This window comes from Arvicola amphibius, chromosome 2, assembly GCF_903992535.2.
Source record: "Arvicola amphibius chromosome 2, mArvAmp1.2, whole genome shotgun sequence".
Lineage (NCBI taxonomy): Eukaryota > Metazoa > Chordata > Mammalia > Rodentia > Cricetidae > Arvicola > Arvicola amphibius.
The window spans coordinates 86,638,662-86,782,840 of record NC_052048.2 but is presented as its reverse complement, the minus strand read 5'-3'; the positions used below and the strand labels follow the sequence as shown (position 1 = coordinate 86,782,840).

The following is a 144,179-nucleotide window of genomic DNA, read 5'->3' as shown; positions in this document are numbered from 1 at the left end:
CACAAGCATCATAGCTGGGTAGGAGTGTTGGTTGCTTCTCTTTTTTGGAAGCTTGCACAGTGCCTTTGGGTGCCAAAAAGCTAAAACTCTGGAAGGATGTTTTCAGGTCAGTTCCAGCTCCGAATCTTTTTCTGAAATGCATGATGTCATTGAGGATGAACCTTCCAATTCTGGGGAAAACAGAGCAATGGCAAGAGCCTACAATATTTTGAGAGTTTCTTGAACACCCTTGACCAAAAATTGAAAACTTCTCAAGCATAGTATTGGGCTTTTTTGTTAGATGACTCTTAGATAGAGCACTGTCAGTCCAAATGAGAAACCATTTAAACTATGTATGTTTTTACTCCTACACATGTGTATTATGTGTAATGTTAGGTAGATAATTAACAGTATGAGTACTTCTTACTTTTTAAAGAAATCCTTACAGTTGTTCTTACCCTCCTTATATCTTGGTCTTCTGTCGCCTCCCTCCTTAGAGCCCACTCTATCTTTATTTCCCATTAGACGGCTTGCACCTTGGTATTCCCCTCTCTATTACTTGTTCACCGAACCGACCTCACAATGGTCCCTTTTTATTTTCCTGGTTTCTCCAGTTGCTCCATGCTTTCTATTCACATTTGAAGATTTGGAGCTAGTAGCTCAGAAGAGAAAACATTTGTCTTTTTTGGGTCTGGGTTACCTCTCTCAATGAAATCTTTTCTAGATCCATCCACTTACTTGCAAATTGTGTGATTTCACTTTTCTTTACAGCCGAATAACATTTGATAGGGTATATGAACCACATTTTTGTTATTCATTTATTAACAGAAGGATATTTGGGTTGTTTCCATCTGATGGAGGAGAGTTATCTGTCTATGTTACTTTCATTGGTTAATTAATAAAGAAAACTGCCTTGGCCCTTTAAGAGACAAAAAATTAGGTAGGTGGAGTAGACAGAACAGAATTGTGGGAAAAAGGAAGCAGGGTTGGGCAGACAATTCAGGCAGTCGCCATAGTGAGTCTCCATGCTTCTCCTCTCCGAGATGGACGCAGGTTAAGATCTCTTCTGGTAAACCACACCTCATGGTGCTACACAGATTACTAAATATGGGTTAAAGGAAGATGTGAGAATTAGCCAATAAGAGGCTGAAACTATGGGCCAGGCAGTGTTTTAAAAGAATACAGTTTCTGTGTAATTATTTCGGGTGTAAAGCTAGCCGGCGGCCGGGTTGCGGGATGCAGCCCCGCAGCTTCCTTCTACAGATTGGCGCTCCAACGTGGTGGCTAAATCCACTTAAAAACCTGAGAGGGCTTTAAATAAAGGAGAGAGAGAGTTTAACACAGCTTTTTGCTGTTTGCCTGGACGTGCCGTAGAGAGATTTCCTGTTTCGGCAATAGCGGCAGAGAAAAAAGCTGAGTCATTTTAAAACGCGGCTTCCTGGTGCTGTGCCGCCAGTGCGAACTCTGGCTTTAAAGCATTTCAATGGCTTTTATGTACTGGATGTTTGTGTGCCCGCTCGGGATCAGAAAGAAAGCACTCTGAGACCATGCCGATGGCTCCCTGCTCCCTGCCTGCACCTGGGCAGATGGCGGAATCAGGCTTAGGTGAGCAGGAGAACATGGCAGATTTCTGCTGCCACAGAGAGATGTTACCAGGCTGCACAGTGCTCTGCGCGTCAGATTTGGCTGTAACTTGGATGAAAAGAGTTTCTGTGCTGCACGCTCAGTCTCAGAATTAAACTGCTGAGTGCGGCTCCAATGTCGACTGCTGTGTGCCTGGAACTGTGTGCGGCTCAGGGGCACCAAATGACTGAGGCAGGAGCGGCTTTGGCTCTGCTCCACCATGCTGAACTGTACTGATCTCAGGCAGGATCTATCGTAATTACCATGATAACAGTGCAGTTAAGGTTTAGACTTGGCTGGAAACAGGCGGTACCGTATTACCTCTACATGGCGCAACTTAAGTTTTTAAGAAGTAGTTAACCTTTTAAGAAGTGCTCCTGGATAGTAAAGAATTACAGATTCATAATAGGACAGATTCAGACATATAAATGTACGTAGGCTTGAGAGAGAGAAGAAAAAAATATAAAAAATAAAGTTGATGCCTTAAAAATAGGGTAAAGTCTTTAAAGAGACAGAGTACAGATAGTTATAGATTAAAAGAAGTAAGTGATAGAGTAAAAATAAGCCACGTAAAAATGGAAAATTCACAGAGAGTCTGGATTATGTATTTTATTGTGTTTTCTTTGAAATTTTTGACTGTAAAGGAGCTAAGTACAGAGAGACATTTCATTATATGGGCTGCCAGGCTAGACCAGAATGGACATCTTAACGGTATGACTTCAGGATTTGGATCTAAGAACATGATGCTTTGGAAAAGAGTTTCTTCTTTTGTTTTCACAGAGGACGAGACTCTGTGGATTGCTTCTATCCCAATATGGTATGATAGACCACGCCCTCCTGAAAGGTTGCTGTGAACACCCTCAAAAAATTACTTTGCTCAACTGCTGACTGAGATGAACCTGGCAGACAGGTTATACCATAAAAGACCAAAATAACAATGCCCCCATTCAGCAGGAAGCAGTTTGTAGAGAAAAAACTGCGCCCATTTTCCCAAATATTGTTTATAAATGTTCTTTTACATTTAAAGGGGGATATGATATAGAGATGAATAATTTGCAATGGTATGGATTTTAAGGTCAATTTGTTATATGTATATGTATTTCTGATCTTTTTTTTTTTTTTTATATTTCACATCTAACACTTTTATTAGGTGTTAAGATACAGTGCGACTAAAATTAACAAAAGAGTCCCATTTGTGCGATGTAATAAATAGCCCTCACCCACATTTTCTACCCTCTGTAGCGCCGGCCCAGGACTGTGCAGTGCTGTCAACAGCATATACTTTTCCTTTAGCAGAAGGCTGGCTTTTGATGCCAAATTTAACTGGCACTATTCTGGAATAAAAGCCCAATGTATATAAATAAACTAGTTTAAAGCCACTATGGAATTTAGTCAACTAATCAACTATGAAAAGAGCTGCATCCAGGGTAGGCATCTATCTCTAAGCAATATGTCATTTGCACCACGAAGGAAGCAGACAGGGCTGTGTGTATGACAGCTAGCCATGGAGACCTTTGGGGAACGTCTCAGTGGCCAATCAGACCTTTCCTTCCTTGACAAGTGACTTTGTCACGCAGTGCCCTGACCTCATATTAGCCAAGTCAGAATGTGCTTTCTAGATCTTTTTTTTTTTTTTTTTATTTTATTTTATTTTAAAATTTTTCGACTGTTTTTTTTTTTTTTCCTTTTCTCATGGTTTATTTTTTTTTTTTATATTTAAAAATTTCCATCTCCTTCCCTCCTCCTCCCCCCCTCCCTCCCCTCCTTCTCCCCTTTCTCTCCCCTCCTTCTCCCCCTTCCCTCCCCTCCCCTCCACCCATACCTCCCCTCCCTCCCTCTCAAGGCCAAGGAGCCATCAGGGTTCCCCACTCTATGCTAAGACCAAGGTCCTCCCAACTCCCCCCAGGTCCAGGAAGGTGATCGACCAAGCTGAGAAGGCTCCCACAGAGCCCGTCCATGAAGAAGAATCAGAGCCCAGAGCCATTTTCCTTTGCTTCTCAGTCAGCCCCCGCTGTTGGCCACACTCAGAGAGACGGGTTTGGTCGCATGATCCATCAGTCCCATTCCAACTGGAGTTGGTGATCTCCCATTAGTTCTGTCCCACCGTCTCCATGAGTGAACGCACCCCTCTCGTTCCTGACTTTCTCCCTCATGTTCTCGCTCCTTCTGCTCCTCATCGGGACCTTGGGAGCTCAGTCCAGTGCTCCAATGTGGGGCTCAGTCACCTTCCCCATCTGTCGCCAGCTGGAGGTTCCCTCACGGTCCTGACTTTCTTTCTCATGTTCTCTCTCCTTCTGCTCCTCATCAGGACCTTGGGAGCTCAGTCCGGTGCTCCAAGGTGGGGCTCTGTCATTTTCTTCATCTATCGTCAGGTGGAGGTTCTATGGTGATATGCAAGAAATTCATCAGTATGGCTATAGGAACTGGCCTTTTCAGGCTCCCTCTCCTCAGCTGCCCAAGGAACTAACTGGGGGCGTCTCCCTGGAAACCTGGGAACCCCTCTAGGGTCAAGTCTCTTGACAACCCTCAGGTAGCTCCTTAAATTCAGATATATGCTTCACTGCTCTCATATCCACCCTTCCTATATCCCAAGCACCCCATTCCTCCGAGCTCCCCCCGCTCTCCCCTTCACACTTTTCTCTCCCCATCTTCCCTTGGCCCAGTCTTGCCCAACCCTCAAGTTCCCAATTTTGCCTGGCGATCGTGTCTACTTCCAATATCCAGGAGGATTACTATATCTTTTTTGGGAGTTCACCTTCTTATTATCTTCTCAAGGATCCCAAACTTATAGGCTCGATGTCCTATAATCATGGCTAGAAACCGAATATGAGTGAGTACATCCCATGTTCATCTTTATGGGTCTGGGTTACCTCACTCAGAATAGTGTTTTCTATTTCCATCCATTTGCCTGCAAAATTCAAGATGTCATTGTTTTTTACCGCTGAGTAGTATTCTAGCATGTATATATTCCACAGTTTCTTCATCCATTCTTCCACTGAAGGGCATCTAGGCTGTCTCCAGGATCTGGCTATTACAAATAATGCTGCTATGAACATAGATGAGCATATGCTTTTGTTGTATGATTGGGCATCTCTTGGGTAGATTCCCAATAGTGGAATTGCTGGGTCCTGGGGTAGGTTGATCCCGAATTTCCTGAGAAACCGCCACACTGCTTTCCAAAGTGGTTGCACAAGTTTGCATTCCCACCAGCAATGGATGAGTGTGCCCCTTACCCCACAACCTCTCCAGCAAAGGTTATTATTGGTGTTTTGGATTTTAGCCAATCTGGCAGGTGTGAGATGATATCTCAAAGTTGTTTTGATTTGCATTTCCCTGATAGCTAGGGAGGTTGAGCATGACCTTAAGTGTCTTTTGGCCATTCGAACTTCTTCTGTTGAGAATTCTCTGTTCAGTTCATCGCCCCATTTTTTAATTGGGTTAATTGGCATTTTACCGTCTAGTCTCTTGAGTTCCTTATATATTTTAGAGATCAGACCTTTGTCAGTTGCAGGGTTGGTGAAGATCTTTTCCCAGTCAGTAGGCTGCCTTTGTGTCTTAGTGACAATGTCCTTTGCTTTACAGAAGCTGCTCAACTTCAGGAGGTCCCATTTATTCAATGTTGCCCTTAAAGTCTGTGCAGCTGGGGTTATGCATAGGAAACGGTTCCCTGTGCCCATTTGTTGTAGAGTACTTCCCACTTTCTCCTCTATCAATCTCAATGTGTTCAAATTAATATTGAGGTCTTTAATCCATTTGGACTTGAGTTTTGTGCATGGTGATAGATATGGATCTACTTTCATTCTTCTACAGGTTGACATCCAGTTATGCCAGCACCATTTGTTGAAGATGCCCTCTTTTTTCCATTGTGTACTTTTGGCTCCTTTATCAAAAATCAGGTGTTCATAGGTTTGTGGTTTAAGATCCGGGTCTTCTATACGATTCCATTGGTCAACTTCTCTGTTCTTATGCCAATACCAAGCCGTTTTCAATACTGTAGCTCTGTAATAGAGTTTGAAGTCAGGGATGGTAATGCCTCCAGAAGTACCTTTATTGTATAAGATTTTTTTGGCTATCCTGGGTTTCTTGTTTTTCCATATAAAGTTGATTATTGTCTTCTCAATCTCTGTGAAGAATTTTAATGGGACCTTGATTGGGATTGCATTGAATCTATAGATTGCTTTTGGTAGAATTGCCATTTTTACTATGTTGATCCTCCCAATCCACGAGCAGGGGAGATCCTTCCATTTTCTGGTATCCTCTTCAATTTCTTTCTTCAAAGACTTAAAGTTCTTGTCATATAAATCCTTCACTTCCTTGGTTAGCGATACTCCCAGATATCTTATGCTATTTGTGGCTATTGTGAAAGGTGATACTTCTCTGATTTCCCTCTCTGCTTCCTTATCCTTTGTGTATAGGAGGGCGACTGATTTTTTGGAGTTGATCTTGTATCCTGCCACGTTACTGAAGGAGTTTATCAGCTGTAGGAGTTCTTTGGTGGAGTTTTTGGGGTCGCTTATGTATACTATCATATCATCTGCAAATAATGAAAGTTTAACTTCTTCCTTTCCAAATTGGATCCCCTTGATTCCCTTATGTTGTCTTATTGCTATTGCTAGAACTTCAAGCACTATATTGAAGAGATAAGGAGAGAGTGGACAGCCTTGTCGTGTTCCTGAATTTAGTGGGATAGCCTTGAGTTTCTCTCCGTTTAATTTGATGTTAGCTGTCGGTTTGCTGTAAATAGCTTTTATTATATTTAGGAATGACCCTTGTATCCCTAATCTCTCCAAGACCTTTATCATAAAAGGGTGCTGAATTTTGTCAAATGCTTTTTCAGCATCTAATGAGATGACCATATGGTTTTTTTCCTTCAGTTTGTTTATATGATGGATTACATTAATAGATTTTCGTATGTTGAACCAGCCCTGCATCTCTGGGATGAAGCCTACTTGATCGTAATGGATAATTTTTCTAATGTGTTCTTGGATTCGGTTTGCCAGTATTTTATTGAGAATTTTTGCGTCCATGTTCATGAGTGAGATTGGCCTGTAATTCTCTTTCTTGGTTGAGTCTTTGTGTGGTTTAGGTATCAGGGTAACTGTAGCTTCATAGAAGGAATTTGGCAGTGACTCTTGTGTTTCTATATTATGAAATACCTTAAGGAGTATAGGTATTAGGTCTTCTTGGAAGTTCTGGTAGAATTCCGCATTGAAACCATCTGGTCCTGGGCTCTTTTTGGTAGGGAGGTTTTTTGATAACAGTTTCTAATTCTTCGCGACTAACAGGACGATTTAGAGCATTTACCTGGTCCTGGTTTAACTTTGGTATATGGTATTTATCTAAAAAACTGTCCATTTCTTTTACATTTTCCAATTTTGTGGCATACAGGCTTTTGTAGTAAGATCTAATGATTTTCTGAATTTCCTCTGTGTCTGTGGTTATGTCCCCCTTTTCATTTCTGATCTTGTTAATTTGCGTGTTCTCCCTCTGCCGTTTGATTAGATTGGCTAAGGGTTTGTCAATCTTGTTGATTTTCTCCAAGAACCAGCTTCTTGTTTCATTGATTCTTTGGATTGTTTTCTGTGTTTCTATTTTGTTGATTTCTGCCCTCAGTTTGATTATTTCCAGTCTTCTACTTCTCCTAGGTGAGTCTGCTTCTTTTTTTTCCAGAGCTTTCAGGTGTGCTGTTAAGTCACCAATGAGTGCTTTCTCCGTTTTCTTTAAGTGGGCACTTAGTGCTATGAACTTTCCTCTTAGCACTGCTTTCATTGTGTCCCATAGGTTTGAGTATGTTGTGTCTTTGTTTTCATTAAATTCAAGAAAGACTTTAATTTCTTTCTTTATTTCTTCCTTGACCCAGGTGTGGGTCAGTAGTTGACTGTTCAGTTTCCATGAGTTTGTGGGCCTTCTGGGGGTAGCATTGTTGTTGAATTCTAATTTTAATCCATGGTGATCCGATAAGACACAGGTGGTTACTAATATTTTTTTGTAACTGTGGAAGTTTGCTTTGTTACCAAGTATATGGTCAATTTTCGAAAAGGTTCCTTGAGCCGCAGAGAAGAAGGTATATTCTTTCCTATTTGGGTGGAATGTTCTATAGATGTCTGTTAAGTCCATTTGGTTCATTACCTCCATTAAGTCTTTCAATTCTCTGTTAGGTTTCTGTCTGATTGACCTGTCCATTGGTGAGAGAGGAGTGTTGAAGTCTCCAACTATTAGTGTGTGTGGTTTGATGGCTGCCTTGAGTTCTAGAAGTGTTTCTTTTACATAAGTGGGAGCTTTTATATTAGGGGCATAGATATTCAGGATTGAGACTTCATTCTGAAGGATTTTTCCTGTTATGAGTATAAAGTGTCCCTTTCCATCTCTTCTGATTGATTTTAGTTTGAAGTCAACTTTGTTGGAAATTAGTATGGCCACACCCGCTTGTTTCTTAGGGCCATTTGCTTGATAAACCTTTTCCCAACCCTTTACTCTGAGTAGGTGCCTGTCTTTGTGGTTGAGGTGTGTTTCTTGTAAACAGCAAAATGTTGGATTCTGTTTTCGTATCCAGTCTCTTAGCCTGTGCCTTTTTATAGGTGAATTGAGTCCATTGATATTAAGTGATATTAATGACCAGTGGTTGTTAACTTCAGTCATTTTTAGTAGTAGAGTTTGTGTGTTTCCCTTCTTCTAGTTGTGCTGGTGAAGGGTCGCTAGATGCCTGAGTTATTGTCGGCGTTGTTGGACTCCTTGGTTTGTGATTTTCCTTCTATTACTTTCTGCAAGGCTGGATTTGTGGCTGCGTATTGTTTAAATCTGTTTTTGTCCTGGAATATCTTGTTTTCTCCATCAATGGTGAATGCAAGCTTTGCTGGGTATAATAGTCTAGGCTTGCATCCATGTTCCCTAAGTGTCTGTAGCACATCTATCCAAGCTCTTCTGGCTTTCATGGTTTCCATTGAGAAATCAGGTGTAATTCTGATAGGTTTCCCTTTATATGTTACTTGACCTTTTTCCTTTGCAGCTCTTAATATCTGTTCTTTATTCTGTATGTTTTGTGTTTTGATTATTATATGGCGTGGGGATGCTTTCTTTTGATCCAGTCTATTTGGTGTTCTGTAGGCTTCTTGTACCTTCATAGGAACATCCTTCTTTAGGTTGGGGAAGTTTTCTTCTATAATTTTGTTGAATATGTTTTCTGGGCCTTTGAGTTGTAATTCTTCTCCTTCTTCTCCCCCAATTATTCTTAGGTTTGGTCTTTTCATGGTGTCCCAGATTTCCTGAATGTTTTGTGTTAAGAATTTGTTAGATTTGTTTAGTTCTTTAATCTGTGAGTTTATTTCTTCTATAGTATCTTCAGAGTCCGAGATTCTTTCTTCCATCTCTTGTATTCGGTTGGAAATACTTGTCTCTGAAGTTTCTGTTCGTTTACTCAGAGTTTCCATTTCCAGTCGTCCCTCAGATTGTGTTTTCTTCAATACCTCCATTTCATTTATCAGGTCTTGTACTGTTTCCCTTACCTGTTTGATTGCTTTTTCTTGTTTTTCTTGTTTTTCTTGGGTATCTTTGAGAGATTTATTTATTTCGTCTACCTTTTTGTTTGTCATCTCCATTTCTTTATGGCAGTTTTTTACCTCCTGTTTAAGGTCCTCTATTATTTTTATAAAGTACTGTTTAATGTCGGTTTCTTCTATATCTTCTGGGGTAGGGTGTTCAATTCTTGTTGTTTCGGGATGTCTGGCTTGTGGTGATGTCATGTTGCCTTTCATGTTGTTGGAGGAGCTCCTGCATTGGCGCCTGCCCATCTCTTCCCCAAAGAATGATGGATCCTTCTGCAGACTGTGAGGTCCCCTTGCAGGCCAAGCAGCTCTCAGACAAAGGCCTACCTTGCTCCGGGCAGTCAAATGAAGGAGGGGACCTCCCACCGGCCTGGGTGCACTCAATTCCAGGTCCCCAGAGCCCAAACAGGCTGAGCTGTGGGATTTTGTGGCCCCAAAGACGGGAGGATGAGGAAGGGGGAGGGGGGGAGGATTCTGGGTGCAAGCTGGGAAGGGACAGGGAGAGAGAGGCAGTATCCGGGGAGAATAACCCCTGCAGGAAGAGCAGGAAGTGTGCTGGTGGCAGGGGGGGTTGTGGAGAGTCGGTGGTCCCTCTCCGGGCAGCTGCCGCGGTTCGGGCACTCACTCCTCACTCACCCCAAAGAACGATGGATCCTCCTGCAGATTTTCAGGTCCCCTTGCAGGCCAAGCAGCTCTCGGACAAAGGCCTACCTTGCTCCGGGCAGTCAAATGAAGGAGGGGACCTCCCACCGGCCTGGGTGCACTCAATTCCAGGTCCCCAGAGCCCAAACAGGCTGAGCTGTGGGATTTTGTGGCCCCAAAGACGGGAGGATGAGGAAGGGGGAGGGGGGGAGGATTCTGGGTGCAAGCTGGGAAGGGACAGGGAGAGAGAGGCGGTATCCGGGGAGAATAACCCCTGCAGGAAGAGCAGGAAGTGTGCTGGTGGCAGGGGGGGTTGTGGAGAGTCGGTGGTCCCTCTCCGGGCAGCTGCCGCGGTTCGGGCACTCACTCCTCACTCACCCCAAAGAACGATGGATCCTCCTGCAGATTTTCAGGTCCCCTTGCAGGCCAAGCAGCTCTCAGACAAAGGCCTACCTTGCTCCGGGCAGTCAAATGAAGGAGGGGACCTCCCACCGGCCTGGGTGCACTCAATTCCAGGTCCCCAGAGCCCAAACAGGCTGAGCTGTGGGATTTTGTGGCCCCAAAGACGGGAGGATGAGGCAGGGGGAGGGGGGGAGGATTCTGGGTGCAAGCTGGGAAGGGACAGGAAGAGAGAGGCAGTATCCGGGGAGAATAACCCCTGCAGGAAGAGCAGGAAGTGTGCTGGTGGCAGGGGGAGTTGTGGAGAGTCGGTGGTCCCTCACCGGGCAGCTGCCGCGGTTCGGGCACTCACTCCTCACTCACCCCAAAGAACGATGGATCCTCCTGCAGACTTTCAGGTCCCCTTGCAGGCCAAGCAGCTCTCAGACAAAGGCCTACCTTGCTCCGGGCAGTCAAATGAAGGAGGGGACCTCCCACCGGCCTGGGTGCACTCAATTCCAGGTCCCCAGAGCCCAAACAGGCTGAGCTGTGGGATTTTGTGGCCCCAAAGACGGGAGGATGAGGAAGGGGGAGGGGGGGAGGATTCTGGGTGCAAGCTGGGAAGGGACAGGAAGAGAGAGGCAGTATCCGGGGAGAATAACCCCTGCAGGAAGAGCAGGAAGTGTGCTGGTGGCAGGGGGAGTTGTGGAGAGTCGGTGGTCCCTCACCGGGCAGCTGCCGCGGTTCGGGCACTCACTCCTCACTCACCCCAAAGAACGATGGATCCTCCTGCAGACTTTCAGGTCCCCTTGCAGGCCAAGCAGCTCTCAGACAAAGGCCTACCTTGCTCCGGGCAGTCAAATGAAGGAGGGGACCTCCCACCGGCCTGGGTGCACTCAATTCCAGGTCCCCAGAGCCCAAACAGGCTGAGCTGTGGGATTTTGTGGCCCCAAAGACGGGAGGATGAGGAAGGGGGAGGGGGGGAGGATTCTGGGTGCAAGCTGGGAAGGGACAGGGAGAGAGAGGCAGTATCCGGGGAGAATAACCCCTGCAGGAAGAGCAGGAAGTGTGCTGGTGGCAGGGGGGGTTGTGGAGAGTCGGTGGTCCCTCTCCGGGCAGCTGCCGCGGTTCGGGCACTCACTCCTCACTCACCCCAAAGAACGATGGATCCTCCTGCAGATTTTCAGGTCCCCTTGCAGGCCAAGCAGCTCTCGGACAAAGGCCTACCTTGCTCCGGGCAGTCAAATGAAGGAGGGGACCTCCCACCGGCCTGGGTGCACTCAATTCCAGGTCCCCAGAGCCCAAACAGGCTGAGCTGTGGGATTTTGTGGCCCCAAAGACGGGAGGATGAGGAAGGGGGAGGGGGGGAGGATTCTGGGTGCAAGCTGGGAAGGGACAGGGAGAGAGAGGCGGTATCCGGGGAGCTGTATTTCTGATCTTGATTAAGCTATTTTGATTGTGTAGTTCATTTTAAAAACTGTAATGTATAATTAGGAAATATAGGTTGTTAATGGATAATCATTGATAATAATTAAGCTTGTAGTCATGTTATTAGATTTTCTAGATATGTAGAGATAGATTTCAGTTAGATAGACATTCTTCATATCTTTCAAAGACTGCAGAATATGGCATTTAATATTTCAATAACTTAGGGTTTTTCATGACAATGAGATACGTCTGCTCCTGGCAGCACCAATCTACTTCGAGAGGAAGATGGGCATCGAAGAGGCTACTTATGGAGTTTGTTAGCCATTTGGGCAAGAAACTGCTCTTGCCTGGACTGTTGCATAAACTGGACACAAGGAACCCACAGAAAGAGGACTGCTGAACTTGCCTAAAGGTGAGATGGCCTTTTGGGGTTCCTGATTCATTAATGAGTCTGTGAGACGTTCTGCAGGACACAGCAGAAAGTGACTAAACTGTCTTTGGAATTTCCTGCTTCATGGAAATGTCTGCTGGATACTTATGGGCCTGAAGGCTGAAGATGGATGCCCCAACGGTACAGAGGAACTTTGGGTGACTGTCCAGGCAGCGAATTGTCTCTGTCATTTCTAGAGTTTGAAAGTTGCATATGACTTGTTTACTTAGGTAATATTATATCCTTCTGGAGTCTTTGATGGAGTTGAAGAATAAATAGATAGTTATAGATTTCCTTAGTTATGATAAAAGATAAAATAGATTTAAATATTGTAACTGTAATACTTGCTTGATAACTGTTTTGTTATATGTAATTTTGCTATGTTAAAGTTGAAGCCTTTCTTTTTTGTTTAAACGGAAAAAGGGGAAATGATGGAGGAGAGTTATCTGTCTATGTTACTTTCATTGGTTAATTAAAGAAAACTGCCTTGGCCCTTTAAGAGACAAAAAATTAGGTAGGCGGAGTAGACAGAACAGAATTGTGGGAAAAAGGAAGCAGAGTTGGGCAGACAATTCAGGCAGTCGCCATAGTGAGTCTCCATGCTTCTCCTCTCCAAGATGGACGCAGGTTAAGATCTCTTCTGGTAAGCCACACATCATGGTGCTACACAGATTACTAAATATGGGTTAAAGGAAGATGTGAGAATTAGCCAATAAGAGGCTGAAACTATGGGCCAGGCAGTGTTTTAAAAGAATACAGTTTCTGTGTAATTATTTCGGGTGTAAAGCTAGCCGGCGGCCGGGTTGTGGGATGCAGCCCCGCAGCTTCCTTCTACATCCATCCCAGCTATAGTGAAGAGAGCAGAAATGAACATGGCTGTGATGTAGGAGGGTCATCTGTTTATGTGTTACTTTCATTGGTTAATAAAAAGACTGCCTTGGCCCTTTGATAGGACAGAAAATTAGGTAGGCAGAGTAAAGAGAACAGGATTCTGGGTAGAAGGCAGTGAGGCAATTGCCATGATTCTCAGATCCGAGACGGACATAGGCTAGAATCTTTTCCGGTAAGCCATCACCCTGTGGTGCTACACAGATTATTAGAAATGGATTAAAAGATATGAGAGTTAGCCAAGAAGAGGCTAGAACTAATGGGCCAAGCAGTGTTTAAATGAATACAATTTGTGTGTTGTTATTTCGGGGCATAAGCTAGCCAGGCGTCTGGGAGCCAGGCGGCAGGAACGCAGTCCGCTGCTCCTTCTACATGGCTGAGCAAGTGTCTATGGAATGGGATGTTTAGTCCTTTGGGCATAAAACAGGGACTGGTATAGCTGGGCCATGTAGCATATTTATTTTTAGCCTTTTGTGGTTTCTCCACAGTGGTTTCCAGAGAGCTGTGTGAGTTAGCAACCCCGCCAACAGTGAATGAGGGTTTCCTTTCCCCACACCCTCTCCAGCATTTTTTGTAAGTTGTTTTGTTGATCTTTGGCATTATTGTTATGGTAAGATGAAACCTAAAAGTTGTTTTGTCTGTATTTTCTCATTTGTAGAGATGATGAATATTTTTTGAAGTATATATTAGACATTTTAAAAATGTCTTTTGATACCTCTCTATTAATGTTTCAGGCCTATTGCCTGAATGAGTAGTATGGATTTTTGTTTTGCTGTGTTTGACTCTTTGTGTTTGACATCTTTATATATTTTAAATATTTATCCTCTGTGAAATGTATACTTAATAAAGATTCTCTCTTTTTCTGTGGGCATTCTCTTCATCTGATTGATGTTCTCTTTATCTTTGCAGAATCTTTTTAGTTTTATGAAGTCTTACATATCAATTTTCCCTTAATTCTTAGGCAAACAGAGTTCTAGTCAGAAAGTACTTCTTCGCACCTAAATTACATAGGCTACTGTCCATGTTTTCTTCTAGAAGTTTCAATGTTTCACATTTCTTTCCTTCTTTCCTTTCCTTTCCTTTTTACTACTGCTGCTGCTGCTGCTGCTGCTGCTGCTGCTGCTGCTGCTGCTGCTGCTGCTGCTATTTGGTTTTTCAAGACAGGGTTTCTTTGTGCAGCTTCAGTGACTGTCCTGGAATTAGCTGTGTAGATTAGGATGGTCTAAAACTCACAGAGATCAGCCAGCTTCTGCCTCCCGAGTGCTGGGATTAAAGGCATGTGCCACTACCTCCCGGCCCTGTTTTCAGTCATTGGGCAAGTTGATAAATATGGATCTAGTTTTGTTCTTCTGCACAAGGACATCTGTTCCCAGCACTACTTATTGATGATGCTTTCTATTCCCCAACATATGTTTTTGGCATCTTTGTCAAATATAGTTAAGTGTACTCATGTTTGGGTCTTCAGTTTTATCCCATTGGTCTACATGTCTGTTTTTGTACCAGTACCACATCGTTTTCATTGCTATGGTTCTGTAATATGTCTTGAGATATGGAAGAATAATTCTTCCAGCACTGTTCTTTTTGCTTGATTCTGTTCTTTTTTCAGTGTTTTTTTGTATTTTCATGTGCATTTAGTATACTTATTTCTCTTTCTGTAAATAATAAGATGGGTATTTTAATGAGATTGTATTGGATCTTTAAATAGATTTTGGTAAAGTGGCCATTTTTCACAAGATTAATTTTATCATTCCATGATCATTTCCATTTTCTAATGTCAATGAATCTAAGAGCTGTTTCTTTAAGAAGACAAACAAGATTCACAGATGTCTGGCCCAACTTACTGAAAGAAAGAGAGGACCCAAATTAACAGAATCAGAAATGAATGAGAAAACGTTAAAACAGATACCCAAAGAATTTAGAATATTATAATAGATATTCACCAGATCTCCTTTGAGTGTCTAGAAAAATTCTGTCATGAATCCATCTGGTCCTGGACCATTTTATTTTTAAGCTGGAAGACATTTTATTACCCTTTCAATCTTCTAATTTCTCATGGGTCTGCTTAGGTTGTTGTCTTCTTGAATTAATTTAGGTGGTTTGATTAAACATAGAAATTCATCCATTTTTGTTAGATTTTCCAACTTTATGAAATACAAATTTTTAAAATATTTACTTATCGCCAGTGTGGAGACATATACCTTTAATCCCAGCACTCAGGAGTCAGAGGAAAATTAATCTCTGAATTTGAAGCCAGCTTGGTCTAAATAGTGAGCTCCAGGACAGTTGAGATGATATAGAAAGATCATGTCTCAAAAACAAATGAAAATCCTTTATATGTGACTTTTAAAAAAAATCTTTCAATACTTTCAATCTTTCCCTTTTCTTTGTTCTGTATACTTAGTGTTTTAACTATAATGTGCAATGGGAATTTTCTTTTTTGGTTTTATATATTTGTTTTTCTATGAGCTTTTTGTATATGTATCAGTGTGTCTTTCCATTGTTTTTGGAAATTTTCTTCTATGATTTTGTTGAAGATCTAGTTTCTGCTGTTGATTTGGGTTCTTCTGCCCAATCTAAACCTATGATAAGAATGTTTTTCATAGTGCCCCACATTTCCTTTATTTTTAAATTTATATCCCTTTGATATTTGGTGTAGATTCTTTTATCTTTTTCTTCTAGTCCTGATAATCTGTTTTCTTAATTCATTGTAATTGTATGGCTCTCTTTTTAGTTTTCTGGTTGAGTTATTGGGTTTCTCAGTTATATCTTCATTTCAGCTTGAGTCCTCTTCAATATTTTTAATCTCCTGAGTTAATGTTGTTCTGGAGTCCTGGATTGTCTTCATTATCCCCATTAGCCCGATGCTTGTCTTTTCTTCAGAATTAATCAGCCATTACTTATTTTTCTCTAATTTCATTGAGCTATTTCTTCGCATATTCTTTAAGTTCCTTGAATTCTTTGTTGAAGTTTATGATTGTTGTTTTAAATTCTCTGTCCTGAGATTAATTTGTGTTATTTTCATTGGCGAAGATGTCTATTGGACTGCTTGGATTTGGAGGAAGATTATGCCTTGTTATTTCATTTAAAAAATATGATGACATCTGGGTATGTGGATTTCTTTTCTTATTTGTTTGTCAGATATATGCAGAGCATTGACTGCCAGGCATAGGTAGAGCAGGTTGGAGACAAAGAGATAATTTGTCAGAGTGGGTTGGGCCTATACATTGAAGAGGAGGAATGAAATCAGGTGGACACAGGATACTGTGTACAGGATGTGTGTCTTTACCCAACCCAAGAATATGGGGGTAAGTCTCAGGTTGCAGAGGGTGAATGGAGGGGAAGAACTGGAAGACTCAGCAGGATAAACCCAGGAGAAGGGTTTCACAATACAGAGGATTAGATATGTTGAATATGGCATGAGAGAAGTCTGTGGGTCAGGGGCAAGAAGGGAGGGTCCTGATAAAAACCCAGAGGTTGGTTACCAGATAGCAATTGTGGTCAGAATAGGTTTGGATAACTGTTAGATTTGTGCTAGATCTGGGGCTTGGGTTAGTATGTGAGGAGTGGAGGATCACAAGGACTTAGCAGGATAGACCCTGGAAAAATGTGTATAGGATCTGGCTGGGTGGAGAGGTTTCTCAAACTTTTTTTTTTTAAAAATTCAAATCAAAATCATCAAACTCTTAGCTGGGCATTAGGCTACTAGGGAAGGGAAAGTAGTTATCATTAGAGGTGTAAAAAATGGCGATTTGCCGGACTCTCTGTAAATAACTCAACACCTATACCCATTTTGGTAACGCTGGTTAAACTCAGTGGGTCATAAAACAAAAACACAACAGAAACCAACAAGGCATGAAAGTGGGAGAGGGGATTTGTTTAGAGGTGGGGGAGGAGGAGATAAGATAAGGTGTAGGTGGGGTTTTCTGTCCTACCATGCAGCTTTCAAATAATGATACAGAGACTTCTTAGTTATGAATGCTCAGGTGATAGCTTAGGTTTGTTATTAACTAGCTATTAATCTAAATTAACGGATATTTCTTATCTATGCTCTACCACATGGTGGTAACTTTTATCACTATGGCATGTTCATCCGTTTTCTCTGCATCTGGCTGGTGACTCCACCCTCCTTCCTTCTTAGTCTGTTACTCCCGTTTAACCTCTTTCTTTCTTTCTTTCAGTAGCCTAGCTACTGACCAGTTGGCTCTTTATTAAACCAATGAGAAAAAAATCTTTGCAGTGTACAAAAGGTTTATTCCATAGCAATAAGGAATGAGTATTACCAGAATAGATGGTTATGAAATCAAGGATCTGATTTTGAAAGATCATCATACCCAAATGTGATTCTAAATGCTACACTATATTGTCTCATTTAACCTTAGATCATCCTATGATATACATTCTGATATTATATGCCATAATTGAAAAAATGGGGAACCAGAAAGGTAGATCAAGGCTCTACTACTAACTGGCAGTCCCACACTGTAAGATTACAGAGAAAACATTATAACCAGCAATCTGTATCAATGTGTACCTGGGGTTGGAAAGTGCTCAGAAATTAAGAATACTTGGTGCTCTTACAAAAGACCCAAGTTGAATTTTCACCACCTACAATGAGTGGCTCACAACCACTTGGAACTCCAGTTCCAGGGGATGCAGTACCCAATTCTGGACCCTGAATTTTGCATACACATAGTATACACACAGACATTCAAGCACATACATGTATAAAAATAAATATAAAAAGCAGAAATGTGTACCTGAGTAGAGCACATGCTTAGCACATAAAAGGCTGTGAGTCTGATTCTTTATACACATACATATGTGTGCGTGCACGCACATACACACACACACACTCATACACAATACAGACACACACACTCTCACATACACACAGAATGTTTGAATGGCCTTTTGTAAACTAAAGAGTAATTTTTATCTCAGTTCTGTTCTCCGAGACACATACATTCTATTTTCCGTGGCTGTACAATGCGATTGCTACCAGTAAGCTAAGGAGAGCTATTTCTTTCAGAAACCTCCACTTGGGTGAAGCCAGATCCTTGATTTTGCTATAGAGAAGAATTTCAGTTTGAATCGGGACTTGAGATTATTGAAATTTAGTGTAGATTTCAGCATCAGAGTTCATAAAGAGTTATTAAAAGAAAGAATAGACAGAGTGCACCCAAGAGTGTAGGTGAGGGCTTCTCAAGGGAGCCACACTTTGGTGTCTTAGTAGTATTGATAAATGCAATTTTGATGGCTCAAATCATAGCTCAGGAGATTATTAATAACCTTTTCCCCCTCATCTTTCTCTTTCAATTATGGGATTATAAGGTGGCTCTGGAGATGACTTGAATAAGGTCGGAATCTGATAAGACAAAATCATCTGTCATAGGAGTTGAACAAGATGCTAAAATATAATTTTTGCTCTAAAATGTGTTTCTCACAAAATTCCTGGAAAATTGCAGGTTTACAACTAGGAAATGAGAAGACCATGTATGCATTTAGGCCTTGAATATATATCTTCTTATAAAAGGATGTTTTTGTGTAGGTCTTGACTCTCAGCTGGGGAACATCAAGGGGAGGGGCTCCTATCCAATCCCATGTACCCTTAATGTTTCAAGTCTCTATATCCTTTCTCACTACGATGGTTTGTTCCTTTTGATTTAACTGCAGGAAGATGATTAGCTTATTTTGCCAAAAACAAGCAGTTTAATCGTAGCACCTGCTCTGTCAGCTGAGACCTAGCATTATCTTGATGAATTGAATCAAGAATCTGAAGGTATAAATGAGCTGTAGTTTTCCTGTACTTCCCTTTACATAGTGTTTTCTTCTGACATTTCCAACCTTTACATATTAAGCATCCACATCACCTGAACCACTTAAAATGGCCAAGACCTTGACGGTGCTTGTTAATTGCCTTCCCTAATTACTGTGTTTACTCTGAGGTGTTGTTTTACTGTGGAACGGACCCTTCACAGATAGGACACTGAACCTCATCAAGCCTGAAACTGATGTGTGTAAACAGAGACTGTGCTTTCATTTCCTGGCTGCTCAGACCTGAATAATCACTCAGAAACTATATTGACTGCAACACGGTTTGACCAATGGCTCAGGCATATTCCTAGCTAGCTATTAATTAATTATTTTATTAATTAAGCATTATTATTAATTTATGAATCACCATGAGGCTGTGGTTTACTGGTAATGCTCCAACATCTTTCTCCTTTGGTGGCAACACTGCATCTCCTTGACTCTGGCTACTCTCTTTCTCTGTTCAGATTTCCTTCCTGGCTTTACTCTGCTAAGTCATTGAAAGAAACAGTTTTATTCTTCAACCAATAACTGCAACACATATACAGAAGGACATCCCACATCATCTCCCCTTTTCTGTCTAATTAAAAAGGAAGGTTTAACTTTAACACAGTAAAATTATATATATAAATTGTTATCAAGAAAGAATTATAATTATAATACTTAGTCCATTTACATTTGGCAAATTAAGGAAAATACTCTATCATCTATCTTTTGTGAGTCTAAAATTTTATATCCAATTTATCTTTAAGGAAAACTATAATTACAGCTATATAGTCTTCAACTCCATCAAATGTCCCAGAAGGATATATTATTACCTAAGTAAACAGGAACCACATTGTAAGCAACTTCCAAAGTTCTAGAATTGACAGAGACATCTTGCTGCCTGGACAGTCACCCAAATTTCTTTTGTAACACGGGCATCCATCTTCAGTCTACAATCCCATAATATCTAGCAGATTTTCAGTGAAGCAGGATATTTGAATATCTGTTATGCCTCGTACTGGCAAAGTTTGTCAGTTGCTTTATTCTATGTCCTGCAGAATGTCTGGTAGCTTCTTCTGTGAAGCAGGACCTCCAAAGGACTATTCTATCTTTTGGAAAATTCAGCAGTCACTTTTTTGTAGAACCTGTGTGGCAAGTTCATACAGCATACCATCAAGCAGTTCAAGCAAGAGCAGCTTGCCAAAATGGCTAGTCTTGTCACATTGAAGGCAAATTTCATGAGTTTCTTCAATGCCCACCAACCTCTCTGAAGTAATTGTTGCTGACAAAAGCAGACATGTCTTACTATTGAGAAAAGTCTAAGCTCCTAAAACATTTTAAATGCCATCTTCTATAGGTCTTTGAAAGGTTTGAAAAATACATATCCATATAAAATATATCTGTACATCTCAGGAGTAGTTGGCCAACACAAAACAGACTCCATGGTTTTGTTTGAGTACTTTTTGTTTTGTTTCATTTTCTATTTTTGTTTTGTTTTGTTTTCAACCAAGTAAACAAAGCATGGCTCAAATGCAAATATGCCACGCCACACGGTCAGTTAAGAAGTCTTTTAGGCACAGCTCAGATGCATCTCTGGCTGGCAGTGGAAAACACGTTTCATTAGTCTTTCATTCTTTGGCTTATTCAGTGACCATTTCAGAGTTTTCTTTTCTCACCAACATGTGCTATTTGAAATTGAGGTAATTTCTGCAATTTGCTTCAATTAAGGAAAGAAAGTTGAAAGTTTTGCAAGAGAGAAGCTTTCTTATGCTAATCTCAGACTTGTCTTCCATCTTCGACTTTCCCAGCTATAATGAAGCAAATGAGCCCTTTGTCACCAAAGTAGTCTGGTATCCTTCAGTTTTCCTCTCATAAGCTGCATCTCAGACCCTCCCCATCTTCAATTCATTTCTCTTCTAACACCCGTCTTACCTGATCTGTGTTTCTATAAAAGGTTTCTCCATGGCGGAATGGAGTTTTGTGTAGATAGGTCAGGACAGAAAAGCAGAAAGCAATTCTTTTTCCATCTTATATGACATAATTTTCTGGGCACTGTGTTCATTTTGAGGTGACCATGTATGTCATACTATCATGTGAAAATGACCTATCTGATGTGGGAAATATAAGCAAAATATACTGCCTTTTCTACCAAAAGGTTAAATAACACAAAACTCTGCTTTAAAAATTGTAAAGAAACAGTTTGGCAAAAATTCAAATTCTTCTAGGTTCAGTACTTCTTGAAATCAAAATTTATGTTCAAGTTTGCATTTGGCACTCATAATTGCATTTTATTTATCTACTGCATTATTTAAAATCAGTAAGTCATATAAAAGTGTGAATTTCTTTTTTTTTTAGGTAGAGCCAAAGTTTAATGGGTTTTTGAATATATTATTATCAGTTTTTGAAATTATAGTCACTACTTTTCCATTTTCTTCTTTGATGAGAGGCCATTTTGAGATTTGTTCCTGGCTTAATTCTGCTTATATATATATTCTCATTATATTACATATTTCTCTTTATTCTTAGTCTTTCTATTGTTTTTTTTCTCTTTGGGATGTACTCACTCATAATCGGTTTTTAGCCATAAATAAAGGACATCGAGCCTATAATTCATGATCCTTGAGAAGACAATAAGAAGGTGAAACCAAAGAAAAACATATAATTATCCTCCTGGATATTGGAAGGTTGTCCAAGTGACTCACAGACCCCCTGTTGTTATTGCTCTTGGTTTCTTCACAGAGGAGTAAGGTAAGTCCCTATTGCTGAAATCACCATGTACTTCATCCATGCATTTCATGCCCCAGTGCTTGAATGAAGCTGAAAGCCTCCTCTTTGATCACTAGCTTTCATGATACCTGAAGGTACCATGTAACACATACCAGGGCCAATCAGCTTTATAACTTATAGAGATTTCTGTGTGATTTTTTGGGGGGCTTGCCGGCTGTGGGGTACTGGGCGGGACAAAACCCCAACAAACAGGTCCCCTTCATGTTACAGAATAGCGCCCACATGGATAACTGTTATTATGCTCTCTTTAAATTGTTTGAAAGCTGAGGAAGGAGCAACAGCTGCTAAAAGATATTTGCTTATAAATGCTGCAAAATTAACCCAAGATAGGTATTTTAAAAATACCTTGGCTTCAAAATTGAAGTCAAAAGGTATGCTACTTTGGAGAAGAGATTTTGCTTTTGTTTCCACAGGAAATAAAAGACTGTGGATTCATTCTGAATTAAGAAAAATCAGGTTCGGTCAAGGAAGACCACCTGAAAAATCTCCGGTAGAAACAGATGGCCCGTATATCAGAGTACTACATCCAGAACAGATTCAAGACTGCTGCCTGAGATGATCAAGACTCACAGGATACTTCAGTCAGGACTTGATCATAAATCTAAATTTTCTTTAGGTCCCCATAAGATTATCAGCACCCCCAACCAGCTGGAAGTAGCCTGGAATACTATGCCCACTTTCCCCAAAAATGGACTATGGATATTTTCCTTTGTTTTTTTTTTTTTTTTAAAGAGGGGGAAGTGGTGCAGGAAAATTGTCTGTATTCTGTCAATCATGTTTTAAATAAACGCTGATTGGCCAGGCAGGAAGTATAGGCAGGAAAACCATACAGGAAGTAGAAATTATGCAATGAAAACAGGAGAATTCCAGGAAGGAGGAAGTTGATTCCTCCCACTCCTGCCCAGATCACCAAAACAGTAGGATGTGATCTGCCCCACTGAAAAAGGTACTGAGCCGCATGGCTAAAATAGATCAGAAAAATGGGTTAATCAAGATGTGAGAGTTAGCCAGTAAGAGGCTAGAGCTAATGGGCCAATCAGCTTTATAACTTATAGAGATCTCTATGTTATTTCTTTGGGGCTTGCCGGCTGTGGGGTACTGGGCGGGACAGAAACCCCAACAAGCAGGCCCCCTCATGTTACACATACCTATGCATAATTAGACACTTATGATTAAAATAAGATGTATTGTGAGAAAGTGAATGCAAACTAAGAAAATTATTATATACTCAAAACCATCCATCTAAAGGAAAACCACCCACATCACACTCATAATAATCAAACTCTTCCTTCTCTTGAACCCCATATAGAGAAGATCCAAATCATAACTGAGACCCTTAAGTACTGTCCTTCATTAGCTCACTCTCAACCTCAACAGTGTATTCCTTCCTAGTTTGTGTTTTCAGTTAGTTTAGAAGTATGTTTCCCTGTTACCGTTCCAATTTTTGTGATCTGTGTCTTATTCTTGGGTAAGAGGCCAAGGTCCTGAAAACACCCAGACAAACTGCAAACAATTGGTCATAGTCAATGAAGCCTTAGCCACACCACATTAAGGGGTGCTATTGATGATTTCTCCAGCATCATCCTTATTATTTATACAGTTTTCTAGATCCATCAAAGTACTATGTTGTGAAATGTTTTGTACACTGTGAAGACACATTGCTCTCATTGGCTTAATAAAGAGCTAAATTGCCAATAGGCAGGCAGAAAGAGGTTAGGAGGTGCTTGCAGAGAGGGAGAGAGCTCTCTGGGATGATGGAGGGAAGAGTCATAGGAAGACATGTGGAGAAGTAAAATGAATTTGCCATGCTGGAAAAAAGGTACCAAGCCATATAGTAGTATATAGATTAAAAAAATAAAGGTTAATTTAAGTTGTAAGAGCTAGTTAGTAACAAGTCTAAGCTACCGGTAGAGTATTAATAATTAATAATAAGCCTTTGTATGGTTATTTGGGAGCTGGTTGGAAGGATAAAAAGTTCTGTCAACAAATGGTGTCCAACATCTGTGACAATGTACATCCACATAAACGTTTTAGAAAGTTAAAAAAAGTTTGAAAACACAGAGCCAAATGTGGCTTCCAGGTGACCATCTTTTCTTGGGTAGGTTCAATGCTCATGGTAAAGAAAGGCATGGTTCTTCTAAGATGTCCTGTTTCTGAGCACTTAAGTGTGGTTTGTGAGCAGCAGGTGGTGGGCTACTTGATGGCATGAGATTAGGTTAAAACAAAGAAACAGACAAAACAAACAAACAAACAAACAAACAAAAATCCTACCTATAACAGCATGGACCTAGAAACTTTCCCGAGCTGGAGTGGTAAATGTGGCTGCTGTTGGTACCTCCACCATGAGGCTAGGCTCTCAGGGAACTGAAGGAAAGTGGATCCAGCTGCCGACACCATGCGCTAAGCAGAACCATGCAGGCAACTGACATAGTAGTTTAAGACTCAGCTACAGATGCTCAGTGAAGACCCAGATGGAAAAAATTCTAAATAGGTTACAGTGTATTTAAAAATGTACATAGATTTAAGAAAGAAAGGGAAAAGGGTAAAGCAGTCATAAAGAAGAGTTTTTAAAACTGACAATAAAGTCCTTAAAGAACGAGTAAAGTGATATAAGAGAAAAAAGACATGTAAAGATGGGAAATACACAGGGAGTCCGGATTCTGTATGGTGTTGAAATTTTTTGATTGCCGATGAACGAACAACAGAGATTGTGAAGGCTGCTGGATTAAATCAACCTATATAAATAAATAAATAAATAAATAAATAAATAAATAAATGGCCATGAATTTGTTCAGGGTCAAAGAAGATCAGGTTTGATCAGAGGAGACCCTCTGCACACCCTGGCTACAAACATAAAGAAATAAACCTAAAAAAAAAACCAAAAACTAAAACAAAAACAAAAAACCCCCAAAAACCCCACAGGACAGGTGACATGTATTTCACCTGCTCAAATATAAAACAAAAAACATCTTCAACTGATTTGTACACAATGCACAGTCTATACTTTTATTAATGGAAATACATGTTACCTTTGAAAGTTTATGTGTTTTCAGAGCAAGAAAACCATACATCAATAAAAACGGGTGGCCCAGGTGATCCATCATCTCCAAGAGCCTCTCTTGCTGTTTCCTCAGAGTTCTGCACTCAGAACAGCTTCTAGGCTTCTGGCTAAGATGTTCCAGCCTCAAAGACTACTCCAACCAAAACTTAACCATTATGCTGATTTTCTTAGGATCTGCCAAAAAAGTCAGCACCTCCAGACAACAGGAAGCTGTTTAGAGAAAACACCCACTTTCCCAAGAGGTGGGGTGGGTGGTGGATCAATGGCTTATGGATGTTTGACATTAGGGGGTTGGATACAAGTTGTTATTGGTTGTGGTCAGGAAAAAAGCTAAACAAAGGAGTTAGATTCAAGGATTTCTTTTTGAAGAAAAAAGGGGGATATAGTATAGAAATGATGAGATAAAAGTATAGATTATTAAATCTACTTTAATCCAAAAACAACTATTAATCTCAAAATATTTTTGTATTGGTATGGATTTTGGTCTATTGATACAAATTTAAAGTTATTTTGTTATACTGTATGCACATGCTTATGTAGCTCATTTAAAAATATAATGTGTGATTTAAAAATAGATATTAATAGTCACGTATAATAATCAAACTAGTAGCCATGTTAGGTATGTTTTCAAGGTTAAACATATATATTTAGATAGGTAAATTTTCTTCAAAGACCTACAGAATTTGAAGAGATACCATGACCACAGCAACTCTTATAAAGAAAGCATTTAACCGGGGTGGGTGGCTTAAAGCTTCAGAGGTCCAGCCCATTGTCATCACAGTGGGGAGCATGACAGCTTTCATGTAGATGTGGTGCTGGCACTGAGAGTGCTACATCTTGCAGGCAATAGGAAGTTGATTGACAGCCACACTGCGGGAAGCTTGAGTAAGAGACCTTGAAGCCCACCCACAAGAGTGAAACACTTCCTTCAACAAGGCCACACCTCCTGATAGTGCCTCTCCCTTTGGGGGTCATTTTCTTTCAAACCACCACAGATAGTGATTGAGGAAACCATCTGGTGTCACCCTTTGTGACCTACCAGGTGGTGGTGGCCCACGCCTTTAATCACAGCACTTGGGAGGCAGAGACAGGTGGATCTCTGTGAGTTCAAGGCCAATCTGGTCTACAAGAGCTAGTTCCAGGACCACAGGTAAAAGGCTAACAAAGAGTTAATTTGGGCCCACTTTGCTTCTTTTTTCTGTCTTATGAGATGCAACACACTTCTTTCTGTTTTTCTACCAGACAACAGGAGGCCACTGCCAAATGCCAGTACTCGGAGACCAGATTATCCTGGCTTCAGGAATGTGAGTCAGTAAATTTCAGTACTTAACCAGTCTGTGAGATTCATACTAAAGAGGCACACAGTGGACTGACTGTGTATATTTTTTTCCAGTTACCTCAAGATGCTTGGATGAAATGGTACAGTTTTGCACCTAAAGGGCAGGTTTCTATTTTATTTAGTGTTCTTTAACAAAATACCATGCCCTAGGTAGCTTAAAAATAGAAATCTAATCCAGGTGGTAGTGGTGCATGTCTTTAATCCCAGTGCTTGGGAGGCTGAAGCAGGCGGACCTTTGTGAGTTCAAAGCCAGCCTGGTCTACAGAGACAGTTCCAGGATTGGCTCCATAGCTACTGAGAAAACCTGTCTTGAAAAACATTATATATGTGATATATATATTTACATATATATATGTGTGTGTGTGTGTGTGTGTATCATATATATCATAGTTCTAGAGGTTGAAAAGTCGAAAGATTTCAGTAGATTTGGGGATAGGTGAGGACCTGTTTCCTAAGTTACAGGTGGTACCTGCTTGCATCTTCATATGGATGAGGGGAATACCTAGCTCCCCCAGTGTTTCTTTCATAAAGGCATTAATTCCAGTTATGAGGCCTCTACTCTCATCATCTAAGCACCTTCCAAAGACCCTCCATCTTTTTTTATCACTGTCACTCTGGGCCTTAGGATTTCAGCATGAATCTGAACTGACCAAACATCAAGACTATAGCAAACTCAAAGACTGTGTCTACCTATGACTGCTCAGCAAAGTTGCTTTCCTGTAGAGCTTAGGAAGCACAGGCTCATACAGCAAGGTGATGAACGAAGGTGATTAGACCACAAGGCACATTTAACTCTTGTTCTCTTGCTTTTTAAGGATTTACTTATTCTTTTTATTTTATTTTATTTTTTGAAATGCAGAGTGAAATGCTTTCTTCTCTGGCTGTCATTCTATTGCTAAGAACAAATGCTGATGCTTTGTCTGGAACTTGGTGACCCACCAGCTCATTGGTACTGCCTGGTGCATATGTACTAAAAATTACAAAGGCCAACAACAGTCTGAGTTTGCACAGAACTTCCTTTCTGGAGCTTTTATTTTTGGCAAATGTGTGGGAGAGCTGGGGAAAACAACATAAAACAGAATTTTTGTACTGACAAATATAACCATAAAAGTTTAAGCTTGTCTTAATTTTTTTAAAAAAAAATAGGTAGAAATATATTGCCTAAACTAATGATTAATGTTGACATATGATTTTTACTGCAAGACTTTTTGGATTTATTTTTGTTTATTTCACACCTATTTTGATAAAGACTTAAACTGATCCATGAAATTACTGTGATAGAAGGGATTTTTTTAAAAAAAAATTACTGCTGGGTGCTGTACTATTTGGGTGCTGTATTTGGTAGGCGCAGCCTTTGAAACTTGACAAATTACAAAAACGTAGACCTTTCCCACTGTAACCCAGCCATTATGCTTTAAGAAAGCTACTACAAGAACATAGACTACCCACCCTAACCTAGCCATTCTGCTTTAAGGAAGCTATTCTTTTTTTTAATTTATTCAACTTGATTTTATGTGCATTGGTGTGAAGGTGTCCAATGCCCTGGAACTGGAGATACAGACAATTGTGAGCTGCCATGTTAGTGCTGGGAATTGAACCTGGGTCGTCTTGAAGAGTAGCCAGTGCTCTTGACCACTGAGCCATCTTTCCCATCTTGAGGAAGCTATTCTCAAGAACACATTAATCTCTGTTGCACAATTGTCTATAATGGCAATGATCTAAAAACAACTTAAACATGTACCAGGGAGAAATGGCAATATATTTATTTTGTCAGACAGTATGCAGTTGTTTAAAGTAATATCATAGCTTATTACTTAATTTTATTAAAAAGGTTCAAGCCAAGCATGGTGGTATGTGTCTGTGATTCTAACACTTGGGAGACAGACTGGAGGATTGGAAGTTGAAGGCCAGCCTCAGCTACATAAGGAATTTGAAGCCACCCAGGAATACAAAAGATTGTCTCAATGAACAACCAAACAAAACTGTGGAGGTGCATGCCCTATCTATCATCCCAGTGCAGAGGAGGTGAAGTCAGGAAGGGCAGCCATTTCAAATCATCTTTGGTTCTGGTGAGTTTCATGACTGGACTGGAGTACAGTGACATCCTATCTCAAAAAAGCATAGACAAATAAGCAAGCAAAGTAGCTAGACCTGCTGTCCTGTAAATCCCAGTGCTTGAGAGGCAAAGGCAGGAAGATATAGTTCAAGGCCATTCCTGATTATATATAAATTTTGAGGTTAGCCTGGGCTAAATGGCACTCTGCCTCAAATAATAATGACGACAACAAAATGTTCAATAATGTTGTCATATTTAGAAATTAAGAAAAATATTTTGCATAAAATAAACTTCTTTAAAATTATACTTATATGCTTTTGAAAATTCCAGGTTATTAAGCAGGCAACATTGAGCTATATTCCAGTCCTTGATGCCAAGCTATTAAGAATTAAATACAGTTGATGGAGCAACAATTTATTTTACCTTTTTTTCTTAAATGAACTTAATGTTTCGTATATAGTAAGCACGCATTTGTAAAGAGAAACGCAAAATTTTTACATCCAATAATTTTCATTAAATTTTAAAATTTATTCTTTGACAATTTCATGTATCTATCTATCTATATATATATGTATTTTGGTCAAGTTCACCCTCTATCACTCTCTCCCACTCTTCTGTATTCCTCTCTTGCACAAGTCCCCTTCTTACTTTCATGCCTTGTTTCTTAATTTTAATGACACACTATTTAAATAGGGTTGCTTACACGAGCATTGATGTGGGGTTATTTACTGGTGCACAGGCAACAACGACCATGTCACTTAAGAAGAATGACTCCTTGTCTCTCAGCAGCCATGAACTGGGGTCCCAAGAGTCTCTTACCCACCCGTGCTGGATTGCTGACTGCACCATCTCATGCAGGCCTTGCGCAGACAGTCATAGCTGCCGTATTCACAAGAACAAAGGCTGTGCTACACACCTAGAACACAGAACTTCGCCGGCTCCTCCCTATCCTCCAGCTCCTGCATCTTTTCAGCCCTTCTTCTCTGAAGTCCCTTGAGCCTTGACTGGGGAAGGGGTTGTGATATACATGTTCTGTATATCATGAGCTAAGCTGAGCGATCAACAGTTACTCTCAGCACTTTGACCAGTTATGAGTCACTACAAACAGAAGTTCCTATCTGTGGGTATAAACAGAAATACTTAATGTATTAGTTACTTTTATGTTGCTAAGAAAGATCCCATAATCCTTTACTCTTATATCCTCCCTGACTTCAAAGCCAGCATCCTGTGGACAACACAGCCAAGTTTAGCTGCCATTTGGGATGACTCCTTGGCCCTTGAGTGACATTTGAATTAGTTTTTGTATTCAGTTGCTTGCTAAGAGCAGAAGACTCGCTAGGCCTTTTTATTTTAGAAGGTGGGGGCTTGGGTGGGCAGGTGTGGAGGGGGCTTCTTACCACAAGGGCACCCTTCCCTTTGTCCAGTGCAGAGCTAGCTTTTCCTTAATCCCCTTAACAATTGCATCCTCTCTCCCAGCACAAGCCAAAGCTGTATGTAACATTAAGCTTGCTAGTGGCCCTTTCCTCTCCAAACTGTGTAGTCTGTATTTCTTTCGGTCCTCCTTGGTCTTTTTCACTGTAGATCTGCATAAGAGTGATCACTAATAATGTTAATCTCATTGGGTGGGAATAATACTTAATACCATGATTTTTGAGCCAAATTTGAAGCAAGTCAAATTTGAAAACAAATAGATACTGGTCAGGTTCATACCTGGTATTTCCAGAGTATGATCCTGAATTACATTAGTCAGAGACTTATAAAGGCCAAACTTGCAAGACTATGTATTTCTTGCTTCATCCAATTTGGGGAAACATACATCCTGACATACTTCCTGCCTACACATCTCTGACCTATAAATGGCCAAGTACATCCTGTGCAGTTAGGGTAACCAAGCTTGTTTTCAGAAACGAAAACACGTGGCTTGTTATCTTACATGAGCAATAGTCCCCCCAGGAAGATATCTGTCCTTGGGCAAGTGGTGCTTACCGGTTAGAGGCATTTTTGTTTTATAGGTCTCTTAAGCACAGCAATTTAAAATTAAAACATAATTTTATCCATCAGCAGAACCACTTGACAGGGTCAATTAGGCTTTCTTGAAACCTCTTCCCATAAATAAGAGCTCAGGACTTTTTAATTTAGCCTCAGGCAAATTCTTAGAAATGAGGTTGAAAGAGGCCACATTCTTTGCCAGCATATCACAAGAATGGCCTCTAGGCCAGTTGCTAAAGGGCTCCCCTCTGAAGCCTCTTGAGCTGGACCTCCATAGACCCCATTGCTATCCTTACTACTGTTGTCTTCCAAGCTCTTACTAGAATGGCTCTGAGGACAGTGTTCAACTAACTTTCTTGTTTAAAGTTCCAAAGTCTTCCACGTTCCTCAACAAAAGCACCGTGCTTCTTCCCAGCAACAGCCCACTGTCTTGTTATGTCTTAGCTAGGTTTTTAATGCTGCAACAAAACACCTGACCAGAAGAAACTTGGGGAGGAAAGGGTTTGTCTAAACTGACAAGATGACCCCTCTAGGGTATGGGTAAGGGGAAGGTTTTTATTGTAGATATTGAAGAGTGACTTGCCCGAGGCATTTGGGAGAGTTCAGAGCAGAGATGAAGAGGATGAGACTGAAGTGGTCAGCCGACCAGAGGAAAGAGAGATGGAGAGAGTGAGGGAAGAAGAGAAAGAGAGGACCAAGGGAGTGCTAAATATGCCAACCAAAATTGAGATTGATTATGAACTTTGTATTTGACACAAGAAATAGGATCAGGCACTTGTCTGCCTTAAGTACTCATTGGCCGTATACTCTGTTCTTACTAGTGGTATCATTTCTAAATTGCATTTATATCTTTGTAGCAGACTTAGCTTTTCCGACACTGCTACACATCTGGAGAATGAGTGATTTTTTTGCTTCCAGTGTTTCCAAAAGCAGCTTTCATGATCCAAATTTCAAAGATTAGTAATGCTTTTTTTTTTTTTGACCACAGCCTTTTAAACCATGATTCACAATCTCATATGAAATCACATCACCAAATGTAAGGGTCGCAAAAATTTTGTCATTTCTAAATGTGCAGTGACCAGAAATTAAGTCGGGAGGCAGTGAGTAAGCGATGTTCCTGGCAGCCGTCCCTCCCCCCCCCCCCGACAGGGCAATTTCATACCTCGCTGACTTTTTGTTTTGAACACACAGCAATGTACTTTCACTGCACAGATTGCCATACCAGGAAGTATAAGATCATACCTAACTCATCATCGGCAGAAACTGCCTTAAACACCCAAAGCTCAGGCTTGAGACTATTGTGTAATGAATTACATTTTTTTACTGTACACATAGTTTTCTGCTTTTATAGAATCATATGGTTTAATATGGACAACAAAAAGTTGATATCTACTTACTGCCATTCCTGAGCAAGTTAGTATTAAATTAGTGTTTTTCTGGATTGGATTGTGGGAGAATGTAACTTAGTTGCTGACTTGAGGTTCATTTTTAAAAAATCATTCAAGGTGGGGCGGCTGGAGAGATGGTTCAGTGGTTAAGAGCACTGGCTGCTCTTCCAGAGGTCTTGAGTTCAATTCCCAGCAACCACATGGTGGCTCACAACCATCTATAATGAGATCTGGTGCCCTCTTCTGGCGTGTGGGCATACATGGAGGCAGGATGTTGTATACATAATAAATAAGTAAATTAATTAAAAATCAATGAATTTTGACTTGAGATCAGAACAATTTCTCATAAAATGGCCTTAAACATACTTTTGACATTTTTATTATATGTTTATGTGAAGTAGCTTTCTCAACATTGAGGCTTATAGAATTAAAGTGTCTAATTCTAAAAAACATTGAAGTTGTTCTCTGTCCCAAAGTAACATGTATTCAGCAAGATTTAATTCCTTGGGTAAAATAAATGAACACACCCATTTCTCTAGTGTGCTAACTTTGTCCTCTTTAACAAATGGTAAAACTGTATGATAACAAAGAATCATTTTGAAGTAAAATTCCTAATGGTCTCAACACCTTCTTTACATATCTATATGTAAAAATTCGGGGGTAATGGGGGATTGCAAGTGGAGAAAGTTTAGAAAACCTTGTTTTCTATGACCTTAGTTACCCCATAACGGAGATTCTCCTTCCTTATCTTTCCCATGTTGGCAGACAATTGTCTTGTTGTTAAGATGCATCGACATCCCCAGGATACATCAGGGCATTGCCAAATCAAGACATACCAGTTTCCTGCCTTACTCTCAGGATATACCAGTCCTGGAGATGGTTTTTCTGTCAATGAGCCTATTATGTTTTTTAGAGTAGGTGACTGAAGATCAGGTGCGATCCGAATGGTTTCAGGAAGAATTATTCTGGAAATGTAGATTATAAAATTTCTTTCACTTATGGTCATTTTTTAATTTAGAATTTAATCAAAATAAAATGACATCATTACCCCCCCCCATACCTCTCTCATGTATCCACCTCTATTATTCAGGGCCTCTTTATTATTGTTACGTGCATATGGATAAGGCAGGTTGTACTGGGGAATCTATTTAGTGTCTCTTGCTGCTATATGCTCTCAGGACTGAAGAGCTGGTGTTGGTAACCACCTATGCGGCTCATGTCTTCATTTTTAATTAGTTCTTTGAGATTTTTGCATATTCTTTTGGGTTAAAGCCCCATGTTCAGAGTTTCAAATTAAAGGCAGGCAGAAACATGAATTAATTCAATGTTGCCATATGATTTTCTTGAAAAGATGATTTGAAGATGAGAGGAGCCCCAGCGCAAGTTTGAGAGCATTTGTGGCCTTGGGGGGAGGAAGAAGATTGTAGGTCATCTTCGAGACCTGGGAAAGTGGAACTAATACTTCTATTCCCACCTCCCCACACCCCCGCCATTTTGGGGGCTTTAGACCAAAGGTGTGCTTTATGATTTCAGAACTGGTGACTTTCCTGCTCTGTTTCCTGCAGTGTGCATTCCTCTCCGGTCCCGCCTCTTTCTGTGCACCACTGCGGCCCCGCAGATCTTGGTCCCTGAGTGACACTGGGTTCGGAACCATATCCCTGGCAATCACCCTCCAGCTCACCACGCCATTCCCCCCATCTCTCTCACCTCTGCATGAATAGTAAGAATCTGAGTCGAGAACCTCCCCCGTCCAAAAAAAAAAAAAAAAAAAAAAAAAGCAACCAGCCCCCCTCAACCCCCTTCAATGGACATTGCTCCTTGGCTTCCCGGCCAGCGAAAAGCAATTTCACTCCTGGAAAGGTAACTCTGACAATAGCCTGTCCAGGGTCCTGTCATCTCCCTACCACCTCCCGCCTGCGGGTCCCACCACCTCACCACTACCTGACTACCTCTCGGTTACCTCCCCCGCCCTAGGTCCCTCCCGCACCCTCCTGATCCCTTCCCAACCGCGGGTCCCGCCCCCTCCCTGTCACCTCCTGGCTGCGAGTCCCGCCCCCTTTCCGCCCCCTCCCCCCCCCGGTCACCTCCCGGGCCCCTCCCGTCCCGACGTCGCCCCGCCCTCTCCGCGCCCGCCGCGCCCCGCCCCGCTGCCGCCGCCACCATTGGCCGGGCGGGAAGTCGTTCTTTCAGCTCATTCTGCGGCCGCGGGAGTGCGGGGAAACTTCATTAATACTGTGACGCCGGAGGCCCGGGTGGCCCGAGCTGACGGAGGGCTGCGGTCGCCGGGGTTGGCGCTGGAGACCGGGCGTGCGGGTGCCGGCGATCTCTGGGGCACCGAGCCGGCCGCGCCCGCGGGGGAGGGGGACTGAGCTGTCCGCAGCTCCCCGTCTCGGAGGCGCCTCTCCGCCCCGGCTCGGACGCGGGCCGCCGGTGACCTCCCTGCGTGAAGAGCGGCGCGGCGACAGGGGAATTCGCGTTGCGGCTGCACGCGGGCTCCTCCCACCCAGCTGGCGGGCGGAGCTCGGAGACCGGGTCTCTGGTGCAGGCGTGCTGCGGCCGACCCGACGGCTGGACCAAGGAGCAGGTGTGTGAACGGAAGGGCTGAACCTGGGGAGGCGCGCCCCAGGGGGCTGCCGTGAGCGTGTGCGGCCCGGACCCCCGGGGACGAGTGTTTGGACTTCGCTGTTCCAGGCTGGTTTTTGATTCTCTATTACTTTAGAGTTCACATCGGCCTCATTAGGAAGTACATTAAATTCTTACTTAAGACGTCTAGGATTTTGCTGGGATTTATCTCATCCGGGGAGCTTTGGGGGAGGACGATTCAAATGATATCTTCCATTTTTATGTGCCTTCTGGCTCTTTCCACAAATAGGAAGCTATTTCTAGACCCTTTCATTTGATAATTTGATAAAGTGAACTGATTTTTAGCTTTAGACTGGAAAGAAAGGAAAGTCAAACGAGGATTAGCCTTTTTAGATGCGGCGAGAGCAATCTGGTACATTCAGAGGCATATTACAGTGCGGCTCTTTTTGGTATTTTCTTTTCTTGGAGAAGGAGAGCTTTATAAATCAGAAAAGCAAAATTAGGTGGATTATATACTCCAGTTTTGACTCCACTGGAGAAGTTAAACTGCAGGAATCAAATTATATGCAAAACCCCGTTGTCATGAGCAAAATTGAAGCATGGCTCACTACTACCCAGTTGGACTTGTTAAGTAAGTAGTTGTCGATAATTGTGTTAAAGAAGAAATAGGAGTCCAAAAACGTTCCAGACAGTGTTGGAGAAGTCTTTGGGTATTGCATTTCATGCTGCGGGACACATTTGAATCGCTTAAGATTAGTACAATCACTTAAAAACATCGTTGTCCATAATGAAAGTAGCACCCCTGCTGGAGACAAAAGATGGCTCTGTACCAGTTTCAGAAATAAAAGTGGTGGTCTTCTAATCTGACGGAAGAAGGTAGAAATGATGGCCAAAACTCATGCAGGACCACAGACTGTGTGGTGACTCCGAACAAAATAGCTGCTAGGTGAGGGACCTTAACAGGTCTTCTTGCTTCCCCTTTGCTTTATTTGGATGACTGCAGGTGCCAGTCTGGGACTTCTTGTATTGCACATAGAGGATATAGTAACAGAGAGAGACGAAAGTAGAGTGTACTGTAGCAGTTGCAGTAAGGTAGCTAGCTGTGAAAGCAAACGCACAGCAAAATTGAATTATTTTCCCATAATTTCTGTCCAGTCTAAATGAGAGATGATTTGAAAGTATTTTTACTGCTTCTATTAAATGGCCAGAATTTTATAAGGTTCTCTTTACAGCTTTAGTTCACGTTAAAGATGCTTAACTTAACTTCATCAAGGTTGGTTTGAGGCTATCTTAAGCAGACCCCTTTCTTGAGATACACTGGGGAACATTACATCTCTAGTTGTTAATATATTCTTATTTTCAATGGTTTACTCTTACCTTTCTTTTCGTTTGGAAATGGAGTTGTGCTATATGGTGTAGACTAGCTTCTAATTTACGATAGCCCAAGTGTGTGTTGAACTCTGTAATCCTCCAGCGTTGGCCTCGTAAGTGCTGAGATTACAGGTGTACACTCCAGGTCTATGTAGACTACGTATTTTAATGTGTGACTAGGGGTGAGTTAACTTAAGCCCTCGAAGCCTTAGTTTTCCCTCTGGTCGTGTAAATGGGAAAATTATCTAACCCGCAGAGCTGGTTAGATAATTTGGTAAGGGACAGTAAGGCATCTTCCTGCTTCCCTTTACTTTGAGGCAGTGAAAAGACAAGGTGAGTCCAGAAAGTAGGGACCTTGTTTCTGGGCTGTGGTTCATCAGCTTCCTGTTCCTCTCTTCCCCTTGTCCTTCCTCCTACCCCTTCATTGTAAGCCAGGGTTTCATGTGCCTGAGGCTGGCCTTGAACTCGCTATGTAGCCGGTGCCAACCTAAAACTGATCATCCTGTGTTCTTGCTCTTGAGTGCTGGATTACAGGCCGTGCACCTTGCTCTGCAGCCACTTAACCACTTGGTCCAGAAGCTGTCAGCTGCCGTTTCTGAATGGATTGGTAAGCTTTGAACATAAGATGGCCCCTTTGACAATACAACCCTGCTCTCTTTGACATTCAAATGTTTCAGAAATGATACTTGCTGGTGCTAAGGGTGTGCGTTTCTGTGTGAGTGAGCTGGTTTTATCATGAGTCAGGATTGTGGAGGACAGTCTGGTTAATTCTATGGAGACTTGTTCACTCCTCCTTCTCCTCCGGCTGGCTTACGTTCTGGTTGTATAATCACTGATGATTTAGAGAATACGAGCTCACTTATTGCACACACCTATGTCTTTTTACATTTTCCTTTGAAGTGTTTTATTAGCAAATATTAATATACATAATAATACATATATAGTAATGGTTTTGTTTTCAAAATTTTATAGATTTATAATGTATTTTGATCATCTACAACTTTGTCTTTAAACTCATATAACAAAATTAGAGTGCATTGCTTTTGTGACTTGGTTTCCTTTTGTTTGGGACACAGCTCAGTGTCATGTTAAAGAGTATGGCTTGTAGTCTAGTAGAGGAAGTTTGAATTCTGCCTTTTGATTTAGGAAGTTTCTATTTCAGCTACTTATTTACATGTTCTTGGGCAAGTGATTTAATCTTGCTAATCTTGAGGTTTCTAAAGTGGTTTTGCCAACTTACCCTCCCACCAGCTGTGCATAATAAGACTTCTGGCTGTTCTAGAGCCTTGACTTGACAGAGGGTAAATTAAATAAAGTATTTAGATCTAGACCCAGGGCTAGGTTTGCAGCTACAGCGAGCATTGTTGTTCCTTTACTCAGAGATTATTTTTGAGCCCTGTCCTAGTTAGGGTACTGTTGATGTGACAAAACACCGTGACCAAAAGTGATGGGAGAAGGACAGGGTTTGTTTGGCTTATGCTTCCCCATCACAGTTCATTTTCAGAGGAAGTCAGTACAGGAACTCAAACAGGGCAGGAACCTAGAGGCAGGAGCTGATGCAGAGGCCGTGGGGACTGTTGCTTTGTGACTTCTTCAGCCTGCTTTCTCATAGCATTCAGGACCAGTTGCCCAGAGTGGCACCATCTACAATGGGCTGGTCCCTCCCCCATTAATCACTAATTAAGAAAATGCCCTACAGGCTTGCCTACAGCCTGATCCCATGAAGGTGTTTTCTTGATTGAGGCTCCCCTTGTGTCAGGCTGACGTAAAACTATCCAGCACAAGCACTGTTATGTACAGGACAACAGTCTGGTCTCTGAAATTGGAGAAATGAACAAGAGTCTCAGCCTTGAAACTCCCCGGAAAGCCAGAATTCTGTTCTCTCAATTGTAGCATATTTGTGTGTTTGCTGTGTCTCTGTGTCTGTCAGTCTGTCTGATTGACTGTCTCTCCCTTGTGGTGTGTGTGGATGTGTATAATGGTAGGACCCTGCTGGGCATGATGATTTACACCTCTCCCAGGGAAGCTAGGGCAGGATGATTGTTTTGGGTTTGTGACTAACCTGGACTACATGCAAGACTCACGAATAGAATCATGGAGAAGATCTAGATCATGGTATAGCCCCTAGTTCGGTCCTCAGTACTGAAAAAAAAAAAAAACCAATTAACAAAAAACCCACCATTTTCCAGTTGTGGTAGATCGTGTCTTTAATTTTCATATTCAGGAGGCTGAGGCAGGAGAACTAACATGAGCTTGAGGCCAGTCTGACCCATATATTGAGTGCCAGGCCAGCCTGGGCCTAATGAGTTAGATTCTTACTGATTTAGACAGTCTGGCTGTAGGCCTGGGACTAAAATCCCTGCGCTGTGCAGTGTTCGTATCTCCGTCGACACTAGCAAATGCCAACTTGTTTTCCATACCATCTTGGGCTACAGAGCAACCCTGTCTCAAAAAGCAAAATAAAATACAAATTCCAGGTATGCTATCACACACCTGTAATTCTAGGGCCTCTGGTAGTTTGCAGATGAAAAGCCAATGCCTCTGAACATCTGGTGGCACCAGATTCTTTTTGTAAAACTATAGCCATTTGTGTGCTTGTGTTTCTGTGCACATGTGTGCACATATCATATGTGTACGTGTATACTTTCAATGAATGGAAAAGAAAAAGCCCGCTTACCCAAGCAGGGGATCCTGCTCTACTCTGTTAAGTGACAGTGTCATTGTAAAAGGCATTTCCCCTTCAGTCTGCTGAAACACAGGGGTCCATTTTAAATGGAGAAATACATAGAAATAGAGACTCAATCAGTCACATCCAGCATGGAAAACATAACTGTGCACAGGTTAAAAGTGGAAAGTGTGGCTTTCCAAGATCAGGATTCAGTTCACTGGGCACTCTGTGCTCTTGCCTTCTGCTGAGAATAGGAGACATTAAAGGTGGATGCAGCTTGGATCCTCCGTAGAGGCTGTTTGTCTGTGTGGGCACAAGGTGCTGAGGAAGGCTCTGGAAGGTGGAAGACCCCTTACCAGTGCTTTTTCTAAATTGTGAAATATTTGTATTGTAAAGCAACACAGGTGATGGGTATGTTGAGAAATGTAAGAACAGAAGCAAAAATTGTGATTTCTTTTGTTAACTCGAAACTGTTTCTGAGACTCAGTGTTAGTTTAACTTCTGTACAGTACACTATTTTATGCATGTGGTATAGTTTATGTTCCCTTCGAGACAGGTCTCATGAAGTCCAGACTGGCTGAGAACCCCTCATCCTCCTGCCTCTTTAGATGGAGAGCTTACCTTTTAGCCATCACACAAAGCATCCCCGTCTCTGCCCTAAGCATCCTCTCAAGGGGTGCTTTATAGGTATTCACTACCATACTTGACTCCCCACCCCTGCATTTCTAATAATTATAAAATTGTTACACATATATCGTGTTGCCTAGATTAATGTATTTCTCGCCTCATTGTATAGTAAGGTGGCCAGTAGCCAATGTGCTCACATATATTAAAATGAAAATCAAATAGTATTATAGTATTGAAATGTCAGGTCTTCCGTTTTATTACCCATACTTTGAATGCACAGCCACTGTAGTGGACAGTGCCAGCACACAGCATTTCAGCACTGCTGCAAGTTCCAAGTTTTCAGCTTTTACTGTCTCTGCCTCTCTGCGCTTACAGGCGGACCGTAGATTCTTAATGAGTTAGACAGTCTCGCCCAAGGCTCAGGATAAAATGAATGTGCTGTGCACTATTCACGTCTCCGTATCGTCACTAGAAAATGCCACCTTGTTTTCCAAAGTACTAATGGCAGTTCACACTCACTAGGTGTGAGTCAGTGCTCTGGCTGTTCTGGTGTTACCAGATATTCCAATTCTCGCCAGGCTGGCTGGGTATCTTGTGAAGTCAGCCCACAGCTCCCTGAGAGAGCCTCTCATTCGTCCGGCTTCACAAAACCTGGTGCCAGATAGTGAAGGAGGCATCATGGTGAGAAGGCGATGGGCGGGAGCACAAATGCTTTGTCTGATGGCTGAAAGGGGCAGAGGACCCAGGTCCCACTAAAGTAAAGGATAGGGAAGACACAGAAAGGGAGTGGATGTCTTGTTGAACATCTGCTTGCCTTTTATGCTGCTCTTGCTGGTAGCAAACATTTTAATAATAAAGCATGTCATTAGGATGAATATTGTTACTGGCATTTTTTTGAGTTTTGTCTGTTTATTTGGAGCTTGGATTTGGGGCATACCTGCAATACACTGAAGCCTGTACACGGCCTTTCCTGCACATATATCACCATTCATGTATACACCGCTGAGCTTATTTCAAAGGGAGTCTATCATTTTAAGTTAGGTTACAAGTCCTTTCTGAGTATTATTTAGGCGTCTTTGACTTTGAGAGGAGTAGGAGTCAGTTATGAGACTGCTGTGGACATGATGTTCAGACCATGGGGGAGATGGAGGTCGCCAGTCTGTATTCAGCGCACTCACTAGGACTGGTGCAGAGAGAGATGTCTGCCTTTTCTATCCAGATTCTAAAGAACACCCGGAAAGCTCCCTGGTAGCCTCAGGTGCCCTGATGAAATGACGCTGTGTTGGCAGCTTTGCTTTGCTCTGGTGCAGGCTTGGCAGGACGTGGCTGATGTTGGTCCCAGCCAAGGAGATGAGGAAGGAGTGACACCTCAGTCTCTTCTGCAGCTGTCCTCTCTGCAGAGGCTGAGAGCAGAGCACTAGGCCATTTGATGGTCACCCACTACCTTATCCTAGGACAGGACCGACCCTTTCCACACACATCTCTATAGAGCTGTGTTACTCCTCCCCTTTGGAGAGAAAGGAAAGACACCTGGGCCTCTGCACTTCCTCCTCCAGGCTTCCCAGCTGGAGTGTGGTTAACTCCGGACTTGAGCAGAGTTGGCCATTCTGGTGACAGCAACTAATTATTTTTTTCCACCAGGGCCAATTCTACCTTTTATCAGGACTAGATGAAGAAAAGGAGATGGTGTCATGCGTGATCCCAGGGAAGGTTGTTCTTTGAGAGTCATCCTGCTTTTGTTTTGTGATGGAGGGAGTGAGAGGCAGGAAGTAAAGGCTGGGACTGCGGAGTAGTTCTGTCTTCTCTCACAAATTCTCTAATTGTATATTTTGAAGGGAAATGAAAGAATCTTCCCTAGGAGCAAAGGAGAGGTAATGAATGTAGAAAAATGAATGAGAGAAGTTGGGATATCAAAATGCTCACTGATGCACAGACTGTGGCTGAGCTAAGTTCATGGACACTGGCAGCAGCCAGCTTTAGGGGTTCAGCTAGAGCATGCCTGTAAATGAAAGCTGAATTAATGGTTCAGTGTCTCACTGTGTTACCCAGGGTCGTCCTAAACTCACGATCCTTCTGCTTCAGCCACCCAAATGCTGGGGTTCGCAGGCATGCATTATCATGCCCTGTTACCTGGCCTCTTTTTAACACACTGAACTTCTTTCCGGAAAGCTGGGTGATTTTACTGCCCCCTGCTGCCATTTTGAGACATTGTGATGACCTCAACCATATTCCCTATTAGGAAATAACTCACCTACAGAGATGCCTCTTGTTTGTGGCTACCGTTTAATTCTCTTGGCAAGATTTTACTTGACTACTTGAAGATGTCTTTAATTCAAGGGAGGTGAAGTTTTGAAGTTTTCATGTTCATTTATTATTTTCATCCTAAAACGACTCTACTAGACAGCCAGAGGTCATGCTTTAGGCTGCTTCTGTAGGATTATACTCCCCCAGAGGACTGAGAATTCAGCTGCGTCTCAAACACAAACTCCTCTAAAGTTGATTGACTCAGTATGCCAACATAATAATGAAGGGAGATGCCATGCAGGTTGGAATGCATGGCCCCTATTGAGCGACAATATTTTATCACTGTTGTAGAATTGGCCCTGGTGGAAGAAAATAATAGTTGCTTGTTAATCATGGAACCCAAGCAAGACAAATGGGTGGGTGAATTTAGTGACTGTTGTGATGGAGTCCTATCTGCTCCCCTACACCACTAGGAAGTAACTCTTCAGTACATTGTATAGATTGACTGTTGATCAGGGTATTCATATTTTGCAGACAGTTCTGGGGACTTTTGGGAATGCTGGACATTTAGCAGTCCATCCAAGGCTCCTTTTTGGAAGGTCTAGAGTGTGGAGTCAGAATTCAAACTCCTACTGTGCTGTGGTGTGTGTGTCGTGTGAGTGTGTGTGTTGTGTGTGTGTGTTTGTGTGTGTTTGTGTGTGTGTTTAGAGTGTGGAGTCTGAATTCAACCCTACTGTGCTGCATGTGTGTGGTCCTATAATTACTTTCCCTAGCTCTCTGTCTCAGTTTCTTTTCCCTTTGTGTGTGTGTGTGTGTGTGTGTGTGTGTGTGTGTGTGTTATGCACTAATACCTATGATGACTCAGAATAAGCTCAAATTAAGTCTTACCTCTTGATGTTCTTAATGATGTGGTTATTATCAGTCAGGATCTCTTTTATTACAAGTAAAAGAAACCCAATTCCAACAAAAGTAGGTGCCAGGAACAACAAACTAAACACACACACACACACACACACACAGAGTTTATTTGATTATAAATAATAGTTGATTCTTTAACTTCCAGTAATCACATTTTATAAAGCTGCTGTTAACAGCACATTAGTGACTCATGGAATTCTTCCTTCCAGGCAGACACAGAAGGGGCACAGTGTTTGCGTCACCACTGTGTAATCTTGCTTTACGTATGCTAGTTAGTATATAGTACAACTAGCTATGCATCTCTGTCTGCGCGAGCTGAGGAAGGTTTCCTGCTTTCTTGCTCTGGGTAATGTGATATTTACACTTTAACTGAAGGCCCCGTCAGTGCTCCCCGTGTGAATACCCGACACAGCCGGTGCTCCCCGTGTGAATACCCGACACAGCCGGTGCTCCCCGTGTGAATACCCGACACAGCCGGTGCTCCCCGTGTGAATACCCGACACAGCCGGTGCTCCCCGTGTGAATACCCGACACAGCCGGTGCTCCCCGTGTGAATACCCGACACAGCCGGTGCTCCCCGTGTGAATACCCGACACAGCCGCTTTCCCCTCGTCTTGTCATTGTTTTGCACTCCAGATATTTTTCCGGCAGCTTTTGCGGGTGGCTGATGTAAAGATTCAAGAAGTTTCCTCTTCTTTTTTCTTTTCTTGTTACTGATAGTAAATGAATTACAAATTCCATTTTGATTTATTCTTGGAGAAAACTCACCCAAGACACGTGTTCTTCGCGTAGCAGCCCTCTGCACCCAGCATCACTACAAGGCTCTTCAGCTCTAAGCCCGAGGGGCGTTTTGAACAGTAGAATCTCTGACCTGTCCAGGCCCTGCCGTCCGCTCTCTACAAGAAGAATACCTGCAGACTGCTGAGCGGGACCTCTACTCTGGTCCTCTAGACTGCTGAGTCATCTCTAGCCCCAGACACATTTTCTTATATTGGCTAATCCTGTAGTTGCTAATCAGTTATGACTAGTTCTGTGCCCAGAAGGCAGGTTTATTTTAAATTTTACAGGACATTTTGGATACTGATTACAGTGTAGTCCTTCCAAGAGTATTTTGTGTTGTGGTATTGTGGGTGACATGTTACTCACATGGCGGAGTGGATCTGTGTGGACATTGCTTTTGATCTTAGATGGGGAGCATGGCTCTGCGGTCTTGAGCTTTGCGACCATGGGCCTTCTTGAGCTCTGTGAGGGATGCTTTATCCAAACGTTGTTACGATGATGACAGGAGGTAATAATAAGTTGTGTATGATTACAGTGGCTGATAGGCAGTGTAGTATTGAGGTGTTAATGCAGTTGTTGATAGGAAAGAGAAGACAAAACCTTAAAATATTAAAATGAAAGAAATGAGTGTGGATTAGCATTTGAGCAACCTGGGAAGTCCCATTATAAACAAGTGCTGTGGTCTTATTCTTGTACCCTCTCTGCCTGCTTTGTGCTTTAGGTTTCCTTCCCTCGTCTTTGCAATTCATCAAGGAATTGTACTTTCTGGGTGGTGGTGGCACACACCTTCAATCCCAGCACTCAGGAGGACATCCACGGCTACATAGAGAAACCCTGTCTAGGAAAACCAAAAAAACCAAACCAAACTAAATCAAACCAAAAAATGGTAAAACTTAAGCTGAGTAATTTTTTAGTGTAGCATCTGATAAACACCATACCATATTAAACTCTGGGGAAGAAGCAGTACTTTCTGGTTAAGACACTGAATTAAGCTCAGTTTTTTATTTTCTAAAAATTCAAAGACTAAATTAAGATTATTGTAGTGCAGTTGTGAAATTACATTTGAACGTCGTTAGGGACACAGGACTGTATTGTCAAGAAGGATTGAAACAATTGATTTCATTGGATTATAAACTGTAGTCATTGTTTTATGTTGAAGAAAGGAGTTGCCCATCTTAAGACCTGCGCTTGCACAGCAAGGCTGTCTGCTTTGTGCCCCTAGACCCTCAGATGTTAGCGCAGTTCTTCCCATGGATTGGTTGGTGATGTGTTCTCTACATGTTGTGCCTAACCCTGTAATTCATAGCGAGACTGACATTTCCTTTTATTAAGTAGGACCCCTGTCATCTGTGCAGTGCAGCTTAGGTGTCCCCGTGCTTTCCTGAGAATCTGAAAGTGACTCTCAGTTGGGGGAAATACAGCTTTAAGTAGATAGAAAAGAAAATTTAATTATTAAACATATATGAAAATTGGTCTTTGGGAGATTCCCTTTCATATCCAAATAAAGTGATTTAAATAACAAACTATGCTGTGTAGGTGTCTTCTCCACTTGTCAAGAATCCCTCGGGCAGGGAACAGTGTTTGAACACGCATCTCTTCATCATTTGCCTCAAATCCCTGGTCTCCGCAGCCCTCAGTCTTCCTTTCAGTTTTCAGGAACTACTTTGGTTTTTCCTAACCTGCCCACCCGCTGCCAAGGTTCTGAATTTCTGCATACTGGTAAAGACTTAGTCAGTTTGGGATTTGAAAAAAATAATAGCAGGCAGCATCAAACTGAACATCGGGCATGACTGTTCTCAAATCCACCTCTTCCCACTCTGTACTGGCCAAGTGTGTGGCCAAGCGTGTGGCCATGTTACAGGCTTTCCCTCTTCCCCTGGCATCTTAAACGAGGAGGACACCCCCCCCCCCACTTTGTGTTTCCAGTGTTGGGGATTGAACCCAGGGTCTTGTTAGGTGCTAGGTAAGTTCTCTACCACTGGCCCGCCCTCATCCTTCCACTTTTAATGACATGCTTGGGGTTTCCATCCTTCCTTTTCTAAATTCTAAACTTTTCTCTCACTGGGTATTTTCTTCAGTGGGGAGTCACCTGCTTGACATTTCTAACTAGTGCCAGTAAGAGCCCAAAGAGCTTTTGAAGAACTGCCACATCATTTTCCAGAGGGGGGGCATTATTCCCTAGAGCAGCCCCACCCTTCCCCAGAGCAGCTCCACCTTCCCTAGAGAAGCCCCACCCTTCTCCAGAGCAGCCCCGCCCTTCTCCAGAGTAACCCCACCCCTCTCTAGTGCAGCTCCACCCTTCTCTAGAGCAGCCCCACCCTTCCCTAGAGCAGCCCCACCCTTCTCCAGAGTAGCCCCACCCCTCTCTAGAGCAGCTCCACCCTTCTCCAGAGCAGCCCCACCCCTCTCTAGAGCAGCTCCACCCTTCTCCAGAGCAGCCCCACCCTTCTCTAGAGCAGCCCCACCCTTCTCTAAAGCAGGTCCACCATTTTGTATTTCTCTTAGCAATAGGAGGACTGCACCTCACTTGGCCACCTAGTGTGTATGAACTGGTAGAGAGGGAGGAGATTTTGGTTTTATTTGTTTGGAAAAGCATGCTTTTGTGGGGACATATTTTTAAAACTTAGGGATCTAGTGTCTGCAGTAGTCAGTCAGTCAGAGTCCGTGTCCTGCTCTATGGAAGAAGCCTGTGTTAGTCTGCAGTTTCTGTTCAGGGTGTCAGCCATCTGAAGGCGTTGTCTGATGAGGAGGAAGAAGGTAGAGGAGTACCCGTGTCATAGGAAGCAGGCCCAGGGGACGCAGTGCTGATTTCTGCAGAGGGCCAGCTTTCAGGTAGGAAGCGTGGCTCAAGTGTTGGTGACGGACGGGAGACAAGAGCGTCGTTTCCTCGTTCCTCACTGTCTCAGGTGACAACATGCTGTGGATGGAGCTAGTAGTAGGTCTGTCTAACAGGTTGGTTCAAATAAAAGCGATTTTTTAAAAAAAGGCAGAGAGCGTGCAGAAGGAAGGGACACTGAGAAAGTATGAGGTGAGCTCACCCCATCGCTGCCTAGTGGTGTGCAGAGTGTCTGCTTCCTGTCATTGACATGTTCACTCTGTTATAAGGGAGATTTAGCGAAAATTTCATTTTAAGTGCTTAATAAAATGCAAAACAGCATCTTTATGACTTGTAGCTACTTTTGACAATATTAACGTGTTTTGTTTTAGTATGCAAGATGTGATGAACACCATTTTTAATTATCACAAAAGTAATGGATTTTGTTCCATTTTCTTCAACTATCACATCTTTTGCTAACATGGGAGGGTTATTTTATTTTCATTGGTTGAATTTGTTACTTGATTTCTTCTGACATTTTAAAACTTGTTTTTTAATTTTTCTCCTTACCCCCCCCCCCCCGTTTTTTAAACAAACTGTCTTCCAGGCCTATATGACTCTCTGAAGGATAAGAACAATGCTATGTTGGGGGTATTGGTCTCTGGGCCAACCAGGCATCAGTTCCAACCTGCGAGGAGGAATCGTGGCTGAGCCCCAGGTGTGCCGCTTTGTGTCAGATAGAAACATCAAGGAAGTGGCCTGCGGAGGAAACCACTCCGTGTTCCTGCTGGAGGATGGAGAGGTTTACACGTGTGGTGTGAACACCAAGGGGCAGCTTGGCCATGAGAGGGAAGGCAACAAACCAGGTGAGTGCCACTCCTGCTTGGTTAGCAGGGCACCGCTACGGCAGATGGTAGTGGGTCATTCCTTACCACACCGCTTTCTTCGGCTCCTTCATGTAGTGCAGCATTCCCCACTGACCTGTGTCTAATTTAAGATATGGAATGGAAAATGGAGTTTCTTCTTTTAAACTTATTATATAACATGCAAATCAGGATTGAGAGGTGATTTTCCCTCTTCATTGAAAGTTAAGATGTGGCCATTTTAAACGGAGTCCTCACGTGCTCAGTATCAGAAGTATCCTCCCGATTACCTCTTCGTTCTTTCGTTTCTGCAACATGCTTTGGGAAGCATTCGGCGCTTAGCGCTGTGTGGGACTTTGCGGCTGAGATGAGGGATGCAGTGATGAGGTAGGACCGTGATCCTTATGGCAAGTGCTGCGTGGATGTTTGGGTGCAGGCTGTGACCCGATAGACTGGAGTGGGATGGAGGGATGAGGTGGGCAGAGCAGGAAGGAGGAGTCGATGTTTGACCCATGAGCCTGTGTGTGTCTGTCTGTCTGTTGCTGAGTACAGAGTATATGCCAGGGTTTGGGTAGACACAGGTGTGTGTGTGTGTGTGTGTGTGTGTGTGTGTGTGTGTCTGTCTGTCTGTCTATTGCTGAGTTGCTGAGTACAGAGTGTATGCCAGGGTTTGGGTAGACGTGTGTGTGTGTGTGTGTGTGTGTGTGACCGAGTACAGAGTGTTGACCAGGATGTGGTGGACAGGCGCCCTGGTGCTGTGCCGCGTCTCATGATAAGGGCGGTAGGAAAGGCTCAGCTGAAAAGGCAGGCGTTCATTAGTGTCTTCACGTTAGTGCTTTTCACTTACTTCCGACAACCCGTGTGCATTTTCAAGCCTGTTAGTTTACCTCTTTTGCTTCTCACTTTATCATTATAGAGCCTAGATTTGACACTCAGTGGCCACAGAGTGTCGGCTTGTGATCTTGGAGTGGTCGTGCTGAGGTGAGCCTTCTGGAATGTGACCGTGGTCCATAATCTAACACCCTTGTGAGCCAGTTTCTTTGATCCCTGTTGTTCTTTCACGCAGCCCAGATCAAGTCTAGACATAGAAGCTTCACTGAAGAACAGCCGAGGGGGCTGGAGAGACGGGCGGTGGTTGAGAGGTTGCTGCTCTCCCAGCACCCATGTCAGCTGGCTCAGAACCTCCTGTAACTCCACTCTAGGGAATCCAGTGTCTTTTTCTGGTCTCTAGGCACACATTTGGCACATACTCACACAGACCAACATAAATTCGCATTGTAAAAGAGAGAAGAACAGGCATGGTGCCCTGTAACCCCAGCATCTGTGGATCCGGAGGATTCAGGAGGGCTCATCTGTATTTATTAAGGGAAATTGCATCAGGTGACCTGATTTATGTTGTTTCCTCCGTATGTACTTTATCCTATGGCATGTGGCTATGCCCTGCTGTCCCTGCTGTTTCTCTGCCCAAATGTCAACCTTAATTTGTAATCGTGACTTCATGTTGAGCAGTTGAAAACAGCAGACTACAGGATTTATGTGGGGTTTGACGGTGAATACATGTAATCTTAGCACGTGAGTGGTAGAGGCAAGAGGTCCCAGATTCCAAGGCTGTGTTCAGTTATAAAGCATGTTGAAGGCCCGAGTCCTCTGTCCCAAATCATGAAGTGTATGAGTATGCTCAGTGGCCCTCCCCTTGTTCACTGTCTGCCCCCAAGTCCCTACGTGCAAAGTGCCCACAGTTTGTGTTCATGTGGGTGTAATTGCAGCTTTCCTAACCTGTTGCCCCGATTCTTGGGATTGTGAAGAATGGGTTTGTAGGCTTACCTGTCCACAACGTCCTTTTATACAATGCATCTAATATGAAAAGCGTTCAAATGATTGATCGTTCTGTGCAGTACAAGACAGTGAAAACTGTCAAAAAGTGCATAAATTGTATTTATTATGTTTTAACTATCAGTATACTATATAACAACCTTGAAGGCAGTGGGAAATTTTTTATTTTTTGCTGATAGTCTTCTTGGTGGAAAACAGGAAAACTGCAGATCTTTTTCTAGGTCCTTTACAGCTCACTGTCTTACCTTAAGCTCATTAACATCCCATCTCTTTAAGGTGAGAGGCACAGTGAATTCCTACAGGGGGAGTGGCAGCTCGGACCCTGCTCATCTTAGGGAATGGTCACGGTCAGGCAGGAGTTGGGTACCTTGGACTCACCTTACTCCAGTGACTTATTTTTAAAATTTGTGTGTATTTATGGGCAGGAGTAAGAAAGGAGTGGGGGGGGGGGGCAAGGAAGGGGTGTGTGTGGGCATGCCTGTACCATGGGATGTCAGAGTCCAGCTTTGTGAACTCCGTTTTTCCCTTCCTTCTTTATGTGAGATTGAACTTGAGTTGTCAGGTTTTGTATCAAGCGCTTTTCATCTTACCGGCCCTATGCCCATCTTGAAGGATTGTGCTCACCTGGCCAACTCTTGCAGGAGAGTATTCTGGGAGCTGAATGGTCATTCTAATAATAAAGATAGCAAAGCCAGGTAGTCTAGTGCAGGTGTTGCTCAACCCTGTCTGACCCACGTGTCCACTCTGGAGGTAGTCTGTGCTGTTGGTTAATGCAGTATCTCTGGCCCTATCTCAAACGTCAGGAGTCATGCATGATCTTTGCAGTTCTCTCTAGCAGATGAAAAGCTCTGACCTATCTCTGGAATTACAAGACCGGATGCCTGAGCTGAGAGTTTGAGAGGTGGCCAGCTCTTTTTACTATCAGGAAATAAGTGTAGCTCTGGACAGGATTCTTTCTGAGTTTCAGTTCCCCTTTCTGTCAACGAAGGAGACTTCTTGTTCTGGTATTTTTTTTGGGGGAGGGGGTAATTGTTTTTGACACATCCTCCAGGTAGATGTAAACTTCCTGTGAAGCCAAAGATGACCTGGAACAACTGAGCTCCTGTCTCTACCTCCCAGGAGCTGGGATTACACGTTCTTGCCATCCTTACTGTTTTACATGGTCCTGCCTCTGGTAGCTCTCTTCACTGTAAAGGTAGGGGTGCACATATCTCTCGCTGCACATCTTTGCCTTGAATCCTAGGGTGGCAGCTGGTAGGAAAAGAAACAGAAACTAGGTAGCACACTGATGGCAGCCATCTTTAGAAGACACTATAGTGAATGGGTGGGAATGCAATCTCACATTTTCAGAGATCCTCAGTATAGAGTTCATGGAGCCTGTGGCAACCAGCTGGGCCTCTAGAAGTAAGTGAATGGTTCAGAACAACCCTCTGCTTGTGCTTGAGTGAGGCCAGCATCTGCCACAGCCAAGACTGGGTGAATGCAGAAAACCAGAGAGGAACACCAAGAAGGCCTCTGGAGCCTGCCAGGGGTGCTGATCCTACCTGTGATCTAACTTTGTGGTCAGTCATACCCCTGTGTAAATTACAAGAGAATCGAGAAACTTCTGTTCCAAGTTAAGCGAGTATGTTAATTATAAACTCTCCAGCAACTGCGGAATAGTGCCTCTGAATGGAGAGATGTGTGGGTGGGTGCCTCCCTCTCTCGCTTTAACTTTTTCATGGTGTTCTAAATCTGGGCCCCATGGGATTTATTTTTAATGAGTGAAAGAAAGAGACTGAGCTTGCTTGCTCTCTGTGCTTCTTGGGAATCCTTACGTGGTGAGCTACTAGACAGAGAAGGACTGCAGAGGACTGTGGATACAAATTGGTACGTAGAACACTTGACTAGCATGCACCGGAGTCTAGATTCAGTCTCCTGTAGTGGGTGAAAGAACGGAAGGGGAGTGACCTTGTTTTCCTGGCATCAGAATGGACCTTCAGGTGGCACCGGGGAGGAAGCTGCATGGAAGCCCTTTGCCAGGAGGGTGCTCTTATGAGGACCAGGTTGAGGTGTCAGTTCACATTACACCTGTCAGTTGCCTTTGGAATATGAAGTTGTCTCAGACTAAGTATGTGATGATGAGAAGTGAGTTGGAGTTATTCTCATGGGCTTTAAGACCTTAGATGCAGAAATAGTTCATGTGCCCTTTTCTGGCTGCAAAGAAGGTGAGAATGGAGTCTTGTTTTTTGTCAATATTCACTGCATCCATAACACCTACAGCAGTGTAGAGGCAGATGTCTGGTGTAGCCGCATAAAACTCGCTGCTTTGCCTTAAAACGTCGTGTCTTGGAAATCCAATGGCTCAAGGAGCTGTTGAATCCGACCTGCCAAGGAGGAAAGTTGGGAGGTCTCAGGACCGTGGTCCTTGGTTTGGCCTTGTGCCTTCAGTCTGTCCCGCCAGCTCTCAGGGTTGTTTACTCCCTTTGTAACTGGGTGACACATGGGCTTGGCTTTTGATGCCTTCTACAGACACCTGAGGATGGATTTCTTTTCCTCCTTGAGAACATGTGTTGCTGTAGATGCCTTGCGGCTCCATGGTTTCCTCAGACTGTTGTTTATCAGCCTCTCCAGTCAGTACGGCACCTCCGTCCCTGCATGTGACCAGAAGGGGTGCTTTCCTTTTGAGGAATTACTGTGTGTGTAACATGGGGTTATGTGTACATGAGTTCAGTTGCCCATTGGGGCTGGAAGAAGGTATCGGATCCCCTAGAATGTAGTTCTAGGTGGTTGTGGACTGCAGTATGGGTGCTGGGAACCTGACTCAGGTCTTCTGCAAAAGCAGTACATCCTCTTAGCCAGCGGTCAAACTGCAAGAAGTGGCTATTCAAGGATAGGCCAACTATGGCTGTGCCAGGAGTCTGTATAATTGTTTAAGAAGTGGAGGGTTATTGTTTGTGTGTGTGTGTGTGTGTGTGTGTGTGTGTGTGTGTATCTGTGAGACATCCATTTGTAAACAGGCCAAGGCCAAGCAGACCTGAGATAATTGGAAGTATTTTCCTAACAACTTACTGCGTCTCATCAAAACCCAGTGGCCAGCTCTCCTGGGATCTGGCTCTTCTGCATTGTGCCTTTCCTTTTTTCTCCACCCTACATTAGCATATCGGCCCCACCCTCCCATCCCCATTGAGGTAGCTCTACTCATTAGAGGCATAGTAGGATTATTACTAATTCCTTTATGTTCTTGTCCATAGTTTATTCATAATTTCCTAAGACATAGAGTTACAGAACTGGTGGTATAGGGAGAATTGTGTGTTCCCTGTCTTTTGTAGTAAGGCAGACAACCAAAATGAGTTTTCCTTGCTCAAATTATATTTTTATAAGCAACTTAATTTATAAGTGAAAAATAGATATTGAAATCTTTTTCATAAGCTCAGTAGAAACTGTTGTTTGTGTCCATTGATCCCACCCCACTGTCCGCATCCCACCCCTTACTTCTTCACACACACTGATTTCCGGGGTAACGGGGTTCAGTTAAAGATGCCAGGATGAGCAGAGTTGGGCTAAAAGTCTGAGGGTAAAGAAGTCTGCTCACAATGGGAATCATCTGTTCATATTTATTTTTCTCTATCTTTCTCTCTTCATTTTTGTTCTACCCATTACAAACGTTCCCAGTAGTATATATCCTCAAAACCAGAAATTCTCCGGCCCTAGCAGGTTCCAGGGCTGGAATTCTTTTGCCCCATAGAAAAATCAGATAAGGGTTTTGACAGACACACACACACATACACACACAAACACACACACACACACACACACACACACACACAGAGAGAGAGAGAGAGAGAGAGAGAGAGAGAGAGAGAGACAGACAGAACGCCCTGTGAGAAAGTTAGTTAAGAAAGGAATTAAATAATCGGGGTTCTAGAGAGGAAGGTTAGTGCACTGCACTTATAAGAGTAGTAGATAAAAGGTAGATGAAAGTTTTATTTTCAGTAAAATTATGAACAGGGCACAGATTGTTTAAATCAGCGCGCTACTTTTCTCTTAGCATGCGTAGAGGCGACCAGGTAACCAAGCAACCTGGGGAAAGCTAGCGGCTCTGGATCAGATAAGCACATACACCAGACACTGCAGTTTCTTTCTTTCTTCTTCTTCTTTTTGAAGTTTTTTTTAATTGATTTTATTGAGCTATACATTTTACTCTGCTCCCCTCCTTACCTCTTCCCTCCCCTTCAACCGTCTCCCATGGTCCCCATGCTCCCTGTTTACTCAGGAGATCTTGTCTTTTTCTACTTCCCATGTAGATTAGATCCATGTATGTCTCTCTTAGGGACCTCATGTTGTCTAGGTTCTCTGGGATTGTGATTTGTAGGCTGGTTTTCTTTGCTTTATGTCTAAAAACCACTTATGAGTGAGTAGATATGATATTTGTCTTTTTAAGTCTGGGTCACCTCACTCAATATGCTGTTTTCTAGATCCATCCATTTGCCTGCAAATTTCAAGATTGTTATTTTTTTCTGCTGTGTAGTACTCCATTGTATAAATGTACCTTATTTTCCTTGTTCATTCTTTGGTTGAGAGGCATTTAGATTGTTTCCAGGTTCTGGCTATGACAAACAGTGCTGCTATGAATATGTTGAACACATGTCCTTGTGGTACGATTGAGCATCCTTTGGGTATATACCCAAAAGTGATATTGCTGGGTCCTGAAGAAGGTTGTGTCCCAATTTTCTGGGAAATCACCATGCTGATATCCAAAGGGGCTGCATTCATTTTCCTGTAAGAATGGCCAAGATCAAAAACACTGATGATGTCTTATGCTGGAGAGGTTGTTGGGTAAAGGGTATACTCCTGCATTTGTGGTGGGAGTGCAAGCTGATACTGCAGTTTCTAACTGGCCTAGGTCAGGAGTTAGACTTACTGCTCTAAGCAAAGAAGAGACCCAGGCCTCTAAATTATCAGTTCCGGGCTACACTGTTATCAGTCGTACTGATTGTAGGTGTTGTGGGGTAAAACCAGAGCAGCAGCTTGGGCAGGTAGTAATGTCCTTGAAGATTTATGAATATCTTAAATGGTATTCTCTTTTCCTGGACCCTAAACACTGACTGAATGCCTCTTGATTAAGATAATTTGCAGGAAGGCAGATTTCTGCGTTTACCTAGGAGAGAGGAACAAGGCCTGGCAGTGGGAAACTGTTTTGAACTAGGTAATTAATTCCCAAATATGTAACAGAAAGGGAGTGAAAGTCTACAGCAAAAAACATCCACTTTATTCACAAAGCAACAATGCCAAAAAGCCTTGCCTTTTGCTTTAAAAACCTTTACCAAAGCCCTTGGCTTTGATAAGTCACTCATGAAAAGATGACTGAGCAATTACTCTTTAATGTTATGACTTGTAGCACCAGGGATGTGACTTTGGTATAAGCTAATCCTTGTGTTATTAGGGATGTCTGAATTTGTATGAATATCTTTTAACATTTCTTCCTGTCTTGAATAGGCAGGAAGTGTGGTAGGTACAAGAAATGTAATTGAATTTGATTCTGTTAGACTTCCACCCTGGAAACCTTTTGTAGGGAACCCCAAGGGTGACACTTTATGACAAATCCCTAATGCCATGTTTGAGTCATAGCTAGAATTCTTTCTCTGCACTTCCTCCTGGTTAATTTCTTCCTTTCCTGTAGGGAATTTAAGCCAACTCATACACATTGTGTATTCCATCTGAGCACTTCCATAATGCCAGCACTGAATGAAATGGCTCTGCTCTTTGATGAATGAGGTTTATAAAGAAGAAGGTCCAAAAGTCTCAGTTCCCAGAACTGTGACTGCTGCTGCTGTTCGGCTTTCAGCTGGGGTTTCTGGTTGTTCTTGGCATCTGGAGGATGTGACAGTTCTTGGTGAAAAGCGTATTAGCTGAGCTGAAAGGAGACAGAAGTCATCTGATACTGACTCCGTGTTACTGAAGCGTGTAACTCTGGTGTTAAAGCAGAAGTCACCATGGGAAATGTCTGAATTCAGCACTGCACTTGTTAGACTCCCCGTGCTTTTCCATTTGAGTGGCAGGTGGCCCAGGAAGTTGCATGACCCTTCTGATGGGGATGGTGACAGTCATCAACCCAATGCTCATCTTTAGTGGGTGGGTGGACCACCTTCTGGTGGGGTTGATCCTAAGTTACTGTTTTCTGCCTGTGACTGCCATTCTCCTTTCTTTAAAGACAGTTGAGATTTTAGAAAATATATGCTTATTAATTAGCTTACATCTTTATGTGAGGAGTTATTGGTGTTTGTAATTAGCATTATTTTAGAAAATAGCCAGCAGCTTGCATTCAAACTAAGAGGCTCCACTTACTTGTCATTGCAAGAATGTTTATACCTATTATAAGCTGTCATCGTCTATGCTATGATTAGCATTGTAAAGCACATTAATCCTCATGATGGCTCTAAATTAGGTCAGTGTTATTGTCTGAAGTATATGTAAAGGACAAAAGAGTTGAATTTGGGATGACAGTTGGATTTTGATAAATCTTTAATGAAAAATATTTGTTTATTTATTTTAAGTGTTTGCCTGCCTGTGTGTTTATGTACCAGTTGTATGTCTGGTGTCCATGGAAGTCAGAGGGAGGCATCAGATCCTGTGGAGCTGGAGTTATAGGTGGTTGTAAGCCGCCGTATGGATGCTGGGCAGTCTTCTGCAGGAACAGCCAATGTTCTTAACCACTGAGCCATCTCTCCAGCTCCCACACAAACATCTCAGATTGAATAGGTCTTCCTGATAGGATTTTATTCTCAATTTGTTTTTCCTGCTTACATCTACTTTCTGTTAATCCTTCCAGAAAAAAGAAAGAAGATCTAAGCTTGATCACAAAGACGTTTGAATTTTTTTAACCTACTAGCTAAACACTAAATGTAAATAAGATACTTTGTTAAAAAATAGGGATAGCAATTCTCCTTTCATTGATAGGATCATTAGACAACTGTTGACAGCTGCATACTTTTTAAACAATGTACATGAGTATGTGTGTGCACACATGCATGTGTTATCCTCAGAAACTCTGCCTTTTCCCTTTAGGACTGGAGCCTGTCAGTAGGGCCCGGCTGGTTGACCAGCAAGCAAGCTGTGATGTCCTCCAGGAGGTCATTACCCTAGGCACTGAAGTCATAAACCTTATTACTATATAAGTTACCCAGCTTTAAGCACTTTGTTGTAGCATCATGAAATTATAAGAGAGTTATTGTATTATACAGAAGAAATTTCAATATATATTTTAATAATGTTAGATAATTTGTCAAATAATAAATGCTGGCACATGTAATAGACTTTCTTTTGGGTCACCAACCAGCTTGCAAATCACGACACAGAGACTTAGTTATTATTTATGAATGCTTGGCTTTATTTTGGGTCTTATTTTAATCTGTTTCTCTTTATCTGACTGGGTTTTTTTTAACCTTTCTTTATTTCTGTATACTCGACTTTCACTGCTTCTCATATCTGGCTGGCTGGCTTCTGGCCTGGGGTGTGTCTGCTTCCTTCTCCCTCTATCTCTCCTCCTCCTTCTCTCTGCCCACCAGCCCCGCCTATCCCTCTTCTGCCTAACTATTGCCCATTTAGCTTCTTATTAGACCAATCAGGTGCCTTATGCAGGCAAGGTGAAACAACTGCAACACATCTTTACATAATTAAACAAATTTACAAATGTCACTTACCTTTCCATTGCTAACAAAGGCAGCAGAAACAAATGCAACACACCTTCACATAGCTAAGGTAATATTCCACAGCATAAACAAATGTAACATCTTTGCCTAGTTAAAGTAATATTCCCAAACAGCAGCATTAGCTTACAGATAATGTTACAGATAATTTCAAAGAGCTGTAAAGTATCTGCCAATTAAATATCCAGGCTGATATATTACGAAACAGCCTGGGTCTATCAGAATCAAGAGTTTGTCATCATAAATTTTGGGGTCCCTGCAGATGCTTATGGCCATCAGGGAAATGATCGTCAAGAGGCAAGAAGGAAATCTGTTTCAATAAGATTTAGTTAGCTAGTGTTGGTTCAGACTTCTAGAGTCTGACACCAGACATTTATTTTAGCTATCATTGTGTACAGTACAATTTTGGAAAGATTTTCTGATGACAGTTCAGTCAACAAAGCTTAAGACATGTTTGTTTACATTGAAACTCTGTAGAAAGTACACACAGCTTCTTCCAGAAAGATATGTTCTGTTTGGCTTACAAACAGTGCTCAAAATAAGGGTCTACAGAGAATGGCTGAAGTAAACATAGTTCCTGTAGGAGTCAGGATTGGCCTGGACATAAGAGAACAGTTACTTGGGTTGTTGTAAAGTACACATGATATGTCTCATAAGGATAGACTGAGAAGCAATACCCAAGATGCAGGGCAGGAAAGTCTGGGATAAACAAGCATAATATTCAAGGGAGTTTGGGTGAAACCTGGCCTTACAGATAGCAAAAGATTACCAGTTTTATTAAGCTACATTAATTCCCAGCATTCTAGGTAGGAGACAGGTAAACATCTCTTTCTTTTGGAGAGATGAGCTTGTTTATATAACTTTTCCTGGTTTCCCTAGTGTAGAGGGTCCAGCCTTTTGCAGGCCAGAGACTGGGAATGATAAGCGAGTTGGGCAGAAAAACATAGAGTTCTTTTTTGAGGGATTAAAAACTTCTTTTTAATTTTCTTATCGTTTTTGTCCTTGTTCTACTCTTTTATGTTTGCTCTGTTCTTCTGCCCTGATGTGTCTCTTCCTCTGCTTCCCTGATGACTTCCTTCTACATCTCTCCTTCTGTATCTTTACTGGTGTGTGTTTTCCTTCTCTCTTCTTTTGGTTTTTCCCTTACAGCTTATATACTCCAGAAAAACCTTTCAAGCAGTAGAAAAGTTACAGTGTGGCTACATTTTGTAATTACAATGAATACAAGTATAAAACAGCATGTTTGTCAGATCCCTTATACATGGTTAACCATTTGAGTGAAAAAGACTTCTCATAGACCAGGAGCCTTTCTGTCATACCTGGTAGTTTTTGTAATTGCCAGAAAAATGGGTTACTAGTTTCACTTTTCATATTTTAGAGTCCTCTCTGTTTATCTTAAATAACCATCTAATTCTTTGTTTTCTACTTACATGAAGTCAGTTGTTTAAAGCTTTGTTTTAGCTATGATGCACTGAATCCCATGAGCACATTTCTCAGTATCAAAAAGTGCTTGCACTAACTGGATTGTTTTCCTTAATCATTAACCTAAACCATAGTGTATAAGGCTCCCCGAGAGAACCCTGTAAGTCCTAGCTGTGTGACACTTCCATGTTCTTATTTTTTCTCCTCTGCAGCCCCTGCCTTATCAGGAGTGAGGACAGCACTTTAAACAGTACAGCTTACAGGGAAGTCATCTTCAGAATACTCCACAGGTGAAAATGCCCAGTGAAGTAGGATATTTCCATGAGTTAATCACACTACCTTAAAGGCAGTGGGGATCCCCCCACCCGTTCACACCATGCCAGATACCAGAGGAAAATGGCAGCAGCGAGCATGTGAAGGCACAGACGTTTCTGGAGCCAAAGCCCTTGGGGCCTTGCCTCTCCGAGATTCACCCCTCGGTGCCTGGCATTCTGGTGGGCCAATTTCTTGAACTCACTTGCCCCCTGCTGCTCCTCTGGCATGGCCGTGGGCACACAGCTAGGACTTACATAATGTTCATCTGTGTGCACCAGGGCCTCTTTCTCTCTCCAGTGAATGAGAGATTATCAAAATTGCCAAGCTACAGAATCACTCCGGCAATACAAAACTTCGGAATTGAGTGGTATGTTTACTCAATGAAGTTAGCGAACATGGACATTGTGTTGACCGAAGGCTGGAGCTGCTAGGGTGTGTGTGTCCCATAGCTGTTAAACTTATTAAAGATCAGAGTTCAGCAGTTGGACTGGCCTGTCTTAGACCTGCTTCACTATGGGTCAGCTTACTCTGCTATGTTTAGGGCTTTATTGTGAAGCACATGGTGAACTGCCTTAGATAATCTTTTTCAAATTAATTTATTTTTATTTTATGTACATTGGTGTTTTGCCTGCAGGTATGTCTATATGAGGGCATCAGATCCCTTGGAACAGAGTTACAGACAGCTGTGAGCCGCCATGTGGTTGCTGGAAATTGAACCCAGGTCCTCTGGAAGTGCAGCTAGTGCTCTTAAACTCTGAGCTATCTCTCCAGACCCCTTAGACAATCTTTACAGGTGTAAATTCCATCCCCACCTAGTCTATAAACTTTCAGATTGTAGGACTGGACTAAACTTGTTGTGTTCTAACAAAATCTAGAACAGTGAGACCATTGATCCAGTTGCTCAGTGACCTTCCTTCCCCCAGCAGCTATCACCTGCTACAAGCCCCTCACTCCGTATCAGGATTCTCTCCCCACCCCATGCTGGGATTTTTAACCGGCTTGATCTTACACCTGTAACTACAGTTGCTTTGAGTTTATGTGTGCAGTATTTGTGTAGTGTGCAGAGCTAAACATCCTCTGGCTCTCACATTCTTTCCTCTCCTCCAGGATGCTCCCTCAGCCTTAGAGGTGTGTGTGTGGGGGGGGGGGCACTTCATAGAGATGCTGAGCACTCGCAGTCTGTGATCTGCAGCATTTTGTGCAGTTAGGAGTCTCTGCACTACACACTGCACTGAGAAGCTTCTCTGACCAAGATAAAAGCAGCCAGCTATAAGGACATAACATAAATATTTAGATGGCAGTTTGACAACATGAAGGCAAACCAGCATCTATAAATTCTGCCCTAGGGCCTATGACTTGCCTAACCACATGTTTTGACCGTGTTTATAATGCCAGGCATGAATTCCCTTCTGTGGAGCAGGCATCAGGTCTGATCTAAAGTGTGGTTGTTGAACAGGCATGCCACTATTGCCCCAGTGGGCACATCTTGCCTGGTAGGTCGGTATTGTATGATGAAGGGTTCAGTTTTCGCTCAGACCGTTGATACCTTTTCTTCCCAAACACTATGCATAGTGTTTATTTCCTCTCTCCGACTGCACCTTTCCACTGTTGGCCTTTCTCTCTCTGTCTCCCCCATCCCCCGTGTCCCCCGATCCCCTTCATTTTCTCTGGTATCCACTGTTCTGCTCTATTTCTGTTGAATCAGTGTGCATAGCTTCCATATTTATGTGAGCGTCTACAAAGTTGGTTTTGTGCCTGATTTATTCACCTTACGTAGTATCTTCCAAACTCATCCATATTTCCCCAAACCACAGAATTCCATCCTTTTATGGCCAAATATCTTACTATGCATAAATTCCAAATTTATGTTATTCACTCATCCATCGTTGGGTGCTTAGTTTGATCCATACCTGCTGTTGTATATCTCTGGATGTATCATCCTGTTTTCTCCTGACCTGCTAGGCTTCTACCTAGAAATCTGTCACTCTGATTCTGTTATATGTGGCTTGAAAACTGTTCTTGCTTCTTTTATAAGTTTCTCTTTATCTTTGACTTTTGGCTAAGGTAAATCTAATTGGAGTTGTAATACACTATTGTTCCTGAGTATTGGCAAGTTTTAGTTATTATTTATGTGTGTGTGTGTGTGTGTGTGTGTGTATCTCCCGTGGCTTTCTCCATTTCTTTGTCTTCCTGTGGAATTGCAACAATTTGTTCCTTTAAGGCTGTTCTGTCAGCTCTGCTTCTTCTTAGTCTGTCGGTTTTCCTTTTGAGACAGCCTCCAGCTATCCCTGAACCCTCAACCCTTGGCATCTCCCTTTTAGTACTGATGTCATAGGCAAGTATACCATGCTTAAATGTGGCATTGCTATTCACTTTTGTATTTTCTTCCTTTCTAGGTGAGTCAGTTCTTTGACTTCTTTTTACATTCTTTTGCTTGAGCTAGTCTGCTGCTGTGGCTCAGTTATGTTTTTTGATTCCAGTTGTTGGATTATTGGTTGTTCTGAGTACGCTCATGTCAACCATGTGTGTGGGTCCACTAGTGACCTAGGCTGTGGATGTTCATAGTAGTGATGGTGTGTTACAGCTCTGCTGAGGTTGGGCTTTCTTGCCTGCAAGCCTGGCTTTAAGGTAAGCATTGACAATTTACCCACTTGCTGCGGGTCAGTTTTTATGATGTGCAGGTTTGTCTGTGTCCTGGGAGTCAGTTTGAATTTCAGCCTTCCACTCATAGAGCTATGGTGGGATGAGAGGAGATGCAAGATCTGGAGTATACTGAGACAGCTTGCCTGTATTTCAGCAGAATAAACAGAGAGAAAGCATCCAGGCCAGAGGAAGGTCAGAAGTGTAACCCTCAGTGGCTGCCCCTAGGTAATCCACATCCTCTGTCTAGTCCTTACTACCAAACACTGCACAAACCCTGAGGCAACCTCACCATTAGGGTCCAGCTGTTCAGACCTGTGCGCCTCGGATCACAGTTTATACTAAAACTCTAACAGGTAACAGTAGGGAAGCTTACGATGAAAACTCCAGCAGAGGGACTGGTTGTCAGAGCTCTGGGAGGAGGGGAATGAGCCCACGGGTGACTGTGTGTGGATTCCAGTTTGTGGAATGTTTGCAAACCCAAAGTGCAGCATGCAAGCATTCCCCCTCAGGTGTAAGTCCCAGCACCCCATAGGGTTGAGCTGTCCCATCATAGTACACTCAAGGTGCTGGAGACTAGGCCCAGCTAGCTGGCTGAAGAACAAGACAGCACAGGGTAACCATGACTTTCTGGCCACAGGACATAGCCTGTGGTTACTACATGAACACCACAAAGGCAAAATGAGGGCTCGCAATGACACATAGACCCTGCGCTGAACGGTTGGTGCATGGCCAAAACAGCCACATGATTGACCTCCTTAGAGGAAACCTGTCCTCGTTTTAGCTACCCTCTCCTTTTCATGGTGCCATTAAAATCTATTTTTCTGTAGAGACTGTTTTGATATTGCTTAAATCAATTATTTAAATATTTACATGCAAATTCTACTTGTAGTGAGGAGCTGCGGGCTGTGTTCCTGCCGCCTAGCTCCCGGCCGCCTAGCTAGCTTATGCCTCGAAATAACAACACACAACTGTATTCTTTTAAACACTGCCTGGCCCATTAGTTTCAGCCTTTTATTGGATAATTCTCACATCTCTCTTTAACCCATATTTAATAATCTGTATAATAACACCACGAGTGGTGTCTTACCGGGAAAGATTCAGCATGTCTGACCTGGCAGCTGGCTCCATCGCATCTGTCCCAGAAAGGAGAGGCATGGCGATTGCTTGAGGCATCTGCCTCACTCCCAGCATTCTGTTCTGTCTACTCTACCCACCTAAATCCTGCCCTATCAAAAAACCAGTTTCTTTATTAACCAATGAGAGTCCACAATCATCTACTTTTGTGCATTTTCATTTTTCTGTATCCTTTGTATTCCTCTTCCATGTCCCTTTGTAATATCTAATTTCTGTTTTGCTACTTATTTTCTTGAGATAGGTTTTCACCACAGGGCCAAGTCTGGCCTCAGCCTCCAGAGTGCTGTGACTCTAGGCATGAACCACCATACCTAGCTTTAATATTTACTTTTAAATTCTGCCTCATTTTTTCTTTTGATTTTATTATTTTGTTCTTCACCTAGACACTTTTCTGTTCTTTTATCTCCTTGTGTATCCTGCTTTTAATTTTTCCATTATTTTTATTATTTGCTTTATTTTTTTTTAGATCTCTAACTCTTTTCTGTTCTTTGCTTCCTCCTTCTATTACACTTCGCTCTTATTTTTATGTCTTTTAGTATTGTCCTCTAGTACTGTTTTTATCTTTTCATATTTCCAGTCTAAGTAGTATCTCTTCCTTCACGTAGTATTGTCTTGTTCTCTTCCCTATGTTACCAGAGTTGTAATTGGGTCCCTTCTGCAGTTAGGTTCCATCTCAGGGAGTAGTGCTGGGGTCATGCCTGGCGCATTGAGGATGCCGACTGAGAGTTTAACTATTGAAGCACAGTTGTGAGAAACTGCACCCCAAACCTGCTACAGTGTAGTTCTTCCTGAATTTTGGCAAATAACCCAAGTGACAGAATCTGGGAGTTCAGAAGTTTAAACAAGGAACTTGGCTCCAGGTGCATAAATCTCAGTTTAGAAACACAAGAAATATGGGATGAGGGATCAAGGCAACATGAGTTCTTCAAAAGTTCAAAATGCTGTAGTAGTCGAATCCAAGGATAGTGAAGTGGATGATGTACAGAGAAGTCAAAAGACTGATGATGGGAATGATTGGCAAATACAAGAAGAGTGTGAAGAAGCACCAGAACAGACTTAAAGCAAATACAAGTGAATAGCTGAATAAACACTAGGAGGATGATGTGAGATGTAAAAGTGTTTGGGGGTTGACTGGAGAGATGACTTAGGGTGAAAAGCACTTGCTGCTATTCCAGAGGACCTGGTTAGATTCCCAGCACCCACGTGATGGTTGACAACCTTCTTAACTCCTGTTCCGGAGGGAGCCTTTGCCCTCTTCTGGCCTCCATGGGTACTGTACACACACAGTGCACAGACGTACATTCAGGCAAAACACCCATACACATGAGATTAAAGAAAATTTAAGAGTGATGAAGGGGCTGGAGATATAGTTCAGTTGATGAAGTCCTTGAGTCATCGGCACAAGGCCCTTGGTTGAGGCTGTGGTGTATAAGCCAGGGGGGATAATACACAACTGTAATCCAAGCACTTGGGATAGAGGTAGGAGGATCAGAAGTTCAGGGTCATCCTTGGGCATCTAGGGAGTTCAAGCTCAGGACTAGAGACACTGTCTCAATTTTTAAGTTATAAACAATTAAAAAGAACTAAAACTCTTAGAAAAAAATCAAATTGAAGAATTGGAAATGAGAAGTTCAGTCAAATAAAAAGCTCAAATGAAAGTCTCACTGACCCACTAAGTCAAGTGGAGGCAGGATATCAGGGACCAGCAACAGCAGAGAGGCATTCGAAAATCCACAGAACAGCAGAGGACCAATGAAGGATGTACTGAACTTATAAGACCTCTGAAATACCACTAAATGATCAGGTTTGTGAGCCATGGACCTACAAGGAGAAGATGCACAATTTAAAGGCACAGAAAACATTCCATAAAATTATAGGATAAAAATTCCCAATTCTTGGAAAAGAGGTAGACATTTAAGGGAGACTTTTAGAACTTCAAAAAGACAAGACCATTAAAGGATGTCTGTATATTGGTGTAGAAAACATCAGTAATGTAGAATACCACCATAGACAACTGTAGCAAGCTGTGAGAGGAAGATTACAGGTCACATGTGCAGGCATGAGAGAGAGAGAGAGAGAGAGAGAAAGAGAGAGAGAGAGAGAGAGAGAGAGAGAGAGAGAGAGAGAGAGAGAGAGAGAGAGAGAGAGAGAGAGAGAGAGGGGAAAGGTAAACACATCAGTAGCAGCAGACTTCTCTTAGTATCCCCAAAGCAGGAGGGCATGGAATGGTCTCCTTCAGGTCCTGGAGGAAAATAACTGCCAGCATCCATTACTGTATGCAGCAAAGCTGCCCTTTGGAACTGAAGGGAGAATAAAGACCTCTCATAATAATCATGAGTTAAAAGAATTCATAGTCATTAAGTCTGAGCCACAGACGGTAGAGATGGTAAACACAGGCATGCCCATATGGGATTTGGATGTAAAAACAAGACTCAATTGTTTTCTGTCTGTAGCAAACTCACCTTGTTGGTAAAGATAAGCTCAGCATGAAAGGGATAAGGTGGAGGGGGGGAATAGATTACAAGTCAACAGAGTCTAAAAGCAAGCAGTTATACTGGATTTTCTGGTACTGTAGACTCCGTTCCATTGTTAGAAAAGATAATGAAGGTCTCTTAAGGTTGATGAAGGTGATCATCCATCAAGGTGACCCACGTTTTATAAACATGTTCCCTGAACATTGGTAGACCATGTTTCTAAAACAAAAACTAATGAGCATAAAGACTCAGGTGAACCCCAATACAATAATAGAGAATAACTTAAAACCCCACTTTAATTAGGTCACCTAGACTACACCCACAAGTCATGAATGAAACATTTTGGGGTTAAACAACACAACACTGAAGATTAAGAGGGCTTAAATCACATCTACAACTTCAGAATATACATTTTCTCAGCAATTCATGGGACTTTCTCTAAAATGGGTCATATATTAGATACAAAACAAGTCTGAATAGAAAATTAAAGCACCTTTTATCACAGCATAATAAGATAAAATTAGAAATCAACAGTAGAAATTATAAAAAATATATGAAGTTGGAGCCTAAATGAAGCATTTGAATGGTCAGCTGCTCAGTGAAGAGACCGAAAAAAAAAAATCCTAGAATCAAATAAAATGAAAATAGTGTGCAGAACTGTGCCGTATAGTGAGAGTAGCTGGAGAGAGATGTTTATAGCTGTGAAGGCCTGAAGATCAACAGTGACTCCGTAACCTGTGAGGGAAGAGGAAGACGTGTGACTAGGGAAACCAAATGGGAGAGAGCGACATGAAGAGTCGGGGCAACAGTGAGTCCTTTGAACGGAGAGAACCGATGACCAAACCCCTCACCACACTGACCAAGGGATGGATGAAGACACAACAGAGTTAGAAAGGAAAATGGTGACTACGATTCCACTGAAACCCAGAGGATCATTAGGGGACATTGGGAAAACTTCTATTCAGTAAATAAGAAAATCTAGAAGTTTCTAGATAGATAGGACCTTCCCAAATTAAACTAAGAGTATAGAAAAAGAAAAGAAAACCTAAATACAGTAGCAAGCAAAGAGACTAAACAGCTAGTAAGAAATCTATCAACAAAGCCTGGTCCAGCTTGATTCACTGCTGGCTTCTACCCGACTATCGGCATAGCTGTTCCTTAAAAAATTCCACAAAATACAGAGGAAATGAAAACTTCCAAAACTTATTCATGAAGCCAATGTTATTTTGGTGTCCAAATTGGATAAGGTTACGACAGCAACACAGGAGACTACAGACCCATTTCCCTGATCAACATAAATGCAGACTTCTACAGTAAAACGCCTGCACACTGAATTCAGGAGCACAGTAAACATAGTACATGCGTTGGAGTACATTACTGTGTCGAGGGCAGAACACTCCATGGTCATTTCAGTAGACAGAGTAGACTCCTTTGATGAGCATTCAACTCCTCTTCATGATAGTAGCTCTGAAGGGACTAGGAATAAAAGAATCACAAGGCCACATAATGGGGAAATAGCATTTTTTCCAAAATCAGTAACAAGGCGAGGGTCTGTCACCATTCTTCTGTACAATGCTTGAAATCTTAACCAGAGCAACGACACAAAGAGAAAGCGGCAAAAGGCAGAAGATGAGAAGAAATCAAGCGGCACAGATTTGCTGGTGTTATTATGGTCGTACACCCCAAAGACTCTAATAATTCCACCAAATTCTTTTTATCAACATTGTAAGAAAAGTTTTTTTTTTTAAAAAAAATCAACATACAAAATTAAATATCTTTTTATTCCTACACAAATAATAAATAAGCCAGAACTCGGAAAACAATCCCATTTAAAACAGCCCCTACCTCCCAAACCCCTACAACCAGAGATTTGGAAGACTTTTTTTGATGTTATTTTTGAGACTATATATATATATATATATATATTTTTTTTTTTTGCTTTTTTCGAGACAGGGTTTCCCTGAAGTTTTGGAGCCTGTCCTGGAACTAGCTCTTGCAGACCAGGCTGGCCTCGAACTCAGAGATCCGCCTGCCTCTGCCTCCCGAGTGCTGGGATTAAAGGCGTGCGCCACCACCGCCCGGCTTGAGACTATATTTTAATTACAACATTTTTTCCATTGTCTTTGCTCCCTCTAAACCCTCCCATATATTCCTGCCTGCTCTTCTTCAAATTCATGGCCTGTTTTTTAAAATCAGTTGTTAATGCATGCATATATGTATGTATATACATACATCTTCCTAAATATAACCTGTTGAGTCTAAGAGATGTTACTTGTATCTGTGTTGTCAGGGCCGACCATTGGCACTAGATAACCAAGTGCTGTGTTCTTCGTTGGGGCAAACCACCTCTCTGGTCCCAGCTATACTCAGTTGCCTTTTTCCCATTCAGTTTGATTTGGCACGTTTGTTGGTGTCTTCATTGTTCAGTTTCTGTTTGGACAGTCACATTGGTTAGACTTTATAGTTGTGGCTTCTGATATTACTAGGAGTTACAATCTTACAGCAAAGTCCCTGATCCCCTGGCTCTGACAGTCTTTTTGCCTCATCGTGTGTGTGTGAGCGTGAGCATGTATTGAGTGTGTGCTACATTTCCACAGCCGTTCATCGGCTGATAGGTATCAAAATGGTTCCATGACCTGGCTATTATAAATAGTCCTTAGATTAATATAGGCATGCAGGTTACCTCTATTGCCATGCTGTCTTTGACTCTTTCTGATACACATCCGAAGTGGTATAGCTGGATCGTGTGGAAGGAAGTTCTAGTTTTAGTCTTTGGAGACTCCTCCTCAATTGCTGTACTAAGTTTATTCCCACCATCAGTATCTAAGTGTCCTTGCCCAGCCTCTCTGGCATATTGTTCTCTTGACGCTAACCATTCTGACTAGGTTGGAATGGTCTCAATGTGGAAGTGATTTGCCATTTCCTGAAAGCTAAAGATGAAACTGTTTCATTTGCTCATTGGCCACTTGAACTACTGCTTTGAGAAATGACTGTTAATTCCTTCATCCACCCATTAACTGCATTACTTATTCATTCATCCATCTATTAACTGCATTATTTGTCCCTGTGGCATTTAATTTTTATAATTTGTTATGTATTTTGGTGATGGATCCTATGTCACATGAACACGTGGTAACGGATTTCCCTTGTTCTCTGTGTGTGCCTTCGCTGGTAATGGTTCGCTCTGTTGCACAGAAGCCTTGTACTTAGACACAGTCCTACCTGTCAATTCTTACTGTGTCCTCAGCAACTTCAGTCCTAATGAGAAAGTCACTTCCCCGCTCACATCATAAAGTATCTCTCAACCCACGTTTACCTGTACTTGTATCACAATTATAGGTCTTACATGAAGGTCTTTGAACCAGTTTTTGGTAACTTTATTTATTTTTTGAGTCAAGGTCACATGTAGCCAGACTGATTCTTGAACTCACTATACAGCAGAAATGATTTTGAACTCCTAATTTGTCTGCTTCCACTTCTTAAGGGCTAGGGCTATAGGAGTGTGCTACTACACCTAGATTAAATCTTTTTTTTAAAAAATAGGCCCTAAGGTAGGGATATAGTTTCAATCTTCTACTACTTGTTAAAGAAACTCTGTTCTCCACTATATGTTTTCAGCACCTTTATTGAAAACTCAAATGACAGTGGTATGGTTTATTTCTGGATTTTCTATTCTACATTGCTATACACGTCTTTTTTCTGTATCACTGGTCCTATAATTATACTTCAGCAGCATAATTTGATTTCAGATGCTACAGAACTTTTACCATTGCTTTTTTTTTTTGGTTCATACATGTGTGTATGCATGTATGTATGTGTATATATATGTATATACATATGTATGATGGGCCCATACATGTATATAGGTCCATACACATAAACACATACATACATACATATATAATGGGTCCATCTGTATCTATATTTAGGATGGATTTGCCATGTAGAAGAAAATGAAACTGGAGAGGCTCACGTTAAGTAAATATGCCAAACTCAGAGAGACAAGTAGAATTTTTTTCTCTCATGTGGAATCTCAGTTAAAAAAAAAAAAAGACCTGAAAATTGAAGGAGCACTTTAGATAATAGGAAGGGATAAGGTAGGGGAAAGATGGTAAATACACATAATGAGAGGAAGTGTGATCAAAGAATCTTATATACAGGTATGAAAATGCCACTCTTCTACTGAAAAGTCCCCAAAGTTTTTCTGTAAACCTACATGTTTCCCAGTTCTCTTTATAAAATAAAATTGCCTTGGATGATGGTCACTGTGGTTCATCTTCATTGTCAACACCTGAGTTTCAAATCACCTAGGAGATTTGACATCTAGGAATGTTTTGGGGGTGTTTCTGAGTTTTAATTAACTGAGGATGGAAGACCCTACATGTGGGTGATACCATCCTGTAGGCTGGGGTCCTGGACTCGGGGACAAGGGGGTAAGTGCCAGCATTGCAGGCTCTCTTCCCAGGTGTCTGTGAGGAGACACAGCTGTTTGCTCCTTTTGCCCTGATGCACCGGGTCCTCTTAACTGTGAACCGAAACAAATTCTCATCCCCTTCTGGTTGGGTGTTGGTCACACAGTGGAAGGTGGCCAATGAAGGGAGCAACATTTCTGTGTCCAGTCTGTGCATTTTCTTCCTCTGTTTTGATCTCTTTCAGAACAAATTGGAGCATTGGCCGATCAGCACATCATACATGTGGCATGTGGAGAGGCGCACAGTCTGGCTCTTAGTGACCGGGGCCAGCTGTTCTCCTGGGGTGCAGGAAGTGATGGGCAACTGGGACTCATGACTACTGAGGATTCCGTGGCTGTGCCCAGGTGAGACCGTCACTCAAAAGGATCTTGATTTTGTACTGTTTTCTTCATGTTGTTGCTATTTCCTTCGTGCTGTTGATATGCCTAGAAACAATGCTCATGGTCCACAAACAAACAAATAAACAAACAAACAAACAAACCAATTCTTTTTAGAAATGTCTGTCTTGAATTATAAACATGTAAGTTGGTCCAGAACTCACTTTGTTCTGGGACTAGCTCCTAGCAATTGACAAATGTGTTGACTAAAAAGGGTGTCCCTCATATTTCTCATACTTATTTACCTCAAAATGATGATGATCAGGAAGTTTCTTAATTCTCCCCCCGTCCCATTTTCTTTTTTGGAAACAGGGTCTCATTTAACCCAGGTTAGCCTTGAACCCACCATGTAGCAGAAGCTGACCTTTTATTTCTGGTCCCCTTATCTGTACTTCCCAAATGTAGATTCCTGGGCACTGTCAGCCACAGTCTGCTCATTATCATTTATGAAGATAGTAAATACTTTGGGGATCCTAAAAATTTTGTGTGCCATAATAATTCCTTTCTAAAGTAGGGATGGTACATAGTGGGATTTTAGAAATGGGTCCAAGTGTGGGAGATTTTTGTTTGTTTGAACTGTAAATTCCTAAGAGTAATAGTGAGAACTGTAATAGAATTTTATCAAGCGACATTACATGATTATTTAGATGGGATTACATGCTTAATTTTGTAAAGGTCTTTTACACAAGATGATTATTTTTTAAATGAAAATGTTTAGTTGCTAATGCTTCTGGTAATTGTGTTTCTGTGTGCATGCACACATAAGAAAACCCTTTTCTGTTTTAGGTTAATACAGAAGCTGAACCAGCAGACCATATTACAAGTTTCCTGTGGCAACTGGCACTGCTTGGCTCTGGCAGCTGGTAATTTATATACATATATGCTAATGCTATGTTAATTTAAAAACCACTTCTCTTCTGCAGCCCTGTGTTATCTAACTTGCAAGCTTTAACTGAACAGTGGCAGTTGTCAAGCCGCTTTTGTGCAGCTCATCCTTTCTCGGTGATGTGGACGGTGTGTGCTGTGCATCATTGCTGTTTCTGCTCTTACGGAAAAGAGAAGCAAGGGCCGAGATGGTGCCCGGGTGTTTTTAAGACAATAGAAGCATTTGTGGACTTGGATGTTAAAAGGCTACAATCCATTCTCAAGCTCCATTGTACTGTCAGGATTCCAGAAAAATGTAAAATCAGGAGTCAGGGAAATGTGGGATGGTGCAAGGGTGCACTTTTCCTGCTGCATGGACCAACTCAAGGCCTCCATCCCAGAGCAGTCCTGGGTCACAGCTGCAGATCCCGTCCGTGTGGTCAGAGCTAAGTTCACCTTGCTTAGACGCACGCCTGGTAACCAGCCTGCTCAGACCTGGATTCTCTTAAACCTTCAGTGTTTTCTTTAGATAATGTTGATAGCCTTTGAAAGGCACTATGGCTTGAGTTTGCTTTTCTGTTGTCAGATGCAAATTTAGGCTTTGGGAATCTTAAACCACGCAGTGCCTCTTCATTTTCTCTTTGGTGGGTTTGGTATTCAGGGGGCAGCTAGAGACTAGTGGAACGGCTAGATGATCTTTGTGTCAGGAGCCTTATCATTTTGTTTCTAACATCGGTTATCCTGTCATTATTTCAGATGGCCAGTTCTTCACCTGGGGAAGGAACAGCCATGGACAGCTGGGCCTGGGGAAGGAGTTCCCCTCTCAAACCAGCCCACAGAGGGTGAGGTCTTTGGAAGGGATCCCACTGGCTCAGGTGGCTGCAGGAGGGGCCCATAGCTTTGCCCTGTCTCTGTCAGGAGCTGTTTTTGGCTGGGGAATGAACAACGCAGGGCAGCTTGGGCTCAGTGATGAAAAAGGTAAGTGACATCTCTGGATGCTGTCTTCAGTTCACAGGCATATCCATGTCTTTAACAAAGGCTTCTTGTGGACTGACTGTGTGCTGGCCTGGTGCTAGGTACAGAGGGAGCAGCAGTGAGCAAGAGCGGACATCTGTGGCTTAGTAGAGACCACATTCTAGGGGGTGGATGCTAATAACAAGCCTGCCAACGTCTAGTGTGTCACATGACTTTAGAATAAGCCCCCCCCTCCCCCCGTTTATCACAAGAGGAACTCTCTGATAAGGCCGTATTTGAGCAGAGCTCTACAGGAGACCAGGTAGGAAGTGGGACATTGTGAGGAGTATTCCTGTCAAAGGGAACAGGCACCGCCATGAAGTTGAGTGCAGGGGCAGCAAAGATAGAGAGCAAGGATGCTCTGGAGGCCCTGCTACCAAAGACCCCAACGGGCACAGCGAGGAATCTGACTTTCTTCTTCAGTGAGGCAGAGAAGAAAGGAAGGGGTTTGAGGAGAGGCGTGGTTTAGGTTGAGTAGCTATGGGGCCTCAAGGAGGAAGAGATCTGTTTGGAGGGAGAAGCAGTGGTCACGTTTTTGTAGTGCTTGAAGATGCTGCCTCTGTCCTAGAATGTGCAGTTGAAACAAAGGGAAGACTGGAAGGAACAGGTCATACATATGCGTGGGGTACAGGAAGGTGATGTGAATTGGAGCAGACAGAGAGTATAGGGAATTATGAGTAAGGGTTTGATACATTAAACTTAAGTTTTGCTAGACTTTTCAAGTAGAATTGGAGGCAGAGAGCTGAATGTGTGAGTCAGGAAGTGAGGGGATATAAAGTTCATGCCTATAGTTGTATCTCCCTTATTTAAAAGGCCAGCGGTAGTGACATGCTCGTGCTTAATTTATTTTAGATCGAGAGTCTCCGTGCCATGTGAAGCTTTTACGAACACAGAAAGTCGTCTATATTAGTTGTGGAGAGGAGCACACAGCAGTTCTCACGAAGGTGAGGGCTTGGGGGACGTGGCTGTGGAGGAGGGAGAGATGGGCAGACTCACGTGTCGCACAGCAGCCGTGGTGGCCGATTGCGGTGCCTCGATTTGGCCATTCGTTTTTGCTTTGTTTTGATTGTCTTGAAAGAACAGAAAGAAGACTGCTTTTTAAACACATGCCAATGCTTTCCTCTTGGATACCTTCATAGATTCTCTGGGTGACATTTTAAAATAGCTCAATATAAATAACTTAAAAGTATGGTATGTATATATATGTATATATATATATATATATTCAAAACAGCACCCATCCTTTGTTATTTTTAAATAATGCATTTTAATATTTAAAAAATATTTAGTTGCTATTTTTAAATTATTAGGTGGTGTCTGTTGCTTCTAAAAGAACATTTTACGTGTTAGAAAGAATGAAAATTCTTCCTTCCATTCCTTTCTTTCTTTCTTTTTTGTGTGTGTGTGCAGTTTTGAGATAAGGTCTCATGTATCAGGCTGCCGTTTATCCTGTCATACAGCATGTGTTAGTATGGTTTTAAACTCCCGAACTTCCAGTCTTCACCTCCTAAGCACTAGGTGTGAGCCACCACACCTAGCTTGAAAATGTCTTTTCATATTGAGGACTTGCTGTCATGTATTTATTATACTTAGCATTTATTCAAGCACACATTTAAAGTATTTATTACAGAGTTTATGGAAACTCAGTTTCTTTAATGTGAGTGAACCTGGAGAATCCTCTCATCTCCCCTGTGTTAGCTTTAAACCTGTTTGCCTCCTAACACGTTACTGCACTTAAGAAATGATTTTGCACGAGTCTTTTGCTCGTGTATGTGTGTCGTGTACGTGCCTAGTGCTTGTGAAGTCCGGAACAGGCTGTTGGATCACCTGGAACTAGAGTTACCTCTGGGTGAGAGGTTCGGGCCATAAGTGCTGGGAACAGAACACACGCAGGTCCTCTGAAACAACGGCAAGTGCTGTCCCTAAACGGCTGAGCAAGCTCTCCAGCCCTGCACATTAAATCATCTTTAAAGTCCCCAAACGGCTCCCAGTCCTTTAAGCAGTGTGGGTTTTGTTCCCTACGGCTGAGGGCTTACGTTCCTTTATTCTTGTTCCACTTCATAAATGTTCTGAAGAAATGCTGGTGGCCTAGGATCAGGTGAGTGCAGTGCCCTATGCCATCCGGTAGGATAGAGCTTACGTGCAGGTTTAAGAGGACAGCCCTCAGTGCTGACCCTTGTTCTTTGTTAGAGTGGCGGCGTGTTTACCTTCGGGGCTGGTTCCTGTGGACAGCTTGGACATGACTCCATGAACGATGAAGTTAACCCACGAAGAGTGCTGGAGTTGATGGGCAGTGAAGTAACTCAGATTGCTTGTGGCAGGTGAGCGCCCCTGAGACTCGCAAGAGGGCCTGGTGGTGGGAAAGCCTGTGGGCTCACGGAACCTCTGTCCTGTTAAGAAATTTTTTTTCGTTTGTACTCTTCCTCCCCTCCCTCCCTCCCTCCCTCCCTCCCTCCCTCCCTCCCTTCCTCCCTCCCTCCCTCCCTCCCTTCCTTTTATAAGATAGTTCTGGTTTGTGTACCCTGTGCTGGCCTCAAACTCCCAATCTCGTCAGTATGGAACGGAGGCTTCCTCCTGCACTCACCTCCCAAGTGGAGGGATTATTGGCGTGTGTGCCACAGTTCACAGCTTTGTTTAAGGAAATCTCAACTGCGTGATCACCTGTGTAGGGAAAGTCAGGCTGTACTAGGCATGGTAAGGAAGGGTTTTAGGTAAGAAGACCGGGGAGGGCACAGGGCCTCATGGAATGGAGGGTGAGGAGCAGACTGCGCAGAAGGAATGCGACAGTTCCTTGCTATAAGCGCTCTGCTTCTCTTCCACCCTACAGGGGGACGCGGCAGGTTGTTCATCTCTTTCTGCATGTCGCCTTCCTCACCAAGAGCAGCAGGCACGTTTGTGACTCCTGCCACAGTCCTCAGTGTTGTCATCTACTGTCCGTTACACGTCTGCCCTGCCATTACCAACATACACAATTGGATCCTTACCAAGTACATTAAAAGGCCAGATTTGCAGTGTGCATCTGTAACCCCAGTGCTGTGAGAGGCTGAGACAGGCATATTCCCTAAGCTCACTGGCAAGCCAGCCTAGTTCACCAAGAGACTCTTAAAAGGAGGTTCAATGAGAGACTGTCTTTAAAAATAAGGAGAAAATTATTGCTGGCCTACCCACCTTCATACACATGCACAGACTCACACACTAGCAAGTGTAACACACACACACAAACACACACACACACACCCCAAAGAGAACCATAAAATCAAATTGTACAAAGCTTCTCATAATGTCATAAGCAAGTTTATGCTTTAGTATTGGACTAGTTACATAGCTGTCCAGGGTCTTAGCTGTAGGTTAGCCATGCCTGATTAAGTATCAGAGGTTAAAAGTCTGTTGTTAAAACAAAAGAACATGGAGAGACTCCCCATGAATCAGTAGGAATTGCTGTGATCTTATGTGAAAACTAAAAAATTAGATTGCGTGTACATCCTTATCAGTAGAAAGTACGCTAATGAGTTAATTCTTTTCCTGCAGACAGCACACCCTAGCCTTTGTGCCTTCTTCTGGACTCATCTATGCTTTTGGCTGTGGAGCGAGAGGTCAGCTAGGGACTGGACACACATGTAATGTCAAGTGCCCCTCTCCAGTGAAGGGGTATTGGGCTGCCCACAGTGGTCAGCTTTCGGCTAGAGCTGGTAAGAGTGATATTCATTGCAGTTAATTATATTTTTAAGTAGTCATAAATATTATTTTAATATGTACTTGTTATTTACTTGAACTATTTTGAAAGGGATAAGCAAGAGATGGTTTTCATGTGTGTTTGGATATTTATTATCGAATCATTTGAGCACTTGCTCTGCATGAAGCTCTGAACAACCATGGGGCTTCCGGGTGTATATCTTATTTTTGTTAATGGTGCAGATTAATCTTAAAGTCTTAATTGATTGTTTAACAAATTCCATTACCATGTTAAGCACTAAATAGCAATCACAAGACTATTGGCTGTCACCCCTTGTCAGAAGCGAAGGGCTGAACCTTCAAGGACAAAAAAAAATTCTAGAGGCAGGATTTGAACCCAGATCTGCCTCACTCAGAAGCCTGTGGGTGCTTGTGCTCTGATTCTGGTGTCCGATGACAATGGCATGAGACTTCTTTCTGAAGATTCTCTTGAGGAGATTGGGCTGGCAAACTATTCATACTGACCGTCTACTTTATCCTGAAACAATATATCCAGAACTAGACACTGCACTGCCAAGTTATTAAATAGAAATATGATTTAATAATCAAATTTAATTTAAAATTTTAAACTAATAGATTTAGGGCTCGATATGGATTTAAAAATAATAGTTATCAGTTTCCTTACTGTATTTGTTTTTGTGAAAAACAGCAAACAGCATAAAAATGGCCACATTGGGAAGAGGAACAGTTGAAGGGTCCAGTGACCCCCAAGTTCATCCTCCTCCTTCCTGGATGCTAAGAAACTGAAGGCTTGGGCATAAATAATCTTTGTAAACCTAGCATACAGCACAGAGCTGCTGCAGACCTGTCAGGAAATACTTATGGGACAGATATGTGTGAGAGCTTAAAATATAAAATAGACAGGACTGTGTGCAATAATCTCCAGCGCAAAACCATAGCTCGGTGTCTGCTTTGTCATTTGTGAATATCTTTCCTGGGTGTCGTCCTCGTTCTTGGAATACATGTGCTTAGCAAGTGTACTCCTGGGTCTGCTAATGCCCTGCTGTTGTACAGAGACGTTCAGGATCACAAACCCCTAGGCAAGCCTGAGCTACGTAATTATCCTTGGCTCAACCCTTTCCTCCTCCCAGACAATAATAATCGAATCAAGAAACTCAAGCTTAATTTGATACCGTAATCTGGCTTGACTTAAGTGGTTGTAAATTTCTGCCTGTGTGTTTGACAAGTTATGGTAGAAATTAGAAAATTTCAAAATTTTACGCCATATGCTATGGACTTATGGCCCTGGTGATGATATGAGACCACAGGGGAAGGCGAAGGTTTGTATTTATTTAGGTGTCTGTGTTTATGCCTATAACTAACAAAAACAGATGATAATTTCAAAAGGGAGAGGGGAAGGGGTGTATATAGTTGGTTAGGGGAAGAAATGTAGCTGCATTTCAAGTAAATGAAAAAAGCAATTAGGTGGTCTTAAGAGTGTCCTCTGTGATTTGGTATCTACGTGGGACTGGAGAAAGAGGTCTTTGCATTGCTAGCATCATCCTGAGGGGATAGAGAGGACCACATGCAGATGTATGATTGCTGTGCATATGTTGCCGTTTATAGTAGTGCCCATTTTAGAATCCAGGCCAGTGGCATGATGGAATTAGCATGAGAAATAGAAACAAGGTCAGGGTGAGCCGGCTGCGAGGGAGGCTGGTGGGGAGGGTATGCACACTCTTTCGTATATTTATTTTTAACTGAGCTAGAAACAGTCCTGGGCAGTGAGCTAGGAGAGAAGGCCTCTTCTCTGCACACAGTTAAAACAGATAAGAAGCCCTTATGAAGCATACCTTGGAGTATCCGAAGAGAATGGAAGAGAGCAACCACTGAAAAACAAATTGAATTTTTTTTTTTTTTTTTTGGCAGATCGCTTTAAGTACCGTATCGTTAAGCAGATCTTCTCTGGAGGGGACCAGACATTTGTACTTTGCTCCACATATGAGGTAAAGTTTTCTTTTGGTTATCACATTTAAAGTAGAATGATGGTAGTCCATGTTTGTTTTAATAGTTGCACAAACGCTTTGCAGCTCTTTGTTTCTACTGATTTTATTTTTCTAAAGGAAACAGACTAAGCCTTGGCCTTATCTCCACGTAGCTCCTTCAGATTGCTCAGTTATCATGTTCTTAACTTTGTACAGTTCTAATTTATAGTGGAGAATTAATTGCTTATATCCATATTTGTTCTAAAAGAAATTTAAGGAGGCTTAGAGCATTTGTGTTATAATTTTTCTGTTTCTTGACTCTTAGGGACCAAATGAATTATAGATGTTTGATAACTTAGTGGGTTTCGTTGTTTGCTGTGACAGAGTACATAATAAATATATAAGAGAGATACAAAAAAGTTCAGATCTTTATTATTATCACCAGCACTTGATACCACACCAAGATTTCCCATCTCTTGCTCCTTCATCACACTATCAATTAAGCCACAAAGAACAGTGGCCATGGCAGTGCACGCCTGTGACCCTAGTACTCATCTGGTAGAGACAGCAGTTCAAGGCTATCCTTGCCTACGTGGCCCGTTTGGGCTAGCCTGAGCTACAAGAGATGCTGTCTCAAAGGAAAAGAAAGAAAAGAAAGGGGAAAGGGAGAGGAGACAGCACATTTTGCCTCTCAGAGTTCAAGGTCTGGTATAGGTAGGAGAATCTATGGCATTTGTCTAACTCATTCCTCTCTTCATGGCCAAGGGCAGTCAACTGAAAACACTGCTGAGTTGTGGTTTTCTTCCTTTTTCTTTCTTTCTCACACTCCTACTTCTATTTAACAAGCCCTGTAGGGGGTCAAGCTCAAGGTAGTCATTAGAAAAGCAGGAGACTTGGTCAGGAAGAAAGCAGAGGCCCTTTCTCCATCGCTCTGACCCTGCCATGTTTAAGTCCCGTCTCCTGAGTACTATTCCGTGATTTTATATGAAAGGTCGTGGCCAGGCTGGACGCTGCAGTTGCTAAGCTGTGTTTTGGGTCAGGAGTCTGCAGAAAGCCGTGTATTTTAGCCATCTTTGGGGTGATGTAGATTTGCTGCCTTGGACCTATTTTGGGTTCCGCTTTATAACTTCACAGAGAAATCTTAGAGGAAGTTGAGGTTATGCCTGTTTAAAAAAAATGACAAAAACACAGGGCCTGTTCAGAAACTTTTCTGTTTTCAAGTAATTGTCTTAATAGGAATTCATTTATGTAAGAAACTAATTCTTATTTTTTTTTTCTGGGACTTAAACATAAATCTTAAGTTTCCTTCCTTTAATAAATATACAATATGTCCTATGTAGCTGAACTTTTAATGTAGTAGTAGTGTTCGGTCAGAAAACAACCCACTGATAAAAGGAAGTAAGTTATATGATAGCGTTACTTAGCTAGGAAGTTAAAGTTTCAACTGGTAAGAGGTGTCCCCTTTTTACAGTCTCAGGTTCTCAGTGGAATCTTCCTCCTGCCCACTTTAGAAAGGTAGCCAGACTCCCGTGCAGCTCACTACTGCCCTTTGTCTCAGGATGTAGCTGTGGCACGCCTGTCTTTTCAAGTACAAAGCCATACATACTTACATATTATATATATATATATATATATATGTAACATACACACTAGTTTAGATACAGAGACTGAAAATGTAATGATTACCTACCTTTTCACTACTTTAGTGTGTGAAGTGTCAGCCAGAAAAATAATGTTTCAGGTTCTTTTGGATTTCAAAATAATTTGCATATGCATAAAGTATCTTGGAGATGCAACCCACTACACAAGAAACTCACTACAACTCCAGTGCACCATGGCAGGGAACGCCATATGACATCTTCCCTCATTATGTACATGAACATGACACTCACTGGAACTCAAACACACTCAAGGCATGTTGTCCCACATCTTACATCATTGTTTGCAGAACCATGAAACAGCACAGCACAGCTCAAACCCACCATGGGGGTTTGTCACAAGACATTTTAAATCACAGTGTGCATGAACAAGGCTTCTTGCTGTGGAGTTTTCCATTCCTGGGTCATGTCACTTTTGGAGTTTGAAGCTTTCAGGTTTTGAATGTTCCACCTATGCTCACATATTCCTTTGCTGTATTAGTCAGGGGTTCTGGGTATAAATTATAGCCTCATGTTTTCTTTTGCTTGTTGTCAGGGTAGGGCTGAAGAGGGAATGTGGTTGGAATCCTTAGTGTGTTTACTTCAAGCCTGTTATCTGTAATATTTGCCCCCCTCCCGTGTGTGTGTGAGAGAAATTGAATAGTGATATGCTGGTTCCAGCTTTGGTTATCCATTAGGACCACTTGGGGGATGCCAAAGCTCAGTACGTGCTGGCAAGTTCTTGGCAAGTTCTGAAGCACTCAACTGTACTCCCAGGCTTCGATACTTGCTGGTTATGTACAAGCAAGAAAAACACTGTACTAGGTCAGTGCTTCTCAAATGTCGCTGGGCTTTGGACTCTCAAGGGAACCTTGAAAATCCCAGTGACGGACACACATTCCGGACCAGTGCCAATGTGTGCTCCAGGCCACACATTGAGTTAGACCCACAGCAGGTCCACTTCCAGCGTCCCCCAGGTGACTCAAAGTGCAGTTTTCATGTTTGCTTCCCATAGCCATGGAGGATGGCGGGGAAATTATGCTTTTCTTGTGTCTGGGTTATTGAATATATAATGAAGAATGAGAAAGACAGTTTAAAGTCTACATGTTTTCTGTAAGTTTGTGTTACTGTTGGGGTGCATTTGTCCCTTTTTGGAAAGCTGTTCAAGTCTAGTGGTAATAGTGATTTACACCAGGATGGGGCAAAGGCAGCTGGGTGTGTGTTCAAGTTGTGCATGCTGATTTAAGAGTTTCTTTGAGGTTTCAGTATTATGTTTGTTTTTTTGGTATATGTCTGTAGTCCTTCTTTATAGAACAGTTATCAAGAACCAGATGATCTGATGAGGGTTGCAGGGCTTTCCTTTCTCTGTATAATGCCAACTCACAACTGTGTAGTACAACTAGCAAGTTTCATTTGAAAGCTCTATTTTACATGCAAGAGCAAAGGAGAAAACTGCTTATTCTATGAATTAATGGCTTTGACTGCTTAGATATTCCTTTTCCTTCCTTTAGAAGGCAGAAAACACTGTCAACTTTTTGTAGTTCTGGATTATAAATAAGTGTGGGAGAAAACAAGCAGGTTTAGCAAATGAAAGTACTTTCAATATTTCTTTAAAATGCCACTACATGGGTTGGTGAGCCAGCTCAGAGAGTAAGGGTGTGACTACTAAGTTCTCAGTACGAGTTCTGTCCCTGGTACCAACATGGTAGATGGAAAGAAACGACTCCTGTGAGTTGTCCTCTCACACTCACACATGAACCATTGCACACACGCACACACTCATGCACATACACACAAATCAATTCATCATTGTAATTTAAAAAAAACATTGGGGTTGGAGTTGGAGAGATGGTTCAGTGGTTAAGAACCATATGGCTGCTTTTCCAGAGGACCCAGGTTCAGTTCCCAGCACCCACATGGTAACTGATAACCTTGCAACTCCAGTTCCAGGGGATCCAGTGCTTTCTTCTGGTCCCTATGGGCAGTGGACATGCAAGTGGTGTACATATATACATGCTGACAAAACACGCATGCATACAAAAAATAAATTTAAAAATACGTTTCACTAAAGAAAGGATGTACAGTGTGGACAGAGTTTGGGATTTTCAAAGCTATTATTAACATCCTTTTTGATACTTTCTTTCATAAGTTTGTAGGTATATACTTGAAGCCAGAAATTAAGAGTCACTGGGGCTGAGGAGATGGCTCAGTAGTGAAAATGCTTGCCCTGCAAGTGTGCGGACAAGAGTTCAGATCCCCAGAACCCTTGTAAAAGCCAGGTGGGTGTGGCATTAATCCCATCATTGGGAGGTGGAGACCGAGGCTCCCTGGAGCAAGCAGGCTAGCTAGACTAGCCAAGTGGTGAGCTCTAGGTTTACTTGAGAGACCTTGTTTCCAGGTGGAGAACAATCAAGGAAGGGTGACCAGGTCAACCTCTGGTGAACACATGGTTGTACTTGAATATGTGTGCGCACCTTGTACATATACCCGCACATGTGAAAACACAAAGGGCATGCACTGCACACACAAGCAGTAAAAAATCATGTGACACTAAATTTTCAGAATTACTTACACTGTAGACTATAAATAAATTCTGCTTTTTTTTTAAAGGAAAACTTATTTAAGCAGAGTTTTAGGTAGCCCAGGTTGGCCTTGAGAACTCACTATGTAGCTGGAGATGGTCTTGAACTATTGATTCTCCTCCCTCTCCTCACCTCCCAAGAGCTGGGATTACAGGCATGTACCGTCATGTCTGGCTTAAACATTTTATGCTATATTTTATTGGAGCGGAGTGAACAATTACAGCAAGTAACCAGTACCTCTGTGGTCTGGTGACTCAGAGCAAAGGAAAGGAGACCTAGAAAAGTGGTCATTGAGTTGAAATGGACTCCCTAAAGAACACCTCCTCGAGGGTGAAGGAGACAGGGCTTGATGGAGGGAAATGTTGGGTTTTGGTCACTTGCAAAGAAGGTCTCACATACACAGTCTGGTGTGGTACCCTGAAGGTGAAGCAAGGGAGTGATGGTTTTGGACCATGGCTACCTGTCACCAAGTATAAATAGAGTGGAGCATTGGCCTAGGGCAGATCCTCCTGGATGCAGTAGTGGGCACATGTGTCTGCTCCAAGGGAGAGCCAGAGTGCCTTCAGTTCATGAAGTACAATGTGGAGACCATTGGGGAAGGAGACGAGAAGAGATCCGTGTCTATCGTTTCTCTTTTCTCTTGTTATTTCTCCAGAATTCTTCTCCTGCTGTTGACTTCAGGACTGTGAACCAAGCACATTATACCAACTTGATAAATGACGAAACCATAGCACTTTGGAGACAGAAACTCTCAGAACACAACAACGCAAATACGATCAAGTATGTAACTGCTGTCTGCTTTCATTTTGCTTCTTCCAAAGCTCACTGGAATTTTCTAGCTTCGTGGCTGATATTCTTCTCTGCACCTACAGAGGTTGTGAATATAAGTGGAGTTTTACATTTATGGAATCATTCTTGTAAATTTATTCAGGGCCTCATCTCATTAGCAATCCCCATTAACACAGTGATTTGCACACCAATTCTCACTTCTCAGCTTGATTTACTCATTGCCAGATCTTTGAAACCCCATGGACGAAGACCTGGGTTGGTCTCTTTGCTAAGGGCTCTCTGTATTTTGTTGCCTATGGAAAGGGTTTTCTTCACACTGTTATGCCAAGGAATTTTGAAACTTCTAACCCTGGCTGTCCTGGAACTCACTCTGTAGACCAGGCTGACCTCAAACTCACAGAGATCCACCTGCCTCTGCCTCCAGAGTGCTGGGATTAAAGGCGTGTGCCACCACCTGCTAAGAATCTTTAATCTTAACAGCCTTTTATTTTTAACTAATTTCAGTAACTACAGTTTGGTCATTTAATGCAATTAGTTGAAAAGATAATTCAAAAGGTATCTGGCGGAAAGGCACATTAAAAATGTGAGGCTTTTGTTGAGTGTTAGTTTTTAAATGAAAATAGTTTTCTGTACATTTTGTTATAGATTTTTGTTGACTTGGAGCAGTGTTTCCCTGTTTGTCCTGTAGTCTCATGCATGAGAACAAATATATCAATCTATAGGAAAGCCGGCTGCCCTGAGAGATGCATGGTGGGTCTTGCTTTATGATCTAGACGGCTGAAGCAAATGCCTAGGCCCGCCCTGCAACAGCTGGCGTCTCTTGTGGTCAGCATTGCTCAGGGGCAGAGAGTAGTGGGTAGTGAGGAGTAGGAAGGAAGGACAAGAGGTCAGGCTGCTGAGTGGTGGACAGCCATAAACAGGCTTTACCAGTACTTCTGTTTCCTTATAAAATGAAGCTAGAGGGATCACCTCTAAAGAGTTTACCTCATCCAGAGGCTATAGCCAATAGACATTACTATGGTCTCTGATTTTTGTTGTTGTTGCTTTCTTTTGTTTTTGCTATAAAAAGACACCATGACCATGGATGGCAACTCTTATAAATAAAAGAAAACATTTAATTGGGTGACTTTCATTTTCAGAGTTTACTCCATATCTTCATGGCAGGACATGGTGGCATGCAGGCACCCATAGTGCTGGGGAAGGAGCCGAGAGTTCTATATCTTGATGCAAAGGCAGTAGAAGGAGTCTGTGTCCCACACTAGGTATAGTCTGAGCATATAAGACCTCAAAGTTTACCCCCACAGTGACACACTTCTGCCAACAAGGCCACACCTCCTAATTGTGGCCAGGCAGCCCTACACTGAGTCTGTGGGGACTGCTCCTACTTAAACCCTCGTAGTTCCCTCCTAGTCATGTACTGTTCTGCCGCATCTCCGTGGCAGTCCTGGGTCCTCAGAAAGCAGGCACTGCTACAGGTTCTGCGGAATTTAGGCACAAGGAGTAAGTCTGTACTCGTCTTTCTCGGATGGCCAATAGACTAGGAAGACATGGCCTGGCATTTATTAACTAGTGTACTTGGGAAATAACAGCTCACTCTTTGTTTTCTTTTGTTGTTGTTCTTGTTGTTTTAGAAACGGTGGTAAGAGAATGTCCAAGCTTTTTGTTGGAAGCAACTTTTCTATTATAGGTTTTGACACTTTTAGAAGAAATCTATAACCCGTGGGACGCTTGTTCTTGTCGAAATGCAGGTGAAACACTGTTCTCTAAATCGGGTGTGCACCTGCTGGAGGAGTGAAGCTGCCCTTGTGGCCTAAGGGCCTGGCTAGTCAGATGACTGGCTTGCTGCTGATGCTTTTATAAGTACTGACGTGTAATTCTTAAAGACACCTCTCCCCTTTTCTGTCTTACATAGCGGCGTCGTTCAGATACTGTCTTCGGCGGCTTGTTGGAATGGAAGTTTTCTGGAAAAAAAGTAAGTGACCTAGATAGAAGCTCACAAACCCATGTGTCATGTAAATACTTACCAAAGGCTGGGAAACCCTTCTTCCGAATAGTATTTGGTTTTAGTTGAAGGGGGAAAGCTGGCATTTGCATACAATCGAAATGTCCAGTAATGATGAATTAGAGGACCCCAGGGTGGCTGTGTTTACTCACCCCCACTGCCCGATCTGCAGAGAGCAAGTGTCCCTCAGGAGATCTGATGTGACCCGAAGCCAGAACTGCAGGCTATCCTAAAGTGCTGCTCCCCACGTGTGTTTATGATTTGTTCTTAAAATCAGAATTCTCTAAGTCATTCCTAAGTTATTCCTGTTGTTTGCTAAGGTAATTTTCATTTCTACCAGGAATGAGAAATGAAGATGTTTTAGGGAGGCTCCATTCAGGGGCTCCTTGGATTTAGGCTCAGCTCTGACTAAAACCAGAGGCAGCAAATAAGATGTCTCTTTTAGCCTTATGTCTTCTGAAGATGCCCCTCAGAAACCTCATGTTGCAGAGTGGTCTTGCTAAGGGTTAGGAGCTTTGGCGAATTCAATCCCTATCATTTCATAGTGTTTTTCAGCCACTGGCCAGATAATGATCTGTTAAGACGAATATGCCAATTAGGTGTCTGTTACTGTAACAAACTCTTGCCATAACTGAAAAGGACATGTGTGCCTACCTGGGTGTGTTTTCAGCATTTTCACCAGTGGTCAGGTTGCCACATTTCTTCTGGACCAGTGGTGAAGAAGTCCATCATGGTAGGAGATGCCAGGTAGAAGCTACTCACCTTATGTTGGTTGCCAGGGAGGAGAGGGTGAAGATCCGGTATTAAAGGGTACCAATCCAGTGACCCGCCCCCCTTCCTTACACTATGGCTCACCTTCTGAGTGCTTTGCATCTCCCAGTGATTCTGTAGGCCTTCTACTTCCCTTTTACACATTTCATTAAGCAGAGTCAAAATGCAAATTATAGCATTGAAGGGGACTAGCAAGAGTGGTTAGGGGGCGGGCAGAGGGAGGTGGATGGAGTGGGCATTTCAGTGCACAGCATATGCTTATATGAAAATGTCCCTTGTAAAAGAGTACCATGTATAATTAACATACACAATCAAAAAATATTTTAAGTATAGCAGTTAGACTTCAGTACTCTGTGTGATTTCCCCAGTCTCTCAAAGCTTGATTAGTCAAAATTTTCTTTAATACATTTAAATTAATTCTTTGAAAATTTTATACAAGTGTACAATGTATTTTGGTCATATTAACCCCCGCATCTCCCCAACTCCTTCCAGATCTACCTCTGTCCCCACCCACTCACTCATCCAATTCGTGCTGCTCATATACACACGGAGATGGGGGCATCCCTGGAGCATGATTGGGTTGAGCTACCAGGGACCACACTATTAATGAAAAGCCCCTTTTCTTTGGTAGTAATCAGCTGACAGTAGGATTTGAGCGAGGACTGGGGGTAGCGAGTCCTTCCTCACTTCTTGGGGGAATGCAAACCAAACTGGGGCAAGTAAAAGTGCTGTTAGGCTCATTCTGCTGTTTTTTTTTTTTTCTCCCAAATTAGTGTTCTGTAGTATTTTGTCTACTGGATCAAGTTTAAACCTGCTGAGAATGGATAAGCTAATTAATTAACTATTTGCAGTTTTTTTTAAATCAGTGTTTGTTTGCTGTTTATTTTCTTTTATTACATATGGCTTTTTGGTTTTTTTGTTTAGAATTGATGAGCATTTTAAGACCAGCCCCCAAATCCCCGGGATTGACCTGAACTCCACTCGGGTTTTATTTGAGAAGCTAATGCACTCTCAGCACGCCATGATTCTGGAACAGGTGTGTCATTCACGCTTATAAAACACTGGCTACACACGAGTTCAGCTCTGATGGTAAAAGGGACAGCAAGCTGAAACGGCAGAGTCTCGTAAGCCTTAATCTTGTGTACATGTTAGTCTTTGGTGCTGGGCTATTATTTGCTTACCTCTCTAAAGTACCGGATCTCTGGGTGGGAAGCCGGGAGTCTGAACCCGAGCCTGGCACCTACTCTTTGCCCAGTGTCCACTGAGTAAGCAAGACTTGTGAGTTCATCAGATGACTTAGGAATTTGGAGGCCAGTTATTTAAGTCTCAGATACGTTTACATTTCTCATACTTCTTTTTTCTTTCTTACAGATACTAAACAGCTTTGAAAGTTGCCTCATCCCCCAGTTGTCAAGTTCACCCCCGGATGTCGAAGCGATGAGAATCTATTTAATACTACCAGAGTTTCCCCTGCTTCAGGATTCTAAGTATTTCATAACGCTGACTATTCCTCTGGCGATGGCAATTCTTCGGCTGGATACAAATCCTAGCAAAGTATTAGGTAAATTCATCAAATTTAATACCACTGGTTTTGGACTTCCTTACTTTGTTTTGTCAGCTGACTCTTTGGACTGAGCTCTAACCCTCTATTAGTTGCCATTTAATAGCTTTACCATTTAATTCTTTCTTTGCTGTTGATTTCCAGCTAACCCTGTTTGCAGTTTGGGTGAATTGAACTGTTATTTAACTCAACTTGAAATGATTCATGACAGATTAATCCCAATTTTGAGGTATTTATAATGTTAGGTTATTCAGCATTAACTTATCCCCCCTACACACATTTGCTTGCAATTGTAATGCCTTGAATATTATCTGTCTGTCTATCCATCTGCAGTACTGACTTTAGGGGGTGGGACCAAATGGACAGCTTTAGGGATGCAGAGATCTCCAAGAAAGGAGAGACAGAGTGACCCGGTTAGGACTTACGGAATGTTTGTTTTGTTTTTCTTTTTTAGGACAGTTGATTTTTGCAGGATCCGGACACTTTGCTGAGATATGAACCTTCCGTTCCTCAGCGAGCTGGAGAGGGTCTCTGCTGGAGTAGCACCCGAGACGTTTTTAGTGATCCGGTGCAGAAACTGTCACCTGGCCTTTTACTTTTTTTCCTTCCCTTGGTAATTTTTTCAGGTGTTTGTTGCGGCTTGGTAGCTTCTGTGGTTCAGATGGCCTGAGTATCCCGGGAGCATGGCTTTCCCTTGAGCAAACAGACCTGCCTCTGGCTTCCTCATTGCTTCCGCCTTCACAAAAGAGATAAATCCAGAAGTCATAATGAATGAATTAGTAATACATTGGTACTTAATACTTTCCAAGATCAGGAGCTGTTCAGAGCGTGTTTTCTTAGATGTTTCTAATAAATGTAAAATAGAGGGACGGCAGTTTTTAAGACATTTTATCAGACTTTTTAAAGCTTTGGCTTTTTAATTTTTCTTTTTCTTTTTCCAGATAAAAAACTGAATAGGATTATTCAATTTTGTAATTAATTTATTTCTAACATCTTACAGTTCCAATTTAAGAGAAATTCTCAAAGTAGAGTGAACACAATAGATGTCTACATACAAATCTAACAGCTATCAATAGTTTGTCCATTTTTTTGTTCTTTCCCCACTTTAGCTTTTTAAAGTTCTTTTTATGTTTATGGATATTTCGCCTGCATGTATGTCTGTGTACCAAGTTCCTGCCTGGTGCCGTGGAGGCCAGAAGAGGGCATCAGTCCCCTGGAACTGGAATTTCAGATGGTTGTGTGCAGCAGTGTAGATATTAGGAATAAAACCTTGGTCTGGAAGAGCAGTCAGTGCTCTTAACGACTGAGCCGTCTCCTCAGCAGCTACGCCCCCACCACTTTAATTTTCAATGAAATATTTTAAGTAAGAAAACCTTATGGATTTCAGTGTGGTTAAGTTCATTTCTGAAGAATCCAGTGATAAAATCCTGCTTGGTTGGATATGAGAAAGTATCGCCTGGAGAGAATATATATCATGGATCTCTTAAACATTAATTAAGGAGTGGTTTCTCTCTTCCCCTGAAACTGAGGTGTCCCTTGCACCCCTGGTACAGAATGTCAGGAGTGGTGAGAGGGGTGTGGAAGGACCAGCACATGAATGCTGCTGCAGTAGGTGCAGCCAGCATCCTGCCGTCCAAAGCAGCTTCTGGACCCCACCCAGCCTTGGAACGAACTTTTTCAGACTAGCCTTCAGCATGAGTCTGAAACAAACAAACAAACATAAAATTCTTTTAAGAAAGAAAAGGAAAGGGGGAGATGGCGGTAGGGGAGAGGGTGGAACGAGGAAATAAAGGTGTTAAAAGTTTAGGACTTCTTGAACAACTGTTTTCTCCAGACACGTTCCAACGGTTCTTTCTTAAAATCAGTTTTGGGAAACTGTATTGTAGACTAATATTTATCTTCTAGCCGTAGGACCTTTAGCTGTCAGGAAGAAGACATAAGAACACTTGCCCGAGGTTATGCATTAAAACATGTCTTCTTTCTTTCTTAAGATAACTGGTGGTCTCAGGCATGCCCAAAATACTTCTTGAAGCTGGTGAACCTCTATAAAAGTGCAGTCCTTTATCTGCTGAGGGGAAGGAAGACATTCCTAATCCCGGTGGTATTCAACAATTACATGACTGCAGCTCTCAAGCTGCTGAAGAAGTTATACAAGGTAACCCTCGGGGATGGGGAGGGGTGGGGTGTAGAGGAAGTGTCCTGCCGGGCCTTTCTCTGGGAGACTTCTCACTTCTTTGGTTTCAGTTGTTCTTATCTTCTGCTTTCGGCAGGTAAATCTTAAAGTGAAGCATGTGGAGTACGACACATTCTACATCCCCGAGATCTCCAGTCTGGTGGACATTCAGGAAGACTACCTCATGTGGTTTTTACATCAAGCAGGGATGGTAAGAGTTCGTGTAAAACCTATTTTAAAGCTCTGGCCCTTTTGTGTCTTTGTATTTTTTTGTTTGTTTGTTTTTAAAATGTAAACTTGGCCCATTGTGGAGGACCAAAAATGTGAGCCTATTTCCACCTTGTCTGAAGGTCAGAGAGTTTCAGCTTGCTCAGAGTTGTTGCTGTTCTACCAAGACCAAAGGTCAGAGAGTTGGAACTTCTATTCCTTCTGACAAAGGTCCCACCTAGATTTAGAGCAAAGAGTTCTACTCTCTCAAGGTTATTGTCAACAGGTGTGGCTAATATCCAGACCTTGTATTTCACATATAGAGTAGATCTGTTTCCACCTCAAACAAAAATCTAAGGGTCCAACTAAGTTCCTATTCCCTTAGGGAGATAACAATGGATTCCACTCAGGGAGTGGTTTGTCTACAGAATGTTTTGATCTAGTGTGTTACTTGTCTTGTTCTAACAACAGAATGTTTAACTAAGAAGGTAGCCCACAATCTTCAACTGGTCTCTTCATTTCCTTGTATCATGGTAATGCGTTTTTTTTTTTTTTTTTTTTTTTTTTTTTATCTTACTCCTACCTTTTGAGGTTGGAGTATTTAAGTAAATGGAAATTAAACACGGGTGATTTTCAGTATTCACTAAAACTCCTTCCCAGTACTATCCTATGCTTCTGTTTATTATTTTCACTCGTATCTTTGTTTTCTTTACTTACTTTTCTAACCCCCATGCTCCTACCCTGGTAAGTGGTGTCCTTGTTGAAGCTGGTATCCGACAACCCCTATACCTTGTCTTTGGCTTTAATGCTGGCACCACACCTGTCTTTCACTCAATTCACATTTACATTGTTGAAACTTGGAAGTATTTAAGGTAACCAACCCTAAGGGTTCATAACGTATCTGGGGCTGAGATGTAACTTAGTGGTGAAGTGTGTGTTTAGCATACTCAGGGCTCTAGGTATGATCCCAGTACTACATTAAAAAGGGAGAAGGGAAGGAAGGAAGATCAAAATATCTAAAGTGGTCAAGTTGATAAAAGCAGTGGATTGATGGTTGGCAGACGTGGTCTGGTGACAATGGGAAGTGCAAGTTGTTTTTAAATGCATTTTAGGCTCCAGTTTAATAAGATGTGATGGTTCTAAAATTCTGTTGTATAACAGTGTGAACATTTCAGGGGTTATTTTTATTCTGTTTTTGTAATATTTTATCTTAAGTGTTTGTGCTTGAGTGTTTTATCTGCATGTATGTTTGTGCACCATGTTCATGCTTGGTGCCTGCAGCCAGGCAAGGGCATTTGATCTGGAAATAGAATTATAGACTGCTGTGAATTGCCATATGATTCCTGAGAACTGAACCTGGGTCCTCTGCAAGAGCAGCCAGTGCTATTAACTGCTGAGCCATCTCTCTGTTCCCTTGTTTGGTTTCTGAGATAAAATCTCATGTATCCCAGACTAGTTTCAGACCTATTGTATAACCAAAGATGAACTTAGTCGTCTTATCTCCCCACCTCTTCCCAAGTTCTGGAATTACTAGTGTGTGCTTCCACACCTGTTCTTTATTCCTTGTTGGATATCCAACTCAGGACTTCATTCTTGTCACCAGTATGTAGACCGAGTTTTCCCACCCCAGCAGCTCCTTCCAAATTGCTACATTGAGGCTTATATTACTTATAATTGTTCAGCCAATAGCTCAGGATATTACTAACTAGCTCTTACAACTAAAATTAACCCATTTCTATTAATCTACATATTGCCACATGGCTTGTGACTTTACCTATCCTTCACCATGTCCTGTTACCTCGGCGATTGGTTGGCTCGCATGCAAATATTGTTTATACTGCTTATTAATACATTTGAAAATAGTGAAGATGTTATACTTTATATTATATACTTATTTTTTTGAGTCACAAATTAGATATCTGGACATTGATAGATAAACTTGCAGCATTTCTTGGATCTTAGAAGATCTGGCACACGGCTGCCTTCCAGAAGTCACCAGATGTCTGGGTGGAAGAACATCTTTTTTAAATTAACTTATTTATTAAGTATACAGTGGTCTGCCTTTATATGTCCCTGCAGGCCAGAAGCCGGCACCAGATCTCATTACAGATGGTTGTGAGCCACCATATGGTTGCTGGGAATTGAACTCAGGACCTTTGTAAGTGCAACCAGTGCCCCTAACCTCTGAGCCATCTCTCCAGCCCGGAAGAACATCTTTTAGATAAGACTTTTGATGTACCACTGTCCCCATTGATTTACCCCTGGTGTTGGGGGTCATTTGCTAGTCATTGTTTTCACACTTCTTACATGATCTGCCCAGACCTTGAAGCCACCTCTTCTTGAGGATGGCTTGTATTAGGATGTCCTACATCCCTAACTCAACCCTGATAGTGTTTGACATAGCCCCGAGGTACTGTGGATTCCTGTTTGCTACCCCCTAGGCGTGGCAGGAATTGCTCAACAATTGCAGCTGGCCTGGATAATGGAGGGTTTTAGGATTTGTGCACATTTGAATGCTGGAGAACAGGTGGTCGTTTGGGCCTTCTCTTTAAGGCAGCTGGTGTAAGAGATGCGTCTGAGGCCACTCCTTGGCCACTTTCACAGATTCATCACCACTGTTGGGGTGTGGCAGTTTCCCTGTATGGTTTTTGAGCTGTTTTGTGGCCATCTCTAAGGAAAAGTATTTACATAAGTGTATTTAACTAAATAGCCAAGGTAGTTTTCTTTGTCAGATGATAGATGATCAAAGTAATGGTGGAAATATTTTTTCTCATGGAAGTTTAAAAATTGGGACACTGGTATTTTTTGTAAGGTTTTGTTTTTGTCTTGAAAAACAAAATACTTTTCAATAGAAAAGTTTTAAAAGAGTTGATATTAGAATTTTGACATGGGAGCATCAGTGGACTCCAGTCCTCCTTAATTTAGAGATTATGAAAGGTCAGTTTGTGAGTTATAAAATGTTAGCGACAGAAATGAGTCTGAATGAGTTATTTCCGGTAATTACCTCATCCACAGGTAGAACACAGAGGCCCAGGGACAGTTTTCCTCTGCCTTGGCGTGCCTGACATTCAGCTCCTCTCATTTCCTTAACTGTTATTATTAGAATGTCGATGGCCATGACCACAGTGTCGGAGTAGACGTGCTGAAGTGAGCAGTGTTACCAATTTCTCTCTGTGATAAGCACAGGTGTTATAAACAGACATCTTACCAGATCTCAGTCCTCATCTCCGCTTTGGTAATTAAAGCCACTGCTACAAGATAGAAAGTTAACTGAAGTTAGTGTGTGACTTTTTATGCTTTCTGTAGAAATATTTCTATTGTATAAGGCACAGTGTAATTAGAAATTGAAATTTGTTTCTTGATGTCTTGAAGAAGAATTGATTTAAATACTAATGGCATTTCATATAATTTTTATTTTTATCACTTTAAAATAAAAATAGTGAATAATTGGTTTGCTGTATTAATACTTAACCTGGTACTAGCACAGTGGAGAAGACAAAGCACATGGTCCTTTCTAGAAGGACTGTCTAGGGGTACTGTGGGAGGTCCCTGCAAATGCCATTGCCTGCAAAGAAGTGAACTGTGGAGAGGCAACAAAGAAGCTCAGTTCAGCACTGGTTAGTCGGGTTGCTTCAAACTTCTGTAGTCTGACACCAGGGCAGTTTGTTTTAGACACACTTAAGTACAGTACAAATTTTGGAAAAAAAGGTCCCCTGGTAACAATTATCTCAGTCCCATGTGCATGGTAAGTTTAAGGCATGATTGCAACGAAACTCTAGCAAAGTGCATGTGACCATGCAGATGGCTTTGATAGCTAAGGGCCTAGGATTTGGTGTGGTCTCTAGCCAAGATGGCATACAAGTCAGCAGGCTATAAAGTACATGTGATGTCTCTCCTAAGGATGGGTTTTCTTGATTGAGAACCAAATTAAAGGTGAAGGTCTAGGGGATTTGGGTGTGGTCTTTCTGGTTTCTCCAGTGCTTATTTGTGAGCACTCATGCCCTCTACTGGTGTGGTAGTACACACCTTTAATTCCAGCACTTTGGAAGGCAGGGACAGCTAGATCTTTGTGAGTTCAAGACCTGCCTGGTTCATAGAGTGAGTGGAACTATATAGTAATACTTTATTAAAAGAAAGAAAGGAAGGGAGGGAGGGAGGGAGAGAGGGAGGGAGGGAGGGAGGGAAGAAAAGAGAAAAGAAAAGAAAAGAAAAGAAAAGAAAGGAAAAGAAAGAACTGGATTAAATTTCCAGCTTTGATCTGCTGCTTTTGGCCTTAGTCGGGTAAGTTTAGGACTGAGAGTTATGCGGGGCCTCTGCAGTGCTTGCACATCAGGAGCCTTCAGTGACTGTTTTTCACAAGTAGCTCTTGAACACCTACACACATCCTTACCTTGGCTAGTTGCTAGAATGGAACACAGCCCTGTGTTATCTGCCTCAATGAGTAAAGCACAGACAGGGGTTCCAAAGAGACTGATTCTGTTCATTTTAAGAAGAAGCAGTAGTGGATTGTTTTATTTGCTAATAATGTGCCGCAATCCTCATTTGCAAACCAAAGGGCATACAGAGTGAATGTCTGAATGTCTCTGCAGGCTCCGTAGAGGGCAGTGCAAGTGCGACATTCAGTAGTTTGCAAAAGGCCTTCGGAGACAAGATCTGATAAATCGTGGCATCTTGCTGTCTCATATGCTTTGAAAAATGAGTTTATGCCATAAATGCAACTCTGCTGCAAGCAGAGACCTTGAAATACTGTACTGGTACCGTGGAACCTTACGTTTGTGAGACTCATTTCGGCGAGTGGGTAGCCCAGGATTAACAGCCTTGTAAGAGGTGATCAATTTGGTGGTAAACTGAAAATAGTTTGCTGTATTAGCTTAGTGTGAGACCTGCTTCTGTGTGCTCTGACCTGCCTTATGTGTTCCAGACTTGCTTCTCAGGGCTGGAATCGTCTCTCTGGTGTCTCAGTATAGAGAAGTGCTCTAAGATCCCTAAAGGAATATAGTTCTAATGGGTCAATAGAATGGATTTCAGTTATTATTGCTGTTATATGGTTTCATTTAAATATGCATAAACACAAAAGGAAGTGTAGGTCTTATTCATATTATATACATAAACCAAATTAAATTTACACATTAATTAGAATGCTTAGGAGGTTCAGGGACTCAGTGTGGTGAGCTAGTGTGTCTCCCCTCCACCCAAATAAATGTGCCAGCCTTGTAGATAAGGACTGCAGCCACCAGGCCTGGCTTGAGCCTCTCACAGGCCTTCAGGGATGACTCAGCTCCTTCTCTTGCTGCTGTTCAATCTTCTTCATGCAGCAAGATAGGGAAGTATTGGCTTTTTCCTTAGTAAACACAGTATCTACCAGGCAAAAAAAGAAAAAAATCCTTTTCTTTTCTCACTGTGCTTGCACAGCTGAATGTTTACAGCCCACCCGTGCAGTTATTAACAGATAGGTGTGAATTGGGTGATAATGCGCAATAAGAAGAGTTCTCTCGGAGTGTGTTTTATTTTGCTTAGAAAATCATTTAAGAAAACAGGACAATCTAGGAGACATTAAAGCAACAGCAGTTGATCTCTAAGCATGGATAATTTGTTCATTGTTTTCTTTTGACAAATGTTGCAGATGAAGATGCTCTTATTGCTGGCTTTTGCATTTCTGTTATTAATATTTATTACATAACTGTCTTGAACATACCACGCTGGAAACATAGATGGATATGTTTGTGTTTTACCAACATATTGGTTTATCGAATAACAATAAATTCACATTTATTGGTTATTTTCCACATCGCTGTGACTGAATGCCTGAAAAAAGCAACTTAAAGGAGTCCAGAGATGCAGTCCATCACGGTGGCCAAGGAAGGCAGCTGGAGCAGCAGGGTCCACCGCATCTTTCAGGAGTTCAGTCATAGATGACTCTCTCTCTCTCTCTCTCTCTCTCTCTCTTTCATTTTTGAGATAGGGTCTTCTGTATGTATCCAGGCTGGCCTGAAACTCACTGTGTATCAGAAAATGACCTTGAACTCATTATGCACCCCTGTATCTACCGCTGAGTGCCAGGATTATAAGCAGGCACCACCACAGTGTCTCTGTAGTGCTGGGAACCAAACTCAAGGCTTTATATGTGCAAGGCATGTACTCTGCTAACTGAGCTGTACCCCTAGTCTGACATTCTCGTTCTTTATCCTGGTAGGACCTCACCCCAAACAATGAAGACCTACTTCCAGGGTGACACCATTACCAATATATTCAAAGGTCTGCCTTTCTGAACATTGTAAATTGACCAAAGGAGCTAGCTATCACACAATAGCTGACCATTAGCAAATTACAAGGTTTTTTTTTCCTCTAGTCTTCCTTACTAGTATTACTTGTGAAATCCCAGATTATATTTTACGCAGTTTTTATGCAAGTTACATAATGGCTACAGAAGAGTTCAAGAAGTCACAGAGCTCAGAGGCCTTCAGGTCAGAGGACTGTATTACAGGTGCTTCCAGTGTTGCTGAACCCAGCTGGATTGCTGCTGGAGGCCATCAGAACTGAGACCCAGACATAGGGTTGATAATAAGTCATAGCAGCAAGCCCAGCTGAAGGGCTGTGGGATCATCAGAGTGAGGCACAGGACCTGGTCCAGATAGAGGGGTAAACAGAGAGATGGACAGATGATTGGATGGACAGAGAGCAGCTCAAAATGGGCCCTGGCTGAGCTGAGCTGAAGCCCCAGGAATAGCTGGTAGCTCTCTGCCTGCCAGTCCCTTACAGCTTCACATGGTGTTTGCTCAGTGAGTGGGACCCTACCACTGTATTATTAGATAACCTTTCTGTGGGGCCCAGGTAAATACGCTGTACTTTTGTTGGTCTGTCATGTTAGATAAGTTCTAGGGCCTGGTTTTGTGCATATGGTTTTAATTCCAACTTGTGCTCGTGCTAATAACCTGTGTTGTTACATGTTGTCTACCGTATAAGTCATTTATCAGTCTACAGTTTGTGGTCTGTGCCAGACAGGTGGTGGCATGGACTTGCACAGAAGTTGCAGCTTCATTGTCATCCTGCCTTGTGTTAACACTCAGAATGAAGCCAGCCAGTGCTTTGTGAAATGGACTCCCCTAGGCAAGACACAACGGGAAAGGCACTGTTGCCTACCATGTGGAGGAATTCAGTGCAGTGTACAGCCCGATCTCCACAAATAACACATTTTTTTCAGAAGTTTTCCTTATTTTCCTGACATAAAAACTGTAATGTACCTGCTACATGCACTCAATTGGGGCTGAATTTGTGTACTATAACTTTTCTCAGAATGAAAATCATAGGACCAGCCTCAAATTCATAGAGCAGCTTTTATGGGCAAAATATTTACCTAGTGTGAGTATTACTGTTTGCTTTTCTAAGCATGTGTGCAGGAGACAGAGAAAGTGTTACTGGTACTGCAGGTTAAGCAGCCCTCATCTGGAATCCATGTATTATCCTCACATTTGCCATGGAGTCCAGGCTGGCCTTCAGCTGGCCTTCTCCCACCTGAGCCACACAGCTGCTAGGCATGTGCCACTCTGCCAGCTGGAGTTCCATTTCTTACAGAGAGAATTCAATCAAGTCTGTGAATTATGAAGACTCAGTATATGACCTTGAAAATCTTTTATGTTTTTAAGAATTTTTGCTTTTAATATTTTTGCTCTTTTTTTTGAGTCTGTGTTCATCAAAACAACATTTTTTCTTATCAAAACATTGTCAGCTATTGAAACAGTATAAGGTTGATTGCTGAAAAACCAGATAATGTAAAAAGATTTGTTATATGTTATATTTGGGGGGTTAAAATTATGCTTTTATAATTCAAGTAAGATTATTTTCTTTTTGTTTTTTACACAGAAGGCTAGATCATCTATCATGCAGGTAATTGGTACTTTTTTTTTAACATACTGATGTATCTCCAGTGTTCTCTGTAGAGTTCTGTAACACCACCAATGACATGTTTTCTTCTAGGATACTGTAACCCTTTGTGCCTACCCTTTCATCTTTGATGCCCAAGCCAAGACCAAAATGTTGCAGACCGATGCGGAGTTACAGATGCAGGTAGCGTTTTCAGGGTCCTTTCCTCCTTTGACTTCTTGTCATTGTTCACATCCAGTTATTTTATGTATCTACAACTCTCAGGTCACAGTCTATCACCGAGGAAAGTCAGGGCAGGAACTCCTAGCAGGAACTGGAACAAAGATCATGGAGGAACACTGCTCACTGGTTTGTAGTAAAGACCCAGGACCACCTGCCCAGGGATGGTACCATCCGCAGTAGGCAGGGCCCACCCCGCATCGATATTTAATCAAAATGCTCCAGACATGGCCATAGGCCAATATGATAGAAGCAATTGAAGTTGAGGCTCCCTCTTCCCAGCTGACTCTAGTTTATGTCAAATAAATAAACAAATAAATAACAAACAGCAACCAAAAAAAAAACTAATACAAGATATTCCTGTGGAATGTATAGTTGACAAGGAATTTTCTCCCATTTCTTTCAGCTATTTTTTTAAGATTTTATTTATTTTAATTTTATGTATATATGAGTATTTGCCTGAATCTGTGTCTCTGCACCACATTGGTGCCCAATGAGACCAGAAGAGCGTGTCAGATCTCTTGGGCCTGGAGTCAAGCAGATACTGGGGATTAAACATGGGTCCCCTAGAAGAGCAACCCATGCTCTTAACCAGAGCCATGCCTCTAGTCCCTTTGCTGTCAACTGGTTGTTGCTTTGCTGTGTGAAAGCCTTTTTCATGCAGTTCTATCAGTAAATGCTTAGTTATTTTTTGTGAAAGCTGTTGGCAGTGTCTCCATTTTGGAGTATTTTTTAACCTACCTTTCTTCTAGTATTTTTCAAGTCTTATGTTAAAGTTACTTTGATCTATTTTGAGTTGTTTTTGTATAGGGATAAGCAATTCAGATCTAGGTTTTTCTCTTTTCTTTTTGTGTGAATAATCCAACTTTCTCAATAACATTTAAATAAGCTGTCTCTTTTCTAATGTATGTTTTTGACATCTGTCTAAAGTGAGGAGTCTGTAGCTATGTGAGTATATTTTGGTAATCTGAAATATTTTTCTTCATTCTTCTACACAAACTATATTAAATCATACAGTTATAGGGTTATTTAATATGTAATATGAAAACTGTATTAATATTATAGAAAATAAAATGTGATTCTGAAAATTAATTTTGATATAGGTTATATTGATTCTCTGTATTGCTTTTGGGAGAATGGTTGGTTTGCCCTATCAATTCTGTCTATCTTCTGGGGTAGTTCTTTTATTCTTTCTCCCCCCATCTTTCTTTGTCGAGGTCTTTTACCTCCTGTGTTGTGTTTCTTCCTAGGCTAGTTTCCAGGCCAGTATGTAGTTAAGCTTACTTTGAAATCTTAGCCTTTTTCTAGGCCCCTGTTGCTAAGATTATAGTTGTGTACCACAATGCCAGGTTCAGTAATGTTATGTTCAATGTATATTTATGTAGACTTGGAGTGTTAGCTTTTTCCTGTTTCTGCCAGTTAGAAAACACTTGAGGCTTTGTGGACCATGTCTCCATTAAGAACCATTTAATGCTTTTTGACGGCAGCCTCAGAAACATGGAGTTAAACAAACCTAAGAACACCAAAACAACCCCAAATAAAAGCAAAACTTTATGTATACTTAAAACTTGAATTTCATATAACTTTATATTCTAAATATCACCCCTCAACCATATAAAATGATAGAAAACCGTTATTAGTGCAAGAGTTATGCAAAACCAGGCCCTAGACTGTGGGGCCACAATTTGCTGAGCAAAAGGGAATAATCATGGAAATTGGTGTTCTTTAATGAATCCAAAAAGATTTAATAGTTTAATTTACTGTGTATTTTATTATAAAATATAATTTATTTTATTTGAATGTATATAGAGACATTAGTGAATTAGCAATTCAGATCTACTAAGCCCTCCTGTTAATGGACATGACTTTATTTGTCTTTCTGTCTCTCCATTTCTTTTTCTCTTTCTTCAGTTTTGTGTCTGCCTATATGTATAACTGCTTTCATATGAATCTAGCTATGATATTGTTGAGTTCCAGGTTTTCTAGTGAAATGGACACTTTTGACAGTGACTGTTGGTTCCTTTTCCTGCTATTTTGAGAATGATTCTTCAAGTATATTGTTACTTTATTCTTAATGAGTTGAAATCACTTTATTGGGCCTAGTTAATTTGATCATATGACTCATAAACTATTTCATCTAATCTTGTTGAGTCCATATTAGAAAGATTTATGTGGCCTGAAGAAAAGGAAAAAATGGAAAGGCAGTCAGCCATCTCTGGCTCAGAGACTCTCCAGGCCATGCACTACACTCAGAATACTTTGGTTGTTCTGTTCCAGGTGGCAGTCAACGGAGCCAACCTGCAGAATGTCTTCATGCTTCTCACCCTGGAGCCTCTGCTGGCCAGAAGCCCCTTCCTGGTCCTTCATGTCCGCAGGAACCACCTTGTTGGAGATGCTCTGAGAGAGCTGAGCATCCATTCCGACATTGATCTGAAGAAACCTCTCAAAGTGAGCCCCTTCAGTGTTCCCTCTTGTGCCCTCGTGAGCACATGACAGCAAAGATCTCACTGAGTTGAGAGGGCAGCCACTCATCATTGGTTTCAACCTTCTTACAAGAATCTAATCACCTCCTTTTGTCCAATCACCAGAAAGAGCATTTCATTGGAATATCACATCAAATGCCAGTGGGTTGTTGAGAGATTCTTGGGCTCTGCTTCTGTCTGTAGTGTGCCTGCTCTAGACTATCAAAAACAGTCATGTAAGATATATATGAAGTTATATAATTTGACAAAATACGCCAATTAAGAGCTCACCTAGGAAGATTAGGATGTCTAGGATTTAAGAGACAGAATGGAAAATGGAGAGATGAAAAGGTGAAATCATCTATGAAGCTGTTGGCCCACTAGTATAGGCAAGATTAGTGATATGAGATTAGTGACAAAATATTGCTTCCCATAGACTGTGCATTAGTGCACGAGACTGCTTACTATACTCTAGGCTCTGTGTGAAACTTGGTTTACAGCAGGTATCCTGAGGAATAGATAATAAATTACTTGAAGATGTTTAAAATTAGCGAGCCGCGCGGTGGCTCATCGTGTAGGGCGCCTGTGATCGTGCGTGCGTGCGTGCGTGCGTGCGTGCGTGCGTGTGTGTGTGTGTGTGTGTGTGTGTGTGTGTGTGTCCGCGAGTTCGAATCCCGTGTGTTGTGTGCTGCTTGTGCAAACCTTGCGTGTGTGTCCATGCCGTCTTGTGGAAAAAAAAAAAAGATGTTTAAAATTAAATGACTTCTATTTCAGAACCACAGTCTGCAACAGGTTGAACCGATTATCTCACGTTGTTACCATCTCCAAAATGTCTTAACGAGGACACACACTCACAACTCTGATCCCTGCTCATCAGGAGGCCGGAGTTGGAGAGTGGGAAGGTCACAGCCATTCCTGACAATGTGGATAGATTTTATCTCAGAATGAAGTGTAACTAGGATCAGACGTGTAGCTCAGTGGGAAAGCACGTGGTTCACTTGTGTGTGTCCCAGGGAAAGAGCACTTGTTTCCCATGTGTGTAGCTCCTGTTCAACTACTAGAACCACACACACACACACACACACACACACACACACACACACAAAATGAAAAAAGCCCTAAAAAATCCTATCAGTCTATCTGGTTTTTCCCCCTAGAACTTCCGGCTTTTATTACACACAGCCGCTGCTTACAGTTTGTTATTCAGATGGTGCTCTTGCTTGGTAGCATAGCTGCATCTTTGGCTGAACACTGCTTTCCTTGAAGTATTCATTGTGAATTTTTTTTTTTTGTTCCCAGGTGATCTTCGATGGGGAAGAAGCAGTAGATGCTGGTGGTGTTACAAAGGAGTTCTTTCTTTTGCTGTTAAAAGAACTTTTGAATCCCATTTATGGGATGTTTACCTACTATCAAGAGTCACATCTCTTGTGGTTTTCAGATACAGTAAGTTCATAATGTCACAATTAAGTACCCTGTTTGCACTAGACTTCCTGTTTGTTGTCAGACTAGCCTCTTGGTTTCTAATATTGCAAAATTAACCACTCAAATGCCTAACATGTCCGGCCTTCAAGCTGGACTTTGCTTTTAAGACTTATAGTGTATTTTGTTAGCCATGAGCTCCAGTGCCATTTCTAGTGGGTAAGATCCAGGTTCTAGTAGGTGAGATCCAGGTTCTAGTAGGTGAGATCCAGGCCATAGTATCTATAAACGGCAAAAGGAGCAGTGTGATAAAGAAAGTAGGTTTAAGGGTCGGAGAGATGGCTCAGTGGTTAAAAGCACTGGCTGCTCTTAGTAGGATCCAATTATGATTCCAGACATCCACATGGTGCTTCACAATCCTCTGTAACTCCAGTTCTAAGTGATGCCCTCTCTTGCATTCTCAGGCACCTGTTCTCTGTCATAGCACAGAATCAAGGTAAGAAGGGGAACCCACATGGAACTCTACGTGTGGATAGTGGATGCACACTGACCTGATCAGTCAGATCTTGGAGCAGCTCCCAGGCCAGATCCTAGTGTTTTCCAGTGCTAGATATATTGATGGGTTTTTTGAACATTGTGATAAATGAAAAAAAATACCACCTACTGTATGGTCTGTGGGCCAAGGCAGAAGAAATCCTGGATTGCAGATGTGTAAGCGGAGACTGCTTTTTTGTTTCCTGTCACCCAGACCGGAATAATTGCGCAAAAATTAATAATTACAACACTGTTTGACTGATGACTCAGGCATATTTCTCGATAGCTTTTATATTTTAAATTAACCCATTCCTATTAATCTATGTAATTCCATGAGGCTGTGGCTTACCAGTAAGGTTCTGGCATCTTTCTACTTTAGCACCTACATGGTGTCTGCCTGACTCTGCCTTCTTTCTTCCTGTATTCGGTTTAGTTTTCCCACCCACCTATTTTCTGCCCTGCCATAGGCCAAAGCAGCTTCTTTATTAACCACTGGTAATAAAATATATTTATAGCATACAGAGGGGAATCCCACATCACAGATGCCAGAGAATGAGTTAAGAAAAAGCAGCCCTCAAATACTGGAAACTTTGGCATGGGGATTGCATAAGTCAGGGTTCTTTAGAGGACCAGAACCAATGAGATGAATATATATTATATAAAAGGTTTTTTTTTTAGACTGGGTAGTCAATTTTGGATGTCTGTATGCTAGAACAGCTACTCCATCCTTGAGACTGGAAGCTTCAGCAGTTCCAGTTTGGTGGGAAGGCCTGGCAGATTCCTAGAGACCACTGCTTTATAGTCTACAGTAGAACGCAAAGAAGCTGGAGTTTGATGTTAGCAGGAGCAGCAGCAGTAGACATACTCAACAGCACAGAGTGAGGGCAGGCAATGGGACAGCATTGCTTTCGCCCTAGAACTCTTAAAGGTTCCATCAGCTCTGTAGGACGGTCTTTGCTCTCAGTTAATCCTTCCTTTAAATGCCCTCATAAACCCATCCTGAGGTATCTCTCATAATTAATTCCAGCCAGGTTAGCAATCAAGATTTATCTGCTGGGCGGTGGTGGCACAAGCCTTTAATCCCAGCACTCCGGGAGTAGGAGGCAGGTGGATCTCTGTGAGTTCGAGGCCAGCTTGGTCTACAAAAGCTAGTTCCAGGACAGGCTCCAAAGCTACAGATAAACTTTGTCTTGAAACAAACAAACAAACAAAAAAAAAAGATTTATCATCACAGAGATCCAGAAAAACATTGGTCTTGATATCAAATATGACCTGAGCATTGGTGTCCATTGCCTGGACATCTCTGTAGGGCTGGGTAGGCCAGGTTTCGACAACACAGACAAGAAACACAGGATAGACTGCTCTGGAACCAAACACAGAGTCAGTGGAATGGAAGTGATGGCATGATCCTGATAGTATGATGGCATGATAAGATCATTCATTAGAATTAATAAATTCTATCCAAAAGACCAGGAAAATGCTTTAGTGAAAAGTTTAAAAAGAGAGAAAAGAAATTGGTTTTATATTGTGCTGGGCATTGGTAGTTAATATATATTCTTTTAATGATGGTAGATTGTATCTGAATATGAACATATAACAGACTTTTTAGAAATATTCAATAGGAGAGTTAAGCTTTAGATGCAGTGCTAGAGTTGGGGTGTGGCTCCATAATCTAGCATGCATGAGGGGCTCTTATTTCATCCAACCCATAATTTCAGGGTTTTGGGCTCCTAGAGTTTTCTCCTTAGATTTTCATTGTCCTCAGAGCTAGTCACATCTGATAATTTAAATTAAAATTCACTAATAGAGATTCACTCTGTGTGCTTAGTAGACACGTGTAGCCAGTGGCTTTGGTCAGGCGTGGTGCAGAGTAGAACAGTCCCATCATCACAGAGCGGTCTCTAAAGATCCCTGCTGGAGATAACAGCAGGCTGCTTCTAGACCATCAGAAGAGTTCCAGGTGCTTGGCTTTGCAGTGCATCTCACAACAGTAACGAACTTTGATCAGAGAAGTTTCTCTGCCTCCGAGCATAAATATACATATGGGCTTCATCCTAATGTCCTGAAACATTTGGGGTAGGTGGTACAGTATTTCTAGGTCTTACAACACTACCTCTTTCTAATACATTTGTGCACACCCTGACAGTGTTTTGTAGAGCGCAACTGGTTTCACTTGATTGGCATAACCTGTGGTCTGGCGATCTACAACTCCACTGTGGTGGATCTCCACTTCCCATTGGCTCTCTACAAGAAGTTGCTGAACGTAAAGCCTGGGTTGGAAGATTTAAAGGAGCTGTCACCAAGTGAAGGAAGGTAAAGAGCTAAAAGTCATGTGGGTGGTGTGGGGACCTGTCCTCGGTGCTCTAGCGCAGGGATCTCAGGGGAAAACAACATCTCTGCTAGTCTGAGTGTGCTAAAGTGTTGTAGATTATACGGCACTTACCTGAAGTTACTTGCCTGTGTTACTGTATGGGCAAGAGAGGGAATTAAAAGAGGGACCTGGTACCGGAGATACAGTTCAGTGGTTAAGAGCATTGGTTGCTTTTTCAGAGGACGTGGGTTTAGTTCCCAGAACCCATGTGGTGGCTCATAGTCATCTGTAACTCGAGTTTCAGGGGATCTAATGCCCTCGTCTGGCCTTCCCGGTCACCAGCCATACACAGACAAACATGCAGGCAAAAACAACCATACACATAAAATAAATAAACCTTTGAAAAAGAAAAGGGAGGGATCATCACTCCTCAGGACTAATCTTTGCTTTCATTTTCCTGTACCCCCTGCAAAGGAAACTTTGAGCCTTGTCATGGTCCAGAGTTAACAGTGGGGGAGATTATTGAAATGAGAGCCTTTCAAAATGTTTATTGATAAAGTGATTGATAATTCGCATGCCATACAACTGACCCATATAAAGAATATTTAGCATATACTTTAGTGTATTCAAAGTTGTGTGGCTGTCACTAGTCACTTTTAGACTGTTTCACCACCTGAAAAACAGCCTGGCACTTGGTTATCTTGTCCCTGCTCTCCACATTATTAATCCTAGGGGAACACTAATCTGCCTTCCACCTTCGTTTGTTTACCTATTCTAGATTTTTCCTTTTTAAATTCTTGAGACAAGGCCCCATTATGTAGCCCTGGCTGTCCTAGAACTAACTATACAGACCAAGCTGTCCTCCAACTCACAGTCCTTGTCTCGTGAGTGCTGGGGCTAAAGTTGTGTGCCGCCACACCTACCTACTCTGCACAGTTTTAAGAAATGGGATGCTTAGAGGGTTGTTCAGTTTGTCTATTTCACTTGGTATGTTCTCCAGACTTGTCCTGTTATAACATGAATCAGTGTTTGATTTTTCACACTGGCAGGAATATTCCACTGTAGCATTCTGTTTTCTGACATACCTTGTATGCTAGCCCATTGTATATATTCCTTTGCACACATACATCACATTTTGTTTCTCCATTCTTCATTTGATGGCACTTGGAGCACTTCTGCTTTGGAAATATTATGAATAGTGTTACTGAGAACATTTATATGCAAGGTTTTGTGTAGACATAACTTTTGTTACTCTGACATATGCCTAGGGACAGAATTGCTCTTCATATGCTAATTTCATATTTAGCTTTTTGAGAAACAATTGGAATGCTTTTCGCAGTAGTCAAGCTACATTTTTGTTACTTTCCTTTTTTTGGCTCCTAAGATTCTCCCTTTTCTTGAGTGTCTCTGTTGATTTTGGGCAGCAAACAGCACACAGCTAGCTTGAGAGGGAAGAAGTGGCTTCTTTTTTATGGGAAAAGGTGCTAGTTTTAAGTTGGGGCAGAATCTCAGAGTTCAGTCCTAGCACCACAAAACAACAAGCATAGCTGCCCATAGTAATGAACACCTGGAATCCAGTACACGGGAGACTGAGGCAAGAGAACCAGGAACTTCAAACTAGCTGGCACATCACAGCCAATTCAAAGTGATGCTCTGTCTCAAAAAATAAATGTATTTACAGAGTGTGGCAGTAACCCAAGGTAAACCCTAGGTTTAGCTCCTGGTGTCAGAAAAACAAAAACAAAAAGAAAACTGCTTCAGGTGAAAGGAGAAGTTTCTAAAGCACCTTCTAGAGGCAGGATTGCCATATATATGTAGGATACCACTACTAAGAACTTAAAGGAATGGAGGGGTGGAGCTACCAAGAAATTCAGAATATGACGAAGAGTAGAGGAGACACAAGCAGAGCTGATTTGTTTGGGCTGTTGAAGTGAAGGCTGCCTTGGCAGGTGTGGTTGCTCTTGGCTTTGCAGACCTGTCTGAGAACTGGCTGTTTTCGGTATGGTTTAGGCTGGCTACCTGGTAGCAGGTTGAAGTTCTATGGTAGGAATTTTACCTCAAATGGCTCTTTTTGTGTATTTTCTCTAGAGTACTATGTCACTGCTGTTTTATTCCAAGTTTTGACATTATCTCATACTTAACACAAGATTTGCTGAGTCCTTGAGAAGGGGCAGAAAGGCATACATAGGGCACAGCAGGGCAAGCACAGAAAAGCATACATAGGGCACAGCAGGGCAAGCACAGAGCTTGTACTGTCATTTCTTTCATGTTACCTTTGGAGTCAGAGGCTAGAGGGCAGCATCTGAAGATGTGTTCCTCAAAAGGCTGCCATGTTGATGATTTGACCCAGCAAGAGGAAAACCATGAGAACTGCCATGGTGCAGTCACCTTACGGAGTCCGCATACCATTCTGTCCTAATGAAGGTTGTTAATGTTTGGTTTTGTTTAGTTTTGTTTAACTGTCCTGCTGATTTTTGATCAGGAAAGCTTAGGATCTGATTACTCTCTCTTAGAGATTATCTCTTCTCTCTGACCTTATCAGAAAAACCTGCTGAACTGACATACATATACACTAAAATAATAAATACATAAGTAAAATTAATCTTTTTAGTAAATGGGCTGGCAAGATGGCTCAGCAGGTAAAGGTACTTGTGAGCACACCTGACAATGTGAGGTTGATCCCTGGTAGGGTAGGAGTTTGATCCCTGCTCTCAGAGTTGTTCACTGACCTCCATATGCGTGCTATAGCACGTGTGTGCTAATAAATAAAAATGTATTTTAAACCTACTGAGCTTGACATCTTGGCAGAACCTGCAGCTATATACATGGATTTGTACAACCTAAATCAATCTCTGCATTGAAATCTTCAGTCAAGAAAGCTGTCTTAGTTAGAATTACAAGGCACTTGGTTTTATGAATCTAGCTCAGGTTAGTCCCTGCCACCAGTAGACTGTCTCCCATCATCATCCCCTTAACCACTCAGATTGGCCGTGTCCCTTTTGAGAGCTTCCGGCATCTCGAGTTTGAGGACAGCTTCTTCATGTCAGCATGCAGGCGGAAATGATGCTGGAGGGGTAGCTGATAGTTCTACATCGTGCACAGGCATCAGGAAGTGCTCTGTCTCACTGGGTGTGGCTTGAGTATATATGAGACCACAAAGCCCATCCCATGGTGACACACTTCCTCCAGCAAGGCCACACCTCCTAATAGTGCCACTCCCTTTGGGGACCTTTTTAATTTTATTTTTTTCAAATCACCACAAGTGCATTCTGAAGATATGATTCTCCATTATGACAGATAATAAAATATCATATGTCTGCATTAGTAAATGAGACAAGAATTGAAGCTGTACAGAATCCTAAACACCATGATGCTGAATAGCCAAATTTGATAAGATCAAAATCCCCAAAGTCTAAAATTCTGAAAATCTCAGTCTCCAGAGAGTAAAACTACAAAGGGTCGGAAAGATGGACTCTGGATCTTAACTGTTGTGTCTTTACAGCTGTGATTTGTATATTGTGTTTATGATTCTGAAAATTTCTATATTATTTGCCTGTTTTGTGTTTTGAAGTGATATCATAAGTTATCAACATGTATAAGTTTCAACACAACAGAGAGCTCACTTCTCAAATCCCAACCAGTAACCAGAGAAGGCAAACGGGAAATGAGAGTGGTTTTGAAACTTCAGAACTTTCCCCCAGTGAAACCTCCTCTAGCAAGGCCATACCTTCTAAACCTCCCGAGACAGCCCCATGAAGTGGGGACCAGGTATTAAACATGTGAGGCCAGTCTCATTTACACGACAGTGACTTTGTGGCCTTTTCTTTTTTTAATGGCAGAAGGGTTATTTTACTAATATATATGGATAAAACCAGACTATGGAGTCCTTACAGTACCACGTTCTCATGTATGTATGTATATATATACTGGCAATGCTAAGGAGGAGCAAACACAAGCCCATCAAATGTAAATCCATGTTAATTTCATCTTCAGTTAAGAACAGTGTGTCAGCAAGGGAAGGGAGTTCATACAGTCTGCTGCCTTAATTCTCGAAGGTTTAGGTACATGGCTTTCTGTTCTCTGGATTTATATTCTCTATACTTTATTTTTCTTGACCAAGACTCTGGACATAATTGAGGTAGAAACACCATTGCAACATTTTTGATTTCCTCTTTTCCTGTTCTTCTGTGACTAGGAGTCTTCAGGAGCTTCTAGATTACCCGGGTGAAGATGTTGAGGAGACTTTCTGCCTCAACTTCACGGTACGCATTCCTGTATTTGTGATTGTGACTGTTCTTCATGGAAACTGCGAGTCGTAATTAACAGTAGATTTCCTACAGACAGCAATATCAGAGACTTAAATCAAGTTGTTTTAGTCATCATATCTTGAATTCAGTAAATGTGTTGCAAAGAGGAGCCTGTGTTTTTCTGTGCACTTAGGAAAATTGCCGAAACGTTAGTTCTCTGTACTGTTGACATTACAAGCTACGGTTTTCTACAGTTCATGTCACTTTCTCCTTGATTCATTTACATGACTTAAGATGTTTTCAAGGTGCTGGTGTTTTCTGATTTAGATTTTTATTCTATTCCCCTCCCCATTTCCTGTAAATATAGTCATTAAATTAGATTTACTCCTAGTTCCTCTGAGTCACTTGTGTTCTAGAAAGGAAAATTAGTTAAGAGAAATGAAAACACATCTTTTTCTGTGTTAAATGAAGGTGTGCCGAGAAAGCTATGGGGTGATTCAACAGAAGAAGCTGATACCTGGGGGAGACCGAGTGGCCGTGTGTAAGGACAACAGGTTAGTCCTGACCTTGGGCTGCTGGATGGAGATTTGGCTATTTTATTTTCTTGATGTTTGGATGTTTTAGTCCAGGATTGAAATAATACCGTAATCTCTGTGTGGAGGAGGTGAGGGCCATATAACAAGAACTTGAAGGCTGCAGAGAATTTTTAAGAGAGTGGGATGGATGTAATGAGTTCCTCTCTGTCCTGTTTCTCAGCTCCCAAATAACCGCATGGAGTCTTTTTATTAATTATGGAAATTTGGCTTAGTTTAGGCTTGTCTAGTCTATGTAGTCTGTCTAAAATATATGTTTGACCTTGAAAACATATCTCACATGGCTATAAATGTTTGTTATAGATGACTAACTTCTAACCAACTTTTATTATCCGAAATTTGTAATAATATCCTAGTTTGTAATAATAACATTTAAGAACTAGAAATTTGCATTAGCTGCATAGGTACAATACCTTAAGCAATAGTCAAAACATATTCAGTATAACAAAAATAACCTTAAATTTGTATCAGTATACATAATTACATACCAATGTAAAATATTTTAGACTAGTGATTGTTCAAAAGTAGACTTAGCAACCTACCCTTTTACCCCATCATTTCTATACTATACCCCCTTTTTCCCTTCAGATAGAGATCCCTAAATCTAATCTCCTTTGTTTAGCTTTCTCTCTGTCCATGAGCAGTAATAATTTGTAACCAACCCCCCTAAATGATGACAATCATCCATAACCCACCAAATGACCAAAAACCATCCACTCCACTTCTTGGATATATGTGCATCGTGTTCTCTAGGTTGCTTCCTGTTGTCTGGGGTGGGGAGGTGAGTGAATCTTTGGGGGACCCTGAGAAAATTAGGGTAATGGTCAAGTCCTTGGGGAGCTAGCCATAACATTTATTGTCCAGTCTCTTTGCAATAAGAAAGTGCAAGGCTTATCTGAAGTCTTGGCTGGTATAGTCTATGAGGCCACCTCTTTTCTTTGGTGTCTGGTCCCCTTTTTCTGAAAACACAAACTTTCAAAAAGGTAACAAATATATCTGCATTAACAGATGTGTGGACTTTGTATTGTACGGAAGCCAGCCAAAGATGACTTTTTGTTTTATATGTGAGCACGTAACATATCCATCGCCTGTCTTGTTGTTTGTCCAGGTTTATTTCTTTATGGCTCTAGCCAGGATTTTCAGGGGTCTTCATCAATCAAACCTGATCTTTATCAGCCTTGAAGGAATCCACAGTCTTTTGTTTTCTGTGGGGAAAAAAAAGCATAACATCTTCCCTAAAGCAATACATTTTCTGACTTTCATTTTAAAGTTAAGGCATTCCTGAAGTATCTAGGATGGTCTAATTCAGTAGTTGCTCTTATAATCCCACATCTTTCAACAGCTGTAGTTTACCCATCAGCAACCCCCCCCCCCACAAAAAAAAGTTAGCACAAGACCATATAGGATCAAGACTCTCTGTGCATTATTCATTTTATATTATTTTATTTTCTTTTTAAAGACTTTATCTTATTTCCAAATATTTTTTTCTATGACTGTCTATGCCCACTTTCCGTACTATAGCCTGCTTAGAAGTCTTTTTCTGTCTGTACCTGTCTTTACTGAGCACCTGAAGTGTTTTGTGATCATGTGAGACAAATCATAAACTGCTATGTCAGCTGCAGCATGGCTCAACTTAACTCATGGTACTGGCACATGGCTCTGGTGGCTGGCTCCAGTCTGCAGGCAGGAGCTGGTAGTTATGTCTCTGTAAGCCTCTGAACCTACCCGAGAGACTACAGTCACTGAGAAGCTCCGTTTGATTTTATGTTCTGAACTTTTTTTTTAAAGCTTTCTCAGGCCTTATGTGGATGTTTGTGACCCCACGTTAGGTGCCATGTGTAATAAGTCTTTCTCTGTTCTGCCTGCCAGCTCCTAAACAACCACATGGAGACCTTTTATTAATTATGAAAGCTTTGCCTTAGCCTAGGCTTGTTTCTAACTAGCTTTTATAGCTTAAATTTTTCTATTAATCTTTGTGCTGTCACGTGCCTCATGGCTTTTACCTCTCCTCCTGCATGTCTTACTTCCTTTGCATCCTGCTGGCAACTCTCTGTTTCTTCTCAGAGCTCGCTCTGTCAGGAAGCCCAGCCTATACCTCCCGCCAATTGGCCTTTTAGTTTTCATGAAACCAATCACAATAACACATCTTTACACAGTGCAAAGGAATATTCCACAACACATGGATTTAGTGAATAGCTATTTAGCTACAGATTTGCATCTTTCTAACTTAGACCCTAAGTCAGTAAGTCACATAAACTGCTTGCTTTTGGATATCTCAATTGTAAAGCAAAGATGACAAAAATTGTCCTGCCTGACTCTTCGGATAGTCATGAGAATGCGGTAATATATAGGGAGATATTTTGGAGTAAAATAAATGGGAAGCACAGGTTTCTCCTATCTAGCAGAATGCCTGGTGCCAAAATGGTATGAAAACATGTGTTGAATAAATAAATGGTGTCAGTGTGCGCATGTAGAAGAAGCCAGCCCAGAGCCTTCCCTGCTATACTTTCACGACTAATTACTTCTCACCTCTAAAAGTTGTCAGGATTTCCACCTCCTAGGGAAAAGGCAATTAACTCCATTGTTGACAGTAGAGCCTCCATGCTCACTAATCCAGCTCAGTTCTGATCTGCACTGTGGTGATAATCAGACTTCTTATCACTAGCACTGCAAATTACCTGTAAAAAATAGCAGAGTAAAGATTGTTGGCTCTCAGTTGAGCCGAGCTGGTGGAGCATTGAGGTAGCATGGTATGGTATTACCATGGCAGCCAGGCATGCTGAGAGGCCAGGTAGTAGTACTTTCTGGTTGGGACTGCCAGCCGGCAGTAATGCCACAGAGCCTTGTTATTAATTACAAAAGCTTGGCCTGTAGCTTATGCTTGTTTCCAGCTAGCTCTTATACCTTAAGTAACCTGTATTTTTTTTAATCCATGCTCTGTCCCGTGGCTTTTTAACCTTTCTTCATTACCTTACGCCTGACTTTTTCAGTGTCTTGTTGGTATCTCTTGCATGCCTACGTTCATCCTGAGGCTGTCTCTCTGCTTGGAAGTCCCACTTATTCTCCACTGCCTATCTGTTGGCTACTCAGCTCTTTATTAAACCAGTTACAGTGACAAATATTCACAGTGTAAACAAATATTTCGCAGCAAGGCAGGAAGAAGCCAGGAGCACAATACATCCTTCAGTGATAAACCCTGTTGGCCTACTTCCTCTGTTAGGGCCAACTCCTCATAGCCCAGTTAATAGGAACTCTTTAATGGATTAACCTACTGATAAAGGTGGTACTGTTGTGACCCCCTCTCGTCTTAACAATTCCACAAGCTGCAAACTGAGCTTCAACACATGCACCTCCTGAAGGGACAATTCATATTCAGACATCTCTATCTGAAGACAGTATCAGAATTCACTTGGGGCTTAATCCTCAAAGCTAACACCATCACACCCTCACCCCAGCCTCAGGTTACTTTACCCGTGGTTCTGACTAACTGGCCTGTAAATCGGGTTTCCTGGATGCGCTCCCCCATGCTGATTAATTTGATTGAATGGGTCAAAGAACTCAGAGAAATGCTCACTTATAGTGGGGTACAGATGAAGAGCTGCAGAAGGTGAGGTATGGGGAAAGAGCTTTCGTGCCTTCTCTGGGTCACCTTCCAGTAACTGCTTCTAACTCATGTCTGGTCGGGTTTATAGACACTTCCTTAGTGTGGCCAATGCTATTAGCGAATGTGTGGAAACAGCAGGGCCTGCCTGTATGGTTCTTCTCAACCTGCTTTGCATTTTTAGTGTGGATCAGATTTCCTTCTGAAATGGGTGTCTTATTATCTATTATCTGCCCAGGTAGGTCTCTGTAAGGCAGGGACTCTGATTGGGGATCTGTGGATCAAACAAAATGATAAACACACATCTCAGAACATCACAATAATGGTTTAGTATATTTAAGGTGAGATCTGTGATTCAGGTTTAAAGATTTAGCTGAACTTTTGGAATGAATCTCAGTCCTTGAGTTATCTTGTTAGAGGAAGGTCAATATTAGATTTTGTTTAGTTTTGCATTGAACTATGAAAATCTGCACAGGTGTTCATTCACTTTACAGACCCTGAGTGTTTACTGTGTGCCAGGCATGTTGCAGACATGGGAGATGACTACTGTCCACCCTTCTTTCTGTGGGTTGGGAATGTACACAGATATGTAACAGATTATGGTACCTGTTATATGAATTATATATCACATATCATGGAACTAGGGGAGAAGCAGCAGGCTTTTTATTAGACGTTTAAGAACGTGGATGTGGGGCACATTTTAGGCAGAGTGAGTATGTGAGCCAGAATATTCAGGTTGATAGATAGATAGATAGATAGATAGATAGATAGATAGATAGATAGATAGATAAATAGATAGATAGATAGATAGACTGTCAGGGATTTGTTGGTGGGCCAGGACATGGTAGGTGCAAGAATTTTAGAGTTAAGGTTATCAAAGCCTTGAGTAGGGTTTGTATTGAATGATAATCTCAGTTTTAGAAAAATAACTTATGGAAATAGACAGTGTGCACAGAGACCTGAGAGGAATCCGTTGAATTAGCTCTGGTAAAGAACAGCAAGGGTCAGCATGGAAGCTGTAGAAATCGCACGTTGGTTCTGTGTGAGTGACACAGGCAACAGGTGTCTGATTCTGTTGGAGCAAGGCTTTAATTGATGACCCTGTCACGGTTTCTAATTTGGGTAGCCTTATAATAGGTAACAGACTATAAATAAAGCTGGTTCATTGAGGGAAATTCTGTTATTTTGACTGTCTATTACTTTGACTATCTGATAACACCCAGACAGTTACTTAAAGCAGGAAATTTATGTGAGTCTCAGGAAAGAAGTCTCAGTAGAGGTCTTTCCTTTGGTTGTGCATGCCAGCCTCAGTCACCAGTAAGTCTGAAGTCACTTGAGTGGGAAATGGATAGAAATGCTAAAACAAGAATAAAGGAAGCATGCGTTCTTTGATGGAGCTGTAGTTAGAATGCAGTGCAAGTTGCTGAGGGGGAATCTGAGCATTGTCGCTACCCACACTGGCTGCAGTAAAGCTTGTCTGGGAGAGCAAAGGAGTGGGGAGATGTGAAAACGCTTGTCCCCAATGGGGAGGGCTGTGTGTGAGGGAAGCCTGGACACAGGGAAGCTAGGCTTCAATTAGGCTCTGAATAAAACTGTAGAGTCACAAGATTGTGCACACACAGACACACACAGACACATACACACACACACACACAACTCACCTCAAAGGGATTAAGAGATACTTTATTCTAGAGCCAAATTTGATTGACTGTGGCCCAGAAGTATGGTGCTAGTTTATCCCAGGTCCTTTGTCCCCCATGGAGCCAGTTTCTTGTGGTTGCACAGCAGAGGAACAGGAACCTGATACATCAAGTCAATTTTAAAGCATAATGGTGGAAGCATGAGGCTCTGGACCCACAACATTGCAGCCTTTCCATGTCACAACAGTTCTAAGAGTCACCACTCACTCCAGGATTCTCATTTACGTAAGAAAACTGGAGAATTCTGATTTCTAAACTAACTTACTCTGGACTTTAGTTCACTAATAATTACGAAACTGCAGTCAGAGAACCTGCAGACTTCCAAGTGATCTACCTTTGTTTGCTTCCACAAGCAGAGTTCCACTAGCTGAGAACCAAACATTCAAGCATGTTTGTCTATGGGAGCCATGCTCATTCACACCACCATCCTCGACTCTGGAACTCTAGTCTTTTCTTGGGTGATTTTGAAATCATTGAAAATCTTTATTGGATAAGGGACCAAATAGCTTACTCTCAGGATATTTTTTCCTGTGTAAAAACAAGTTTATTATTTATGACAAGTTTATAAAAACAATTATTGGTTACAATTTGGTTACAGTTATTTCTCTTTCTCCTTTTGGTCATTGCATTGTAACAGATGCATTTGCATGTGTAGGTACATATTGACCCATGGTGACATTTTGCTCTGTGACAAACCATATTTGCCGATGTGATCCCTTAAGATTCTAATGGAACAGAATAAATTTTATCGCCTAGTGATATTATAGTCTCATAATGTCACAATATGACTCCATCCTCACATGCTGATCGCTTCTGCCAGTTTTATGCAGGAACGACACCTACAGAACATAATGCGTGGTAGCAAACAAATTACTCTGCTTCATGTATTTTTCATGCTGTACTTTGTGAGTGTTACTGACAAACAAAAACCAAAAAAACCTTGCAGAGCTCTCACCTCAAAGGGAGTAAGAGGTAGTTTATAACAGAGCCAAATGAGTGACCAAGGCGTGGGCAGCATGGAGCTCAGCTACCTCAGGTTCTATGGTCCAGCAAGGCAGTTTAAAAATACGCTGGTGGAATCCTCAGAGGCAGGTTGCAGCAAGATGGGGGACTTTCTTCCCCGATGCTGTCCTAATCCAGTCCAGAGGATTTTATCGGTTAATCACAGAATGGTAGGCCCAACATTCTGTTAACCACAGAATGGCGTAAGGGGTTAAGTCTAGCCCAAGATAAGGTGTAGACAGGCTATGGACATAAAATATTCTAACCTCTCCATATCACTGCTGTTCAAATCAGGGAGTGAGATTTTGTAGACACAGCTTCTCTCTGTCACGCTGGTAGCCACCTCAGTCATCGGGTGTGTGTCTGTCCCAGTCTGTGTAAGGACATACTTTGAAGCTCACACGTGATAAAATAACGTATGAGTGTGTTCCATCAAGGAATCCCTAAGATGCATGGCTAGATAGTCTTTAGTTTTTCCGAAGATGTCTTAACTTTTGTAAACTTGGTTTCAGACAAGAAAATTGTGTGTGTGTGTGTGTGTGTGTGTGTGTGTGTGTGTGTGTGTGTTGGTGTTGGAAATTATCACTGGAGTACACAAGAAGCCTGGAAAGGTGCATTGAAATATCTCATGCTCCAGTGAGTCCCTGTATGTTCTTCAGAGTGCCCTATATGTTCGGTGCACTTGAAGGGGAAAAGCGATCCAGCTCAGGGCAGGCAGTTTTGCAATATAGGTTGTAGTTGAGGCAGTTTAGGCACTTACAAATTCTTCTTTTATTGTCATCAAATTATTTCTTTCACACTTTCCTTATTTAGCAGACATTTCTCTGAATCAACAGTTTAATTGAGTCAACAGTTGCAAGACAAACTGTGTGGGAATACTGAAATAAAATTGTTTATTTAGGGAGACAATCTGTTCTCACATGCCGCTATAAAGAGGCTAGGGAAGACTAAATTGCCGTGGTTTAATCTGAAGACAGAGAGGTAATCTTAAACACATACCTCTGGGGGACAGATCTGTTACAGACCTAGGTGCTAGCCCACTGATACTGGGGTACTGGGAAATGGAGAAGAGGTCACACATACATGAAAATGTCTTTTGTAGAGTGATAGACAAACCTGGTTGTTACTTCAGGGAAAGAGGAGCCGGTGTTGCTGGGGAAGCATCACTTGTACAGCTTACATGGCTTAGGTAGGGGATTAGATCGTAAGACTTACTAAGCTAGAGAAGCTAGCTTCCTGTTTGCAGGTGACGAGAGCCACCGCTATCTCGTTAGCAGAGCAGCTGTGTTCCAGAAGCGGGTCCAGGACACAGTATTTCCTTTGCCTTACCTTCTGCACTATTTCTCTTGCTGGCACATGTGTCCTAATGAGTGTTGCTGAACCCAGTGCTTCTCAAGGTCAATGATCACTTGCCCTTTGAGGAGAGCTTGTGTTTAAAAGGCGTGCCTGTTCTCTTGTCTCTTGCTTTTCAGTTGCTGGCTTCGCTTTGACATCAGCGCTGCTCTTAGAGAATGTCTACTGTGAGGTCCTCTAGTGGGACTAGAAAGATAGCCCATAAACCCACGAGTAGTAACAAGACAACTCCGGTTTATCTTGTGCCTTCTCAGAACATAGGTTACTTTAGTGACTCCTAAAGTTGCAGGAGTTTCACACTAACAGTGAGCAAGCAGTCAGCTCCAGAGCAAGCATGACTGACAGTCCTCTAACCCAATTCATTTCTTTCACTGTTCCACGAGCAGTACAAGTATATCCCACAGGCTGAGGACTCGGGTTTCAGGACTCCGCTGGCCCCTGTCTGGTGCCAGTTGTGAGCCTCAGGTTGTTTTTGCTTGGTTGGCTCACAGATTTCAGGCAAACATCATTACCTGTACTAATTCATTGTAGAAGACATGACACAGGGTGCACATGAGAGAGTGCCTCAGATGAGGTATGGGAGAGGTCAGGTATGGAAGAAGCCTGTGCCCCTTGGGATGCATCTCTTTCTAGGAACTCCCACATGTTCCATTGTCCAGAAGCTGTCCAAACCTTATTAAACCTTTTGGGGTTTAATGGAGTGTTCATTTTATAGGCATGGACGCCTCGCCAACTGGATAAGAGTGTACAGTCTTATGCTAGCAAACTGAGTGGGGAAACCCAGTTGCTCCTTATTCAGGTTTTTCCTGGACTCTGTAGAATTTCTTTCTCTCAAGCAGTGATTCTGAGCCACCCTAATGCTGCAACCCTCATATTGTGGTGACTCCCAACCATAAATTATGTTCATTGCTACCTCATAACTGTTATTTTGCTACTGTTATGAATTGTAATGTAAATGTCTATGTTTTTCAATAGTCTTAGGAGCTCCCTGTGAAAGGGTCATTAGACTTCACTGTTCCGTAGTAAAGGGCAGAACCCCTTTGAAATGGAGTTCCTGTGACCTATTTGGCAAGGTTGGTCAAAGAATTACAGGTTATCGTTGATTTTCTTTTTGTGTTGGGATTGAAACTTTGGGTATTTGCTGTCGTGACCGCTCTGAATGAAAGAACCAGAGGACTGCAAATCCCATTTGGATGCATTCCATGCATTCAAGGACAAGAAATGCTATCAACCAAGTCTCTTCATAGTAGTTTTCAGATCTGGATTGCGCTGCTCTGCTTCTCTCCTTGGAATTGAGGACTTTTTATATTCCATAGCATGTTATTACCACTGATGTAAAAATGACCCAAAATTGATGCAGTTAAATTCCAGTTTTGTTCAAAAGGGCATCTAAATCCATAGAGAGAACTCAAGAATGGAGCTGTTGTAGCTCTAAATGCCTTCTGTTGATCCCTCACGAACACTGGTGAGGGGTGCAGTCTTCAAGGTGCGCATTTTACTTGCACCGGATTGTTACAGGGAAAAAACGATGAAGACAACACTAGCCTCGCTTCCGGAGTATTTACCATGTGTCAGGCTCTCTCTTGAGGACTTCACATGCAAACCGTACCACTGTGCAGGTGATGAAATTGAAACCCAGAGAATTATATTATTTGGCCCACAGCTAGAAGAAAAGGACTTGATTGGTTGATGTGCACCCTGCCTCTGAGAGCCTACAGCGGAGCTTGAGGGTTCCTGTCTTGTTCCCTAGGGGAACAAGGGACTGAGAGTTTACTGCTTCTCCTTTCAGGCAGACTGTATAATTTTCTAAAAAAAGAAAGCTGGCATAGTTAAAAGCATACTGTAAATGTGTAGAATTGTGTCTGGATTTTGAACCAGGGAATACATCAAAGCTTCATGAGTGGAGCCTAGTGGCTCAGCCTTTGATCCCAGGACTCTGGAGGTAGAGACAAGCAGAGCTCTATGAGTTTGAGGCCAGCCTATGTAGTGAGATCCAAGGTAGGCCAGAGCTACATACTGAGGCCCTGTCTGGAAAAAAGAATCAAGCAAACAAGCAAAAAATACAACAATAAAACCCCTCATGGATACCTGGAATATTGTGTAGTCTGCTGTGTAAATGTGTGTTTTCTTTGGGGATTTGGTTGGCTTGTATGTTCTTTTGTATCACCCTTCCTCTATTCTTTCAGCCCTCCCTCACTTTTGTTAAAGTGTCTCAAATACGTTTTGTATAAAAAGGGATTATTTCTTGCCTTTACAATTGCTTTTTAATGACAAAATTCCAAGGATAAAATTGTAAAGTCTGGCATTTTGAATCTGTTAACAGATAATTTGGCTGGGTTGATTTTATTAACGAATTGTACTAGGTTACCCATCTTTATTTGTGTATGAGAATACCTTTGTCACTTAGTCCTCACAGTATCACTAAATTACTTGCATTTCTTTCATATATAGGGTATTTTAAAGATTCTACACAGCACTGATCCATTTTAATGCTGTGGGAACTTCTAAAATATCTTTAAATATGATTTTGAGGCAGTATTTGCACAGTATTTTGAATATCTGAAATTGCTGCTATTAAAATGTCTTGTTTTATGTAAGTTCCAGCTGAATAAAGACATTTGTTTACATGTATGTGCAGTGAAGAAATGCCTGTGTGTGCATGTATGTGGACCTTCACATAGGCAGAGCTGCAGCACCGAGCATACACTGTGAGCCTTGAAGTGCTGCAGATCTCTGCGTCACACTCTTGAGAGCAGGCACTGAATGTACAATGAGTGCTTTGCCGAGTTTGGCCTCTCATGGGTTAACATGGTTTACCGCAAAGCAGTATTTTACTTGCCCGGGGAAGATGGTGTCCCGCCGACATCACAGTGCAGCTGTGGCGCACTATCAAATAGGCAGTTCATGAGACACACATTTGGGACCAGCTCAGTGAGGAAATGAAATTGACATCCCTCCCAAACATCCCTGAATTCTTTAAAAGAGGAGCCAGGAGTGGTCTGGTGCTATGACTAGCCAGAAAAATATTGCTAGTCATATATGTAATATAAAATAAAGCCTGCTGGCCAGCGTACGCAGCTGGATCATGTTCGTCTCCAGCCTTGCTAGAGCCCTGCTTCACCTAGTGCTGGGCATAGAAACACGTCTTCCTCCCTAATATTTCTTCCTTTTTAAAATAATCAGCTCGGGTTCTTTATTTGTATATTTCTAAAAGTACTAATTATCTCTGAAAGTACTAATTTTCATATGATTTGTCAAACTATTAAGACCATTAACCTTTGGCTGCGTGTATCTGTTGTAGATAAAATTCACAGTTCTTGACTGCATTTGGAATGAGTTATATACTCAAAACGTGATTGTTTTCTAATTTTTGTCTTGTCATGTTTGTTTATTTATTTTGGCTGTATGCGTCCTAATCTTAGCCTTTCTGTACCTAGTAATTGATAAATATTTTATGTATTTTCTCATTAAAAATGTTTCCTTGGGTCTATTAAAGTCTGATTTGCTTCTAAATTATTGAAGGTAGCCTCAGCTTTTCTTATAGGTGAACAATATAGAAATTGTATTAAGTTCCAAATCCCACTTGGGCTTTGAATTGAATTTTGATAAATTATAAGTTAATTTTAGAAGAATTAATGTTTTTGTGATAATTTCTAAGTCAGAAGCTTATTTTGTGAGATTCCCCCCTTTTAACATACATTATACACGTTTTTTAATTTGGGGCTAGCTTATGTTTTTATATATATATATATGTATATATATATATATTATTTCTAGTATAAAAGAAATCATATATTTCAATGGCTTGAATTAATTATTGAATTAATATATCTGACAACCAATCAATTTATCAAGCTTGTACCTAATGATTTTCCATTCTTTCTCTTGGGTTTTTTATATAAATAATCATATACCTTTGAAATAAATTTCCCAGTGATTAGATACTTTATTATTATTTAGTTATTTTTTTAAATTTTTACTAGACCGGAAGAAATATTAAATGACAGTCCCTCCATTTCTGAAGATGTTGAGTTTAATTACCTTTTTTATTAAAATAATCATACGATTATGATGATCATAATGTATATAACATCTCCCTTCATTTGGGTTGATCATGCCGTAGGAAGATTGCCACAACCTTAGAGTTGTTCGTAGTCAGCTGTTGTCATTAGCAACAGGTTAGTATCACCCTCCATTTCCAACGTCGTCATCAGATTCTGCTGCAGTATGATTAACCCTTGCAGCAAATGGAAGAGAATGGCGTCTGATGTGTGTGGGGGGTGCATTCATAATGCGTCATTAAAGTCTTACCTTTTATGAGAGGAACTTAAAACCAGATTTTATTGAAGGAAACCAAAACAGGATAGTTTTTGAATGTCCTGTATTTCTGAATTAAAAAGCTTATTTTTTATTGATAATAAGGACTCACCAAGGTAGGGATTAATAAAACTACCATTTTCTCTTGCGTAGCAGGAGAGGAAGAGAGTGGGATTTTCTATCAGGGTCTTTTGTCTTTATTATAATAATAATTGCTGGAAATTACTCTTGGGTGTCAGACACTGCTGTTATGTGCTGTATATAGAATAACTCCTTTTCATAATACCTGTGAGGAAGGGACCGTTACCACCCACTTTTATAGATGAGAAAACAGGCAGTCAGAATAACAAGTCTTTTTATTTTTTGAAAATACTGTTTTGTTAACACCACAGTGGTAAACAACTTTATGTTTTTACTCTTACAGAACATTGATTCACAGATAATTCAAAACCCACAAAGAAGCTAAAGGCCTTTACATTAAATGTCCTTCCCCAGAAGTCCTTCCTATATGTCATTCTTCCTTAAAGCAATAAAAATGATTATGCACCATTTAATAAATCACATTTACATAGCAAAATAATGAAGGCACAGCTAATACAAGCAAACTGAAACCCTTTCTATTTCTGAGCTGGGGGTGGGGATACACACTTGGATTGATTCTTCAAGTAGATATTTTTTCCAAACATTAGCTTCATTGAGGGGTTCTGATGGTTTTCACAGCTACTTGCTAAAAGCTACAAGACAAAAAGACTTCACAAAGGTCAAACTACGCAACACTGGATACACATGCTTTACACAATTGCTACATTCTACATCTCTTCAAGTAAATTATATTTCTAAAATGCTATAAGGTGATTTACTACTTAAAACATTTTGGGGTAATTTTTAGGATTTCATCAACATTCACTACCAAGAAAACCGAAAACATGAGACATAACAAATGAGCACGTGTTGACAATATTATACATGTAATACACCCTCTGTCTTGGAACCATGTTCTTTCTGTAAATTCAGATATTCAAAACATTTTTCATAACTTTAAATTCCAGTTTCCCTAGCCAGTAGTGTCACACTGTCCAGGCTTCCTCCATGCCACGTCTCCTCCAGAGTGTAAAGCTGATGTCTGGGTTTGCAAACGCAAAAGTCTTAAAGATGACGTCTTCCTTGGGTTCCTTTTCCTCGGCGCTGAGAAATGTAAAGAAACTGAAGAAATTAAGCATTGAGAAGAGTTCAGTCTTAGCTTGGGTGTTCAGGTGTAGTGAGATGAATGGATTTCAACGTGTGACGCACTTCACATTTAACTGACCGTCTCTCATCAGTCTCAAGTCCAGTTCTCACATAAGAGCAGGGAGAAAAAAAATAAGCTTAATTAGCCTTTTCTTAAAAACGTCTTTTGGCATCTGTTTTACACAAATAAAAGTCAGATTAGAAACGGGCTAGCCAAAATCTACTTGATTCAATTTAAATTTAGGAATGTCAGAATAGATTCACATGTATTTTGGGCAAAACCTGAGCCTTTTAAAGTCTGCCGACATCGGAAATAAAAGGGGCAGGGGATTTATCACCTGTCAGCTGCTGTGTTCACTTCTTGCCGGTGTCAGGACCCCCAGTCGCGCCAGCCGCCTCTTCTTCCTCCTCCTCCTCCTCCTCATCCTCTTCCTCCTCGTCGTCGTCATCATCTTCCTCCAGGGTCCACGCGCAGCCCTCCATCTCTCCGGTGAGCTCCTGGATCTTGGCAAGCAGGGGCTTGTAGATGTCGTTGTACTTCTTCTCCAGAGCCTGGAACTCCTTGTCAAATTTGGCCTCGATCTTATCGCAGCGCTTCTGCAGCTTTTTGAGCGCCAGGACTCGGCACTTGACGGAATTGGGCAGGCTCTCGATAAATTCGTTCTTGGGCTTGGGCGCATTCTCCGCGGGAGCCTGAGGCTCCTCGGCCGCGGGCGCAGCGGCACTGTCGCCGGTTGCCGCATCCTCGCCACCCTGAGCGCCCTCCATTACCTCGTCTTCGGCGCGGCTCTCAGCGGGTCCCTGCTTCTCGGGGTCGGCCATGGCTAGCGCTCGGCTCCGCTGGGCTGGTTTGCCGCAGTGGTCTGGTGATTGCGCAGTCTGCGACCGAGCTGGTCCAGAGAGGTCCTGCAGCTGTGACTGCGGCTGGTCCAGAGTGAGTCTAAGGATGCGGCAAACGCTGACGGCTGTGGTGACGTCCGCACTGCCGCTTCGTGGTTCGCGGCAAGTGAGTGGCTGCTCGCTATCAGCTGATGGTTGTGCGCACTTACTGCACCAGATTGTTGCTATGCTGCTATCTCCGAGGTCTTCAAAACCACTTAGATACCCAGCCCCCAACTTCCGCTCCCACCCCTGCAGGGCTGGCTGGAACCAGCTCGAGGCTGAGACTGTATTTTTCCATACCTGTTTGTACAGCCCCCGTCTGTTTACTGTGTGCCCCCCTCTCCCATCTCAGCCCTTTGAATCCGCAAAGCACCTGTGAACCCCTATCGGAAGTGCGCCATAGCTGATGTTGGTCAGCCTTGGTTATGGGTACCTTTTCTGAATCTTGATTGCGTCTTAAATTTGCTTTCAGAGAACGGAAATGCGGGAGAACCATTTTCCTCCCACTCCTTTGCAGAGACCTGCACATCTGCGTGTATCTGCGTAGGCCATCTTGGACTCCTAGAGCCCCCAGCCAGCCAGCCAGTCCTGTTGAACCTAGTTACATATATCCTGGTTGCAAATTGTCACGGTAGGGACTTTGGAATTAGTTCTAGAAGTGTTTGTGTAGGAAATCTCAGCGCCGTAAGCATCCTGGTAATGTTACCGAAGGGTTCACACAGGTGCCTATGAAAAGGAATGAACAGAGAGTGAATAGAAGAAAAGCAAAACCCTTGGGAGTGTCCAACCTTGTGACTTTATGAAAAGACGCCATTTCATCCACATGTGTAGGGCCCAATTCGTCATTATCTTGGGAAGCTTGCAGCCCCTGGGTGGCAGGTTAGACATGCCCGTAAGGGCCGGGGAATAGAGATTCTTTTCATTCATCTTAAAAAGCATGTGTTGGTCCTTCTCTTTCTTCCGGACCTACAGATGCACACGCAACCGTTTAGCACCAAACACTTCACAGTTTGGATCTGCTTGTAATTTGCATGTGAGAGCTTTGGAAAAGATCAAAAATATCAAATGCTTTTTTTCTGATAATGAAATGATTGGGCACTTTAATTTCTCACCCATACAAGCCAGAATTGGAGGATTGTTTTATTTATTTAGACAGCCCAGGCTAGCTTCTAACACCCTGATTACAGTGACCTTGAACCCTGGGTCCTTCTTGTCTCCTTAGAGCTTAAATAAAGGGCAGGGCACAAATCTTAAGTGGTTTCTAGAGGATGGGTTTGTTACCGATTTAGGTTTTTCTTTCTCTATGTTGGGTCTTGCCGGAGTTATGCTTATGAATTCTGAAAGGAATTTCTATCTTTTGGTTCTTGGCGTTTATTAAATTAATTATGTGTAAATCATTTAGTGCTGGTACATAGTAAGCACTGAAAAAATTTTTATAAAATTAGTGCATTAATATGAAAAAGAAAATTATGCATAATGTCTTTTAAAAGCAAACATTTTTGTGCCTCAAATCAAAGAAAGTAAATGCTTACAAAATGTATCTTAATGTACTCGTGAGTCTTTTAGTTTGTTTTACTTCCCTCTCTCTTTTTCTTTTTTTAAATTGCGTTTATGTATTATGTGTTGATGGAGTAGTTATGTTTTCTGTGGTGGGAATGTATGTTAGTCCTATTCTTGCACCATGTATTTTCTGGGGAGCTACTGAGATGGTCAGGCTTAGGAGCCACTGAGTTAGCTGCTGAGCCATCCTTTGAGACTTTTTCTTTTTCACTCAAAAGATCCTAAAACTTAGACTAGGCTATTGATAAAATTTAGCATTTGGGGAGTGCTTCCACAAGCAAATGCTTTCATGTAAGTACCATGATATAATAAATTCAGTACCCTAAAATACCCTTAGGGCCCTTCTACAATGCACATGATACATTGATCTGTTTACTGTCTTAATAATTCTGTATTTCTTAAGTTGTCATGAATGAAATCACATGTAGCCTTTCGGAATCTGTCATTTTCACACGCAAAAGCATTTGATATTCATCTGTACTGTCATATATATTACTAATTTGTTCCATTCTATTGTTGAGAAATATTTCCAATATTGTTATTTCCAGCTTTAAAAGATACGAATAATACCACTGTATACATGTCTATAGATTTCTGTATGAACCCATCTTTATTTTATATAAATGCCTACCAGTGGAATCACTGGATTATTTGGTATATTTAACTTTATAAAGAGCTGCCACGCTCTTTCCACATGGCTGTGCTCATTTGCTTTCCTGTTAGTAACGGATGAAAGTTATAGTGTGTTGTACATGTTCTGCTTTGAGGTAGAGGCTTAAATATGTAGGCCAGACCTTGAACTCACTGGCTTCAGCCTCTTGAGTCCTGGGATCACAGTGCCCCTAGCACCCTTAATGATGAGCGATTCTGAATATTTACCGTTGTGCGCGTTTACCATTCTTTCATCTTCTTTCTGTTACTTATTTTCTAATTTTTAAACTGAGTTTTAAGGGTTTTTTTTATGTATTTTGGATGTGAGTTCTTTGCTATATATATATATATATATATATATATATATTAACATTTCTGATTCCTACTTTTTAGTTTTATAATAGAAATCAGAAGATTTAAGATGAATAGCAATAGATATTAAAATTTGGGACTGAGTTCATTTTGTTAAATTTTCTTTTGTGGACTAAGCTTTCGGCATAAAGCCCAAGAAGTCTTTTCCAATTCTAAGGTCATAAAACCTTTGTCCCTGCACTCTCTTCTATGAATATGATAGTTTAAGCTTCTATTTTAGGCTTTGGCACATACTGAATTAACTTTTATGTAGGTCTAAGGTTATTTATTTACTTATTTTGCGTACAATGTCCTGTTGATTCAGTACCATTTGTTAACTTTAAGGACAATACTACTTTTCTGCCACATTGCCTTTGTAGGTTGGTTGGAAATCAGTTGCATTTATACATGTGGCTGTTTCTGACTTTTTTCTTCTGTTGTGTTCATTTGCATGTCTGACTTTTCATCAACACTAGACTTCATAATCATAGCTTGATAACAGATCCTTGGGTTCAGATAATGAGCCTTTTAACATGGTTCCTTTTTCAGAATTGTTTGGCCTGTTTTTAGTTCCTTTGCCTTTTATATAAACCTCAGAATCAGGTTGATGTACTTTTAAAATGACCCTTAATATGATTTAGATTAAGATTTCTAAAAAGTGTTTGCAATACATACAGTACTTGTATAAACATGTCTCGTTTGGTGGGCTCTATCACTCTGGTACACAGTTGGGGCTATAGTATAGTGAGCAACAGCATAGATGAGATGGTGTGTGTTGAACTCTGACCTCTCATGCAGCTTCATACAGGAAATGAAAAGAAGGTGGGGGTGGGCTGGGGGGAGGGGGCAATGGGGGAGGGAAGGGGCTAGGTGAAATGCTTATGTTCTCCAGTCCATGCTAGGGCCTGGTTTCAATTCCTGCCTTACCCATGTGTTAATTGTTCCTCTTAGTCTCAGTATTTAATTCAAAATAATTATGTCAACTTCAAATGGTTTTTGTGTGTTTGTTTTTATTGACATAATTCCGTATTATACAATTTACTCAAAGTTTTCATTGAATTAATGTATATCCTGGAACTTCTTAGAGGGATTGGTCATTAGTAAGTACCCTGAAACAATTTGAGGATCATTATTTTAAAAGTGTTGATCATGCTGCTCTTAGAATTGGGATATAAGGATTCGAGTGTGTATGTTAGTTTGCTAAAATGCTGCAGTGAAGTCTAAGAGGCCAGGCAGTTTAAACAATAGCAGTTGGATGTTTAATAGTTAAAGAGGCAAAATCCACACAGATCTCGGCAGGGTTTGTTCCTTTTGAGGGCTGTGAGGGAAAGAGAGGTTCTAGGCCTCTCTTTTGGCTTATGATGGATACCTTCCCATCTCCTCATAGCATCTTTCCCATGTATTATAGATACAGATCTGTCCCTTCTCTAAGGTTCTGTTCTATGTATGGCTCACCCTAATGACTTCAGTTTAACCTGGCTGTTATGCTGACTAATTCTGAATGCCAATATGACAACTTCTGGTATCCATGATCGTCTGTGCAGCTGGGTACTTCTGTGAGGGATTTTTCTTGATATGATCATTTGAGGTGGCATGACACACTCTTAATCTGGTGCCAGCCCACGTAAAAGGCCACAGAAGAAGGTGGTGTTTTCTTTTGGCCAGCTTGCGCTCACTCTCTCATTCATCTGTCCTGCTTCAGAGGTGTTGATGGTGTTAGAACCTCCTTCAGGATTCCAGTGTAGACTGATGATCAGTCGCTCTCTAGGGCTTCAGCACCAGGTTAGGACTGCAGACTGGACAACTCTTGTTCTTTCCATTTGGAAATAGCCGTTGTTTGATTAGTGGGATCACAGCCGCTGAGTAAATCCCCCTTTAATAGATATTCATTCAATCTATCAGTTCTGATCCCCTAGAGCAGAAGTTCTCAACCTGTGGGTCGGGACCTCTTGACCACCTCCAGAAAATTTATATTATGATTCATAACAATAGCAAAATTACAATTATGCAGAGGAGGTGTGTCACTGGGCATATGCTTTGCCGCCCGCAGCATTCCCAGTTAGCTTGGGCACCTCCCCTCCCCTTTTTCCTTCCCTTCTATGTGGGACACTGGAGTTGGTCGGTCAGTAAGAGACTGACTAAAGAAACTAATAGGGCATCTCAAAGACTTAGAGAAGCAAGGACGCACCAAGCCTAAAATCAGAATGAAAGATAACAAAGAGCCGAAAGAAACTTCAAAACAAATATAGGTGATATCAGTGGAGTAAGAATTGTTTTCTTTGAAAGGGAAGAAAAGACCACATGCAGTTATTAAGGTGAGAAGAGTGGTTTAATGGATATAGAACAGCACAGCCTAGATTTGAACCTGTCTGTCCTAGTTATCCATCCTATTGCACTTTTCATTGGTTACATGTTGATATAGATGGCGTTTGTATAAAACTTCTCATCTTGAAGGAAGCTCACAAGGTCAAATGTAGTTTTGTGAAGTACCATACAACAGTAGTTAATAAGTAGACAGCTCCTATCTTCATGATGATACAGTGCTAAGATCGTTGCATTTTAAAAATAAAAACACAAAAATACAAGGAATAATATAACAGCTGTATTTATATTTACCATCCTCAGTAATCATGTTTTTATTGTTGTATGTTTTAATTAGTGGACTTCTTGATCACATTTTTAGGCTTGTGTATGATGAATTCTGATGATATTCAGTACCCCATCACTTTCTCCACCTACTAAGTAGTGCTTTTTCTGCTCTCATGTCATCTTTTTGTCTTTTTAAAATCTAGGTTACATTACTCAGATGGGAAAAAACATGCAGTGTATGCCTTCCTGAGTTTGACATTTTTATTGAACATGATTTCAGACTCCATCTGTCTTCCAGCAAATGATATAATTTAGCATTTATGACTGAGTAATGGTGTGTGTGTGTGTGTGTGTGTGTGTGTGTGTGTCTGTGTCTGTGTCTGTGTGTGTATCACTTTATTATCTCTCTACTGGTGAACACTGGTGGTTAGTGTCAATTGGGTGCCTAGATGGAAGGTAGGCCAAGCCTCTGGGCACACCTGTGATTGATTCTCTAGACTAAGGTTAGTCTCTGATAGTGTCCTGTGGGATTGTATTAACTACCCTAATTGATGTGGAAAGACCCACAGTAATTGAAGGAGGACCAACCCTTGGGTGTTGGATCCTGAGCTGTATAAAGGAGAGGGCAGAGTGAGCTCTAGCCTGCATTAGTTCATTGCTTTCTGCTCTTGACTGTAGATATAATGTGCCCAGTTCTCTCACGTTCCTGCTGCCTTGGTTTCCATGCCATAATGCATGTGGAATTGTGAACCAAACAAGCCCTTTCACCCATAAGTTGCTTTTGTCAGGGAATTTTACCACAGCCAAAAGAAAGGAAAGTAATTACAAGCAAAGATTGAGTCTATAACTGGGCTTTTTTAGGTAATACCCAAAAAAAAGTCAATATGGCAATGCAAGCCTTTCTTTGACAATTTCATTTCCGTTGGATTTATTTTTCAATATGTCTGTTATTGGTATATAGAAAAGCCTCTGACTTTTGTACATTAATTTTGTATATTGCTACTTTGATTAAAGTATTTATCAGATCTGAGCTTTGTAGCAGAGTCTATGACATTTTAAGGATAGCATCACATTGTCTGAAAATAGAGATACTTTGTCCTTTCCTATTTATAGTTCTTTATTTCTCTTCTCGCCTTTGGCTATGATTCATACGATATTGAATAAAGGTGGGGAGTGTAGACACCCTTGTTTCATGCCTGATTATATAGCATAAATACTTTCACTTTTACCCCATTCCACATAAAGTTGGCTATAGTTCTGTTACACATACCAACACATCGGAATCTTCTGCTGTTTTCACTTGTCATTTCATTGATTTCTGTTTTAATTTTTACTTTTCTTTTTCCATCTGCTAATTTTATATTTTTTTGTTCCAAAATGTTAGGTTATTTATTTGAGATCTCTGAAGTTATTTGTTTTGTTTTATGTTTGTTTGTTTGTTTGTTTTTGTTAGGTTTGGTTTATTTTTTCAAGGCAGGGGTTCTCTGTGTAATAGCTCTGGCTGTCCTGGAACTCACTATGTAGACCAACTCAGAGATCCACCTGCCTCTGCCTCCCTGAGTGCTGGGATTAAAGGCGTGTGCCACCACTGCCCAGCGAAATCTCTGAAGTTCAATGTAGGCACTCATGGCTCTAAAGTTCCTTATTAGAACTAATTTTGCTGTGTCCCTAAGGTTGTGGTAAGTTGTATTTTGGTTTTCCTTGGAATCTATTAATTTATTAATTTTTTTCTCTGATTTATATAACACATTGGTCATTCAAAGTGTATTGTTCAGTCTCCATGCACTAGCTTAATTTCTATAGTTTTTCTTACTGTTTATGAATTTCTTCTATCATCTGATGAGATAAAGAAAAAATTCTGATTTCTTTTGTATTTGTTGATTTGCTTTGTGGCCTATTCTGTTTTAGAAAAAGTTCTGTGGGCTGCTAAGAAGAATGTTTATTTCCCAGCTGTTGGATGGAGTGTTCTTTGGGTGCTCATGTTCAGTTCACTTGTTCTGTGGTATGGTTTACCTTTGGTGGTTTTTGGCTCATGTTTCTGGTTTGCATGACCTATGTATTGGTGAGAATGAGTACCACATTCATCCACTCTCATTATATCTGAACCTCTAGGTCACTTTGCATTCAGTACTGTTTGTTTTTTGTTTAACCTTGTACTTTTAATTGTTATCTCTTGGTGAAGGAATGTTCTCTTTATTGATATAAAGTTAACTTATTCATCTCTTCTGACTAATTTTCACAGGTATGATGGGCTTGATGTAAGTATATCTGCTTCTGCTTGCTTTCAGATTTTTCACCTGCAGTGTTATTTTCCATCCTTTAACATCCAGTCTGTTTATGCCGATAAGAAAATAGGTTAATCTTTTTTTTTTATCTGTTGTGTCTTTTAATTGACAAGTTAAGACCATTTACACTCTTGATTAATGTTGTAAAGTGTGTAATAACATCTCCCTTCTTCATCTTAGAGGTTTGCTGGTTTACTGATGTAATAATGTTGAATTCTTTGATGAACTCTTAAACCTGTAGGTACCATTCCTCCGGGTTGTGTAAAGTGTTCCTTTAAGTGTCTTCTGCAGTGCTAGCCTTAGTGGTTGTCCAGAAAAAGCCCTTAATTCTCCTTCTAGTACAGAGGATCACCTTGCTTGAGACAGTACTAGTAGGCAGTTACTTCGTTTCAGGGACTGAATAGTTGGTTCATTTTTTTCCTGGTCTCAGAGTCCTTATCTGAAGGTGTTGTTTTGACAAGTTTATCTTGACAAGTTGTTGAGATTTCTTCTTCAGCTTTCAGTATTCTTTTTCTGTCCTTCACTATGACAGTTATGCCATAATATTGGATAAAGAGCCTCTTGTCTGCTTTGTGGTTTGGAAATACCTCTGTACTTGGATATCTATTTCCCTAGATTTGGAGAATTGTATGGGGGGAAATGATTCAATAATTCATTCTATATTTCAGCTCCTTCTACTGCATCACAGATTTGTAGTTTTTAATCTCTTAGTTGTGCCCCAGAGGTCTTTACATAGTGTAGCGATGATTGCTGTCTGAAATAGTGTGTTGTCTATCCTGATAGCTTTGTTCTGCCTGCTATAGTATATTGGTGATGCTATCCATTGAGGTTTTTGTTTAATTTAGTGATGAACTTAGATTTATCTATTTATTCCCGTTTATTCTTACATTCATTCCCATCCTCATATTCTCAACGCCCTCCTCTCCCTTTCCTCTCTCTTCTCTTTTCCTTTGTCCCCCCGCCCACACACACAGATTCTGTATTTCTGTACTGAATATTCCCTGTCAAGTTGTTGGATTTCTAACCTAGGTCTTCAGTTGACATCTTTTCTTCACTCATCTGTTTATTTGAATGGTCTTCGAAGGCACTGATCATTTTAAAACCAAAACAAAACAGACCTAGACTTTTGACTTATTGGGCACTTTTGGCCATCTCAGAGTCTTCAGTTTCGCATACAGTCACTAACTTTTGGACAAGTTGTGCTGCTTTGCCTCTTTGACCTCTGCATGTTTCCGGGTACAGGTTATGAGCGTGTTGGGATGGTACCTTTTCTGGTTTTATGATAGGGTCTTCTGTTGGCCAGCCTTCCTTTGAGGGCTCTGCCACCAGTACCACCCAGAGAGAGTAAAACCAAATGCTGTAAGAATTAGCAATACCAATTAGATAGACAAATGCAATCAAACCAACTAAAGTCAACAGCTATACTAATAGGAACCGTAGGAAAAATAATGTCTAGTAAACTGCAAAGTTTAAAAAGTCGTGAAGGTCAAAGTAGTGACAGTGAAGAAAAAGATAAAGAAGGGAGGAAAGGAGAAGAGGAAGAAGCAAGGGTAAGCAAAAGAGAAGGAAAGGAAATAAAAACCAAGCAAGAGGAAATAACAAAAGATAAACTCTCCAATGCAATGAAACTATAAAGGACTAGCTAACAAGTCATTGTAGTAAGTCGTTTAATAAGAAATGAAAAACAAGAACATGTAAAGAATGCAGTTTAACATGATACGAAAATATAGTTAAAAAAAATAAAATAGTGATGCTTCTTGCCAGTTCTCCCTGTGCAGTTGAATATTGTATGCCGCTGAGGGCCAAGTTAGCCAAGAGTCAGTCACTTTAGAGAGCTCTACCAGGACCCCACAGTAGTCCAGGCAGGTTCTCACTTGACCCAGAGGCCTTCAACGTTGGGCCTCCAGGAGTGGAAGACATCCAAGCCCAGAAGTGGCCCCCAGATCTCGGGAATGGTGGAAGCACACAGAGCTCTGAGATCTGCTCTGGCGGGAGCCTGGCTCTGCCTGTCCATCTCAGCTCTTCCCTGTCTAGCAGTACACAGGGAGGAGAGTGAGTGTTCTGCTAAGCTAGGTTCTGACTCGGGTTGTGGCCACAGAGCACTGTCTCCACAGTGATCCCCAAGCAAAAGGACCCTCACTGCAGTTCTCAAAATAAACAGAATCTCAGGATGCTAAGTGCAGGCCAAGCATCATCGTGTGATGTAAACCCCACCAGCATGTGTGCAAATTGCCTTCTTTGTCCCTAGAACAGTGCTATGAATAGAAAGCAAGAGCTCAGGCACTTGCAGTTCTCTGACCCAGGCAAGTTGTTCATTTCGACTTGCGAAGGCAATGAGCCACCATTTCTCCACAGAGGTAGCTGCCACTCGGAATTGTTCCCTGGTCCCCGTCAAGATGATGTCTAGCTGTGGCACTGAGGTGTTGAGAGAGATGGAGTGAGTGTCCCCTCCTGCCACATAAGAGAAGTCACTGTTAACCTAACCCTACACTGGGTTTAGGGCTCCTAAGAAGCCAGGTCTGCTGGTTTCTTACCACCAGGGTCCTCTGGCTTACCCCAAATGCAGCATCAACCGGGCCCTTCACCCTCCAGGGCTTGGCTGCTGCTTCTCAGCTTTTCTCTGCTCCTGTTTCTCTCCGCCTTTTATCGAAAGGTGACTTTATAGAGTCCATGAGACTCTCTCAAATCTACGGTGTATCCCGTTTCTCTGGTCTTCCTGCAGGCAAGAATTCGTGGATGCTTACGTGAATTACGTCTTTCAAATCTCAGTTCATGAGTGGTACACAGCCTTTTCCAGTGGCTTCCTAAAGGTGTGTGGGGGCAAAGTCCTGGAGCTCTTCCAGCCTGCGGAACTGAGGGCCATGGTGGTGGGAAACAGCAACTACAACTGGGAAGAACTGGAAGAGGTAAGCTCTGGAGAGCAGCAGCCGAATAGGAGTGCTGGGGACCCCATCCCTTCAGATGTGCCGCCCCTGAGCATCTGCTGGGGTCTCCTGCCTCCTGGTGGTTTTCTTCTCAAATGCAAGTGGTATCCAGTGTGCACTGTAAGATCCTGATTCTGTTAAGATACATGTTTTTTTTGTTTTGTTTTGTTTTTTCTCTTTTTGGACAGACGGCCATCTACAAGGGTGATTATTCAGGCACGCATCCCACCGTGAAACTCTTTTGGGAAACCTTCCATGAGTTCCCGTTAGAGAAGAAGAAGAAGTTTCTCTGTAAGTATTCCTCACATCCGTGGGTTGTCCATGTTGTAGTGTGACATCATGTAGGATGGCCGATTAACAGGTAAAGATTAACTTCTAAATAACTAGGTACTTAAGAAAAAAATATATATGCAGTATATTAATTAAAACGTATTTTAGGCTATTAGTACACATACGTGAATCAAGAAAATAAAAGAGTCATTTCACCCATCTTCACTGTCTCTAAAAATAATAGTCACTTTATGTGGAAGCATTGATTCATGCTGATAGCCCTTACTACTTGGGAGGCTGAGACAGGGGATCCCAAGACTTTAAGATCAGTCTGAGCCACATAGTGATAGTCTGTCTCGCCAAATCTAGAAAGATTAATCTGGAAAGATTCCAGATAAAGCTGAGAAGGTCTGATTTATAAAAGGGTTGTTGTGATTTGAATAACTCAGCATTCAGTTTCCCCACTGGCTGTGGCCAGGCAAGGGGGTTCGCAGAGCTGTAAGCCTGTCACAGAGCAGTTCTGGGGTACGTTCGCCATCTCTGAAAGAAACGCCAGACCTGTCAGCGTCTTTCTTCATGCCTTCCTCTCACCCACCCTGTCTTGAGTTTGTATGTTCTAGACATTTCTTGGAAATAGAATCATTCCATAAGTAGTCCTTGGTACTGCATGACATTTGAGTAGGACAGTAGCTTTAGAGAGGGAAGTGGAGTTAACTTCCATGATCAAATCCAGCCCTTTAGAAATACTTGGCTCTCCCTGTCCGCATCTGTGTAATCAGGCCCATAAATCAGCCAGTGAATACAATAACAATTTTTAGCTGCATGAAACAGAAAAGGGGTTTAACAAACAACTTCCTGGCTTTTTAAAAGCAAGCAGATATTAATATTAATGCAGGACTCAGCTCCGGATTTTGCTGCACACAGGAGCAAAGATGAGAAAAAAACTGGTATCTCACACAGGAACTGCTCATGCCCACAAGCTGTTGAGAAGCGGTGTCATGCGTTTGATGAAGGCTGGGCTGCCAAGTGAAGGTGGAAGGTCGCTCCTTTCAGGGGAAGCCTTCTTTCGGGTCCCAAGGGCTTCCTTAGAAAAAGGCCTTTCTAGTTAGAGAACATTCGATTTAAGGGATTTGTTGTCTCTTCATTGCTGTTGTGTTATTAATTCTGCAGGTTTGGCAAGATTGGATAGATGTTTATTTATTTACCTTTGGCAATGGCAGGTTATTTGAAATGGCTGATGAGGGCTGCCAGATAGTACAGTGGCAGAGTCCTTGCCTACCACCTGGGTTCAAACTACAACACCCTCACAAAAAGAAAAAAAATAAAGGAAAGAAATGGAATAAATTCACTGTGGTAATTTCTGGCAAGTCCACAGTGAAAGAAAAAAAACCACAGGAACAACAACCAAAAGCACTCTGCAGGAGCAGACAGCTGCGTCTGTCTACTTTGTGAATGAGAATTTAATTATTTCTGCCAAGTAACAGTGCATGCATCACAAGAGTGAACTGTGATGCTGCCTAAGGAGTGTGTGGGTCAGTACTCCTGGTTTACGTATAGGGGAAATGGAGTAGATCCCTAAAGGGAAACAGCAGCCAGATGGCTCTGTTCTCAGACATCTGAGGTAGAGATCTTGATGGCACAGAGATGTGAGTTCTTTGCTGATTTCTTATACAAGAAGGCTCTTTTCCTAAGACAGTTTTTCTCTGCTTTGCTTTTGTGAAGGCTCATCTGTGAGGACGTGTGTCATATAAAGGCCCTAGAGCATATCTGAGCATCCACTACTCTGGTGCTGACATGTCGTTACATAATGTTGTAGTTCCCATGGAAGCCACAGGGTGTCATGCCTTCCTCTGTGGCCTGGACGACGGTTTGCATAGTCATTGATGCCATTTTCTTCTCTTCAGTGTTCCTGACAGGCAGCGACCGGATTCCCATCTATGGCATGGCCAGCCTGCAGATTGTCATCCAGTCCACAGCCACTGGGGAGGAGTACCTACCTGTGGCCCACACCTGCTACAACCTTCTTGACCTCCCTAAATATAGCAGCAAAGAGATTATGAAGGCTCGACTGACCCAGGCCCTCGACAATTATGAGGGTTTTAGTTTGGCCTGAGGCTCCCCAGCTTATCCAAGACATCCTTCCCTTCCTCAGTGGGCACATTGCAGCTGATACAAAATATCATGGGGAGTGATTTCTATTTTTTTATTGTCTAAGTGGATTGAGACTTTTGAATCCTAAATCCCAGTCAATGTGTTTCTTGGGTTCAGTAGTAAACAGTCGTTTTGAAAAATCAGTGGTTGGGGATCGGTCAAAAAAATTGGCTTTAGTATGGAAGGTGGAATGGATTTTGTCTTGTTTTGTTTTGAACTCAGGTTCCTGTTGTTCCTTATCTGTGAATGTGCTGTGATCTGCTGGATTAAATGGCAGTAGATTTTTAAGCTTTTGTCTCCCAGATGTGTCTCAGTGCTGCTGTTTCTTCCCTGTGCTCCCCTGCTCTTTTCTAAGCTTCTCTCTCCTCTGCAGAGATAACTGATTGGCATATCCCTTCTTGCCTGCCATGCAGAGCATTGCCGTTCTCTGCAGCTTCGGAAATGCATGGCTTGTTGCAGCCCGCTCCAACCCACAGATGGAATGGGCTTCTTCAGAACTCCCAAATTCTAAAAAGCTGAGTCTGGGTTCATTGCTTGTCATAGCTTTTGAGAGTTTATGGGAGCCTTTATGAACACCCCCTGCTTAAAGAAAACAGGTCATGAAGGAGTAACAGCCTTCTGTGACTGTCCACTGCCTAGGCCTCCCAAAAGACACATTCACCTCTGGTTGCAGGTGGGCTGTGTGTGTATTGTTAACCATGACATGTGGATAGACAGTGAATTAGTAAACCCCTGTACCTTGCTTTTGAAGCAAGTTTCGTTTTCTTGTCTACATATTGCCCTAGAATGGTGTAATTAATAAACGTCTGTCCCTTTATTACTTTATATCTGTTGCTTTCTCGTTCTTACCTTTTTTTTCCTGTGTTCTCCAACCCGTGCTTTCCTTGCTCTTATTACTGTCTTTGCTACTTGAATCAGTTCCCCTCATCCTTGTGCTGGTGGATGCATGCTGTCTTTTTTATTTTAAATTTTGTAAGTTTTTTTTAACCTGTCTCTAACTGTTAAAATATAAAGATATTCTTTATGATAGAGTCTTTGTTTATCACATATGAAATGTCCATTTACAGTGGGATTTCAGCAAGAAGATTATGTTTAAGTCAAATACATGTGTCTCAGAAATGAAATGTTTAACTACTCATCATTGGATAAGAAAATTCTAATGATCAAAGAACTCATGTAACCCTAATTTATGATATGTAGTAGCTAGAGAAAAGACCTATTTATATAAAATGAAGTACATATAGATTGTGATGCAGCATCAAGTCTTGATGGAAGGAATGTAGATTTTTGCTTTTTCTTTTTGTTTCTAAAAGTTACTCCAATTGCTAAATTGGTAGTTTTTCAGTCCTTATAAATAAACATTTAAAAAAGATACACAATTATATGAAATGTTTATTTTCTATGTGTGTGCATATAGTTCATTATTACCCAATAAATTTGGTGTTTTAACTTAAAACAGTTTTGCGTTGTACTTGTGGGGATGAACAGTGGGCTTTCTATGGAAGCTTTAGGGCCTTCCAGTCAAAAGGAAGGTGGAACTAAGCGCTCTACAAGTGCATAGGAAAGTGATGGGGAAAAATGGGGATGGGAATAAGCTTTTTCCAGAGAGGGAAAGGAGCTGGCAAATGCTCTGGCATGGGAGAATACTTAGGGAAGAGCCTGGGAGAGTTTGCACGCCGCACCAGAGGAAAGAGAACAATGGCAGAGAACTGAGAGGGAAGGGGGACTTCTGGGCCCAGCGTTGGTGGTCAGCTTTTGTGAGTGGCTTCATAGGATGTGTTCAAGAATCCAGAGCTGGGGTGACGTGAGTGGGATTTAGAACAATTAAGATGGGAATGGCAGAAGCAGGAAGCAGTTCATAGCATTGAGGGAGGTGACAGTGGAGATGGAAAAGGGCATTTGAATAACAGAGAAGGGGAGAGGAGACCTGGAGTGAGGCAGAGTAGTCACCTCATGCTAATGACTATTAGCACCTCTCCCCCTGTGTGGAGCCCAGCAGGAAACTATTTTGAATAAAATTACCTTAAGTATGATGTATTGTTTTGAGGGAGTTAAATAGGTGGCTGACTGAGTAAAGGTCCTTGCCACCACGTCTGATTCAGTTCCATGACCCACCTAATGGAAGGAAAGAATGAACCCCAAAAAGTTGTCCTTTGACCTCTACTTGTGCAACATGGCATGTGCATGCCTATACACACACACACATAATAAAAAATGAATTACAAGTAGTAAGGAGAACAGTAGCTTTTTAATGCTAAGATCCGTTCAATAAACATTTAGTGACTTACATAGTGCTAAGTTTAAAGAAAATTATTTCCTTGTACATTAAGTTTAGGATATAGTCAAGTTGTTTCAACTTTTATTGCAAAATTTATTTCTTCCATATTTTTTGTTTTTAATTTTCTAATTTCAGATCATTCCATTCATGCAAGTAACGTTTTTTTAAATAAACATTTATGTCACAAACTCTAATACTTTTGGACTTCAGTGTTCAGATTTTCTCATTTCCAAAGCTGATAAAAGTAGACTGAGATTGTTATCCTCGTAAACAATAACTCTACAAGCTCCCAGATGGAACTGGCTAAAAACATGCTTTCTTATTAATTGCTCATGGGTGAAGTAACTGAAGACAGTATTTGAGGACAAAATTGTCTTTTGAAACCTTTTGGAGATTAACTTTTATTTTAATCATTTTATCTCCAAAAAAAATGGCAAAAATCTGTATCCGGGGACCACGTACAACACATGAAAGTTCTCCAGTAGAGGTCACCCTCTCGGAGCACCTCAGGAGGTAAGGAAATCTTCAGTTCTCACAGGGACTCTTCAGAGACCTCTCAGGACACAGCTCAGCCAACCTGTGCTTCACATATTTCATCCTCAAGTCATTGTGTTTGTTTTTGCTTTAGAAATATGGTTATTAATTCCTTGAGAATTTCACACAATACATTTTGATCATAGTTTTTCCCAACTCTACGCCTTTTTCTTACCCACTGAGCTTTCCATTTCCTTTGTTGTAAAGCCATGGAGTGCAGTTTGTGTTGCTCAGATACTCTTGAGTGCACCTGCCCTGTGCAGCAATCGTCCACTTAAGGAAGGTAGGCTCCTTCTATCAAAGCAGCTACCAAAAGTCAGTGGTGCCTTGGCTATGGGTGGGGATGTTGCCCAGCTCCCTACTCTGTACTGATCATACCTAGCTTGAGTTTGGGCACAGGCCTTGTACATGCTGTCTGGATCCCAATTAGTTTATGAGTACATCTGTCATATTATGTCTGGAAAACATGGTTTAATTGTTATCACCTAACACCCCTGCCTCTTACACTCTGTCTTCCAGGATGATCCGAGCCTTGAGAGGAGGGGTATAGTATAGACATGGCATTTAGGGCTGAAGAGTCAGAAATCTTTTTTTCTGCACATTCACTAGTTGTGGGTCTCTATGTAAATTGCCACCTACTGCAAGAAGAGGGTTTTCTGATGAGGGCTGAGGGATGCACTAATCAACGAGCTTAGCCCTGAGTCATTAGGGTAAGCTGGGTAGTGGGTTCTACTCTAGGCCCAATAACCTAACCAGCCACAGATTCTTGGCCCCATCAGCATTGCCATATATGAGTTGCATCTCATGGAGTGAGCCTTCTGGCCAATCAGAAGTTGGTTACTCCCGTAACATTCATGGCCTTGTTGCACCAGTAGGCACTTCTTACCAGAACAGTCATAGCTCTCGGGGTCTATAGCTGGGTAAGAATGATTATTTTTCTTTCAGCACTTTTCAACACTATGAATGCTAGCCAGTAGGGATGAAAGCTTCAGGTTAGTACAGCTTGATTTGTCCATGTTCTATGACTCAAATGATAATTTAGCAGTAGATTCTTTTGCCAACAAATTCTGCAGGGTAGCCCAGAGACTTAGCAATATCCTGTTATGTTTGAGGGGATCAACGGGATTCTTCTATCTAACAATTCAAGAAGAGGTAGCCCATTCATGGTTCTGTTTTTTTTATTTGCGGTATCTGGTTGAGCATTGTCTCCTATTATAGGGTAACTCCATTTACTATCTCTCCCCATGGCCTCTTATTAATGTCCTAACCTCTAGGTGTATTCCAAATGAAGTACACATAGGTAAAGGTTTAAAGCTAACATTCACATGTCATGTTTGTTTTTCTACGTTCAGGACACCTCAGGAGGACTGCTTCTGGCTCCATCCATTTACCTGCAAATTTTATTTTTTATCTTAAAAGCTGACTAATATTACATTGTATAAATTATAACACATGTTCATTATTGGCTCGTCAGTTGGTGGATATCTAGGCTCCTTCCATATCTTGCCATTGTGAATAAAGCATCAGTTAATGTGAATGAGCAAGTATCTTTCTAATAAGATGTACAGTCTTTGGGGATATATCCCAAAGAGTAGTATAGCTGGATTAAGTGGTAGATTGATACTCTCATTTTTTTCTCTCTCTCCCTCTGAAATACCACACTGATTTCCAAAGGGACTATACCAGTTTGCACTCCTACCAGAACCATGAATTAGTGTTCCTTTTTCCTCACTTCTACACCAGAATTAGGTTTTGTTTTGTTTTGTTTTGTTTTGTTTTGTTTTATTGTTTTAACTTAGTAATTCTAGCTAGGGTATGATGAAATCTCGAAGTAGTTTATATTTTCATTTCCATGAGGGATAAGGATATTAAATATTTATTAGAAACTATTTTTCAGTCATTTATATTTCAAAATTTGAGAGCCTTATGTTTAGTTTCATGCCTTATTTTTGAATTCCATTATTTTCTTGATTTTTGTTTGTTTTAGTTCTTTGTGTTTCCCTGACCCAGTCCTCCATCTGTAGTAGATATATAGCTAGGAAGAATTTTTCCCATTCTGTGTTTTGCGCGTTTACTTGAATGATGGTGTTCTTTGCTGGCCAGATGCTGTGGCTGCCAGTTGTTGGTCTTGTGCCAGTACTCTCTATTCCTATTCAGAAAGTCCTTCCCCTGTACCAACGAGTTTAAGTGTGTCTCATTTCTCCTCTATCTGATTTGGGGTATCAGGTCTTTTGTTGAAGATCTTGATGCATTTGGAGTTGAGTTTTGTGCAAGCTGTTAGGTAACAGTATACTTTAATTTTCCCAGCTACACCTATGTAGCTTGACCAGAACAATTTAAAAAGGCTGTGTTTTTTCCAGTGTTAGTTTGGGCTTCTTATGTCTGTACCTCCAATTCTTATCCATTGATCTATGTGTCAATAGTGACAATAGTAGAGAACAGCTTAAATCAGGGTTGAATTAAATATACTATATTTTTGTAAGAAACTTAAAAGTACATGCCAGTTTAAAACATTGCTTTGTAGTCTGGAATGAGATACAATCAACATACAATTATAACATTTAACAATAAACATAGGTGCATCTAAGTCACATGTATGTACACACACACAGACACACACACACACACACACACACACACACACACACTGTGAATAGGAATTGGATGAAGAGGATGCACTTGGTGGGCCCTATCAAAGGCATGCTACTGTGCAAAACACACATTTAACAGAGTCAACACCAGGGAACCAGGCAGGGAATACCTCAGTAAAGATGGTGGAACTTGGTCACCTGACCTGGCTCTCAGTTAAGATGGTGGTAAGGTCACCCAACCTCAGTCAAAATGGCAGCAGTCACATGTTGTATGGAAGAGAGATCGAGAGCTATGATCCTCCCTGTTGCCCAGCTGCCATGCCACAAGCTGTGGTGGGGAAAAAAGGCTGGAATTGAAAACAGCTGCCTTGTGGATCAGACCAATTTTGTCAGCAGTGGTAGTGGTGGCAGGGACAGTTTGAGGAACATAGAGCCATCTGGACACTGACAAAGTGTAGTTTGAGGATTTATACCATAGCTGAAAATGTGAAAACCCATTAAAAAACACACCACAGAGCCTACAGAAGAGCATCCTCTCTCTATAGGTGAGTTGTTAAAGCCTGACTGGCTCTGTTCTGGGTGACTCGGGAGGCAGAAAGGCTTAAACGCCAGTCTGAGTGGTCCAAAAAAAAAAAAAAAAAAAAAAGAATGAGAAAAAAAGAATAAAAGAAAAAGAAAGGAGAAAGAAAAATCTGAAAGCCCCTGGGCCCCTGAATCAAATGCACTGCACAACATGTGCAGTGCTGGTGTGGGAGGACCAAACCCCAGGTTGTCTGGTCACGTGTTTAGCTACGGAAAGCAGCGAAGGGCTCAACTGTAGCCGTGAAGGCTGGGTTGGGGGCTGGAAGGGGAAAACTCACCACCAAAACTGCTGGTGTGTGTAGAGGTCAGCATTCAGGCAGATGGAACATGTGGTTGTTGTGGAAAAAAATACCCAGTTTCGGATCTTGACTCGGGGAGAGGAGCAGGAGATCCTCCTGAATCTCAGGCACCAATGTAATGGTTTAAGTAAAATGCTGCGTTTCCCCAAGGGATGCAGAGGTAGAAACACTGCAGGTTCCTGAGTGGCTGTAGGGGGCAGCAGGTGCTGAGACCACGGTGCAGGTCTCTGAGTGGTGGCAGGCAGCCGGCAGCAAGTCTTGAGACCATGGCAGGCCATGAAGGCAGCTGGGTCCCAGGCAGGGATCTGCATGGCGGATGAGAGACAGAGACAGATAGGCATACCATGCAGAGTGAGGTTGGATATTTAGTGGGTTATGGAAGGGAAGGGAAAGGGGAGAAGGGGAAAAGGTGAAAGAGCATAGAGAGGAAGAGAGAGGCAGAGAGAGAGAGAGAGAGAAAGAGAGAGGGAGGGAGGGAGGGAGGGAGGGAGGGAGGGAGGGAAGGAGGGAGGGAGAGAAAAAGGAAGGGGAGAGAGGAGAGGAGCTACAGCAGCAGCTACCTCTTTGGGAGAGAGACAGAAAGGAAGAACTCAGGCTGCACCATGACCAAAAGCAACTTGGGCACACAGTTTCATAGAATAGTTCATCATCAAAAGCAGTGGGGGTAAGAACTCGTGGAGGGTAGGAACCTGGAGAGTGGAGCTGATGCAGAGACCATGCAGAAGGAGGGATGCTTCTCACTGGCTTGCTCTACATGACTTGCTCAACCTGCTTTCTTATAACACCCAGGACCACCAGCCCAAGGATAGCACTTCCCACAATAGACTGAGCCCTCCTGCATCAATCGCTAATTAAGAAAATATCTTCCAGCCAGAACTTATGGAGACATTTTCTCAATTGAGGCTCCATGTCCTCTCTAATGACTCTAACTTGTGTCAAAGCCGACATAAACTAATTAGCCTATATGTTTATAATTATACTATCCTTTCTGGGTATTTTCACTTTAATGACTATAAAGTATCTTTCTTTGTTGCTTATGATTAGTTTTTATTTGAAGTCTATTCAGATATTAGAATAGTCTGTCCTTTCAGCCTTTACCTTCAGGTGGTATCTAGCATATCACTGGCTATGAGGTGCATTTCTTGGAGACAGTGTAAAGATGGATCCTGTTTTGTGATCCCATCTGTGTCTGTGTCTCTTGATTAAGGAGTTTACATAATTAATATTTAATTACTATTGACCAATGGGTTTTTATTTCTTTCATTTTGTTGCTTGTGACAGGGAAAGCAATAAAGGAGCAGATCCTGTTAATCCCAACAGTGAGCGTAAGACCACTACTGCAATTTGAGTCAGATTGGAAGCAAGCTTGATTGTTTTATTGGGGTGCACGAAAAAGAGTTGGCCAGGACTGCCTCCTAAGTCAGGCTAAAAAGAGAAGTCTCAAATCTATCTCTTGCGCCCTGCCTGCCCCCCTTTTATGAGACAGAGTTTCTTTGTGTAGCTTTGGCTGTTCTGGAACTCACACTGTAGATCAGGCTGGCCGTGAACTCACAAAGATCTGCCTGCCTCTGCCTTCTGAGTGCTGGGATTAAGCGCTGCACCTGGCTACTGGGACCCCTTTAAGGAGTAGTTTTACAGAAGAGAGATAATAGGGCAATAAGAAAATACAAAAATTCTTTTAAAAACATCACATGGTCACCATGTGATTAGAGAGGGGCCAGAGAAGGTCAGGGAGGGTCAGGGCCTTCTCTAAAACAAATCAAGGTTATGGATTGGGAAAGGTCAGGTTCTAGGAAGCAGGGAGCAACTCAATTCTCACAGTAAATAGAAACTTATTTTTAAAAATGCCACATAATGGCTCCTGCCTTCAAAATGGAGTCAGGCACCTATTTTCAGTAGGAAGTGGCACAGAACACAAGCATTGTACCTTTCTAGTCCAGGTTCTTGAAAAAAAGAAATTACTAAACCTTGCAAGAGAGGAGTCCTGGGAAGGACGTACAGATGTTGGTCTCTGACTTTTAAGTTCCTGCTTTGGGGCTGCCAGTGGGATGCGGGTGGACCCCTTGTACCTCTTGGTTAAGCGTGGATGCCAGTATCAGGACCCCTTGTTCCTGCTTGCTAAATGTGGATGCCAGTAGCACATATCCATCCTTTCCTCAAGCCCCTGCAGCACAGCCTGTGCTGGCAGAAGTACCACTGCCTGTGATGTGGGCAGAGGCCTGGTCTCCCCGACAGACTGGCCCATGCTGGCTTTCTTACCTGCACTTTGTCTCCTTCTAGAATGAGGGAATGTGAACTCTTTAGTTACTATAGCACCAGTAAAGTTATCTAAGATGTCAGGTTCTTTTCTTTTCTTTTTTTTTTCTACCAGGGTGACTGGGTGCTTGGCAGAGTGCACGATCACATGCTCTTGAGATCTTTTGAAAGCTGATTTTCCTCAGTCTAATCCCATGCGAGTTAGGCACAATTTATGATAATTATGGACTCAGTTCCCACTAGTGCTGAACTTCCTGAACCAAGAATTAAAATATACCCCTCAAATGGAGCCAGACACTAATAACCAGGCTGGTCTTTCGTGGCCCCCTTTTCTTTCAGATTAGGAGGAAAAGATAGCAAAAGCATATTGTAAATAAACCCATTCCCTCTTGGGTCCTCAGAGGCCTGCGTTCTCCAGGATGAAAGCCAACACTAAGGGCCAAATAGGTTCTGGCTCCATGTCCTGCAGGGCTGGCTGGACACAGCCAAAGCTTCTTGTTGAAAATAGGTCTCTTGACCTTTTGTCCCTGAACATTCGAAATTGAAGGACTCTCAACTTCAAGCATTGTCAGAGTAGACACCTGGAGCTTCTAAATTTCTGAGGTAATCGTGGTCGTGGGAAGGGACAAACTGTGGAATAATTTGAGTTTGAAATCTGCCTTGGTGCTGGCCCTAACCAGGCATGGTCTTCAGCTGGTCTTCTTCACATGGTGAAAGAGTGGGAAACCCCAAGTACTTTCCCCTACTCAGTCACGGCCACAGGCTGTGGAACTTGGCAGCTTGGCAAAATTACAGCAACTCCCCTTCCCTAGGGTACATTTAGTTTTTAGTTTAAAAATATACACCTAGACAAGCTTCAGGGCATCTAAGTCACCCGGAGACCAATTCAAAGGTTATTCTTTGCCTTCACTCCACAGGACTCGGGCGTTTGTTTCCACATTGATCTCAGTGCCCATCTCAGTTCATTCTTCTGATGTGTCTGAACAGATCTGGACCTCCCAAAATGTTTTAGAGAGAAGTATATTTAGAAGTTTTTTTCCTGCCCCGTGAGGGAATTTAGCAAGCACTAATCCTTCTGAGAAAGCAGCCAGGGTGTTTGAGACAAGTGATAGTCACGATTTGGGTTTGTTCTCCACCAGAATAGTTTAACTGTTTCCATAAAATCTTGCTCATTTTTACATCCTGAAATTGACATCTGACCTATACACACATACACATGTACACACATACATGTACAACCACACACACAGCACACATGCACATATAGTGCATGTATGTGCACACACATACATATGTGTACA

General features: G+C 41.8%; 2 protein-coding genes across 4 annotated transcripts; one reads left to right on the top strand and one right to left on the bottom strand.

Annotated features, from left to right (window-relative positions):
* Positions 1–33,545: 33,545 nt before the first annotated feature.
* Herc3 (HECT and RLD domain containing E3 ubiquitin protein ligase 3) lies at positions 33,546–135,794 on the top strand. Of its 3 annotated transcripts, XM_038318759.2 has the most exons (26): positions 33,546–33,909; positions 35,801–35,886; positions 45,939–46,197; positions 68,360–68,519; positions 69,339–69,415; positions 70,173–70,394; positions 71,283–71,374; positions 72,621–72,751; positions 73,959–74,119; positions 76,032–76,108; positions 80,962–81,086; positions 83,008–83,067; positions 84,793–84,904; positions 85,240–85,429; positions 87,421–87,584; positions 87,700–87,813; positions 95,670–95,693; positions 95,784–95,873; positions 98,187–98,357; positions 99,671–99,814; positions 102,471–102,637; positions 106,831–106,897; positions 107,354–107,436; positions 131,716–131,899; positions 132,106–132,208; positions 134,092–135,794. In XM_038318759.2, the coding sequence occupies exons 3-26, from the start codon at positions 45,969–45,971 to the stop codon at positions 134,298–134,300; spliced, it is 3,156 nt and encodes a 1,051-aa protein (XP_038174687.1). In that variant the 5' UTR covers positions 33,546–33,909; positions 35,801–35,886; positions 45,939–45,968; the 3' UTR covers positions 134,301–135,794. The 3 variants fall into 3 exon arrangements, 2 of the variants coding, with proteins under 2 accessions (XP_038174687.1, XP_038174686.1); XM_038318758.2 differs by lacking the exon at positions 35,801–35,886; XR_005284265.1 differs by lacking the exons at positions 33,546–33,909; positions 83,008–83,067; positions 84,793–84,904; ... (11 more) ...; positions 132,106–132,208; positions 134,092–135,794 and adding an exon at positions 79,874–80,003 and having other exon boundaries at positions 34,012–35,886.
* On the bottom strand, positions 120,814–121,497 carry Nap1l5 (nucleosome assembly protein 1 like 5). Its single transcript, XM_038318761.1, has one exon. The coding sequence runs from the start codon at positions 121,495–121,497 to the stop codon at positions 121,030–121,032; it is 468 nt and encodes a 155-aa protein (XP_038174689.1). The 3' UTR covers positions 120,814–121,029.
* Positions 135,795–144,179: the final 8,385 nt, after the last annotated feature.

Excerpts from the sequence above, each read along its gene's own strand:
- Herc3 (XM_038318758.2), top strand. The coding sequence starts at position 45,969 with ATGCTATGTTGGGGGTATTGGTCTCTGGGCCAACCAGGCATCAGTTCC. Across the intron at positions 71,375-72,620 it reads ACACAGCAGTTCTCACGAAG|AGTGGCGGCGTGTTTACCTT; the intron begins GTGAGGGCTTGG and ends GTTCTTTGTTAG. Across the intron at positions 98,358-99,670 it reads ATCTGAAGAAACCTCTCAAA|GTGATCTTCGATGGGGAAGA; the intron begins GTGAGCCCCTTC and ends TTTTGTTCCCAG.
- Nap1l5 (XM_038318761.1), bottom strand. The coding sequence starts at position 121,497 with ATGGCCGACCCCGAGAAGCAGGGACCCGCTGAGAGCCGCGCCGAAGAC.